At 46.0% G+C, this 144,179-nt stretch overlaps 1 protein-coding gene and 1 long non-coding RNA gene across 2 annotated transcripts; both read right to left on the bottom strand.

The window, feature by feature from the left end:
- Positions 1–26,386: 26,386 nt before the first annotated feature.
- Positions 26,387–27,094, bottom strand: LOC120939635. Its single transcript, XR_005749328.1, has 3 exons — positions 26,986–27,094; positions 26,670–26,809; positions 26,387–26,504 (listed from the first exon to the last, which is right to left on the bottom strand). It is a non-coding gene; the product is annotated as an uncharacterized LOC120939635 (long non-coding RNA).
- Positions 27,095–38,895: 11,801 nt separating this feature from the next.
- LOC120940706 (N-acetyllactosaminide beta-1,6-N-acetylglucosaminyl-transferase-like) lies at positions 38,896–112,726 on the bottom strand. Its single transcript, XM_040353708.1, has 3 exons — positions 111,613–112,726; positions 49,419–49,508; positions 38,896–39,328 (listed from the first exon to the last, which is right to left on the bottom strand). The coding sequence occupies exons 1-3, from the start codon at positions 112,571–112,573 to the stop codon at positions 39,138–39,140; spliced, it is 1,242 nt and encodes a 413-aa protein (XP_040209642.1). The 5' UTR covers positions 112,574–112,726; the 3' UTR covers positions 38,896–39,137.
- Positions 112,727–144,179: the final 31,453 nt, after the last annotated feature.

The raw sequence follows: 144,179 nt of genomic DNA, 5'->3' as shown, positions 1-144,179 counted from the left end.
TCAGGAGGGACGACATGATGGTGGAATCACTGAAATGTAGCAGGCCCTGCGGTGGTGGAGCTTACAGAAAACATAAGGCCACCCCCATGAGCAAGGGGGAGATGGTGGAGATGGTGTGCATATTGGAGAGATATGACTACGACTGTAAGCTGCAGAACTATGAAAGGCCCAACAGCCGAAAAGAATGGATGCTGGAGAAGGTCATCGCGGTATTGGAGGGAGAATATTCAGTGCACCGAACAAACAAAAGATCAAATTCGCAAGCAATGGTCGGATTTAAAGCACTGTGAGAAAGACCAGATGGACTTCACCCATCGCATAATAAAAAAAGTAAGCCAGATTAATAATTAAATCATTATGTTGATGTTATCATTAGCTGTCTGTTTATTTGCATTCTACAAGTAGGTCTTCAAAAATAGATATAGGCCCGGATTCACGTAGCACTTATGCCAACGTATCTGTAGATATGCCACGTAAGTGTAAATGTGCGCCGTCGTATCTGTGCGCCGTGCCCACAGAACTAGATACGCCTGAAAATAGGCTTCTTCCGACCGACGTAAGTTTCCTACGCCGTCGTATCTTGGGCGCATATTTACGCTGGCCGCAAGGGGCACTCCCATTGATTTACGATTCGAATATGCAAATGAGTGAGATACGCCGATTCACAAACGTAGTTGCGCCTGGCGCATAATATACGTGGTTTGCGTAAGGCTTACGTCTGGCATATAGTTATTCCCCATCTATAAGGTGCAACTCAAGCAAAGGTTGGGAACTGCTGTCGTATTTTACGTTGTTTAGTAGTAGTACGTGAATAGGGCTGGGCGTAGGTTACGTTCACGTCGTAGGCAGTGATCAGTCGTATCTTAGGGAGTAGTTTTAATGTGATTCTGCGCATGCGCACTGGGATGCGTCCACGGGACGGCACATGCGCCGTTCGTTCGGCCCATCATTTGCATGGGGTCACGGTTCATTTAAATGGATCACGCCCACTTTATTCTTTTTATTCTTTCAACAGGAAAAATTCAAACAAAAAGTCACCAGAAAAGCCACCAGAGGGGACAAAGGGAGGCTTCCCTTGGCCGGGCCCCAACAGGGGAGACAACAGGGTCATATTCCCCCCAAAATCTTAAGTGACAACTTCAAACACACTCATTTAGCCACCGACAGGGGTTTCTAGGTGGGTCAAAAGCCATTGGCTTAGGGCGTAACTTAAGGAGTAAAGAACACTTTATGGTTGCTGCGTGGCTCATCAGTGCCCATTAATGCAGCCTTGCCAGGGTAGACATGGGTAGAGGAGAGGCCCTGGGGATCACAGTCACGCCTGCTAGAATGATCATCATATATCCCCTTATCCTATATGAGACAAGAGGAATGGGTGGCAACTGCATGAGTTGTTGAATGTGGCCATTTATTTTCCATTTTAAAATGATATCATCTTCCCTTTTCAATGCATTTGTTAATGTTTAATAAAGCAAAGTGCAGCATGTTGGAGTCCACTAGTCAGGAGCAAACATTGTCACAAGTGCAAGGTTGGTCAACTAATTCAGCAAAAGGCATGCTAGGAACAGATGTGACTTGGGGTGGCTTAATTAAAGTTGTATTGTTTATTTTTAGAATAACGTGAGTGTGGTCAGCTCCCACATTTGGAGGAGTGGTATCTGAATGCTGGACACAGCACAGAGCCTCCACTAGACAGAACATCCCCTGACACTAAACAGACAGAGAGTGGAAGAGTGCAACAAGTTGAAGAAGCTACTTTTGAGCTTCTTGTTTGCCCCAGTAAGTATTTTTGTAATCTGGCTTCAAATGTGTATACATGATGTCAATTGTTTAGATGTCCAAACCAAACACCCACACCACACATTAACAAAGTATGTAGTGCCTTTAACATTACCATGGAGAAGGAAGAGGTGGAAGGAGCTGGCAGTGTTGCTAGGTACTCAAGTTTTGTAGACACAGGCACCAGGGCCAAGATTACAGAGTAGTTGCAGTGTGTACATTCCTAGTAGTGTAGGTGTCTGAAGGTCAAGCAGATTACAAGCAATAATAGACTGGGTAGGTAAGTATTTTCACAATTTGCCTACTGACATGACCATAATTTACTATGTAGGGCCTCAGCCACTTGACCATCATTCCTATTACTTTTTTTTCTTCTTCCAGGGCCATGAACTTCTAAGATGCACTATTAGTCGTGTCAGTGCTGATATGCTTCAGGCATTGATTGAGTTCGAGAAAATAAAGAAGACTACCACTGGTTTACAGAAACGAATACAGGATTATGTAGACATGTTAGCCAAATTTTAAAATCTTCAGACCTTAAGTTTTCTTCAACTTGTTGCCTCCTGTCTTTTCGTTGTTGTTTTTTTTTTTACTTTGAAGCATAGGCTCACATTGATGCTACTTTGAAATTGCACTACTTTCTTAGAACTACCACAATTTCAAAGTAGAAAGGAACAGTGCCATTGCCTACAATAGGCTGTGACTTGTCATGCGACTTAACTTCTCAAATCGCATGACAAATCTCACAAATTGTGAACCTGTTTTTTTTTAATGTTTGAGGTCAGTGTTTCTCCACTCCCCTTCTCTAGGTGCATGACCACGTCCGGTTTTCTTTATTTTATACAGTATAAAAACGACTGTGTCAATTACCTCGAAAATGACCTCATCACCTGTGCTAAAAGTAACAAATAGAGAAAACAGGACCTGTTAATGCATCTGGAGAAGGAGAGTTGAAAAACACTGCCCTAATTAATGGTTTGATTTTTCTTGATGTGTTTTTTGTAATCGAAAAGCCAAAATTTGAAGACGCACACAAATTGGGACCCAAACATTAAATTTCCCTCATGATCACATTCCTGAAATGTGTGACTTTCCCTACATGGAGTTTGCAAAAGCCACAAAACACACAGTGGGGGTTATTTGCAAAAGGACAATCAACTTTGCACTACAAGTCTACTACAAGTGCAGTGGAAAGTGCACTTGTAGTGCAAATTGGATTTCCATTTTGTAAATAACCCCCACTGTGATAACATGTGCTATCTCCCATCATGTGGTATCAATGGACGTGTTTTTCGGGGGTTTAACCCCTTCCTCTCACCTACTTTAGTTTTGAGGAAGGGGTTGCACCCCCGAAACACGTACATTGATATCCCAAAATGCATTGCTCTGGGGTGAGTTTCCTCATACGAAAGGGCTTTAGAAGATGTTCCCCCAGAGCAAAGGCCTCACCTGCCACCAAAACAAAATTGAGGCCCTCGACATTGTCCTGAGCATGTGGCAAATGCAAGGGGCCATTCTGTAGCTGATGGTAGAATTTGGTATGCATCATGTCACCTCCTTCCGAGTGGCGGCCATTCTTCCCCACGTCCAAGTACAGGAACTCGTATTTTGCAGACACAACAGCAAGCAGAACTATGATGCAAAAGCCTTTATAATTGAAGAAATATGATTCTGAGTTGGGTGGTGGGACAATCCTCACATGCTTCCCATAAATGACACCACCACAGTAGGGGAAATTCCACAAATTCGCAAACTGAGTCGCCACATCCTGCCATTGGTGGGGGTTTGAAGGAAACTGGGGAGTCAAACAAGGCAAAACAATGACTACTTGTGCACATAAAATTGCAAGCATATTTGACACAAACATTATTGGGCAAAAAAAAGTATGACATTTATATGAGTATTTAAAAAAAAAAGGGTAAGTTCTACTTATATGTTTCCTCACTCCCTCTGGTGGCACATTCAAAAAATGTTAGGGGGGGTTTGAATGGGTAGATGTTTTGGACAGGTAACCCTCTCCACTTCCATAAAATTATGGTTAATCTGACCACAAAAGAGGTATATTATGTATGGGTTTTGCAAAGTGAGCAAATAGAGTAGTTATATCGGTTGACTCTGCATTTTGGGGTGGGAGGGAGGGTTACAAAAGAGTTTGTGCACCCAAAAAAGAGACTTTTGAACTCTGCATGAATTTGAGGACAACAATAAGATTGTGACACATTTTAGGGGTGTTTAGGGTAAACATAAAAATGAAGCATCAACAAAAACATTGTTAAGTTACTAGGCTAGGTATGTATGGGCCCAGGGTAGCATGGGGAGGTTAGTGAAGGAAAATGTAGGCCAATAAAAAGCTTACAGCATTCATGAGGACAAAAAGGATATTCACAGCATATTACAAAAATGGGAATGATGGAATCAAAAAATTTGTAAAATTCATTAGAAAACATTAAGTACATAGAATGTGATATTAAATAATAAAACTTACCCAAATATAGTCCTTCTGCAGGACTTGTATGATGGCAAAACAGGTATCTGGAATAATGATTCCCAGAGCCTGGGGAGAGATCCCAGTGGTAAACTTGATATCCTGGAGACTTCTCCCTGTCGCCAAGTACCGCAAGGTGGCTATGAGCCTTTGCTCTGCTGGAATAGCAGCCCTCATGCAGGCGTCCTGCTTCCTAATATAGGGGAACAGCAAGGACAAGAGTTGCTAACAGCAGGAGTTTGTCATCCGAAGATAATTCCTAAAATCATTAGGATAATTTTCCTGGAGCTCCCGCAGCAAAGGAATATGAAAAAATTGGTCACGATTAAGCAACCAATTTTTGGTCTAACAACTCCTCCTCCTGTTCCTGGACCAGAGTCAAAGCAATAAGTCCAAGGCCATAAATAGCATGCTCTCTCGTTGGATTGCACAACATTGGTTGATGAACGACCGTTCAGAAAGAAACTGAAAAGCGCGAATCAACACTGACCAAACTTCTACTAACTCGAGATTAGCAGAAAGAGGCCAAAGGGTGGCGCATGATAAATTAGCTTTCTCTTTTGAAGTGTCGTAAGTATGTTGAAACGTCACTACGTTCATGTTTGTTGGCTGAAAATTTTCTGCTGTGTATATGCGTACCAGGTTCACAGACAACGCCCTTCGGACCAAAATCCACGGAAAAGTCAGATGGAAGCCTGTTTATGTGTACGAAGCTTTAGTGTTGACCAAAAACCTGGAAACTGATTGGTTTCTATGCAGAGCTGCACCAGATTTTGTCCTCTCCAGTATTAGCAAATCATAGAAACATAGAAAAGTGATGTCAGAAAAAGACATGATAACAGTACCCCAGATGTAATCCTATACTTTTGTATTACCAACCGCTACCAGCACCTCCCCTCTTACCCCAACTAAATCTACCAGAAAAAAACATGGCTCAAATTGTTGGAGTAAAATTGTCCGTTTCGGCCCCTTTACTAAATAGTAACAAATATAACAAACATTCCTTAACCACTTGACCACTGGGCACTTAACCCCCTTCCTAACCAGATACATTTTCAGCTTTCGGTGTTCTCACAATTTGAATGACAAATACTCAGTCATACAACATTGTACCCATATAAAATTGTTGTCCTTTTTTTCTCACAAATAGAGCATTCTTTTGGTGGTATTTAATCACCGTTGGGTTTTTAATTTTTTGCGCTATAAAGGAAAAAAGACTGAAATATTTTGGAAAGAAGACATTCCAAGGTACGGTATTTAGAAAAAGGCATGGTGAGTTTTTTGAAGTTGTCATTTTTTTCCCACAATTCTTTGCAAAATCAAGATTTTTTTTCTTTTTTTTCTCCAAAAAATTTTCATATTAGCAGGTTATTACTCACACACAGCATATGCATACCACAAATTACACCCCCAAAACACATTCTGCTATTACTCCCGAGTATGGCGATACCAAATGTGTGAGACTTTTACACAACGTGGCCACATACAGAGGCCCAACATGCAGGGAGCACCTTCAGGTGTTCTGGAGCACCCAGGCCAATTCTGACATTTCTCTCCTACATGTAAAAATCATAATTTATTTGCTAGAAAATTACATAGAACCCCAAAACATTATATATGCTTTTTTAGCAAAGACCCTAGAGAATACAATGGCGGTCATTACAACTTTTTATCTCGAACGGTATTTGCGCAGCAATTTTTCGAACGCGTTTTATAAAAAAAAACAGTTTTGTGCTTAAAAAAAAAAAAAAACAGTAAAGTTAGTCCAATGTTTTTGCATAATATAAAAGATGAAGTTACGCAAAGTAAATAGATACCTAACATGTCACCCTTCAAAATTGCACACGCTCGTGGAATGGCGCCAAACTTCGCTACTTAAAAATCCCCATAGGCGACACTTTAAATATTTTTAAAATTATTGCTCTCGCTCTAACGTTCACAACGATACCTCACATGTGTAACTTGAACACCGTTTTCATATGTCGGCAGGAATTACGTATGCGTTCGCTTCTGCAAGCGAGCAAACGGGAACAGGGGCACTTTAAAAAAAAAAATTATTGTTCATTTTACTTTATTTATTTTAGTTTGACACTTTTTTCCCAAAAAATCATAGGAATATAGCATGACAGGTCCTCTTTACAGTGAGATGTGGGGTCAATAAGACCCCAAATCTCACCTCTAGGATGGGAAGCCTAAAAATAAAAAAATTATCCTGGCTTTGATCATAGCGGTCAGTAAAAGCACTGGTGGCGGGAGGGGGGGACGTATTGCGGGGTATTGCAGAGTATTGGCAGGGTATTGCGAAGTATTGCACAGGGTATTGCGGTGTATTGCACAAGGTATTGCGGAGTATTGCACAAGGTATTTGCGGATTCTTGCACAGGGTATTGCAGAGTATTGCACAGGAGCCGAACGGCGAGTCGGCGCTATACTGCGCATGCGCATCGCCGTTCGGCTCCTATCGCCAATCGTGACGTGGCTTACGCGACGGGGGGGAGCTCGTTTTTGGTCAAAATGTCAATCACAGACATGTGAGGAACGCCCACTCCCGCGGGACTCGCAACGGGTGAATATGCTGTACAAAGGTATGTACAGCATCAAAAAAATAATAATAGCCTTAATCGTATTGTAATGTGGGGGGCCAGTGTAATAAAAAAAAGTAGTTTTTAGGGTGAACCACCCCTTTAATCATTGGGTTTTTGGGTTATTACAGTAAACCAAATCGTTTAGAGGAAACAAAAAAAAAACATGCTTTTTCACAAATCTACAGATGCAAAATTAAAGAAGACCGAAAAGACTTGAAAAGTCAGAGATGTGCCCATATTCTTTATACTTCAGATGTTCCTGTATTGTCTCCTGGTTTTTGTAGTGGAAACATCTGCCCTTTGAACAAAACACAAAGCTTTAATAGTAATCATTAACCTTATGTCATTAGATGAGAACACTCTACATCAGCACAAAGTTTCACCAATGTTATTTTTTTTAAATGAATGTAACATATGGCAGGATATTATTTGCTGCTACACTAAATTCAGGTTTCAGTTAGTGACGTTTTTGCTAAAACAAAGGGGGAATTGTATGCTTTGCTCAGTACATAGAATCTGCAGGTGAAGTCATGGCATACAAGAAGAAAATGATATGGCATACAAGGGTATAACTGTACCCATATCATCTCAGGTGACTTCCATAAGAAGAGATACAAAGCAATGACATATTTTAATTCAATTTTAATTCCAAGAATTTAAAGAATTTAAATTCTTTCAAGACAGTATGAGAAAAAGTGTATACTAGTTATATAAGTACAAATATTTCAAACCCCTACTGTGTTTTACAGTGGGGTAAAGCTTGATAAACGGAATCTGCAGTATAGTACGGTGTTAGCCATCGACAATAGCAGGAAATATAGAATTACCTATTGTTAGTGATTTGGTTATATTTTGTGATGCAGACTTTTATAAATAACCATTACGGTTTATCAACCTTGGTGCCATTACTTTTAATTTTTGAAAGAGTGAGGAACAACATTACTGTCAGGTATTTCTGTCTGTAATTCCTTTAGGGAGATTTTCCTCCACTTCCTGTCCAGGCTGGGTGCCAGGCTTGTGTCTAATGTGACACCAATTGACCACTAAGCCATGTCTGCTATTCAATAGTTTAATACTGGGATCTCAATTGTCAGAAGAGACTCAGGAATCATACTGTAGAATGTTGGGGCTTGGATTTAGCACCAGGGTTTTGTTCCAACTTGGACAGAATTGGAGACCCAGAATAAATCATGGGCTTGCATTGCAGAATTTTTCACTCTTGTCACCACAAGAGAAATCAAGCCTATTTAGGGTAGGTCTAGGTTCATGGGGCTTTCAAAGAACATCAGCAGATTCTTTTAGCTGTGTTGTGTAATATGAGTTGATTTAAATGTTGGATGATGCTTTCAATAAAACATTTTATATGGTTGTAGTTTAAGAAATGCATTGAGTTTGTAACTCTTAGAGACGTACAGTTGTAGCGCCTTTCTCCCATTGAGTGGGTGCTATGTGCAAAATTATAGTTGTCTGAGCAGTAGTTTTGGCTCAGAATGATTGTTCCAAATTGGTGGGTGTCATTGTCACCGCAGGTCACGGTTGGAAAAACAACAGGCTGGACGTATTGGGTATCTCTCTCTCAGAAGAGGCTCAGAGGCGTGGTCAACCTGCTGTGCATTCTGAGGAGGGGTACTTAATGGACAGATGCTATTTAGCGGGTTTTTTCTTCCGATCCTGACCTGAGGGCCCTCCTGGCCTTAGGGATGCTGAGCTGTTTTATAGCCTCGGGGTCGGCTGGCCTGAGGCCTAGCAACTGAGAGTAGGCCCAGGAGTTTCTGGGGCCTACTGATCCAGGGATGGTCCTTCGCTACCTTGTCTGTTTAAGGAAGCTGAACCAGTGGGATTCAATTGATGGATGTACCCTGGTGTATTTACTTCACTGTGCTGCCGGTCCGGCTGAAAAATTCTAAGCAACGTGAGTCGAGTAACTTTTGTTGGAACTGTGTCGAGTGTACAGTCGGTTACATGATCTTGTGACAGAAGATCATGGGACGGTCTGGCGACACTCATCAAGTCTGTGGCAGAGACTTTGTCGAGCTTCGCATCAGCTGCTAGGCCAGTGAGAGTAGGCCTATCTGGTTGTTGCTGAAATCCAGTGTGGAGCTGAGTTAATCCTCTGGAGCTAAGTGGTACCCATGATCTGCAACGCGAAAGTGCCTGGGTGTTTCCCTATCCCTCTACCCCTCTGTTGGAGAACTTTGTTAATAAAACCCTTGAAAGAGACTTTGTGTTGGTGCGTACATTCTTGCGGACAACTCTTCAAGGACAACCCCTGAAGCGAGCGTATGGAACAGTAAGGTAACGGCAGGCCCAAATCTAAACCAGCAGCTCCTGCAGGGGTAGTGCTACACAGTAGTTAAAAAACATTAGTAATGCATTCACAACACTTTTCTGCAACATTTTGAAAACATTTAGAAAACAGATTCAGGGCTCATTCACATGGATAAGAAAAATGCTAGTTTGGTACGCATATAATTGCAGCACTATAGTAATTAATGAGCCCTTATACACAGCTGTGTCTACATACGAAAATGTGTGCTGCGTTTAGTTTTGCACAAAAACTATAGGACACAGCTGCAGATTTACGCACTTAGATCTGCTGATTTATGCATGTATGTTCTCTATTTATTTTTTTGGGCAAAGATTATTCCTGCTATTCACCTATTCGCTTTTTTACCTGCATATGCTGGTGAATGGATAGGGGTACTAAATAACCTCTTTTCCAGTTTACTAGATAAGCAGTAACAACCATGACACACATGGCCGCCATCAGGGGGGTACAGGCAGTACACCTGTAAGGGGCCCCGAGGCTCCCAGGGCCCCAGATTGCAACCCCCCTTTTTTTTATAAAAAATATATATTTTTTCAATATATTTTTATTTATTTTTTTATTAAAGGGCCAATTTTTTTTATTTTTTTTTAGAGGTCCGGAGGTCCCCAGGGGCCTGGTGGCCCCCATGGCCCTGGACGGCAACCCCCCTTTTTATTTTTTATTTTTTTATAAAATAAAATATATTTTTAATATATTTTTATTTTATTTTTTATTAAAGGGCCAATTTTTTTTAGGGGTCCGGAGGTCTCCAGGGGCCCGGAGATCCCCAGGGCCCCAGATGACAACCCCCCCTTTTTTTATAAAACAAAATCTTTTTTTTATATATTTTTTTATTTCTTTAAATTTGTATATATATATATATAATATTATTATTATTATTATTATTATTATTATTAAAGGGCCCAGAGGTCCCCAGGGCCCCGGATGGCAACCCCCCCTTTGTATATATATATATATATATATATATATATATATATATATATAAATATATTTTTTATTAAAGGGCTCACAGGTCCCCAGGGCCCCATGTGACAAACCCCCTTTTTTTTTTTTTTTTTTATAAATGTTTATATATTTTTTTTTTATTCAAGGGCCCAGAGGTCCCCAGGGCCCTGGATGGCAACCCTCCCCTTTTTTTTTATAAATGTTTATTTATTTATTTTTATATATATTTTTTTATTTATTAAAGGGCCCAGGAGTTTCTTTTTTTATTTTTATTTAAAGGCTCAGAGGTCCCGGATGACAACCCCCTTTTTTTGTAATTTATTTATATATATATAGTGTATATATTTTTATTTCTTTTTTTTATTTCTACCCCCCTTTTTTTATATATTTTTCTTTATTTCTTCTTTTTTTTGTAAAGCCCCCCCCCCCCCCCGCTTCTCAATTTTAGATGTCTTCTAGAGCAGCAGTCTCCAACCTTTTTGCCACCAGGGACCAGTTTCATGCCCCCCTTCCTTTCTAAAACAACACTTCCCCTCCCAATGTCTGCCTCCCCTGCACAGGATTTCAACCTTTGGCGGGGCAGAGGCTGTGATCAGTCCATGTGTCCTCTCCCAGCTCCCCTGTCCTCTCAAATATGTCATTCTATCAGCAGGGCAGGGGGCAGGAGGAGCTCTCCATTCCGATTTGCAGCTCCTCCCACTCCCTGACCTGCTGATTGTACAACGTTGTTGGCCGTATGGGCAGAGGAGACAGGAGAGGACAAACAAGCATGGCTGCACCGCAGGAGGTGGGTGACAACCGTGGTCTGTGATAGCCCTGTGTAGACCGTGGTCGCTACTCATCTCCTTGGGGACTCCTGTTATAGAGGATTCTAGAAACATAGTTTGGGGGGGGGAGGGTGGGAGTAGAGCAGATGGCCAGAATATTTATATAATACCAGCCAATACCTGGGGAGGTATGCCCAGAAGGTGGTGTGAGAGCCCATAAATAGTCTGGGGCCTGAAAAGCTAGGCTTAGCTGGGGGGCCTATTCGCAAGCTGAAACCAAGGATCAAGTGGGGTCTGAAGAAGCTCACTGGAGAGAGCCAGGAAGAAGTTGGTGGGAAAGAGTCCAGCTGTCCTCTGGTGATGTGAGTTCATGTCTCCCTCACTAGAAAGAGCCTGGTGGATATTGGCAGGAGGCAACCATTGAATATGTGCTAATTGAGTAAGCAACCCTATTGCTGGGGATTTAGTGACTGTGTGTAGCTTTTAAACTCTGGAAGTGGTACAGGTCACCGTCAGCATAGAGATCATATGGGACATTCAGCATTTGTGCAGTGCAACCAGCAGTTTGTGAAGTGCAGCCAGCAATGGAAAAGTCCTCCAGTTATCCAGTTCTCCTATTTATTTATCCAATGCCCTCCCTCCCCATCCTAGTTCATCATTCTCAAAAAAAAAAAAAAAAAAAAAACCCCTAGACTGTTCTTTTGCACCAGTGAAAGAATGCAGGAAATGATTGCTGTGTGTGCTCTGAGGGGTGAAATAGGACCAAAATTTTCAGCGGCACTTTAGTGGGTGCACTACAGACATATGACAAGCAGGGCTGAGATCAGAGGCGTAACTAGAACCTTCATGGCCCTGGTGCAAGAAACCATGGAGGGCCCCCCTGACCTCCGGCCAGGGCCCTTCCTACTAATCCCGGCAGCAGCAGGACCTGGATAGGAGGGGGAAAAAATCCCCTTTATTTTCCTCCTGCTGCCACTGAATGTCTATCGGAGGGAGAGGAGGAGAAGCAGACTTTTGGTGGAGGCAGGAGAAAAATGGAGGGGATTTGTTCCTCTAAATGCCCCCCATCCAGGTGTTTAGGGGCAACATGGGCGCTATTGCAATTGTGACCCCTGTAGTTACACTCCTGGGATGAGTGGCAGCAGTGGTGATGGGGGATGGGATCAGTGGTGGTTAGGGAGGGATAGGATCAGTGGCATCGGCGGCGATGGTGGGGGATGGGATGAGTGACAGCAGTGGGGGGGTGGGATCAGTGGCAGCAGTGGTGGTTGGGTGGGGATGGGATCAGTGGCAGTAGTGGTGGTGGGGTGGGCATCAGTGGCAATGATGTGTGGGGAATCAGTGGCAGTAGTGGTGGTGATGTGGGGGGCATCAGTGGCAGTAATGGTGGTGATGTGGGGGGGGATCAGTGGCAGTAGTGGTGGTAATGTGTGTGTGGGGGATCAGTGGCAGTAGTGGTGGTAATGTGTGTGTGGGGGATCAGTGGCAGTAGTGGTGGTTATGTGCGGGGGATCAGTGGCAGTAGTGGCGGTGATATGCGGGGGATCAGAGGCAGTAGTGGCGGTGATGTGCGGGGGATCAGAGGTAGTAGTGGTGGTGCGGGGTATCAGTGGCAGTAGTGGCGGTGATGTACGGGGGATTAGAGGCAGTAGTGGCGGTGATGTGCGGGGGATCAGAGGTAGTAGTGGTGGTGCGGGGGATCAGTGGCAGTAGTGGCGGTGATGTGCGGGGGATCAGAGGCAGTAGTGGTGGTGCGGGGTATCAGTGGCAGTAGTGGCGGTGATGTGCGGGGGATCAGTGGCAGTAGTGGCGGTGATGTGCGGGGGATCAGAGGCAGTAGTGGCGGTGATGTGCGGGGGATCAGAGGTAGTAGTGGTGGTGATGTGGGGGGGATCAGTGGCAGTAGTGGTGGTGATGTGGGGGGGATCAGAGGCAGTAGTGGTGGTGATGTGGGGGGATCAGAGGTAGTAGTGGTGGTGCGGGGTATCAGTGGCAGTAGTGGCGGTGATGTGCGGGGGATCAGAGGCAGTAGTGGCGGTGATGTGCGGGGGATCAGAGGTAGTAGTGGTGGTGCGGGGTATCAGTGGCAGTAGTGGTGGTGATGTGGGGGGGATCAGAGGCAGTAGTGGTGGTGATGTGGGGGGGATCAGAGGCAGTAGTGGTGGTGATGTGGGGGGATCAGAGGCAGTAGTGGTGGTGATGTGGGGGGGATCAGAGGCAGTAGTGGTGGTGATGTGGGGGGATCAGAGGCAGTAGTGGTGGTGATGTGGGGGGATCAGAGGCAGTAGTGGTGGTGATGTGGGGGGTTCAGAGGCAGTAGTGGTGGTTATCCGGGGGGGGGTCAGTGGCAGTAGTGGTGGTTATGTGGGGGGGATCAGTGGCAGTGATGTGGGGGTGATTTGTGGGGGGATCAGTGGCAGTGATGTGGGGGTGATTTGTGGGGGATCAGTGGCAGTGATGTGGGGTATCAGTGGCAGTAGTAGTGGTGGTGGGGTAAGTATCAGTGGCAGTAGTGGCGGTGATGTGCGGGGGATCAGAGGTAGTAGTGGTGGTGTGGTGGGCATCAGTGGCAGTAGTGGTGGTGATGTGGGGGGGTTCAGTGGCAGTAGTGGTAGTAGGGTGGGCATCAGTGCCAGTAGTGGGGGTGGGGGGGGAATCAGTGGCAGTGTTGATTCAGATGGATGGGTGCCACTCACCTGCACATCTCTTGGTTCCCCCTCCTTGCTAGGTCTTCCTTGGGCGAGCAGAGAGGATGGGCGGGCCTGCGAGTACCAGTTTGTGCAGGCGTAGTCTGAGACGATCGGCGGAGCGGGCGGGGACTGTGCCCGTGAGTGTGGGTGGAGAGGATGGGCAGAGAGGATGGGTGGAACGGGCAGAGAGGATGGGCGGAGCCGGTGTGTACTGTGCCGTGAGTGTGGGAGGAGATAATGGGCGGAGTGGGCAGGGACTGTGCTGTGAGTGCGAGAGAAGAGGATGGGCGGAGCGGGTGGAGAGGGCGGGGACTGTGCCGAGGATGGGCGGAGTGGGTGAGCACTGCAGTGTGCTCGCGATTGCGGGCGGGCAGCTGTTTAAAGGGTCACTAAAGGAAAAAAAATGGTATAGATGCATAAAAGTTAACTGATTCCTTTTAAAAATGATGAAAAATAGATTAAATTCTATCATATAACTGATTTCATGTTTATGTGACGTAAAGAGACACACAGAACAAAAACAAACAAATCCAGGGCAGTGTTTTGTTTTTAAAATGAATCTGATTGGTTCTGAGGAGTTTTAGACACACAGCTTAGACCACAGTGAGAAGCTCCCATAAGAAATTTACTATGGAGCCAGAGAACCAGGAAGTGAGGATTTCAGCAAAGGATTACAGCTGCTTCAAAGCAAAAACGGACAATGAGGACATGAAATCAAGACTGCTATAAGGTAAAGCAAGCTATTTAGCCCAAAAATTTTTTTTGTTTAGTGATCCTTTAAGTAAATGACCAATGTGAATGTATTATCTCCCAGGCGGCGGCGGGCCCCCCTACAGTGGCAGAACTCAGGGGCCCGGTCGCAAGTGCGACTGGTGCGACCATGAAAGTTCCGCCACTGGCTGAGATGACAAAAAGGCAGCTGTGTTGAGAGATTCTCAGTGTGATCAGCAACAATCTAGATACACAAATCATAGCGGGCCCATTAACATGCTCACCCAGTGTATTCAGTAGAGCTGGGCTGTCTATGTGTCAGTTGAGTCCTGGTTTTAACTTGTTTATGAATGAAGACTGTGGCTTCATCCTTCAGCCCTGGTTCACACTGATGCTACTTTGAAATGCTACTTTACTTGAAGTAGCGCGATTTCAAAGTAGCAAGGTCAGCGTGATTTCAGGTGCTACTTGATAGATATTTGTGTGGCTTTATACACAGATGTCTATAGAAATCGCACCTGAAATCGGCAAAAGTAGTGCAGGAACTACTTTTGCAAATCGGTGCGGTGCCGCAAAATCGGTGTCGGAACAGTGCCATTGCCTCCAATAGGCTGCGACTTGTCATGCAATTTTATGTCTCAAATCGCATGACAAATCGCTCCAATGTGAACCTAGGCTTAGAGCCGGTTCACACTGGGGCGACAATGTTGTGTACAAATTGTAAACAAATAACATTTGCACTTTGAATGAGTTACCCGATGCAAGATAAATTGTTAGTTACCATAATTTAAAAAAAATCCTATTTTAGCATTCTCATTCCGATGAAATCATACTAATATGTCACTAATACATACTAATATGACACTCTTTGGCACACTTTGGTATCTCTTCCTTGGGTTTCAGAGCACCTTACCTAGCACTGATGACAAATAACATGTTAATAAAATGAAAAGTGGTTTCTAATGGAACTAACTTACATTTGCTGAGGGCCCATTCACATGGACCTGCTGCATTTTGGCTGTGTCGTGGAAGTTTCAAGATGTATTTAATATGTATTGTCATAGTGTCACCCAGTGTTAGTTCTCCCGCAACCCGCTCTAAAGAGCTGACTGGGGCAGACTGAAGCTGGTTGAGATAAACTTCCTGATTTGGAGAAGGGTTTTTCGGGGAGTGGGGAAAGGGCCCCTGTGTGATGCACAGACATTCGTCTGAGGGGATGTGTCCACTCTGCAAACGCATTATCGGTTTAGCGGATATATGCTCTTGTCATCTCTGTATGCCTGATCAACATTGATGTGATGACGTGATCATGCACCTGCAGATAAGCTCCCCTCATCAGGAACTGTGTTCATTGGTTTTTGTATTATTATTGTATTATTATTGTGTTGTATTGTATCCTTTAGCTGTATTTCTTATGTTGTCAACTCCTTATATGGACATTTCCTGTGTGGAGGGGCATCCTTTGATGACCCCTCCCATGAATGAGGTGATTGGCTGCTGCAGCCATGACTTCCTGTTTGTGATAATAAAGGGAGCCTGTAAGGGCTTCGGCGAGCAGTGTTTTCTGGGATGCTGAAATGATGAGAACAGTTTGGTGATGTCTCTTGACTTGAATGAATGGCAGATCGAATTAATATTTTTTACTTTTTGCTATAATAAATATCCCCCAAAAATATATATAAAAAAAAATGTTTTCCTCAGTTTAGGCCGATACGTATTCTTCTACATATTTTTCGTAAAAAAAAAACCTGTGATAAACGTTTATTGATTGGTTTGCGCAAAAGTTATAGCGTTTACAAAATAGGGGGAAATTTTATGGCATTTTTATTAATATTTTTTTTTACTAGTTTTCGGTACTGCGACATTATGTCGGACACTTCGAAGACTTTGACACATTTTTGGGACCATTGTCATTTTCATAGCAAACAGTGCTATAAAAATGCATTGATTACTATAAAAATGCCACTGGCAGTGAAGGTGTTAACCACTAGGGGGCGGGGAAGGGGTTAAGTATGTTCCCTGGGTGTGTTCTAACTGTAGGGGGGTGGACTCAATAGGGGAAATGACTGATCGCTGTTCATACATTGTATGAACAGACGGCCGGGCATTTCTCCCCTGACAGGACACACACAGTTTACACACACAGCTCCCGATCCCCGCTCTGTAACGAGCACGTGCTTGGGCACGCGCACGGGAGTCATGGACGCTTCAGGGAGCGACGTATAGCTACGTGCTCTCGCACAGGGGAGCCGAACGGCGACGGCGGCTGGTCGGCAACCAGTTAAAGTGAAAAAAAGAAAAGAAAAATTCCTTTAAATATTGTACCTGCTGGGTGTCTATAGTATGCCTGTGAGGTGGCACGTGTTTAGAACTGTCCCTGCACAAAATGACATTACTATAACAAAAAGGTAATTTAAAACTGCTTGCGGCTTTAATGTAATGTCTGGTCCCTGCAATATGGATGAAAATCATTGAAAAAAATAGCATGGGTTCCCCCCCCTCCCCCCAGGTCATTACAAGCCCCTTTGGCCCTATATACTTTGAACAGCATTATACAGGCGGTGCAAACAAGACAGGGACTGTAGGTTTGTTGTTAAGTAGAATCTGTTTGTAATTGTGAACTGGTACTTTTTTAAAGTGTAGCTCCAGCCAAAAAAATCTATTTTTAAGCTTTTCTGAAAACATAGAGAAGGGTTATCATCCCTGTAACATTTGTTTTGCTGTCTGTGTGCATCTGTTCAGAAGATTGCAATTCACTTTCTGTCCCAATGACAAATGATTTTTTGAAAATGTATCACCAACAAGGATTGTTGATAAAGCATCAGTGGACAGGAGACACCTCTTACAGAAGAGAATTTCCCTTCCTATCAGTAGATTTCCTTTCACTTCCTGTTGTCTCCTTCTGTTTGCAAGTAGGAGTCGTTTAGGTGCAAACTGCAGAGGACAAAGGCAGTACACACCACGTAGTTTTAGGTTCACACTGCAGAGGACACAGGCAGTACACACTATGTAGCTTTAGGTGCAAATTGCAGAGGACATGGGCAGTACACACCACGTAGCTTTAGGTGCAAACTGCAGAGGACACAGGCAGTACACACCAAGTAGCTTTAGGTGCAAACTGCAGAGGACAAAGGCAGTACACACTACGTAGCTTTAGGTGCAATCTGCAGAGGACACAGGCAGTACACACCACGTAGCTTTAGGTGCAAACTGCAGAGGACAAAGGCAGTACACACACCAAATGAGAATACTGCTGCTAGCACAATCACCTGCCTACCAGTAAATTAGGAAGAGCTGATCAAGCTAAACTATACAGTGTATAAATATATATACAACACCTGGGATGCATATATATCCTCCACACACTGTAACTTTAACTGACTAGCCTGCCTGCTCTATCTACCTAGAAAGAATGACACACTCTCTCTTTCTCTGTCTTCTCTCTCTTAACCACTGCCACACACTACACAAGGCCGACCTGCAGGCGGCCTTTTATAGTATGGGGCGTGTACTAAACCCCCTGAGCCATAATTGGCCAAAGCCACCCGCAGTGAATTATGGGCCGTGACACGCACTCGAATTTGGCGCGAACGGCCCGTAACGTTCCTATTTCGACGAACTGTCGAACATACGATGTTTGAGTCGAACGTGAGTTCGACTCGAACACGAAGCTCATCCCTATTTGTGGCTATGGCTTGAGTCTATTTCTTATCTACAATGGAGATCTTAGTTTGAAGGTTTCTTTGCATTACAAAATATTACAATTTAATATTAATGGATTTAGATCATTGAAGCAATGGTTGATTTGGATTACTGCATTTTAAACACTATTGTTTGCCCTATAGTTTGCAAGAGTTTGACTTTTTACTCTATATCAAAAGTCCACAAAAGCATTAAAGACCTTCCCAGACACCCTATAGTTTCACAGATAGGGTGCCACACTGACACTGCCAGTAAAAATGTGGACAGCCAGCTACATCCCCACGTTATGGGCTCACCCTCATATCTAAAGGACACCTTGGAATTACTTAAAGTAATTGAGGGACTAATGTTACCACCAGGGGCTATCCTGGCAGCTACAGACATCGAGGCGCTGTACTCCAGTATTCCCCACATTAAGGGCATAGAGGTTGTTTCTGGGTTCCCCAAGGAACAACACAGGAACAACTGTAAACTATGACAGTTTGTTACTACGTTGTTGGAGCATCACCAGGGGGTGGGAAAGAGCCTTATTCACAGATGATGGCGCCTCGATATACCTCCGCCACATCTTACTCTGGCAGAGGTATATCGATGATGTCCTGGTCATCTGGACGGGCTCGGCCAGGGAACTCTCTGAATTTGTGGTGTATATTTCTCATAATGAATTCAACCTCAAATTATCGTTCAACCTGATACTAGGAGAATTCCTTTTCTAGATTTACATTGTTTTCTTAACAATGATGTAACCATTTATAGTAGCATATACAGAAAGGAAACGGCTGGCAACACCAATCTGCATTACTCAAGTGCTCATCCTCGCTCCCTGGTGCGAAGCATCCCCTTCAGCCAATATCTGAGGCTGTGCCGTAATTGTGCCAGGGAGGAGGATTTTGAACTTGAAGCCATGGCCCTGTATTCTGTATTCCCGCCTGAATATTAGAGGATATAGTAAAAAAGTTCTCAAAAAGGCCTATCAAAAGGGAAAAATCAAACACACGTGAGGCTCTAATTTTCATTTCCAAGACTTGTGAAACGAATCCCACCACTATGTTTATTACCATCTTTAGTGCACATCAGGATGTCTTTTGGCAACTGATTGGGAATAACTGGCATTTCTAAGTATGTGGCAGATAGACCAGAAATAGTATATAGGAGATCATGGTCTATTAGGCATAGCATGATACATAGTCACTTTCCCCCTGCTGCTCCCTTGACAGTGGTAATTGTAATCAATACCCATGGATAAAAGAAGGTATGGAATGCCCTTTACCAAGGGGTGGTTTCCATAAATCTAAAATGTTTGCAGATTGCCGCACTATTTTATATTGGCAAGACCAAGCGTCCTTTTGCCAGACGCATACAAGACCACCTTTACTATTTGGATGCAGGGCTACTGTATACCTCAATATGCAAACATGTGGGACTAAATCATAGCTTTGATCCATCATACATCTAATTTTTTGCATTAGAAGTAATCTCTGAACTAGAAAGGGGAGCAGACTACAATAACAAAATCCTCCAGCAACAGGCCAGGTTGATATTCAATCAAAGAGCCACCTCTCCACCAGGACTAAATACTGCATTATAATTTAAACCCTTTCTCTAATTATTTTTCTAACTATTACTTGAATATACATTGAAATTCATTAACATGCATCCATAATAGCTTCTGGATTATTTAAATTGCATACAATGGCAATCCCTGACCACTAGATGTACACACATGCTCCCTACCTTTACCTTGAGTCCATTTGATCTGGGGACAGGCATGTCACCTTTCATATACTAGGCAGACACCTCCCTCTAGATAATAGATATATGTCCGATTAAAGATGCACATTCATGATATTTATTATCTAGTATTGCTATTCCCCATTTATCTCTATACATTATCGGGAATTGTAATTAACCATATGCTATAAAATTATTTCTAATTTATTTTTCAGTTTTTTGATTATGTACTGATTTGCATTTTTGTATGTGTTTTATTTATAATTTTTTGTTTTTTGTTCCGTGATCCGTTATCATCACCAAGCATGTACTATATACTCATTGATGTCTGTAGATGATGTTTTACACCCAATGCTGACATTATAATAATGGACTGATATATGTTCTAACTCCATTATATATGTATTGTCTTTCTCTGTTTATGTACCATAGAAACTGTTTTCAAAGTAGAGATCGCTATTTACTTAATTATTTTAATGATCTTTTCTCTATTGTGGAACAACTGTTGCACCGTTGCCTGGGAATCACCAATTGCATGGGCCCCCTGTAGTTTATGGCTGAGATGGGGATGCTTGAACATCCCTGGTGATGAGGAGGGAGTTTCCTTTTCCCTCCTCACTTCCCGTCCATACTTTCCTGAGTATGTGACTGACTGCGCCTGTTCCCTACAACCGCCACAGCGGTGCTTGTGTGCATGCGCGCCTCCAGGGACGCCTGGACCGGAAGTGATGTCAGGGGTCAAGTTTGACCCTTCCCTTGTGGTGGGATCGTGGACATTTAAGAGGGTTATGCCGGCTTCCACACCGACACACGCGTCTTAAAGTCATCAGCATAGTGACTTATTTGTCACTGCCGGACCTACAATTTAGACACTGTGGTGTACCTATTCACAACTACTTTGTTGACCAGGTAAGGGAATTAACTATGGGGGACTTGGTAGGCTATTATTTCATATCAGAGAATTCACTACATGGGTCCATGTAGGTTATTGCATACAGCACGTTTAAATTAGTTATAACATTACTCCTTGGGGCATATATCCAAGTATATTTACCAATGGGGCCCTATATGCTGCGCTTTATGTTTAGGGTTCTCCCCACTATGTAGCAATATACCTTCCTGTAAACATATCTTCTGTCTCCCATGTAGCATTACCTTAGCCTCACTTATATGTAGCGCCCCCTTTACTTTCAGTAAGGGCACTACGCTAAAGTTAGTGGGAGGATGAGAGAGATAAGTTGCTCTCATCCTTGATTATGTTAAATTTGGCTGTCGCCAAATCTGGATTGTTCTGTGGGTCAGGCTGCGTTCTAGGGATGTGGTGCCATCCCTGGGCGGCAGGTGGCGCCAGAGAGATCCAGGCGGCGCAGCTCTTTCCCAGCAGCCAATGAGAGGAGTTGAGCCTCGCTGTGCATGCTGGGAGGGGGTATTTCTGTGGCGGAAGCCGTTGTTCTTGGTTCTTCGCGGGTTCCTGGTTCCGGGTGCGGCACCCACCTTTAGGGTGTGCGCATATCGCGGGCCCCACCATTATGGCCCACCTGGCCTGGGGTCGCGCGCTACGCAGAGTTCCTGACTCTGGGCCCTCCTGGCCTGGAGCAACTGATGCCACAAAGGGGCCCCAGTGACTGACTGGGTCCCCCTTCTATTGAGGAGATCCCAGGCTGTATGCCATTCGGTGGGGGATCGGCTTGAGGAAACCCGGAGGCAGGTTATCCAAAAGGGCTTGAATGAACCATCGGGGATCTGGTGACCGGTTACTGACAGGTACGCTGAAGCTGTCAGACGGTGACCCTAACGTAACTTATGCCAGGCCTGTGGCAGGGGTCTGTCCGGGGGCACTTCACCGGCCCTGGCTGGAGTGGCGACGAACTGTATCATTGCAGAAAGCAGGACTGCTTTCCTACTATCCAAAGCCTGATACCGCAACGTTCCTTTACTTCATCAACCTTTTCTGTCTACCTCAAGTTGATGTTGGTCGTGTTGGGGCAAGAAATAAAGCATTCAGAAAACCTTATCTACAAATTGGACATTCGTTTATTGCTCTACTCACTACCTTCACCCCTAGACAACATATAGAGGTAATTTAATACGCCGATCCCAATTCAAACAGCGGCTCCTGAGGGGGTAGCGCTACATATATTATCAGACTAATTCCTCCTTTCATCCCTTCCTATTTATTCCCTCTGACCTGTAACATCAGTTGCATTAGTAAAAATCAACATCACTATGAGAATATAAACATTTTTCTCAATCTTTATTATTCTGTGCAATTAGAGCTACTTATATAACAGTGTACCTAGAATACTCCCTTTGGGGAAAAACGCATAGGCCCGGATTCACAAAGCACTTACGCCGACGTATCTCGAGATACGCCGCGTAAGTGCAAATGTGCGCCGTCGTATCTGTGCCCACAAAACGAGATACGCCTGAAAATAGGCTTCCTACGACTGACCCAACTTTCCTACGCCGGCGTATTGTAGGCGCATATTTACGCTGGGCTCATTTGCCGCTCCCATTGATTTTCTATGCACATATGCAAATGAGGTAGATATGCCGATTCACGAACGTAGTTGCGCCCGGCGCATATTATATGCGGTTTGCGTAAGTTGTACATCCGGCGTAAAGTTATTCCCCATATATGAGGCGCAACTCATGCAAAGGTATGGACCAGGGAACACAAGCCGTTGTATCTTTTGTCGTTTACGTTGAACGTGGATATGACTAGGCGTAGGTTACGTTCACGTCGTAGGCAGTGATTCAAAGTATCTTAGGCAGTTGTTACGACGTGATTCTGAGTATGCGCACTGGGATGCGGCCACAGGACGGCGCATTCGCCGTACGTTATTCGTATCTTTATGATGCTTAGTCCATCATTTACATGGGGTCACGCCTCATTAGCATGGCTCACGCCCACTTCCACCTACGCTGGCTTACACCGAGGAAGCCCAGTGTAGATTTGGGGGCGAGTGCTTTGTGAATACTGTGCTTGCCTCTGTGCGCTGCGTCGGCATAGCGTATATTAGATACGCTACGCCGGCATAAATATGCGCCGATGTATGTGAATCCGGGCCATACTGTGCACATAGTATTTTCATTGCTAGCTTCACTAGCCTTCTTAAATACACTAGTAGCCTCTATGCCAGTACACCTAGATATTATGGGTATTTCATTGCACTTACTCTATTAAACTCATAGATCCATTTGAATGCACCATTCCAGCTGCCACAGCGATCCAGTGTCCCCACTTGCCATCCTGGTGGATTTGGCTTCCACTAGGTTAACAACCACCGGGTGGTTCCCAACGGGGGTGAGATCTGTGTGATGATATGTCCTCAAGTTGTCCTACTTTTATAGACCAGGTGAGCACGGGTAGCCTCTGCTGCCAATTTACAGTGTTAAATATGATAAAAAAAACTTTTACTCTTGTTACAATTTATAACTGCTTGTTTCATATTATACTAATGACATGTTTTATGTCTTGTATAAATCAGATGCAATTATAGATGTATGCAGTACCCTCAAGAAGCATATTGCGAAACATGTTGGCTGCCTGCATTATCAAGCATCTCATCTCATGCATGAAGCATCAATTCATGGTCTAAATATGTAATATGTCTGTGTTTTTTTTAAATGATACTATTTAATACATTTTTATTTTCTTAAAGAAACTTTCTCGTGTGCTCACCTTAATAACAGACATATTATCTCCAATTAAATTTCCAATAATTCTGAGAGAGCTTAGTCTCTCTTATTTCTTCCTTTTTAGTTTGCAAGAGTTTGATATTTGAAATTGATTATGGGCTGTAATGAGTGATACATTCCAAGGAAGGCTGAATGACAACTGATATAGGATGATAACATGAGAAAGAAAAGCTTGTATGTGCTATAATAGATTTATGAGCAATTGTTTCCCACATAGCAACATGAGATTAATCACTTGCTGACAACTTCTTTATTTGTAGCACAAAGAAACCTTCAAACTAAGACCTCCTAAAACCAGTCTATTTTGCAGTTGGTTTTAGTTCATGCACTTTCATGCACATCATCTTTGCTTTGTTTTATTCTAGAAAAGCCCAGAGCAAGGGAATGAAATGCAGTGTGCGGAGTGCTGGCATGAATAGAGTATATGGGGACTCTAGGGACAAGTGGATTGGCTGGCCAGAGCGGGGGCGGAGGAAGGGAGTTTACAAATGGGAAGGGATCCCGCCCCCGGGAAACACAACGTGGAGAAAAGTTCAGGGGGCAGGATCATGGCGGCCGTGGATGATTTACTGGCCCAACTGCGGACAGAGGCGGCAGCGCACAGCCCTGAGTGGCTTCGGGATCAGCTGTGGCCTATACTGGTGAGGTCGGCAGCTTCGGACAGCACAGGGGCGAGAGACACGGGGCGAGCTTGGCGGTCTCGCCCGCTGGAGCGCTTCTCTCCTGACTCCTCCCCAGGGCCCAGCATCACACAGGAAGTCCCCATTCGTGGGCCCCTCTGGCCCCCCGCGAAGCGCGCTGCTATGCCCGCGAAGGGGGGGCCCGGGAGGAATCCCCAGCATGGGTGGCCGCTCAGTCAGTCTCAGCGCGGCCTCGTTACCCACTCGGCATGTGGAGTCGGCAGCAGCGGGCCCCCGCCCCCCTGGTGACGTCACAGGATGTGGCGCCTTAGCGTGGGAGATCCAGAGGCACGGTGGCTGGGCCTTCTAGTTTCACGGCGAGCAGCCTGGCCTTGCCATTGAGTGATGCTGAGAGGGGGAACAATGGCAGTGTGGGAGGCTACAGGGCTAAGAACAGCCCCTCCAGCCCAGGGAAGGCGTCGTAGAAATCTGCGAGCGGGTCTGGCACGCGGAGGAGGGGGTCAGTCGACACCAGACTCTCGGCAGCCAGGGATCCTTCCCCTGGTGGGCACTCGTCGGCGGAGGAGGAGCCAGCGGTGTTGCGGTCGGAGGGAGAACTGACGGAGTCCGAGGAGGAGCAGCTTCCGAAGCGGGCGGCGACTGCGGTGGAGTCAGGACGGTCGGCTGGTCGGTCCTTGCTTAGGCAGCCCGGTAAGTCTATTTTACATTTACCTTCTCCAGAATGTTTGGGGGTTTTGGCGTCTGTTAGCGGTGGGGTTGGTATTGCTGATGGTGTTGTGGGGATTGCGGGGGCCAAGTGATACGCAGGGGGTCACGCCCGGGAATGGCGTAGGCGGGGTGGCGGGCCCGGGTGATGGCGGTTTTGCAGGCTTTCTAGTGGGGATAAAAGAACTGGTGGGCAGGTTTGAGAAGCCTGGTAGTGCGACTGCCGGTCCAGCGGCGGCTTGTGTTCCCCCCCGTGACGGCGGATGGGGGGGTCAGTTCCTACTACGGCAGTGCCTGTGGTCCCGCCGGTGGTGGCCAATGCTGTCCCGCCAGTGCCGGTTACTACGGTCACGCCGGTGGTGGTGCAGTCGGTGGCGGTGGGGGCCACGGCTCCGGTTCTGCCGGTGGAGGGTAAGGCGGCTGGAGCAACTGAGGTGGCGGGTAAGCAGGAGGTAATTTGTTAGGCTGACATGGCAAAATGTGAGGTTTACATATGTTTTGAGGGGCCGTTGGGCGCCCACTTGAAAGCGGAGGTCAGAGAGAAGATCTGGAAGGGTGAGTATGTGGAGATTTTCTCGCTTCTCCCCTTGGAGAAATTTTACTCGGATAGGGTGAAGCCGGACAAATCCAAGAAGGAGGAGGAGGAGAAGCGTAGGTATCGGCTGATTCCACGGACGTACGCTAACTGGTTGCAGTACTGCTCGGCGCTCTTCTGTAACCAGAATGCGATCGGGGAGGCGTATAGGGTCTATGGGGGTTCCCGCATGGCTGCGGTATGATGAACAGTTTCGGCAGCGGATGGCGGTGCGCCCAGATCTGCGCTGGAACCACAAGGAAATGAACCTCTGGTTGTATTTGATGACGGCGGCGTGGGCACTGGGCCAGTTTTTTCAGGTGGGGGGGCGGTGGACCATCTTCCCAGGGACAACCGGCTGGTAGGACAAAAGGAGTCTGTTGGCAGTTTAACTCGGGTATCTGCAGGTTTGGAGGCACCTGTCGCTACAAGCACGAGTGTTCCGGTTGCGGGGGCTCCCACTCTTTGTCCAGGTGCTTTAAGCAAGGCAAGGGTCGTCCAGGCGAGTCTGCTAACAAGAGGGAAGACGCCGGTGATGGTGGAAAGGATGCGGCCGTTTCTCGGTAGGTATCCGTATAAGGGGGCGGCGCACATTTTGGAGAGGGGGTTTTCGGTGGGTTTTCACATTCCATGCTCTTTGAGGGAGGTTCCCCCGGTGTTTTGCAATTTACGGTCTGCGCTGCATCCTGAGGTGGTTTCAGAGAAACTGCGGAAGGAGGTGGCCCTGGATCGCATGGAGGGTCCTTTTCCGGCGGCACCCTGGGAGGATTTGGTCGTTTCTCTGCTGGGGGTGGTCCCGAAAAAGGAAAAAGAGGGACCCCAATAATCAGGAGAATGTCAGTGTTTGTAAGTCACCACATCCCTAGAGTTATGGAAAAAACATGAAATACCCCCTCAAGGGTGGGACTTTATAAGTGACACAAACACGTGAATGAGTAGAAAAATATATAGCAAATTTATTTAAACAATTTAAGTAAGGACATCGTACAGTGTCCTAGCAAGGATAAAAAACCACATGCAAGTGGTATACAGATCCTATTTGTAAAGCAATACAACAGACATGAGACAAAAATTGGTCCAACCCGACAGCCGTTTCGGTATCTGTGATCCTTCTTCAAGGGGTATTACAGACGATCATTGTGTCAGAGAAATACATGTCTATTAGAAAAGAGATATATACATATATTACATAGAAAAAATTCAACTTAAACAATATTTACAACTCTAGTGACCGAAATTGTTAAAAAACATGGGGAAGGGGGAGACAAGAAAAGGACAGCCATACAACTATGTCATTTATCAAAACAGATATGAGCTACTTACAGTCAATAAGATCTGTAGATAGAGTCCTGTCTCAGTGTGAAAGTACGCCAAAAACAAGGGGAGAATGCTGTATATGGAGATCAATGTCTCTGTGTTCACGGGGAGGATATACAATCATAGCCTACCAAAAAGGTCCACGCCTAGGGAAGGAAGGGAAAGAGGAAAGAAGAGAAAAAAAAAAAATATATATAATATATATATATAATATGTATATATCATTATTTGTTGCATTCAAAGAGTTAAATGCAGACACACATTTATAACAAAAAAGAGTAACCCCATAGAGCTGGTAATCCAAAAATGGAGAGTAACTTACCAGATATGGGAATCCATATAGGAGAGGGTATGCATGTGCCAGAGAACAAAAGTTCAGCCACAAGGAGACAAACTACCCAGATTATCCTATGTTTCAGGAAGGGTGGATTGCTAGGTGATCGCAGGCAGAGATCACTGGAAAAAGGAATTTAGGAGTATATATAAATAATATGTATGGCTAGTCTGGTGAAGTGTGCATAAAGGCACAGCACCAAAAACAAACAATAAGCCAAACATCAACAACCAGTGGTCCTACCTGCATGTGAGAAGTCTCCATAAGTCCAGCAGACGCCATGACAGTCAGAGACAATAGTGTCTGCAATGGGCTTAAATAGAGTCCATTGGTGGCTATGGCGCATGCGCGCGCGCACGTGCTGCGTAGTGACGCAATTGCGTCTTGAAAAAAAAAAAAAAAAAAAAACGGGATGGGCTTGAATAAAGTACATTAGCGGCATAGGCGCATGCGCGCGCGTATGCGCTGCGTAATGACGCAATTGCGGAAATGACGCTATTGTGATGAAACTCGCAAGTGGACACCAGCACATTGATATCAATGCGGTGACTACACTCGAACAATTATTGCCTGCACAGTCCAAATACATTTAACAGACGCCATGATAGTCAAAAGTATGGACGTCGCATGTGTCGATCAGCATGGTAACACCATTGCTGCAATGACACATGTAGTAGCGTTGGCATGATGACGCAATCGCGGCAGACGGGTATAAAGTCGCAATTATATCAATGTCAATATGGTGATTCCATATATGACATTGATTAAAAATTGAAAATAAAATTAAATTAAAAATTGGAAATGATAAAGGGAGGGGATATCACTTAAATAAGTGATTTTGCCAGTGCCAATCCACCCTTACACAAGTATATAACTCGAATTAGGATGACAATGCCATCAATACGGGAAAAAAAAAAAAAAAAAGGGGGGGGGGGGGTGGGAAAGAAAGAAAGAAGGACGGGAGATGGAGAGGGCCTTTCGCACAGGGCGTGCCGGATATCGCCCAAATAATGGGAAGGAGCCGGCATGGAGTGTGCGCTGACGCAAGAAAGCAGTAATAACTGCAAATATGGGGGGCAAACATAACAAAACCCAGGTGGTGAACCGTAGGTGCGCATGACATGCCCCCCACGTGCGTCAGGTGGGGGCCAAATAGATACCCTCACCCGCGAAGCATTATACAGCAAATGAGTGTACAAAAAATAGTCGTACATAGTAGAGCATGGATATTTGGAAGTCAAACAAAAATGGAGAGGAGGGGGGATGGATGTGGAGAAATCTATTCCTCCCATCCCCCGGAGGAAAACCCCTCCAGAAAAGGGCGATAGCTAACTATTTCATTAAGGCCTGGTTTTCTAGTAGCATCTAGCATGGCTATCCATCTTGTCTCCCTCTGCAGCAAGGTCCTATTCCAGTCGCCCCCTCTACTGTTGGGGTGTATTCTATCCAAAATGAGGAATTTGATTTTAGGGATCATCCCACCATGGGCGTCTCGAATATGGCGCCCCAGGGGGAGGTCCGGGTCTGCTTTCCGCATACATGTAATATGTCTGGAAGCGTGTTTAAAGAAAGGTTGTTTCGTTTTTCCAACGTAAAAAGCCCCACAGTGGCATGAAAGTAGATATACCACTCCAGGTGTTTTGCAGTTCGCAAAGTGGGAAGGTCTAAAAGTTTTACCATCAGGTAATAGAATATTGTCCCCAATGTTCATATATTGACATAGAAAAAGGAGCCCAATAAGTTCCGGCTGATTCACCACCTCTCCTTCCCGAAGGGGGGTCGGTTAATGACGCCATCGATCCGGAGGCCTGTACGGTGAGCTATACCTCGTTTGACGCTGCTGTGCACTGGGTTCGGCGCTATGGGCGTGGAGCGCTGATGGCAAAGTCAGACATCAAAGCGGCTTTCCGTTTGTTGCCGGTGCACCCGGATAGCTTCCGGTTGTTGGGGTGTCATTGGGGGGGAGAGTTCTACGTGGACCACATGTTTACCTATGGGGTGCTTCATCTTGTGTGCGCTGTTTGAGCTGTTCAGCTCGTTCCTGGAGTGGGTGGTGCGGGACGTGTCGGGAGTGAACTCGATCATCCACTACCTGGACGATTTTCTGTGCGTGGGCCCGGCGTCATCCAGAAACTGCGCCGTGCTTCTGGTGACGCTGGAACACGTTTTTGGGCATCACGCTGGATTCCGAGGCGATGGAATGCCGCTTGCCGGAGGACAAGCTGGCGGCGCTGAAGGTAGAGATCAGGGGCATGCTGGGGGTCCGCAAGGTGCAACTTCGGGCACTCCAATCCTTACTGGGCAAGCTAAACTTTGCATGCCGCATTTGGAGTTGTTCCCAGTAGTGCTGGTGGTGGAGCTATGGGGGAATGCTTTCAGGGATCGGAAGGTGCGATTTAATGGGGATAACCTGGGGGTGGTACAGATCATCAATCGGGTGTCGGCCTCGTCGCCTCCAGTGGTCCGGCTGCAGAATTTAGTTTTGAGATGCTTGCAATTGAATGTTTTTATTCATGCAGTGCACTTTCCGGGGGTGGAGAACGTCATTGCTGACACTTTATCTCGCTTTCAGTGGGACAGGTTCTGAGAGTTGGCGCCGGCGGCGGAGCAACACGGAGTGCCTTGTCCGGATTGGCTGTGGAGGATTGCCTTGGCGTGATCTCTGGATGGATCAGGAGGTCAGTGAGTGAGGTTACATGGGAGGCGTACAGCAGAGTGTGGCAGGAATGGGAGTCCTTAGTGAAGGGGCGTCAGTTGCTGCGTTTAACAAGAAAATGGCGGGGCTGACGTTTCTGTTCAAGTTGCAAGGTTGCCCGGATTTTACGAAAGACTTTTGGGTGCGGCAGGCGCTCAGTGGTTATAGGAAGGCTAGACTGACTAGGGATGCCAGGCGTCCAGTGTCGTTCTCTGTCCTTGAAGGGATCTTGGCTAAGTTACCGGAGATTTGTTCTTCGGACTACAAGGTTTCTTTGTTCAGGGTGGCGTTTGCGTTGGCATTTTTTGGGGCCTTTAGGATCAGCGAGCTGGTCAGCCTTCGAAAAAAGTGCAAGGGGGTCTGGGATGCCATGAGGTGATGTGTCGCGAGGACAGGGTTTCGGTGTGGTTGCGCAGGTCAAAGACGAACCAGGTGGGTAAGGGCAGGGAGATTCAAGTTTTCGCCTTACCGGGATCTGCACTGTGTCTAGTAGGGGCAGTGAGGGTCTTCTTGGATAAGCGCCCTAGGGAGGAGGGGTCCTTCCTTATGCACTGTGACGGATAGCCTTTGTCTAAATTTCAGTTTGTTTCTGTTTTCAAGAAATGTTTGCGTTATTTGGGGTTGGACGACAAGGGTTTTTCTTCCCAATCTTTCAGGATAAGGGCGGCGACGGAGGCGGCTCGTAGTGGGTTGAGCACGGAGGCGGTGAAACGTATTGGTAGGTGGGAATCTCGGAGGTTTTAAAGCTACGTTCGCCCTCATCTGTTGGGAAATATGTAATGGAGGTTTTGGGGGTGTGGGAAGGGGTTTGATGGTTGTTGTTTGGGTGGTTTACTGTGGTTACGTGGTATCTTTCTCTTTCAGGTGCGGTGCAGGCCTTGGTGTGGATACTGGGCCACTCGTATGTCTTTTGGGGGGAAAGCGGGTGGAGGTTAGGCCGGAAGGCCAACAACTAGGGTTCCCTAGAGAGGAGGCTTGTGTGCTCTGGTTGGGTGTGCCGGGAATGCTCTGGAGTAGGATGGTCCCGGAGGTGCATCGTTTTGCACATCTGGACCGGCCGCCCGACGTCTTACTACGGCACGTGGGGGACAACGATCTGGGGGACAGATCGATGCTGGACATCACAAAGGACATCAAGTTTGATGTCCTGCATCTCAGGATGGCATTCCCGGACATGGTCATTGTGTGGTCCGACATAGTGGCTCAGACCTCATGGCGACTGGCTAGGTCATTGGAAGGGATTAATAGGGCACTCTGGGTATGAGTGTTTATCCATTACATATAAAATCCTCAGTATGGCCGACAAGAGCAGCAGGGAGCAGCAGGGAGCTCTGTCTGTCTGATTCTGATTACAAACCGATGTTAAGTAGTGGGTCTGTAACAGAATCAGAGGAGGAGGAAAGGGTGCCCACCAAACAAAGGTAGTCTGTCAAGGAGCAGGCAACCACCAATAGTGCAGTGGCAACCACCAGTAGCAGAGTACCTCTGCATGAAAGGCCAGGTATTAGTGGAGCAAAGGCTAGAACCCATGCCAGTCTTCCAGATGCACTTGGAAACCCAGTATGTCTTTCGCCTAATTTTGGATCAGCGAATATCCCCCTTTTACTGCATAGCCAGGTGTCCAGGCTAGACAACACAGAAAATTTTCCCCCATTTTTTTTTCACCAATGATTTATTATATTTCATTGTGGACCAGTGCAACCTTTATGGTCGCCAATTTATCACCAATAACCCAAATTCAAGCTATGCCTATCTGTATGAATGGAAACCTATAACGGCGGGAGACGGGAGGGCGATTAAAGTGGACGGGAGTGCGGCGACACCTCAATCCTCCCCAGTGGGAGATGGACAGGAATGCAGTGGCAATCAGAGGCCTCCTTACTTTAGGAAGGAGGCAGATCAGGTAGACATGGATCCGGGTTTCAGTTTCTCACTCTGGGGCCATCGCTTCTTCTCCTCCAGGCTGAACAGGAGGTTGGTCCTGACTGAGACTCGATTGGCCAATCGGGTCTCAGCAACTGCTTTAAGACTGGCCAGGAGGAGAATCAGGAAGACAATAACGAATATTAATTCACTATTCTCACACAAATAGGTGGGCTCGGGGGCACAGTGTTCTGCCCCACGAGCCCACCCTTTTTTTAAGCCAATTAGAGCCTCAGGCTCTGATAATGTGCATAAAAAACAATGAAATTCATGCGTCTGGTGCCCTGCATGTAGATTAGGGGGTTGGATGCATGGATAGGAGGGGCTGCACCCATGTTCCCCCTATGGACAGCCCGCCACTGGCTTGGGATCTTATAGTCCCACTCTTTGAAAAGGAGTATCATCTGTACGTCTGTACATCGATAACTATTATACCAGCCTGCCCCTTTCCGAAATCTTTATCAGAAGCAAACACTAGCATGTGGCACAATGAGAGCTAATAGGAATGGCTTCCCACAAAGGCTGGTGAACACAAAACTGCAAAGAGGAAAGTCAGTGAGTTTGTGGAACAAAGAAGTGTTGGCTATGAAGTGGAGGGACAAACGAGTTGTATAGATGCTTTCTTCAATCCACAACAACACCTCAGATGAAATCCACAGAAGGAATGGCCCAGTCTGAAACCCGAATGTGTACATGAGTACAATATGTTCATGTGGGGAGTTGACTATAATAATCAAATGATCCAGCCCTATTTTGCAACAAGAAAAAGCCACCACTGGTACAAGAAAGTCTCCATTTATCTTTTCAATTTGGCAATTTATAATGCTATCTACCATAAATCCACTGAAAGAGACAAAACCTTTCTCAGATATCAGTAGGAAATCGTCACTTACCTTGTGTACGGGGAAGGCCCCCCACCAGAAAACATTTGTTCAGATGCAGTGAGCAGACTCCACAAATGCTTTTTTTTTTTTTTTTAGATATAGCCCCTCTCATAGAAACATTCCCAAAAAATGTTGGGTATGCTCCAGCGGGGAAGTTAGACAATACACTATTTATTATTGTCGCGGCTGTGTCCTTTCCAACCAGGCCTTTGCATAGGAGACTGTATCCGCTGTTACCATACTTCTCTACAACATTAGTGATGTGTGGTGACCGTAATTCTGACTGCCTGCTGTTTCCCCATATGTGACCATTTTCCTTCTGCCTAAACTGATCATGCCTTTGCCTGCCACCTGAAGAGATCCTGGCCTGTTTATTGACAATGCTTCTGCCTGCTACCTAAACTGATCATGCCTCTGCCTTCCACCTAAACTGACCTTGGGCTGTTAATTGACCACGTTTTTTGCCTACCGCTTGGACTTTGATTTTGCCCTGCTACTGTAGTAGTGGGATTTAAGATAACAAATTGGTCTTGCATATGTGAGGGGCTCCAGAGTAGATTTTCTAATTGGAGAATGGTTGGTTTTCTCTGGGTTTTGTCTGGAGCCTGGCAGCTTCTAAGAGTTTTACCCCTATGCCCAAGTCTCACCTGACCAAGGCCCTAAGCCTAACATTTCTGCCTGTTGCTGACTGACCCTGGCCTGTCAATTGATAATGCTTCGCTTGCCGCCTGAACTGATCACACCTCTGTCTGCTGCCTGTGCTTTCTCTGTCCTTTTTATAAACCATGTTCCTGCCTACTGCCAGGACTTATATTTTGTCTGTGCTGACCATGTCTCTGCCTGCTGCCTGGGCAATTCCTTTGGCTGTTGCTGACCATATTTCTGCCAACTGTCTAGACCAATGCTTTGGCTGTGCTGACAATATCTCTGTCTGCTGCCTGTACTCACTCTAGACTATATGAATAGTATCCCTGCCTGCTGCCTGGACAATTCCTTTTGTTGTCGCTGACAATGTCTCTGCCTGCTGCCTGGACCAATGCTCTCCTCTGTGGACAACTGCACTACTAAAACCACAGGTAATCTTTTGTTTACCCTTTGCTCAGCAGAATGTGTTTTGGGGTGTAATTCTTGGTAAGTAAATTTTTGTGGTAATTTTGTGGGTGTTTACACTGTCCTGGTGCTTCAGGGCTTTCAGAAATGTTATAGATTGTCAGGAAATTAGATGCATAAATTAGTCTCCTAGAACGCCTGAAAGTGCTATTTGAATGTTGGACCTCTCTATGTGGCCAAGCTGTGAATAAGTCTCACACATGTGGTATTGCCATACTCAGGAGTAGCAGAATGTATTTTGGGGTGTGATTGTTGGTATGTACATGCTATGTGTTAGAATTATCTTATAAATTGACAACTCTGTGCAAAAAAAAAAAATTCTTTCCATAGTTTCCAAAAAATTGCTTATTCATAAGACATTGAGTCTTATGAATACGCAATTTTTTGAAAAATATGGAAATAAAATAAAAAATATGTGCCTCATAGAAAATACATTGGGGGGTTTGCTTTCCAAAATGTGCTAATTTTGTGGGTAATTCAAAAAATTCTCCAAAAATGTGATAGCTAGTCAAGAAATTAGATGTGTAATTTATGCCCCTAGAACAATTGAAGGTGCTCTTTGGATTTTGGGCCTCTCTATGTGGCTAGGCTGTGAAAAAGTCTCTTATGTGGTATCTTCATAGTCAGGAGTAGCAGGATGTGTGTTTTGGGGTGTAATTGCAAGTAAGCCTATGCCGTGCGTAAGAAATAACTTGTTAATGACAATTTTCCAAAAAATTGTGAGAAGAAAAATTACAACTTTAAAAAACTCACCATAGATAACAAAAATACTAATTGTGACGGGAGTCACTTTGGGTGGGGGGCTTGTGGAACCCAGCTTACCTTGGAGAGCTCTGTAAACTCAGTGTCCAGCTCCCCCGGCCACTTAAGTGCTGACAAAAGGGAAAAGCGCTGCTAACCTCTGCCAAAAAACTGATAGGATCGTTTGGGTTCCACGGACAGAAAATGGGGGACCTCTATTCCCAGACACCAATTCCCGAGACTGGGGAGTTATTAGACTTGTCTGCTGAGGAAAAACAACCTAGTGAACCTCCAGCAGAAGAGCTGGTATTAGGGACGAACATCACTGAGCTCTGCCCAGCACCAGTAACCTCTTCTTTGTTCTACGGACAGGAGATGGTGAACCTCTATCCCCAGAGACCAGTAATAGAGGTTGGCGATTTGACTTTTCTGCTGAGGAAGAACAACATGGTAAGCCTCCAGCAGAAGAGCTGGTATCAGGGCCAAACTTTACTGAGCTCTGCCCAGCACCAACCGCAGCATCTGTGGAGTTACAAGAGACTTCTCCAGCTGAAGCGTTGCCCACCGGACAGAGGGTCCAAGACCTCTGCCCCACACCTGCGGCAGTTCCAGGGGTTCATGGTGAGGAGGTGACGGTCACTCCCCAACAGTTAGCCAGAGTGGATAATGTGGGGTCCTCAGCTGAAGTGTTAACGGGGCAGAATGGTACTGGTCTCTGCACACAGCTGAAATCGGTGGATGGGACTGCAGTGTCCACTGACACCAACCCAGCAGAAGAGCTGGCAACAGAGCAGAGTTCTGCTGGCATCTGACCTCAACTAACAGAAGAGAGAGTTTCTGTGAAAGTGGATGGGACTTCGGTCTCCAATGACACAACCCCAGAAAATGGTGTGGTTTTGACACAGGAGGATGTCAGCCATGCTTTGCAAGCACTGAGGGATTTTCATCTACCAAAAGTTGATGGGACTTCAGTCTACACTTGTATACCCTATCTTGTGAAAGAAATCTGAAGGTCCTCCTCCCAACGATGTATATATGAAGGGATATGGCCTTCTGGAGGCTCAATAATCTGTTTCCCCTCCACATTGGTGCTCAAAGGATGTCAGTGGCTTAGCATATAATTCTGCATCCGATATAGACCTTAAGTAATGTGACAATTGAAAGGCAGACCAAGAGTTTAGGGGGGGCTGTGAAAGGGTAGATAGATCTTGCAAAGACATCCAGCCCTGCGGGGTAGAAAAATGCATGCATCTAGTTATACCTAGTCCTATAAACCCCAGGAGCTGTTTTTTGTCAAGCCCAGGTGTGAAATCTGGATTTTGAGGATGAATAGGGAGAGAGGCCTTTTGTTGAAAGTGTGTGGGTAACTATCCCGATAATATTTATGAGCGATCCAAGGAAGCGCCTACAAAGCGATCGATGAGGCATGTTGTTCAAATTGCACCCAAAGTTTGGTCTGCGGAGGGGGGGGGGGGGGTTCACCATGACACCACTCTAGACAGATGTAAAGCTCGATAATATGAAGTCAAGTCAGGAAGACCGATACCCCCTGATACACCCCGAGATTTAGGCAAGACTAACAATGAGTAGCGAAGTCTGGCAACTTTGTTGCTCCAAATAAATTTAGTTAACAGTGTCCGACACAAGAGAAAAAAGGCTTGAGGTGTAGTTTAATGGGTATCGCTTGCATTTAATATAAAAATCTGGGGGAGCAATGTCATCTTAAATGCATTACATCTCCCAAATCACGTAAGGGTTTGCCATTGAAAATGTGATTGCATTTTCGATTATAATGATGGGCAAAAGTTTATCAGATATAGTATCTGGGGTCAGTTTAACACCCAGGTATTTAAAAAAAAAAGACTGAACCCATTTAAACCGGTAAATGCCTTGTATCTTAGCAATACACTCCGTAGGAAGAAGAATATTCATCGCTTCACATTTAGCATTGTTTATAGAGAAATGTAAATGTAAGAAATGTAGAGAGTGTAAGCATCTGACTTTTCTTATTTTTTTGTTTTAACCACTTCATTACTGGGCACTTTCACCCCTGTCCTTCCCAGGCCAATTTTCAGCTTTCAGCGCTCTCGCACTTTCAATGAGAATTGCTCAGTCATGCAACACTGTACCCAAATGAAATTTTAATCATTTTGTTCACACAAATAGAGCTTTATTTTGGTGGTATTCACTACTTCTGCCAGCTGCAGAGATCCGCTCTCCCTCTCCTCACTGACAACGTCTGTGTGAGGAGAAGAGAGCTGATTGCCTAGCAATCGGCTATCTATTTATTTCACATGATAGCTGTGATTGGACACAGCCATCATGTTATTAGGAGGTGTAAAAAAAAAGGTGATAAGCGCTACACACTAAGGAATGGCTATTACAGTGAAACTCAACAACCTTCCAAACTAGCAACCACTAGTACATAAATGATAAATGTACCATAACATAAAGTGAAACAACTAGTGAAACAATATATAAATCAATAATTGGGCAAAAACTGTAAACATCACAGAAGAACCAATAATAAGAATGGAGATGAGAAATGTCCTAAATGAGGATAAAAGTCCTATAACTGAGGAAACCGATAATGGGCACCAATGGATAATCTTCAGATAGATGACTGTAAGTGAATCACAGTGCTGATGGAGAGGTGTCCTAAGCTAGTCTCCCAAAACTCTCACCTTCGTGTAGGAGGATATTAGCATGTAGCATGGGTGTAAACGTATCCAGAGATGAATGTCAGAACACTTCCCAATGATATCCTCTGCAATGGTCCCTTGTCTCTGTAGCTGACTCTGATCTCAAAAGTGGATGACAGATCTAAGCGGTGCTTAATGCTCGGAGAGCAAAGGGGGGGAGAGAGAGAAAACAAGGATGCCTCCAATGGTGAAGTACGTTTAAAAGAGGGGGTACTTTATTAAAGTGTCAAAAATGGACTCTTACATCAAATCAAAATAACAATGGGAAAAGGTAAACAAGGGACGTGGCGTACACAGCGCCGTCTTACGTTCTTCTGCTGGCCTCCGGCTTGCGATGGTGCCACGTGATCCCAAATCCCTACGTCGTTACGTCACATGTCTCTCTCCCCCCCTTTGCTCTCCGAGCATCAAACACCGCTTAGATCTGTCATTCACTTTTGAGATCAGATTCAGCTACAGAGACAAGGGACCATTGCAGAGGATATCATTGGGAAGTGTTTTGACGTTCATCTCTGGATACGCTTACACCCATGCTACATGCTAATATCCTACTACACGAAGGTGAGAGTTTTTGGAGACTAGCTTAGGACACCTCTCCATCAGCACTGTGCTTCCTCAGTTATAGGACTTTTATCCTCATTTAGGACATTTCTAATTTCCATTCTTATTATTGGTTCTTCTGTGATGTTTACAGTTTTTGCCCAATTATTGATTTATATATTGTTTCACTAGTTGTTTCACTTTATGTTATGGTACATTTATCACTAGTTATCATTTATGTACTAGTGGTTGCTAGTTTGGAAGGTTGTTGAGTTTCTCTTTAATAGCTATTCCTTAGTGTGTAGCGCTTATCACCTTTTTTTTACATTTTCTTTTTTTGTGTACAGTGAACACTATTAGATATAGCTGCTTCCACATCACCTCTTTTACCTTCATTCACTTTAATATTGACCTACTCCCAGTTGCGCAATAGTTTCACCCATTCATGTTATAAGGAGGGCCAGTCACAGAGCCCTCCTGCCGATCTGAGATGCGCTGAGTCCGGGTCACATGAGTGCATCATGATCGCGCCACTGCGTGGGCACGCATGCGTGACCCCTCTCCTTCTGAGGGACGTTCCTGAATGTCCACTCAGAAGGAGGAAGCGCCCACCCGGCCGTATATGTGCAGTGGCAGGGTGGGAGGTGGTTAATAAACTCACCATGCCTCTTACTAAATACTTTAGACTGTCTGCTTTCCAAAAATTTATTATTTGGGGGGTATTTGTACTTTCCTGGCATTTTAGGGCTACAAAAAAATAGATAGGCTGTCAGTACATCAGGCTTGATACATTTTCAAATGATACACAGCATAGCTTGAAGACTATAACTTTCACACAGACTAATATAAACTAATTGGAGTTATTTTTACTAAAGAAACTGTAGCAGTATACATTTTAGTCAAAAGAAAAGTTGCTTATTTGCAAAATGTTATAATAGAAACTAAGAAAACTGTACTTTTTTTCACTTATGTTAAAAAAATAAAAACACAATGGTGTTTAAATACCACCATAAGAAAGCTGTATCTGTCTCAAGAAAATGATAACAATATTGTTTGAGTACGGTGTTGTATGACTGAGTAATTGTCATTCAACGTGTTCCGAGAGGGCACTGAAAGCTAAAAATTGGCCTGGGCAAGAAGGGGGAGTAAAAGTGCCTGGTATTGAAGTGGTTAGATGTTGCAGAGAAAAAGCAGGTCTCCTGACCAGCCAGACAAGGCTGTGCTGTATGAGGTGGGTGTGTAAAGCTCAAGACTGGATAGACAAGAATAAAAATCCTTTAGCAGATAAAACAGCTTTCTTATATGTATTTCATCTGTTTATTTACCTGTTTACCGTCCAGTAATCCTTTCATTTTTTTTTTTTAGTTTTTTTGATGTGTGATAAATATTTGTTGATACTATTTGGTAAATTAGATTTTTTTTATTTTTTTAAGAAAAAAAATGTAAATTATTAATTAAATTATTCATCTATTTTTACAAACCGTTTTTGATACTTTTCACAGTAACAGTCTTTGTTATGTTCTTTTGTGATTTTAATCATAGTGATTAAAAGATCCAGTGTTGTTGTATTTTGGTTTCTCTTTCATCCAAAGCCCTGCGCCGTAATCTCACGTCTAGGCACTCCAATGTAGGTGGATAACTTGTCAATTCCAACTTGTTGGCAAATAGACTTGTTGAGTTGAAGAGCCACTCTAAATCTCCTATTCCATAGACACAAACTTGTCTGACGTAACGACCTAAAAGAGAAAAAAAAGTTACTCTGGCTTTTAAGGACATTCTGTACTTGAAGGGTAGCTCCACTTTCACAGGAAAAAAACTATATACTGTAGCATATATAATTGCTACATAAGCCATATTTTAATCTGTATGTCCAGGATTCTCCCTCCTGATTGGCTGAGACACAGCACCATTGGCTCCCACTGCTGTCAAAGTCAGTTAGCCAATCACGAGAGAGAAGAGGTGGGGCCAAACCACGGCTCCTGGTCTAAATGGACACAAACAGCTGTGGCTTGGCTCTGGAGCCCCCATAGCAAGCTTCTTGCTTTGGGGGCACTCAATAGGAGGGAGGGGCCAAGAGAGTGGACGAGGGACCCAAGAAGGGGAGGATCTTGGCTGCTCTATGCAAAAGCATTTACGATACAACCTTTAAGATACAACACAGGTTTTAGGCATCCTCCTAAACAAAAATGTAATTTATGGTGAGGTACGCCCAGAGGAACAACTACTTCTAAAGTGATGTTGACACTCCAGCTTTTGTCATTAGGTCCCATTCACTTCCTGACAACGCATGAGTTTTCTTGTGCTTTTTATTGCACGTTTCAAGATACACACATAGAGAAGGGCTACCCTCTGTACAACAAACAGGCCAAAGAAACTCCTGCACCTTTTTTGGGTGTAGAGCTTTGCATAGAAATGTGTGTTTGCTGCCCACATTTGGGGTGCCATTGACAAATATTGGCCCTGCATGTGTGACGCGCACTTTATTACATGTTCCCTGGACGTGAGCAGAAATGTGCAGGTGTAAATGGAGCCATAAGGCTCCGTCAGATGGGCGCTGACAGGTCGCATCTGCTCACAGGCAGCCTATAAAAGTGGATGCAAGACTCATGAGCTGTATGTACACAGACGCATGTCAAAATTTGACATGTGGGCAGGAGTGGGTGCATGGATCAAAATTCAAACAGTGCGCTCTGAACAATACACATGCTCCTGCTTGCCTAAACTTGCCCTCAGTGTCATGTTTCCTTTGTGCTTCTGTATTATAGTTCATTAGCTAATTTTCCTCCTCCAAAGCTCCCCCAACTCTTCCGCCACAATCTTCTGGTGCAGTGTTTTTTTTTTTAAACTGCTATCACAGGGGCACTCATCCAGAGTGCTGGACTATGCCTGCCATTTCCACCCAGCTCCCCCATTCAAAGCAGTCAGTAATACAGCTTGTATAAATGAAAATGATCTATGAATGGAAGATGGGTAGATAATTGAAAGGTCTGCCTTCTAGATGTTTTTACATTCTTGGCAGCTACATTATAGCTGTCTATTATCTTCTTAGCAATTTCAAAAATGTTGTGTATGCCATGTTTTATACCTTCAATTTTTTCAGTTAAAATCTATTGAAAGTCAAAGGTCCGCCTTCTCCATCCATGCATAATATTTCATTCATAGAAGCTGTAGTAATGGCTTCTATGAATAGAGGAGCGGCATAAATGACTATTTTTTACCTGCTGGTGCTGTCCACCTTCTTAAACATTGTGCCCCCCCCTCCCCCATCATGAACGTGCATCGCTAAATCTTGGTCTGTCCCTCATCTCCAGATGTGTCTGTTTTCCCCATATTGGCACCATAGGGTTGATTTACTAAAACTGGAGAGTGCAAAATCTGGTACAGCTGTGCATGGTAGCCAATTAGCTTCTAACTTCAGCTTGTTCAATTAAAGGGGTTGTATAGGTTTGATTTTTTTTTTAAATAACAAACATGTCATACTTACCTCCACTGTGCAGTTTGTTTTGCACAGGGTGGCCCGATCCTGCTGTTCTAGGGTCCCACGGCAGCTGTCTCGGCTCCTCCCCACTAAAGCTAACCCCTTTTGGGAAGCTCTTTCCCGAGGGGGTTAGCTTGCCAGCACGCTCCCATGTCATACACTTGGCGTCCATGGATGCCAACTGCATAACTTGGTCCCGCCCCCCGGCAGCCATGTCATTGGATGTGATTGACAGCAGCGGGAGCCAATGGCTGCGCTGCTATCAATCTATCCAATCAACAGCCAGGCTCCGTGGTGAAGAGGATGCCGGGAGACGCGCACATCAGGTGAAGGGGCTCAGCCAAGTAAAATGGGGGGCTGGGGGGCCCATGACAGTGAGGTGTTTTTTCACCTTAATGCATAGGATGCATTAAAACACGAACCTTTACAACTCCTTTAAGCTTTGACAAAAAAAACTGAAAGTGGATTGGTTTCTATGCAGAGCTGCACCAGGATTTCCAGTCTCCAGTTTAAGTTAATCAACCCAATGTGTTGTTAGTCTAATAATTCTCTGGTCAGCTTCAGATGATGAGATGCAAAAGACAGAAGAAGCATAGTTTCAAAAACTCAAGTTTGGTAGAACCATGGCAAAAATGGATTCAGTATATATGTGGATGAGAACATTTTCTTGGTTGCGGAAGGTGAATGTATTTGCTTGTCATATGTCTGGTGGTTAATATTTTTTAAAGCAAAACTCTGGCTATAAAGTCTGCTTGGGACTGCGTAAATGTATATGCTATATATGTCCACACCTTTAAGAACAAAAGATGATCAGGACAGCAGCACTCCAATCCAATGTAACTTTAATGTAAAAAACTGGAAACAGGCACTACAAGTCACAGCAACGGAACCTAGAACAGTGTTTACTCACACCTTTAAGACCCCATTCACACCTGAGCGTTTTGTAGCTTGAAGTCTGAAGCTACAAAACGCTGGAGGGGGAAAAAATCAATTATTCTCTATGGAGATGGTTCACATCTCCACTACAAAACACCTGAAGCCAGAAGTTCAAAAACGCCTGAAGCTCAAACAAGTTCTGGGACTTTTTTTTGGGCGTTTTTCTTCTTTTAACATTGGTGACCCTAGACCTGTCCAAAAGCACAGTAAAAAACGCCACGGCAAATCGTGGTAAAAACCGCTGCAAAATCGCGGCAAACCTCTACGCTCAGGTGTAAATGCAGCCTTAGTACACATGACCGGATCTATCCGCTGGGATTTATCCGCGGATCAGTTCCAGCGGACAGATCCGGTCGTGTGTAGGCCTGAGCGGACATTTTCCAGCGGATAAAAAGCATGCTAAGAAATCTATCCGCTGGAATCCTGTCCTTCGGACTTATCCGGTCGTCTGTACAGACTCACCGGATAAGTCCGCCCGATCCCCATCCCTCGCATGCGTCAAAGTGATTCGACGCATGCGTGGAAGTATTTACCTTCCAGGGTCGTGCACGTCGCCGCGTCATCGTCGCGGCGACGGCGCGGCCACATCACAGCGGATGTTTTCCGCAGGGATTTTGATCTGATGGTGTGTACAGCCATCAGATCAAAATCCGCCAGCGGACATATCCGATGGAAACGGTGCGGCGGACCGTATTCATCGGATATCCGCTCGTCTGTACGAGGCCTTAGAGTATTCTTTTTTAGCAAATACAAAGCTAGCAATCCACAGGATAGAACAGGGACTGGCCAGAGAGGGATTACTTTGATTCAGCTGGCCAGCTTGAACACGTAACATTGATGTATGTAAGCCGGCAACTCGGTGTACTCAAACATTATCATTTTTTTTTATTAGCTACACAGATTACATCAAGTAAAACAATGCATTTCGGCCGCAGTGGCCTTACTCATAGCATATAAAAACAAGCCATGTGGTGCCCTGATATTCAAAGTTAGCTCACTTTGAATACCAGAACACTGCATGGCTTGAACCATTGATGGGTCTTGGATTTGTTTTAGCAATGTTTTGCTGGTATAACGATAAACATATATTTGAATTTTTTCGCACATATGTTACCCATCACTAGATAAATGTTTTCCTCTCCTGACTTGCTATCTCGTTAATGGTTTATATGATAGTGTCATGTACCTGGTGTGACCAGAACTGTGTGGCTAGCAACAGAGGAACACCAAACACATATAAGTGAAAATATAATGATTTATTTAGGTAAGTGAATAATATAAATACAACCACCTCCAATATGACACAGTGCAGCAAACCAACCAACAGACAGAGACCCACAAATAACAACAGACAGATATGTACAATAAATGGGAAATGCCAGAATCATAAACAATAGCCAGGCCAGGGTCATACACAGCAGATCGGCAGATGGACAAAGGGATATTCCAGAAGCATAAATGTTAGCCAGGCCAAGGTTATACACTGGGAGATCAGCAGATGGGGTAAAATAACACAGGACAGGGAGAGGATGGATGGTCAGGACAGGGAGACAGGATCAGGAACTCAGGTAGCAGATTTCAGAAACAGGTTCAGATAATCAGGCAGCAGGTACAGATCAGGGCACGAGGACGATACCAGGGCCAGGTATGTTTGAATTTGCCGGGTATTTATAGGAATGCCTGTAATTGGCCTCAAGTCACACCTGAGCGCAAAAGGTGCTGTCTGCTCCACACTGCCAGGATCCATCCGCTGGTGGAAGCCAGTACTGTGGCCCAAGGATGACATAACACTAGCAGGGAGAAGTTCCCCTGACAGTTCAAAACTGCCAGGAGACACCTGCTGGTGGACCTCAGCACTGCATGCCAAATGATAGATATTACCAGCGGATGGAACCTTTCCTGACAGATAGGGTCCCACCTCTTTAATTGGCTGGGCAGTAGATGCTGGAACTCATAAAATTTGTAATCATTCTGTGTTTTAATATACTACGAGAAAGGCCACTGTGGCCGAAACGCGTTAGGATTGTTTTACTGGATGTGATGTAACCTGTATAGCTAATAAAAAAATTATAAAATTTGAGTACACCGATTTGCCGACTTGCATATATCAATTCTACAGCACTCAGGGACTGCACATCCAAGCCATTAGGACCTGAGCACAAACATATCTCCATTTCCACTGCATAGTGCCGATCAATAACGAAAAGGGCAGGGGTGCCTGAAGTTGCTGGATTATTCTTTGATGGAGCAATAAATTATGCTGTAAAGCCCATGTATATATATATATATATATATATATATATATATATATATATAGTCATGGCCCGAAATTGTTGGCACCCCAGAAATCAAGTATTTTTCACAGAAAAGTATTGCAGTAACACATGTTTTGCTATACACATGTTTATTCCCTTTGTGTGTATTGGAACAACAAAAAAAAAAGGGAGGAAAAAAAGCAAATTGGACATAATGTCACACAAAACTCCAAATATGGGCTGGTCAAAATTCTTGGCACCCTTTCAACAATTTTGGCCATGACTATATATATTAGTTTGTACACTTTGATAGAACAAAGGTACACCGGCTGCTAATAAACTATTGAGATCTAGTGGTGTGTACTAGTTGAGTTTTTTTTCTTGATTCTAACTAATAACTTTTTTTTTTGTTTTTTTGAGGATGAACAAATTCATGGACATTGGATAAAGTGACAAGTGCTTTTGCGCTAAAATGGATCCTAAATGAGTGAATCCACCAAAAATATATAGTGCAGCAAAACCTAATTATGTTTACATGACATAAAACAGGAATATAAATAAATGGTGATTCTGCGCAACATATCACACTAATGGAATAGTGATATCACATAAGCAAGATAAATGTAAGAGCTGACAAATAATCAGCATATAGTATTAAATGCAAAGAGAATAGTGAGTCCAAATATAAATATATATATACTCAAATAGTGAATAGTGAGTCCAAAATATATAATACTCATAAGGCGAATGTGCAAAAATATATAAAGAATATTGTGCAAAAAAAACGGAATGGAAGTTCAATCCCAATAGTAAACACAAATCAGCTGTCAGGGCAGATATTCTGAATGCACTGGATGAAGGTGAGCACCAGCTCTATGGTGTGAGTGCACGGCCGTGCGATAGAAGATAAACCAGATCCCTGGCTGAGCTCCCGGGACTCTTACCTCTCAACCCTCCTAAATGGGCATTGATGTACAGGTCACTCGCAGCCTTCTATGGGTGGTCCCTGATGTTTCCTCTCTTGATCTGATGGATCCTTCCTTAATTGGGACAGATGCTCCTCGAAACCAGATGGATGATGTGGGTTATAAGAGAGAGAGAGAGGGGACTCCCATAGTGAGGTAACGTTTGGTGCAGGTAAAATATGTTTATTGAGGAAAAACCTGCACTTACATTAAAAGAAAAATAAAAGTGCAACGAGGAAACAAACAAGCGGCGTTTGAATCGCCAGCTTACGTCACTCCGGGTGTACGTCCTCCAATTCCTACGCGTTACGACACCACGTGTCTTCGTCTGGGCCCAGATGAAGACACGTGGTGTCGTAACGCGTAGGAATTGGAGGACGTACACCCGGAGTGACGTAAGCTGGCGATTCAAACGCCGCTTGTTTGTTTCCTCGTTGCACTTTTATTTTTCTTTTAATGTAAGTGCAGGTTTTTCCTCAATAAACATATTTTACCTGCACCAAACGTTACCTCACTATGGGAGTCCCCTCTCTCTCTCTCTTATAACCCACATCATCCATCTGGTTTCGAGGAGCATCTGTCCCAATTAAGGAAGGATCCATCAGATCAAGAGAGGAAACATCAGGGACCACCCATAGAAGGCTGCGAGTGACCTGTACATCAATGCCCATTTAGGAGGGCTGAGAGGTAAGAGTCCCGGGAGCTCAGCCAGGGATCTGGTTTATCTTCTATCGCACGGCCGTGCACTCACACCATAGAGCTGGTGCTCACCTTCATCCAGTGCATTCAGAATATCTGCCCTGACAGCTGATTTGTGTTTACTATTGGGATTGAACTTCCATTCCGGTTTTTTTGCACAATATTCTTTATATATTTTTGCACATTCGCCTTATGAGTATTATATATTTTGGACTCACTATTCACTATTTGAGTATATATATATTTATATTTGGACTCACTATTCTCTTTGCATTTAATACTATATGCTGATTATTTGTCAGCTCTTACATTTATCTTGCTTATGTGATATCACTATTCCATTAGTGTGATATGTTGCGCAGAATCACCATTTATTTAAATTCATGGACATATTTGAGACCTAGTTCATGTATCTAAGTGAGGCATTTGCCAGACACTGTATTCCCTAGACACTATGGTGTACAAAAAAGCAGGAGTATTGCACACTAACAAAAATGTGTTACTTTTGTATAACATTTTTCATCTGTCGCACTAGTTCAGATCTATTGTCAGGAGTCAGAGGATGCATGTTCAGGGTATTGTCAGTGAGGACACATGTAGGGAAATGAGATTAATGGAAATGTTAAAGACGTTCCATGCAGGAGGCTCAACTGAGGGCATTGATCAATTCTGAAAAAATGAGAGCGCTAAAGACCAATAGTGCAGACAAAGAGGTATTACATAGGAGGGTTAAAAATACAAGAAGAAAATTGGCATGCTTTATCAGATGCCTGGAGGTCATATAATGTCAATATGGGGCAAAAAGTAGGGTGTCCATCATCCTCATTTACTGTACATAAACATACCCCATACAACATTTAGCTTGCCAATTCTCCTTCGTCATTTATCTTTTAATCTGTCCTTATGGGCTGATTTATGTAGGGGAAACCATAAACAATAACTGTATGTGCAAAATACAGTGCAATTAAATGAAGATCACTATTACTGAGTTATCAGTCCATGGGTCCAAAGTTTAAAAAAAAAAAAAAAAACACAATGATGGGATAATAAGGGCGGCTTCTGTCTTCAGAGAGCTGGCTCTGTACACAGAAAGACAAAGGGGAGAACACCAGAAGCACCACCTAAGTGTAGTATTAACATTGAGGCTTTAATGGCAAGGTACACATACACACTTACAAGAAACAAGAAAAGTATAGGCTCACCTGTATTGGTGGAGTCAAGCGGGCTCCTCGTATCCAGAGAGAGTTGCTCTCTTCCTGTAATAGCTCCCCCGGATGTGATCGTGTGGCCTGTGACGTCACTTCCGTGCGTTCCATGCTGGTTCCGGCTTCCTTCCTGGTGGCCACAGGACGTGTTGCAGATAGACAACGAACACAGCCACGCACTGGAACTCTCTCCGGATACGAGGAGCCACCTCAGGAACACCGATACAGATGAGCCTATACTTTTCTTGTTTCTTGTAAGTGTGCATGTGTACCTTACCATTAAAGCCTCAATGTTAATACTACACTTAGGTGGCGCTTCCAGTGTTCTCCCTTTTGACAATACAATAAAATACAAGAGGGTCAAAAATGCTCTGCTCAGAAGAGCTTACATTCTAATAGGAAGGGGCAGGTGGTACAAAAGGTTGTAACTTTGGGGAATGAGCTGATGAGAGTGGTAAAAGTTTAGTTGGAGGTGTGATAGGCTTCCCTGAAAAGATTAGTTTTCAGGGATCACCTGAAGGCAGCTAGAGTAGGAGATAACCGGACAGATTGAGGTTTAGGGTTCCAGAGGATGGGAGAGGCTCTGGAGAAATCCTGGAGATGAGCATGGGAGGAGGAGACAAGGGAGCTTGAGAACATAAGGTCTTGAGAGGAGCAGAGAAGATGGTTTGGGTGATATTTGGAGACAAGATTGGTGATGTAGCTCAGGACAGAGTTGTGAATGGCTTTGTATGTTGTGGTTAGTATTTTGAATTTAATTTGATGGGCGACCGGGAGCCAGTGTAGGGATTGGCAGAGAGGGATGGCAGACACTGAATGGTTGGTAAGGTAGATGAGTCTGGCAGCAGCATTCATGATAAACTGAAGAGGTGATAGCCTATGGAGAGGTAGTCATATGAGAAGGGAGTTGCAATAGTCCAGGCGAGAGATAACAAGGGAGTGACTGAGTATCTTGGTGGTTTCATTCGCTAAAAAGAGGCAACTTTTAGGCCCCTTTTACATGGGGCGGATCAGTAATGATCCGCCCCGTGAACCTCTGCTTGCTCAGCGGGGATAGCTCCGTTGATCCCCGCTGAGCCGGCGGATGACAGGGCGTTCCCCGCACACTGTGCAGGGACCGCCCTGTCTTTTCTCCGCTCTCTCCTATGGGGGGATCGGATGAACACGGACCGTCTGTCCGTGTTCACCCGATCCGATCCGCCAGACGGATGGAAAAGTAGGTTTTTCCTCCGTCACACTTTGGCGGATCGGAGCGGGTCGGATGTCAGCGGGCATGTCACCGCTGACATCCGCGGCTCCATAGAGGAGCACGGAGCGCCCGTTCAGGTCCGCAAAAGAACCTGGCAGGCGGACCTGAACGGGCCGCCCATGTGAAAGAGCCCTTAGAGATGTTACAGAGAAGAATGCTACAAGCTTTTGACAACAATTGGATTTGGGGCTGAAAGGACAGGTCAGAGTCTAGGATTACACGTAGTACCCTGGCTTGAGGGGAGAGATTGATGGGTGCATTATTGATTTTGATGGAAATTCATAAAGGGGGCACAGGTGGGGGGGAATATCAGCTCAGTTTTAGAGAGATTTTGTTCAAGGAAGTGGTGCAACATCCATGCTGATATGTCAGTTAGTAATCGAGAGGAGACTGAAGGAGTGAGGCGAGAAGTGGACAGATACATTTGGCATATAGATGGTATTAAAAGCCATGGGTGATTATCAGTTGACCAAGGGAGGAGGTGTAGATAGAGAAGAGAAGGGTCCAAAAGAAGATCCTTGGGGTACCCCCACAGAAAGGGAAAACAACAGACTTACTGGCTGGATCACAAAATGAAAATAGAAGTGTAAAAAATGAAACTGATACAGCCATCACATCTAAGAATTGGTAAGCTGCTATATACGGAATATATGTTTGCGCTCAGGTTTAATACTGCTCTAACACACATTATGATTTGTATTTATTTTGTCAGCTTGCTTTACTATGGTAGATATTGTATTGTTTTTTTTTGTTTTTCATATACTGTAACTAATGTAAAGTGAATTGCATATCATTCTACTTTATATACAAAATACTTCATTGTACTAACTTTTTTGCTTAACAGAAAGCTACGATCTGCCAGCATTGTACTGTAAGTGAAAGCTGAAGACACCGGCAGTTGAAATTTTAAATAGGCATTTGAAAAAGGACCAGGCTTATGTACCTACTGGCAGTTGTTATATCCTATTCTACTATGTGGATCATGTGTCCTGTTATCTATGACTTTCATACTAGAGTAAAAACAATGAGAACCTATTACCGTGGCAACCACCGTGAGCGCTGTCATCACTCCACTTTATCGCTCTGAGATTACCTTCCCATTTAGCATCTGGCATGGACCCTGGAAAATCTGTTGGAATAGAAAAAAAATATTATTTAAGGAAAGTGTACACTTACGTGTTGGGTCCACCGTTTAAAAAATGGGAAACTGTACATGACTTAAATTTTATCAAATGAAAAAGCCTTTGAAAAAAAAGTCATGGGAAAATATATGTCATTCAGGGAAACGGGACCGGATGCATTCGATGTTGGTAAATAAAACGGTATTCCCACTTTATTTATAAAAAACATTGCATGCCAATTAGCACTTGATTTATAAAAAAAATATATCAATAAATAAACAGCAGAAAACTGAACAAAAATTTCAATATCACATAACTAAAGCTCCGTACACACAAATCAAAGTCGGGAGACATCGGCCGGTTCAATAAAAACCGCCCAACATTCAGCCATTTGGCCCTAGGGTTAGGGTAACAGATAGGGTTAGGGTAACAAATAGGGTTAGGGTTAGGGTTACAGATAGGGTTAGGGTTAGGGTAACAGATAGGGTTAGGGTTAGGTTAGGGTTAGGGTTACAGACAGGGTTAGGGTTACAAAAGGTAACAAAAGCCAGCTGTTTGGCACGATTTCTGTCGGACGTTAATGGCTCCCGATCAGCTCTCTCAGCCATCTCCATGTCAGAACACAACTGCTCTTCGGGGGAGATCTCTGTGCTAACTTCGGACATACTTGCTGTAACGGAACGTCCCACACTCCGATTGAGTGCTTCCGTCATATACCGCTTCCTATGGCCCTGTACACATCGGAGCGGAAAACATCAGCGGTGACGTGGCCGCGCCGTCGCTGATGACGCGGCGACGTGCGCGACCCTGGAAGGTAAATACTTCCACGCATGCGTCGAATCATTTCGACGCATGCGAGGGATGGGGATCGGACGGACTTATCCGGTGAGTCTGTACAGACGACCGGATAAGTCCGAAGGACAGGTTTCCAGCGGATAGATTTCTTAGCATGCTAAGAAATTTTTATCCGCTGGGAAACCATCGGCTGGACAAATGTCCGCTTAAAAATGTCCGCTAGGCCCTACACACGACCGGATCTATCTGCTGGAACTGATCCGCGGATAAATCCCAGCAGACAGATCCGGTCGTGTGTACGGGGCCTATCAGTCTGGATATAGATATCAGATATTCCAGCTGCCCTCAACACACAACGAGATGAGACTTGTCTGTGTGCTAAGTATGGAGTCTTTAATAGAACCAAGAATACAGTCTTATATACAGTAAAGAGGAGGTAACCAGAACATAAATTAACATGAGTTAATTATCTAATCATTTACCCAGACGAGGTGAGTAGACTTCACGTCTCCTCATTCACCTGCTATACAATACACATTATCCGAAAGGGGTGTTCCAGTCATTTTTAATGTTTATTAAAAGTCAGCAGCTACAAAAAGTGTAGCTGCTGACTTTTAGTAAACATACACTTACCTGCTCCACGTTCCAGCGACGCGCCGGCTGGGGCTCCGCTCCTCTCTCCCCCTCTCCGGCCGCCGTCTTCATTCTAAGTGTGGGCACCCGGCCGTGACAGCTTTCGGCTTCACGGCCAGGCACCCACTGCACATGCGCGAGCGGCGCTGCTCCATCCGATTAGACAGGTGATCGCCTGGACCTGTCACGTGTCCCAGGCGATCGCCTACAGGGAGGGGCTGCCAAAAGGCGATTAGACTATTCGCCTTAGCAGCCCCTTGGCGGAAGGAGGAAGTGGGACAGGAAGTCCCACTCCTCCTGAAGCCCCCACCCCCCCCAAAAAAATGACATGCCAAATGTGGCATGTAAGGGGGCGAGGAGTGGATTAAGCGGAAGTTCCACTTTTGGGTGGAACTCCGCTTTAAGTGTAAACACAGGGCATCTTCACACACAATAGCAGGGTCAATTAGCACAGAGAACAGACAGATGGCTGGAGGTGAGGACATTAACATCTATGAATGAGTCACTCTACAATTAACCATTTGAGTTCAGAATCAACAAACATTAAATAGTTCTCTAGAGATATCCTGGAATATTGTGGATAATAAATACATAATAATCCCATCTCAAGTAGTCCAAGATCTCATTTCTCAGTCATCCTATGCCCCTAGTGGACATAGGATGATTTTAGACATAAGATGGTTCAGGGATGTCCCGGGTGAGTCTGTCACACTTGCCAACTGTCCCAAATTTCCTGGGACATTCCTGGGATTTAGACCATTTTCCCGATTTTATATTTCCCCAGGAAATGTCCTGGGAAATAATTTTGTTCACAATTTTTCACCACCGCTAGAGGTCCGCGGCCGGCAGAGACAATGTCTCCGCCAGCTGCCATTTTCAAGAAGACCAGAAGAAGTAGAACACCAGCAGGGTGGCTACAATAGAAATTGAGCTGCAGTGCTGCCCACCCCCACCCCGCTCTGTCTGTGACCTGTTATGGAAAGGGGCGGGGATGGGCAGCACCGCAGCTCAATTTCTATTGTAACCACGCAGCCGCCTCCGCCTCTATTTTGTTCCCCCTCGGCCTCTATTCTGTAATGGCGACGAAGACACCGCTACTAGGATACCTGATCGATGTAAGGGGGCTCCAATGGCTGGATACCTGATCTAAGGGGGGCTCAAATGGCTGGATATCTGATGTAAGGGGGACTCCAATGGCTGGATACCTGATGTAAGGGAGGCTCTAATGGCTGGATACCTGATGTAAGGGGGGCTCCAAATGGGGGGATGCCTGATGTAAGTAGGGGCTCCGCTGGGGACACCTGATGTAAGGAGGGGCTCTGCTGGGGCTGCCTGATGTAAGGAGGGGCTCCGCTGGGGACACCTGCTGTAAGGAGGGGTTCTGCTGGGGATCCCTAATGTAAGGAGGGGCTCCGCTGGGGACACCTGAGATAAGTAGGGGCTCTGCTGGGGATGCCTGATGTCAGGAGGGGCTCCACTGAGGATGCCTGATGTAAGGAGGGGCCTTGCTGGGGACACCTGATGTAAGGAGGGGCTCTGCTGGGGACAGCTGATGGCATCTGGTGGCAGGTGACGTGACAAGTGACACACTCAAGGCTCCCACTGATTCTACATTATAGTGAGTTGAACTATGTCATTTTATATTACAATGTCATAATAGAAATAATGCGCATCAATCATCCTAACACCATAACGACCATGGTGTCAAGATGATTGAAGCGCTAACAACAGGTTTTTGAAGTATCTTTATCTGCTGGTTGTTACATTTTCTGGAATATAGATATTTCTTTTGTGGTGTAGGATCTGGGCCTGCTGTCCCTCCTTCCCTCTTTCTTTCCTTCCTTCTCTCTTTGTTTCTCCCTCCATCCCTCGTTCATCTCAGACTCTAACCACACCCCTTTGAGTCACCCCCTCTTTAAGCCACGCCCAATATTAAGCTTAAGCCACGCCTAATTTTTCTTTCCCTACTAAGTCACACCTACAAAACGAATGCCACGCCCCCTAATTATAAGACTCCGCCCGCCGACAAAAAAGGGTCCCCATAATTTTTTTTACAATGTTGCCAACTATGGTACAGTGGCTTCGACTGGAGCTGTCAGTTTTTAAGAGTGTACCAGGCTTAAAGGGTCACTAAAGGAATTTTTTTTTTTAGCTAAATAGCTTCCTTTGCAGTCCTGGTTTCATGTCCTCATTGTTCGTTTTTGCTGTAATACTTCTCTGTTCTGCACACTTCCTGGTTGTCTGTTTCCTTATGAAAAAAGTACTGGGAGCTTCTCTCTGTGGTCTCTATTCAAGAAGGTGTGATTACTGTGTGTCTAAAACCCCTCAGAACCAATCACTTTCATTTTAAAAACAAACACTGCCCTCTATTGGCTCTGTGTCTCTGTCCTTCACAGAAGCATGAAACTAGATGAAAAACGAAACTGAAAGTGCAGGCACATTAAATGATTGATTTTTATCTATTTTTAATAATTTTTAAAAGGAATCAGTTAACTATTATGGGGCAGATCCTCGTACAGCGGCGCATTTATGCGCTGGGCGTAGCGCATCTAAGATACACTACGCCGCCGTAACTTTTTTTTTTAATCCACAAATGGCTGTGATGGGGGCGTGTTTTATGTAAATACGTTGTGACCCGACATAAACAATGTTTTTCTTTAACTGCGCATGCGCCGTCCGTGGGGGTATCCCAGTGCGCATGCTCGAAATTAACCCGGAACAAGCCAATGCTTCCGACGGTGACGGCATTCTACGGAAATCCCTATTCGCGAACGACTTACGCAAACGATGTAAAAATTTCAAATTTCTACGCGGGAAGGACGGCCATACTTAACATTGAGTACACCTCATAACAGTAGCTTTAACTATAAGCCGGAAAAAGGCCGAACGCAAACGATGTAAAAAAAAGCGCCGGCCGGACGTACGTTCATGGATCGTCGTAACTAGCTCATTTGCATACTCAACGCGGAATTCGACGGAAACGCCACCTAGCGGCCGCCGAAGAATTGTAGCTTAGATCCGACGGCGTACTAAGACGTACGCCTGTCGGATCTAGTCGAGATGTCGTTGTATCTTATTTTGAAGATACAAAACAAAGATACGACGCGCAAAATTTGAAATAACGCGGCGTATCAAGAGATACGCCGGCGTAATTGTTCTGTGGATCTACCCCTATGTCTCTATACCCTGTAAACAGTGGGGTAGATTCAGGTACAACGTTTTTGCCCTGCGCCCCCGCAAATTTTCTGCGCTACCCGCGATCCATGTAGCAATAGCTCCGTAAATTGCGTGGGCGCTCCGGCAAAATGCCCGGCATAAGCGCGCGCAATTTAAATGATCCTGTAGGGGGCGGGAATCATTTAAATTAGGCGTGTTCCCGCGCCGATCGTAGAGCGCATGCTCCGTCGGGAAACTTTCCCGACGTGCATTGCGGCAAATGACGTCGCAAGGACGTCATTTGCTTCAAAGTGAACGTGAATGGTGTCCAGCGCCATTCACGATTCACTTACGCAAACTACGTAAAGTTCAAATTTTGCGACGCGGGAACGACGGGTATACGTAACATTGGCTGCCCCTGCTAATAGCAGGGGCAGCCTAACGCGAAAACCGCCGTACGCAAACGACGTAAACTGCGTACGCAGGGCTCGCGTAACGTTGTGAATCGGCGTTAGTATGCAATTTGCATACTATACGCTGAGCACAACGGGAACGCCACCTAGAGGCCATCGCAAGAATGCAGCCTAAGATATGCGGGCATAAGAGCCTTATGCCACGCATATCTTAGGCTGCAGTCGGCGCAACGAGGTTCCTGAATCAGGAGCATTCGTTACGCCGGCGCAAGTAAGCAATTGCGCTGCGTAACTATGGTTACGCAGGCGCAATTTCTCTCTGAATCCGGGCCAGTCATTTCAGCAAAAAAAACATTTTCCTTTACAACTCCTTTAAGATCACCTAGGCAAGAGTAGTCAAAGCAAAACTTGGTAAAAAAAAAAAAAAACTTCCAAAAGCAGTAGATTCTTCACCTATTTAGGGTGAAGTTCCGCTTTAATACAATGCGGCAAAAATGTCAAACAATAGAGTTTTGTCTGCAAAATTGTGTACATTTTGTATAGCATATGATTATTTGCAATAGCTAATTCATTACACTTAAATACTTATTTATTATGATCATCAGCTCCTGCTAGTGGTCATAGTGCACTATTTTCCTAATTCACTCTGGGCCAGATTCACGTAGACTATCGGTGGCGTAACGTATCATAGATACGTTACACCGCCGCAAGTTTTCATCGCAAGTGCCTGATTCACGAAGCACTTGCAATGAAAACCTACGCTGGCGGCCTCCGGCGTAAGCCCGCGTAATTTAAATGGGCGTGTGCCATTTAAATTAGGCGCGCTCCCCTACTGCGCATGCTCTGTTTCGAAATTCCCGCCGTGCTTTGTGCGAAGTGACGTCATTTTTTCGAACGGCGACGTGCGTAGCGTACTTCCGTATTCCCGGACGTCTTACGCAAACGACGTGAATTTTTAAATTTCGACGCAGGAACGACGGCCATACTTTATACAGCACATACGTGTGCTGTGTAAAGTTAGGGCACCCAAAACGACGACTACATTTGCGACGGGAAACTAGACTAGCAGCGACGTAGCGAACGCGGAAAACCGTTGTGGATCGCCGTAACTCCTAATTTGCATACCCTGACGCTGGTTTACGACGCAAACTCCCCCCAGCGCCGGCCGCGGTACTGCATCCTAAGATCCGACAGTGTAAAACAATTACACCTGTCGGATCTTAGGGATATCTATGCGTAACTGATTCTATGAATCAGTCGCATAGATACTCTGAGAGATACGACGGAGTATCTGAGATACTCCGTCGTATCTCCAATGTGAATCTGGGCCTCTATTCTTAGGCCTGGTTCATTTACACTATTGTGGGGGGGTTGTGGGTGTGGGAATTGCAGCAATTCCTGCACCCGCAACCAACCACAGTCAAAATGCACTGCTGTTTGAAAACGTGCAGGGCTGCCTTTCATTCTTAATGGCACCCCCATGCATCTCAAACTGAAGAGCGCTCGCGGGTGAAACTGCAGGGAAATCGCACGGTGAAAAAGCACCTTGTGGTTTCCTGCTGCTGTGTCCAAAATGGTGCACACAACGTTTTTTCTACGTGAAACGCAGGCACAGCACCCCTTTCAAATCAATGGGCTGCCTGTGCAAAAACTTTAGGACTGGAGAGAAAATAGCATACTAACATTTGTTTTTGCCCCTTTACACAAAACAAATGTCACATTTGCCACATTTACAAGTTTTGTTTGTAACTTTTTGCGTGATTGCTGAGACATTTGCACTGCAAGTTTATTATAAAACTATACAATTATAGCTTTGACAGTTTACAGAGTGCTTTACAACATCATAAAAAAATAACAAGAATATAAATCTACTGGCACAAAATATCAACACAAGCAAAAATTAAAAAAACATTTTTTTCACAGCTTTACTGAATGTTCACTACCTAGTGATAAGTGTATATTGTTTGTATTAGTGGGTGTTTTTTTTTTATAATATTGGGAGTTGGTCCATGATTAGACTTAATGATTAGGCTGTGTCCCACCAAAAACATCAGAAGCTAGACAGACAGACATACTGTACATAAAGTATGCTTTTTCTGCCCTCTAGTGGTCAGATGATGCAGCACTGCATACAATACACATAATGTTACATACCTCATACATACAGTATGTACAGATACAGAGGGCTAAAAAATACTAAATATTGCAAAACCAGTTGATAAGATAATCATAGATTTACACACAATACATTTTAATTGTAGATCAATGGTAGTTTATGTAGCATTACCCCCGGAGGAGCTGCTGTATTTTTGGGCGGCATATTACCTCATGGCTCCTCCGACATTCCTAGGGGTGAATGTTGCGTATAGTAGAAGTAAAAGAATGTCCATGACAGGTGCTCTTTGCAGTGCTCTTTATTACCCAGCTGGGTAAAAACAGTAAACTTATGGTGAGGAAAGTAAAGTTGAAGAAGAATGGAGAATAGGAGATTCAGGTGTGATGGTAGGGAAACAGTCCTGCTCCCAAGCGTAACACTTCTACGCGCCACTCCTGCCGGAGTTGGTTTAGTGTACCCGGACAGGCCTCTCTCACTGACCTGGCAGCCGGAGTATCACTCGGTCAATTGAAGGATAAAGTCTCTGCCACAGGCCCTCCTTGGTGGACTTGAACTTGAGGAGAAAGTCTCTGCCACAGACCCTCCTCGTTGAGCCTCAGAAAGACACCTCTGCCACAGGCCCTCTGGATTGAATTCTTGGAGATATCCCTCCTTAGGTGAGTTATGCCTGGATCTCCTTCAACTTGTCGCCCAGGTACCGACTGACAGGTGATCAATCCCTCAGTGTCCGGTTATCTCAATCCCCGATGGTTTGTCCAGGCCCTTTTGGACCGCCAGCCTCTCAATGGCGCTCCTTAGACGGACTCCCCACCAAAAGCAGTACAGCTTGGGATCCTCAAAGGTGGGAACCCAGTCACTCACTGGGTCCCCGTCGCTGTTCAGATGCTCCAGGCCAGCATGGTCCCGAAACCAGGAACACTGCGTGGCACGCACGCCCCGGCCAGGTAGGCCATAACGCTGGGGCGCCGTGGTGTGGCCACCCTAAAGGTGAGTGCCACACTGGACGAAGAAGACCCAGAACCAATTGCGTCTGCCTCATAAATACCTCTCCCCAGCATGCACAGCGAGGTCAAACCCTCCTGATTGGCTGCTCGGAAAGAGCACCCAAAACTTGATTCCACTGCTGCCACCTGCAGCACCGTGGTTGGAAGAACACCACAGTACAACAGAATAAGCCTACAGCACAGCCAAGCTGAGACAGAGACCCTGTTTTGCACTTAACAATCTGGATCAGAGTTTAACTACACTCTGATCTACCCTTAAATTTAACTAGCACCAGTACTATACAGTACATAGGCGCTACATTTACATCAGAGTAAGCATGGCAAAATCATATTAGTCACACTGTGATGAAAAATCCTGTAACTGAGATATTTTTAAATGTTCATCGTCCAATTATTACATTATACAGAAATCAAGAAGACATCGGTCGGTCAGGCATGATGTGCGCGCGCACGTAAGGACGTGAGGACGCGTCACGCGTCACGCTTTCGGGTGAGGAGGAGAGCTATGGGAGAGCCGGGAGGAAGGACGGTCTGAAGCAGGAGAGGTAGCGACGTCCCCCCGGGTTCATCCATATGCCACACAGTGGTCCGGTCGGCACTCCGGGGAACAGCCGGGAGCGTGAAACTCCGTCGCACTGAGAGCAGGGATCTGCGAGCTGCCACCCTGAGCCGTAGCCTGCCGCTGCATTAGGAGACAAACCTGCAGACCGAGAGGGACAGCGGATCCTCAGGGAGGACGGCACCAGCTGACTTCACCCCCCCCAGCTAACCTGCACACCAGACCAGGGACGTGAGTATAATGAGCCAGCAGCATTAAGCTGAGCTCCGGGAAAAACGCCAGCACCTTCCCTAACGGACCCAGGAGACATGAGGTATACTTTATGATTTCTTTGAACTGTGACCAAATATGTCTTAGGAAGAATTGGAGATATGGAGATCTGAAGGGACGGTAATCATCTGATCTCTGGAAACTTTTATGCCTAAGAGGAGATACTCAGGGCTGGCTGTGGGGGAAAATCAACGGTGTTTTACTTGCTGTATGTTTCCCTATTTTTTTCCTCTATGAGAAACTGTGCTGAAATAGGGATTTGACACGGCTGTTAATTTCACTGGGGTCATTCTACCTGTAAAGTTGGAGGGGGGCAGAGAAAAATCTCCCATCTGTCAACAGGAGGATTAAATTATGGTGGGAACTGGGAACTATAACCAATAACAGACACCTGTACTAAACATAAAAACAGATAAAACCATAGCGGTAAAAAGGTAGAACAGGCAAACCTGCAAACTTATATCAACATATTTTGTTCCTTTTGCCCCGTATCATATATCACATCTCCATACTAAATCACTTTAAAGTGAGAGACACCTTTTAGCACACCTCAGGCGGCCGTTGATTGAAGGACTTTCATAAATATCCCTTTTCCGGAGAGGCCTAGGAGCCCCCCCCTTGGAGTGAGACCAGGAGTCCATATTTTTTTTTTTTTTTTTCTCTTCTCCTTTCTTCTTTTAAGGGGGAGAAAAAGACAAAAAGAAGAAAAACCCCCATCCGAAAGGGGGTAAAGGGAAGAAAGACGTAAAATCTCTTCTTGTCCCTCTTGTTAAAACCCCCTATACGGAACGCCGAATAGGGGTGCACGTGCAAAACTTACCCTCATAGCTGTGGTGACTATCATTTCCCCTAGAAATTAGACCGGGGGACACCCTAATTCCACTATTCAATCATATGAAACAGAGGACTGGCCCTAAAAAAGGGGGGAGATCAAGGACTAAGTTCTAAAATAAAGGAAACAGCAAAAGGGGAAACAAATCTGGAAAATTGCTGGGAAATCCTGCTCAGGATTATAAGATCACTAGATACCCTGCCTAAAAGGGGACAAATACATTGAAGGGGGGAAGAAGAGAAGAGGAGAGAGGGAGAGGAGGGGAGAGGGGAAAGAGGGGGAAAAAACTACACTACAAAACTTTTAAGAGGGATTGTACCCAGTATCTCATATGGGCTAACTCCATTCACATTAAGACCGCTGTTTTCCTGCGGGAAACTAAAGGGTCAAGCTGGGGAAGAGAATCAGAAGGAAAGGGATCGACATGAGCAGAATGACAAGCAGATCCACAAAAGGGGGACCCCCTACCACCCCAAGTAACATAACAGCAACAAGCTCAATAAGACCATTCATGACCAGAGGAGAAAGCCCACGAGCTCTTGGAGCCCAGGGGGTAACAAAACAACAACAACAAGTAAACAAAGCGAAAAGGACTGAAAATAAGAAAGCCCAGAGTGAAACCTCAAGAGAAACATCCCTGGAACTAAGAGACGAAGGGCCCTCAGGAGGAGGACTGGAGGACAGCGAGAGGGAGGAACAAAGGTCAGACGCCCGGCCTCTCTCAAGGGGAGAAATGGCAGAGATGCTGCAAAAAATGGAAAACACGATAATGGGCGAAATACAGAACCTGCGGACCGACCTCGGCCATATGCTCTCCAGACTGGAATCAGCAGAGGAACAGGTAGAGAAACAGGAGCAAGATTTAAACTTATTAAGAGATCAGATCACACAGATACAGCTACAACAGAGGCATACGCTCTATAAATTGGAAGACCAGGAGAACAGAAACCGGAGACAAAACCTGAGGATAAGGTTACTACCAGAGAAGAAAGGAGAGGACCTCAGGATAATATCACAGACGATATTTAATCTACTATTGGGAAGACCGGTAGACAACCCAATTATGATCGAAAGGGTACACCGAGTTGGAAATCCGAAAAGAACGTCCCCAGAGCGAACCAGAGATGTTATAATAAGGTTCCGATACTATGAAGACAGGGAAGAAATCTGGAGGAAGCTGAGGGGACATCCCCCATTAGTTTTTGAAGGGGTGAATCTTCAGATCTTCACCGACGTGGCCCCTGAAACTTTGGCCAGAAGATGGCTGTTAAAACCGCTTCTGAAACAGATGATGGATCTGAATATCAAATACACTTGGGGGTTCCCCGCCTGTTTAATTGGGACAAGAGAGGGAAGATCGGCAATACTTAGATTCCCTGAGGACTTAAACGAGTTCTGTAGGAAACTGGACATTCGGGTGCCCGACCTCCCGGGCTGGAGTTGAGGGGAGAAGTGGAGTGAGAGAGGGGGCTCTAGTCAGAGACCCCCTCCCACTCTGTCCCTTTCTTTCCCAGCCTGGTCGGTCTTTAGATACAATATATATTCCTTTTTCTTTTTTGTTTTCAGACCCTTTCCGCTTATTCCAGAGGGTTCCCTGGGTCGGGTTTTGTTCCTTTCTTTTTGATTTTTTTTTTTTTTTTCGATTTTTTTTCTTTCTTTCTTTTCCTTTCTCCCCCTTTTTTCCTCCGGGACCCGAGAGGGTCCCCGGGGGGATGGAGGGGAGATGGGTGAAACCGATCCTCCACCCCCTCTGTCCAAAAGATAGGGGAGGCGGAGGAAAACCCCAAAAAACCTCACCCAAAGTGTTCTGAACCAAGACATGGTAGTTGGTTCAGGGGCCTTTAATAGGCCAAATGGGGAAGTGGGAGGAGGGGAGGGGGGAGGGGAAAGGGGGGAGGGAAGGCTAGAGGGGGGGAGAGGGGGGAGGGATGGTCGAAACCCCGTCTCACCCAGACAACCAGAAGAGAGCGTAACTAATAGAAAGGAAAATTGGAGACCCAGCCTTTGGGATGTCGGAAGGAAATATTATAAATCACGAAGATGCCAGTAATTAAATGCCTCTCATACAACGTAAAGGGTCTAAATAGCCCTTCTAAGAGACATAAGGTGTTAAAGGAATTAAAATACTATAGGACAGATATCGCTTTCCTACAGGAAACCCATCTTACACTAGGATCAAATACAAGGATATACTCACCTGACTTCCCTACTTGGTTTTATGGAGACACCATCTCCAAGAGGGCCAGAGGAGTAGCAATCGGGTTAGCTAAAGGAACTAGATTTGTACTAACAGATAGACTAACAGATCCGGAAGGGAGATTCCTCTTTCTCAGAGGGAAGTTGGAGGAGGAAGAGTATACCCTCGCAAACGTGTATGCACCTAACACTTCCCCGTTGAAATACTTTTTGGGAATATTGGGGAAATTAAAAGATTATAGTAGGGGAAAGATAATATTAGGAGGAGACCTAAATTTCGGCATGGATCCGAAAGTCGATAAGTCACATCAAACATCAGAAACGCAGGGTACACAATTAAGAAAAGTTAAAGAAATTTTACATAGAAGTCAGTTAGTAGACACATGGAGGATCTTTAACCCAAATCAGCGAGACTACACTTTTTTTTCTCAGGTACATGGCAGCTACTCTCGAATCGACCACATCTTGGTTGACCATAGAATACTGGAGGAGGTGGTCGAGACGAGAATAGAGCCCATGACGATCTCTGATCACGCGCCCATTAGTATATCAATAAACATTGTAAGCAATCAAAGGCCCTACCAAAACTGGAGATTAAATGAAGATCTATTGATCGAAGAGAAAAGTATAACTAGGGTAAAAAAAGAACTAGAAGAATATTTTAAGATAAATGAGACAGAGGAAATCTCGGCAGCAACCCTATGGGACGCCCACAAGGCAGTGATTAGAGGGGTCTTGATCTCGGAAGGAGCAAGGAGAAAAAAAGAAGCGATCAGTAAAAAAGTAAAACTAATAGACGAGATTTTCAACTTAGAGCAAAAGCATAAGAAAGATGGAAAGCGACAAGATCTATACTTGGCCCTAGTCAGTAAACGAAACGAACTTAAAGATCTCATAGACCAAGAAACAAAAAAGGAATTCAACTTAATAGCAAGGGAGAGATACAGGTGGGGAAATAAAACTAGTAAACATCTGGCACGGATGGTGAAAAAAAAAAAATCAAGGAACTATATCGACAAAATTAAAAACGATAAAGGGGAGGTATTGCATACAACAAAAGATATCGCCGAAACATTCAGACTATACTACGAAAAACTATACTCAGTAAAACAAAAGAACTGGCAGAAAGGAGAGAGAGAAAACAAGATCGCAACTTTTTTAAAAGGGGCAAGACTTCCAAAAATTAGTCAACTAGAGGCCGAGGAGATAGATAGACCAATAACGGAAAATGAAATCAAAATAGCATTAACAAGCTCAGCCTCAGGCAAAAGCCCAGGCCCAGACGGCTTTACAGTAATGTATTACAAAAAATGTAAGGAGATATTATTACCAAGGATATGCCAGTATTTTAATGGCTTGGGGAAAAAATACAAACTAAGTAAGGAGGCCTCCGAGGCAACCATCACTGTCATCCCAAAAGAAGGTAAGGACATCGGGAGCTGCTCGGGCTACCGACCAATATCCTTGCTTAACACTGATATAAAATTGTTTGCAAGGGTATTGGCCGGGAGAGTTAGGCAGGTTATGACTAAACTGATACACCCAGACCAGACGGGTTTTGTTCAAGGGCGAGAGGGGAGAGACAATGGGGTAAGAACACTTCTGATAATTCGGAGATTGAGAGCAACGGGATCCCCAGGCCTACTCCTGTCGATAGACGCAGAGAAAGCGTTCGACAGGGTAGACTGGGGATTTATGTTTGCTACCTTAAAGGACATGGGGTTTGGCCAGGGGATGATGAACTGGGTGGATACCCTATATCAGTCCCCTACGGCCAAAATAAAAATAAATGGTAGTCTTTCGCAAACATTCCAAATGAGAAATGGAACGAGGCAGGGGTGCCCCCTGTCACCATTGCTGTTTGTGATATCAATGGAACCATTCCTAGCCAAGATCCGTAACTGCCAAAAAATAAAAGGGACCAAAATAGGGGAAGAGGAACATAAGCTCGCAGCTTTTGCGGACGATGTCCTCTTCTATTTAACAGAACCCAAAACATCAATCCCTAATTTATTAAATTTATGCAAAGAATATGGGGAATTTTCAAACTTTAAATTAAATATCACTAAAACAGAGATCATGAGTATAAACATAAGAAAGATAGAAGAAAAACTCCTGAAAGAGAATTATCGCTTTGCTTGGGTAAGGGAACTTAAATATCTGGGGATTCTGTTAGCTAAATCAATCAAAAAAACATATGCGATAAACTTTATCCCACTGTTAAATGAAATCAAGAAAGAAAAAAAAAGGGTGGAAAACAGAGCAATATCGTGGATAGGACGAATCAATTACTGTAAAATGGTTATCATGCCCAAGATCTTATACAAATTTCAGATGATCCCTATAGCTCTTCCAGGAAGGCTGCTCTCAGCCCTTAATAAATTAATTATGAATTATATATGGAAAAACAGGAAACATAGGATATCACTCCAGACATTAAGACAACCAAAAAAAAAGGGAGGGCTCGCTGTTCCAGATGTCAGGAGATATCACGAGGCGGTCATGTTAACAAGAGTGGTGGAGTGGGCCAGAGTCAACACAGAAAAAAGGTGGGTAAGCTTAGAAAACGAATTAACACAGGTAAGATTGGATAAGATTATATGGAACCCCCCCCCAACTTAGGACACTGGATATTAATGCACATGAGATAACAAAAAATGCACTCAAAATATGGGACACAGTTTACAAAAAAATTGTGAAGGAATATAATTCACCCCTCATAGCACTGAAGAATAACGATTACTTTGCACCGGGTAAGACACAAGTAGGGGGTCACTGGATTAAAAAAGACACGGCACAACTAAGAGATATAATGAACGGGGATCACATTAAAACACTGCAGGAGTTAAAACTTAATAAAAATTTAATGGAAGTCAATGAGTGGAGGTACCAGCAGCTAAACCACTTCATCCAAGATCTTCCGCATCCATTGAGATCAGAGGATCAGATGTCGGAACTGGAAAAAATTTGTACGACAGAAAGATCCAAAGGAACCATTTCTATACTATACAAGATTCTACTGAAGATAGGAGAGCGGAGTTTACCTCCATTCATTGAAAAGTGGGAAAGGGAATTGGGCTCACAGCGAGATAAGGCTACAATAGAGAAAATGTTGGCTCTGACACACTCCTCCGCGGTAGATAGCCGCACGGCGGAAATGAGCTTCAAATGTATCGCCGGGTGGTACATGACACCGGACAAATTAAAAAAATTCAATGAAGAGCAGACAGGGGATTGCTGGAGGGGTTGCGGATCACCAGGAAATATGGCTCACCTTTGGTGGGAATGCCCAAAGATAAAAAAGTACTGGGAAAATATACTGGGTTGTGTGGAAGAGATCACAATGAAAAAGATAAAGATGGACCCATGGGTTGTCCTATTCCATGGGGGAGAAGAAGGCACAAAAAGGTATAGGGAAACACTTACACCGCATCTCTTAAACGCCGCCAAGAGATTAATCCCAAGGAGGTGGCAAGATACAGAGTGCCCCCAAACATGGGAATGGATTGATGCAGTCGAAGAAACATACAAAATGGAAGAGTTGAAAGAGGGCTTAGAGGGCAATAACATATTACAAAGCACAAAATGGGAAAATTGGAGGACCTTTAAGAGATCATGGAGTTACGCAGAAAAGTTAAGGGAAGAAACCTAAAAGATTCCCTAGAAGAAAATTAGAAAGAACTAGAGTTTTCAGAGTATGTCTAGGGTGAGACGGGGGGAGGGAGAGGGGGAGGGGAGGGGAGGGGAGGGGAGGGGGGGTAAAAATTTGGAAGGATATACTTTAGATGTCTCCCTCTCTCTGTTACTCTCTAAGCTGATAGAGTAAGCATACTCGTATAAAAACTCATATAAAAAAAAAAAAAAAAAAAGAGAGAGAGAGAGAGGGAAAAAAAAAAAAAAAAAAAAAAAAAAAGCTCACATATAGAAAAGCGACACTAATGATGCGAAACCAAATTAGAGATGCAATGGGCTGGCACGCAGAACATGAGCATTAAATATGCACTCTATGAGGTAGAGTCTGAAGTGAAAAAAAAAAAGAAAAAAAAAAAAAAAAGAAATCAAGAAGACATATATACGAACACACATAAATAAATATATATATATGTATATATGTGTGTGTGTGTGTGTACAGTATATATATATATATATATATATATATATATATATACTAGCTGAATACCCGGCGTTGCCTGGTCTTCCTATCTTAACCTTTTGGGGAGGAAAATCATAGTAATATAAATATACCCATCTTTTATATAAGGGTGTAGGTAAGGGTTAATTTAACTGTCATATATTTTTATTTGGCATATAAGTAATATGTGTACCAGGTATTATTGAAATATCTCCAGGCGTACAGAAGTTATGTGGGAACATACATTTCCCATTGATTTGCATGGGACTTTAAACAAAAACCCCAATCCTCACAAATGGGGGTAGTTAAGGGATAAATTAACTATCCTATAGTTTAAGTGGACATATAAGTAACATGTGACCAAGTGTTATCGAAATATGTACAGCCGTTTGGAAGTTATGAAGTAACATGTATTTCCCATAGAGTTGAATGGGACTTTAAAGAAAAACCCTGACCATGGCAAATGGAGGTGGGTAAGGGTTAAACCACCTATCCTATGTTTGTTGCTGACATATAAGTAACATGTGTGCCAAGTTTCATGTTAATATCTTTAGCCGTTTGGACGTAATGCTGGAACATACATACATACATACATACATACACACACACACGTTGAGTTTTATATATATATATATATATATATATATATATATATATATATATATATATATATATATATATATATATATATATATATATATATATATATATATATATATTTTTTTTTTATATATATATATATATATATATATATATATATATATTTATATCTATATATACACATGTATATGTCTTCTTGATTTCTGTATAATGTAAGAATTGGACGGTGAACATTTAAAAATATCTTTTTTTTTACACCTTTTGTCCCATTGGGTACATTTCCCTTTACTTCCTGTCCCATAGCCAAAGCAGGAAATAAAAAGAAATCCCTCCAAAGTTAGGAGTGACCAGAATTGGTGTCCCCTTGGAAGATTCCCCTTCTGATACTGTTCTGGTGACAACCACTTAAAAAATTTTTACTTTCACTTTTAGTGAGAACGGTGAACAGGAAAAATTAAGAGGGTAAGACTCTATCCAAAACTTAAAAAAAAAATGATTTGATTATTTTATTAATTTGCCATACTAAATTCTTTGTAACCATAATGCGCTACCTAGTCTTTGAACTTAGGTGAGTTGGCTAAGAAAGGGCCAGTATGGGGTCTATTGGATGAGCAAGTTACGCCACTATAAAAGAGTGGGTTCCCTGCAGCCACTGGCAGTGTGTGTTGGAACTGTTTAGGGAGAGCTGACAGTCTGTGTAGGGAGAGTTTATTGCTTTATGGTACTATACTGTGCTATATTGCACTAAATTACTGTGGATTACATTGTGGTGGGCTACATATTCTTTTGTAGACCCCTTTGCCCCGTGCTCACAGATCAGAGACCCAACAGTTCTTTTTCAGGACTACCTTTTTGTACAGACTAGCCTCCAGACTAGCTAGTACCGCATGGTAGGCCTGACACTTATTCAGCCAGGCCTCAGTGAACTGCCTTTTGTGGGCAGGGACCTCAGGTCCCTGTGGTGTAGAAATAGTTCAGGTGCTAGCTGTCCTCTAACTCAGCTACCAATCCCATTTAGCTCTCTTCAGGCCCGGCCAGCCAGCCTGGCTGCAATGACCTCTTTCCACTGCCCTTTCCACAGTCCACTCTTTTGGTTCTGTACCCATCACAAACTGCAATCTCCCAGTTCTCTCAGGCATGCCTCCCCAGTCCTCCCAACTGTGCTTCACTCACCAGCACTTCACTTGCTGCGACCTGTTGTCCTCCCTGGACACTCTTAGCAGTGTTCCCTCCCATTGTGCTCAATTTTCTCTCTCATGTGCTTCTCTTTCCAAGATCTCTTCACACCTCCTGGATGCACTCGACCCTGGCCCAAGCTCACCCCACCTCAGACTGGGGAGTTACCCGCGGGCCCCGACAGCCTTCACACTCTCTCACTTCAGCTCTTTCACCTGACAACTCCTCCTCAGCTGGGCTGACCCTAAGTATTTAAGGAGGCCTGCCCCCTGCCAATCCAGGTGGGGGATTGGTCAGGGTTCCTTCGAATACCCCAGGCAGCTCCACCTCTTCTCTCTTTATAGTACCTTCTAGAAAGAAGAGGGAGTTGACAGTGATGCTATCTGTGAGTCACCGGCCGCTACCCTGAGCCACTCCCAGCCCAGAATGAAAACAAACAGGCCTAGCAATCAGCTAGGCCAGACTAAATTTTCCTACATTACAGAAAAATCCTCACTCCAATCTGGGGGGTGTCACTCTCTGACCAAAGGGCCGTGAGTGTAGGAAAACAAGGGACTCCAATAGTGTAATAAATTCAGTAAAAAGCCTTTATTGCTTTAAAAATTAGCGAGTGGAATACAATCGTTTTATACATTAAAAATAGCTGGCAAGCTTAAAAACAAGCAAAACAAACACCCGTGTATCGGGGTCACGTGGGGCATAATGGCGTCAGCACGTAGCACCACCCTACATGTTTTGTCATACGTGATGTCTTCCTGGGGCACGTGTGACTTGCTGAACCATCACCTCTATACTGCAGGACAGCAACCAGACCTTGTTTTCGTCTGGGCACCGTCTTGTGATTAGTAATTAAAAACAATGCATAAAGAGAACACCAGGCCTCGATCTGATGGACGTAGCAGATACAGAGCACCTTAGAAAAGGAAGAAAATCAGTGCAGACTTTACAGCAACACTTTGGGGGATTGAAGGAGGAGGTGGGACTGATTCGACACGACTTCCAGAAAATTAGGGAACGCACCACAGCGGTGGAAAGCCGTGTAAGCGAGGTGGAAGATAGAATGGCCCCCCTCATTAGGGAACTACAGGTCACAGCCAGAACAGCGATAACCAACGAAAACCGCAACGAAGACATTGAGAACCGTTTGAGGAGGAGTAATGTCCGCATAGTGGGTCTCCCTGAAAAAACGGAGGGCCGAGACCCCACTGCATTTGTGGAAGCCTGGCTACAAGAAGTCTTTGGAAAAGATTCCTTTACACCCTTTTATTCAGTGGAGAGGGCGCACAGGGTGCCACCCAGACCTCTCCCACCGGGCAACCCACCACGAACCATGCTGGCCAAATTGCTAAATTTTAAGGACAAGGAAATCATTCTGCGACTGGCCAGAGAACGCCGCAACATTCAATTCAATGGAGTGAGAGTGTCCTTTTACCCCGACTTCTCCGCGGAGGTGCAGAGGCGCAGGGCCAAATTTGGAGAAGTGAAGAGAAGATTGCAACGCCTGCGAGCTAACTATGCAATGCTTTACCCTGCCAAACTCCGCATCATTGCAGGCGGCAGGGCCCAGTTCTTCGAATCGGCGACGGATGCCTCATCGTGGCTTGATATGAATGAACAGTTGATTCGCCATGCGGAGAGGCTGGAGGCAGACGCGGACTGAATTATCCTGTTTTGATGAACCGAGTGGAGCGGTGGTAAGCCGGTTCAAACCCCCCTGTTTTTTCTTTATTTTTGTTTCCCTCCTAAGATTGTTGGGGGAATTTTTTCTTTGCCACTAGCCATAGGGTCCTAGGACCGGGAGAAAATGATATGCAGAAGACAAAAAGGGCCTTGATCTGACTTTGTTACTACTCAGAATTTGTGCAAACTGGTTTCTTTTTTCCCCCCTTTTCCTATTTGACTTTCCTGGTTTTTACGTGCGACTTGGATCGCATAGGCGGTGCCCAAAGAGGCACAGGAGAGGGGCTGCAGGCTGCACGTTGCGTCTGTGGCGGGAAAAGGGCGCAGGTTTAGCCCCACAGCAGTGCGCTGCAAAGTTGATGTGTTTTTTGTTTTTTTTCTTGTTAGTTCTACTAATTTTTCTTTGTTTTATGGCTGATTCTCTCCTCTCATCGCACCCAGATGGACTGCCACTTCGGACTCACACCCTCAGCCGCAGGCCTGCAGTTTCCCAGGCTAAACATTGCCCAAGCGGTGAGGTATTGATAGTCACTGCACAGCAAGGTTTGCCTGACTGCTTGTTGCTGTTGTAAAATGCCCTACCACTTCCTCCCTGTCCTGTATATCTTGCCTTATTACTATTTTTGGTCGATTTCTCAGGAGGACACTTATCTTACATTGGTAAAGTTATATGCAATATACCCGCTGGCAGGGATGAGGGGGGTTGTGTCTGCTATGGTGGGTGGTGGTTTGATATGACATGTGATGCTCTTGTAACAGGTACGTGATGACAGGAATGGCAGTAATTTCATGGAATATAAGGGGACTAGGGGACCCACTTAAAAGAACTATGGTGTCTTCTGCCCTGAGGAAGCATTTTCCTGCCATATGTGTCTTGCAGGAGACTCATTTGACTCCAGACACTGTGTCATGGATAGGGTTCGCTTGGGGGGCTGGTCGTATCATTCCACTCACACCTCCTATTCAAGGGGGGTGAGTGTACTGGTACATAGGTCCCTAGATTTTCAACTACTAGATTCCAGGATTGATCAGGAGGAAAGATATGTATTCTTACTGTGTAGAGTATATCAGTTAACGTTCATTCTCGCTGCGTTATATGTTCCTCATCCTTTTAGCCCTCAAATATTGCGTACCCTCCTGTCCTTTCAGTTGAGTAACCCTGGTGTCCCTTTGATGGCGGTGGGGGATTTTAATGGGATAATGGACCCGCACCTTGATAGACACCCTGGCCCGGGAGGAGCCCCGGGGACGACAAGGACAGCCATGGCAAAGTTCATAGAGGAGGTGGGGTGGAATTCCCTGGAGAGGCAGTTTTCCTGCTTCTCCAAATCGCATATGTCCCTGTCCAGGATTGATCTATGCATGTGCTCATCCTCTGCCACCCAGTACGTCGAAGATATACAATATCTCCCCCGGTGCATTTCGGATCATTCCCCCATTCTGCTCTCCTTAAGGATCAGGCCTCTTACTACCCTTCCGCGAGCACCATGGAAACTTAACGCCTTTTGGCTCAACCTTTTCCCTTCACATGACAAAATTTAACAAGACATTGCGGCCTATTGGCAGAGACATGCAGATCATCCTGGTACAGACACAGCATGGGATGCTTTTAAGGCCTTTCTGAGAGGGATCTTTATTGCAGAGGTAAACGCCATAAAGCGCAGCACAACTGAACAAAGGGAACAGATGGCTCAGATGGTCAGGCGCCTGGAAGCAGAGTATATTGCTAATGCGGGGGAGGGATCTCGGGAGGCTTGGATTGCGGCACAAGATGCACTGACTAGACTTGACGCCTTTAAGGCAGACAGGAAACGGTTCTTTTCAAAAATGGCCTTCTATGAAGAGGGGGAGCAGACGGGCAAACTCCTGGCCAAGATAGTTCAATCGCAACAGACGTCCCCGTCCATTGGAGCTCTGAGGGAGGAGGGGGGACAACTAGTCAATACTCCTGATCGGGTGATGAGGGAACTGGTCAGATTTTACGCTAACCTGTATGAATTAAAGCAAACACACACTGGGGAGGAGACTCTGAATTTTCTGCAGGGGATAGATCTACCGTGTTTAACGGAGTCCCAGGCGGAGTCCCTTGAGACTCCTATTACCATTGAGGAGATGATAGAGGCGGCTAATTCTTTTCCTAATAACAAGGCACCTGGGGATGATGGTATCCCGATCGAAGTGTACAAACAATATGGAAATGTTGTGCTCCCGAAACTGCTTCATACTCTGAACGCGGCCAGGGAGTCGCAATGACTACCGGACTCCATGAGACAAGCTAGCATAGTTCTCTTACTCAAACCAGGGAAGGATCCATTAGATCCTGGCTCCTATAGGCCAATCTCGCTACTACAGAGTGATATAAAAATACTGGCAAAGGTCTTAGCAATAAGATTGAATAAAGTAATAGCTACGATTATACACACTGATCAGTCAGGATTTATTCCGGAGCGGTCCACGGCCATTAATCTCAGGAGACTGTTCGTTAACATTCAGTCGACGGCAGACAATATGGGGGATAGAGCATTGTTGTCTTTAGATGCTCACAAAGCATTTGATAGCATTGAATGGCAGTTCCTATGGGCGACATTGAGCAGGTTTGGATTCGGACCGGTGTTTCAGTCGTGGGTGCGGCTCCTGTACGACTCCCCCCTGGCGGTTATTAGGGAGGAGGGCAGAGTGTCTTCTCCCTTCCCGCTGCATAGGGGGACCCGGCAGGGGTGCCCCCTCTCACCCTTGCTGTTCGTGGTTGCCATAGAACCATTGGCAGCTCTGGTGCGTTCTAACCATAGGATTACTGGATTTAAGTATGGGCCGACGCATGAAAAAATTATGCTATACGCGGACGATACGATGTTATTACTGGGAGACACGTCGGGTTCCCTTAGCGAGGCGATGTCTGTGGTTCAGACCTTCGGTTCCTACTCTGGCCTACTGATTAATTGGACTAAGTCCGCAATAATGCTATTGGACTCGACGACTCCGTCAGACCTCACATTGCAGAACATTCCGGTGGTGACCAAATTCAAGTATCTCGGTGTCTGGGTTACCCCTCAGCCTCTGGACTATGTTACGCTTAACCTCTCTCCCTTAGTAGGCAGAATTAAAGATAAAATTAAAGTCTGGTCTGGAAAATGTCCCTAGTGGGCAGGGTAAACCTCACGAAGATGGTGTTTATGCCGCAGTTATTGTATATTCTACATAATACTCCCATGGTTGTCCCCCTCAAAGTTTTCAGAATTATCAATTCCCTACTCCGCTCTTTTCTGTGGCTTAATAAGACTCCCAGGATCAAACTAGAACAGCTCCAACGGCCAAAGGAGGCGGGAGGGCTAGCCCTCCCAAATCCCTGGTTGTATTACATTGCAGCTCAACTACAACATATTGCCTGAGCCATGAGAGGGGGACTAGGCGACCCGGTGGTGGACATAGTGAAGCATATGACGGGAATAGACAACATGGTGACTGGGCTCGAATCTTTACAATGCGCCAAATCAAATAGACTCTTTCCCACGTATGCGTTAATGCAGAAAGTCTGGAATAAAACACGACAGCTACAAAACATAGAGGGTTTCACGGGACATAGCCCAATTTGGAACAATCGCTACTATGAGGAGCTGTTGTCCCTGACATGTGGCGAGCGTTGGAGGAGGTATGGGGTCACACATCTGGTTCATATATTCTCCGGGGGCCGTCTGCTCTCATTTGCGGAGCTCCGGGAGAAGTTTAAACTACCTCAGACAATGCACTTTTTTTATCTGCAGCTGAGGCATGCCATCAGGGCCCAGGCAGGGAACAACCCTTGGATTCTGTCCCCAGCACCAATTTTCCACTTTATGACTGGGATAACTGGTTTTAGGGGTTTTATCTCAGATGCTTACGCTAGGCTTCTATCAGCATTTCTGCCAGGCTTTCCCTCCAGGGTGGTGACCTCATGGGAGGATGACGTGGGCATTTTCGAGGAGGAACAGTGGGAAGTGGCATTGCTGGCTATTAAGGGTTCCTCGCTTAATGTGGCACAACGTCTATCACAACTTTATATTGTCTTGCGGGTCCATTGTACACCAGCCAGACTGCATAGGATGGGTCTGGTAGATGATGATGCATGTCCTAAATGCGCCAGGGATCGTGGGGACCTCATTCACCTGATGTGGCGGTGCCCCAAGCTGCACCTATACTGGGCAGGGGTTCTCAAAATTCTGAATGATGTGTTTATGATCCAGGTACCATAGACCCCCAAGGTTTGCATTTTGGGGATTATAGATGAACTGCCACTTGAGGATAACCCGAAAACTGCCATTGGGAGGGCCCTCTTCCAGGCCCGCAAACTCATTCTTACCCATTGGAAAGATGTGGAACCCCCTAGGCTAGGGGAATGGATAGCTCAGATGCAATTCACCCTCCGGGCAGAGAAATATATTTATCAGCATAGGAAGAGACCGGGAAGGTTTGAGTCGTTATGGGCCCCCTGGTTAAATACCCCATTAGAGCTGGTACTGGACAGGCTGCTCATATAAGAAGCTAATGATGCTAAAACAGAACAATGACACCCCAAGCAGGTGGGAGGACGGGAGGGCCTAGGGATGGGTGCATTGCTTAAACTGGCATGGGTCGGGGAGTGTGAGGGTCTGATATTAAAATTTACCCGCACTATAGAGAAGCCCGGAGCATGGAAAGCAGTGAAATAGGCAGAGGGCGGGCATGACCAGCGTGCTTGGGACACAGGGGGTTAACTAGGCTGTGAGGAGAGGGGGGTAGGCGGTGCTGGAGAGCAGTTTCCCGGGCTCTGGGAGTTTATTTAAGGGAGGGGCGGAGCTACGGAGCTCAGCAGCGTGGAGGGAGACAGAGAAGGAGGCAGATTTTTGGCTCTGCTCCTTCAATTAGTTAAATAATGGCGCAGGTTGATCTTTTACTAGCAAGGCTTAGGGCCAGGGCGGCGGAGAGAGGTCCGGAGTGGCTGGAGAGTCAGATAGGGGGGCTCATCGAGGATCCAGCGGGGGGGTCGCAGGAACCGTCGTCTCGCGCGCGGCAATCGCGGCCGCCGGTGCGTTACTCGCCCGAGGTATCGGGGCGATTGAGGAGAGCAGCCAGGAGCCCAGCAGATGACCCGTCGCCCCCGCCGGCGAAGCGGTCGCAGCTGGCGGCCGGGGGGGAGTCCGGACGGTACCCTCGCAGTCGGAGGAGCTCGGGAGGCGGGGCCTACGGCCGGGATGGCGCCCGGTCCTCACCGGGACGAGGGAGACAGGAGCAGAAGCCAGCAACACCCAGCTCTAGTGTGGGTTCCAGTGGTGAGGCCCGGCGAGGGACTAGTGGGGCCAGGAACAGCAGGCCGTCCAGCCACACGGCAGCTGCATCAGGGGGTCGGGGGCAGCAAGCCCAGGACAGTGTGGAGGAACAGCAGGCGGCTAGGCCGCAGAACACGGGGGGGAGGGGGGGCCAAGCCAAGAAGAAGACTGCAGAAGTGCGATCCAGGCGTCCCCTGGGGTCTGCGGCTCCCAGATCCGCTTCGCCTGGGGGGCCACAAGTGCCGTGCGGTGCAGCAGAAGACCCGTCGGAGGGCGAGGTGTCCGAAGACGAGGAGGAGGACGTGCGACAACCACCGGTGGATGTAGCGGCGACGGCTGGTGGTGCGGTTCCCAGGCAGCCAGGTAAGACTACCTCCTTACCTACTGTTGATTTCACTAATGCTTTGTGTAGCTTACTGGGGGTGGGGGGGGGGTTAACCCGGGGGCTGCTGGTGTGGTTGCACAGGGACCAGTGGCGCCTGGGGCTGTGGGGGCGATTCCCGCCGCTCCGGGGGTCCCGGGACAGATGCAGGACCTGCTGGGGGGTCTGCGGGACCTGTTACAGCGCTTTGCTGGGGGTCCTGCGGTGCCGCCGCAGGTCGCACCATGGGTGGGGGGGGCTGGGGAAAATGTGGGGGCAGCGGCTGCTCCTGCGGCGGTGGTGGTCGCCCCCCTCGTCAGCGTGGCAGCGGCTGTTCCGGCAGGCAGTGAGGCGGGGGACACCAGTAAAGATAAAACAGCGGCTACCAGAGCAGATATAGTTAGGATTGCAGATGCAGCAAAATGTGAGGTATATGTATGTTTTGAGGGTCCCCTAGGTTCGCATCTGAAGCCGGAAGTGAGGGAGAAAATCGTGAAGGGTGAGTATGTGGAGATTTTTTCCTTGCTTCCTCTTGAAAAATTTAATTTAGATAGGGTTAAGCCCGATGATTCTAAAAAAGAGGACGAGGAGAAGAGGCGTTACCGCCTCATCCCTCGCACCTTTGGAAATTGGCTGCAGGCCTATGCAATACTGGCCAGTGTCATTGGCGATAAGAAGCCAGAACACTGTGCAGCATTGTTTTGTTACATGGATGCGATCGGGGAAGCGCACCGAGTTTATGGGGGTACGGGGTGGCTGCGTTACGACGAGCAATTCCGGCAGCGTATGGCGGTACGGCCGTCCATTAGGTGGGACCACAAGGATATCACCTTGTGGATGCGACTTATGTCTGCGCCGCGGGCGCCGGGTCAGTTTATTCAGGGGGGGCCGCAGCCTCGGGACCGTCGGCCGGAAAAAAGTGGGGAGTTTGCTGGCAGTTTAACGAGGGGTCCTGCAAGTTTGGAGGATCTTGTCGTTTCAAACACAAGTGCTCGGGTTGCGGGGGTAACCACCCTCTGTCCAAGTGCTTTAAGCGAAGCAAGCGGGGTGGCAACTCTACGGGAAAGGGGGGTGACGCCGGTGAAAGTGGAAAGGATGCGTCCTTTTCTAGGTAGGTATCCGGACGTCGCGGCCGCGCAATTGCTAACTTCGGGTTTTACGGAGGGGTTTCGCATACCGTGTACCTTGTCGACAGCGCCTCCGCTGGCAAGGAATTTGCGATCCGCTTTGGAACACCCAGAGGTAGTTACGGAAAAATTGAGAAAGGAGGTGTTGCTGGGGCGGATGGGGGGGCCATTTAGGGAACAACCGATACGGGATTTGGTGGTTTCTCCACTGGGGGTGGTACCCAAGAAGGAACCCAACAAATTCCGTCTCATTCACCACCTCTCTTTTCCAAAAGGGGGGTCGGTGAACGATGCCATTGACTCGGAAGCATGTACGGTGTCATACACGTCATTTGATGCGGCGGTGAGCTGGGTGCGGAGGTATGGAAAAGGGGCACTTATGGCAAAATCGGACATCGAAGCCGCTTTCCGATTGTTGCCGGTACACCCAGACAGTTTTCGCCTGTTGGGCTGCCGGTGGCAGGAGGAATTTTATGTGGATCGGTGTCTGCCCATGGGTTGCTCCATTTCATGTGCGTTTTTTGAAACGTTCAGTTCCTTCTTGGAATGGGTGGTCCGGGATGTGGCTAGGGTGGACTCTGTGGTCCACTATTTGGATGACTTCTTGTGCGTGGGACCCCCTTCCTCCAGAGTGTGTGCGATTCTATTGGCGACATTGCAGCACATTGCGGGAAGATTTGGGGTCCCCTTGGCGGCGGACAAGACGGAAGGCCCTACTACGGAGCTCAGTTTTCTGGGGATTGTGATCGATTCCCAGGCAATGGAGTGCCGTCTGCCGCCGGACAAGGTGGAGAATCTTAGGCTGGCGATTCGGGATTTTCTGGGGCGCAACAAGGTCACACTAAGGGAATTGCAATCATTACTGGGAAAATTCAATTTTGCGTGTCGGATCATACCCATGGGGAGGGTGTTTTGCCGACGGCTGTCGGCAGCCACCGCAGGGGCGAAATCGCCTAGGCATTTTATAAGATTGACCAGGGAACTGAAGGAGGACCTTAGAGTATGGCACACGTTTCTGGAAACGTTTAACGGGCGGTCGGTTTGGATGGAAGGGCCTGTCAGTAACTTCGACTTGGACTTAGTCACGGACGCGGCTGGGTCGACGGGGTACGGGACCTTTTTTCGGGGCCGTTGGAGTGCGGAACCTTGGCCGGATTCGTGGAAGGAGGCGGGTTTCCTCAAGAACCTGGTACTGCTGGAGTTGTTTCCAGTGGTTCTGGCAATGGAATTGTGGGGGGAAGAGTGGAAAAATTTGAAGGTGAGGCTGAATTGTGACAATATGGGGGTAGTGCAGGTCATCAACCGGATCTCCGCTTCCTCATTGCCGGTGGTCCGGTTGCTGAGACATTTGGTACTACGGTGTCTGCAGTTTAATGTTTTTCTATATGCGGTGCACATACCGGGGGTAGACAACACGCTCGCTGACTCTCTGTCTCGTTTTCAGTGGGGCAGGTTCAGGGAGTTGGCTCCTACGGCAGAGCGGACCGGGGTGCCTTGCCCGGCGTGGCTTTGGGACACTGCTTTGGACTTGCCGCGCGTTGGATCCAACGGTCGGTGAGTGGGGCGACGTGGACGGCGTACTCTAGAGTCTGGGTGGAGTGGTTCGATTTCCTGCGACAGGTTGGGGTTGATTTGGGGGGTGGGGGTAGGGAAGGCGTTTGGTTAGTGCTGTATTTCGTTTCTAGGCACATGGAAGATGGGGGGTCTGTTTCCGCCATTGAACGCAAGCTGGCGGGTCTAGCATTCCTCTTTAAATTACAGGGGTTGCAAGATTTTACAAAAAATTTTTGGGTAAAACAAACGGTGAAGGGATACCGGCGGGGAAAGGTGCAGAGGGATTTGCGTAGACCGGTGTCGTTCGCAGTGCTTCAAGCGATCTGCGGCAAGCTGGGGGAGGTGTGTTCGTCAGGATATGAGGGGATCCTTTTTCGGGCGGTTTTTGCGGTGGCGTTTTTTGGGGCTTTTCGGTTGGGTGAATTGGTTAGCCCGTCAAAATCGGTGGAGGGTGGATTCGGTTTTCAAGATGTGCGAGTGGAGGGGGACAGCGTGGTGATCATGTTGCGCCGGTCCAAGACGGACCAGGTGGGGAGGGGAACACGGGTGGTGCTTTATGCATTACCGGGTTCCGAGGTGTGTCCAGTTAGAGCTGTTGGGGAATTTGTGTGCGTTCGCCCGGTGGGGCTGGGGGCATTTTTTACACACAGGGATGGGACGTTTTTGTCAAAATTTCAATTTGTACAGGTGTTCAGAAAATGCTTGTGTGCAGCGGGGTATGACGAAAAACGGTATGCTTCGCACTCCTTCCGCATCGGGGCGGCCACCGAGGCTGCGCGGTGCGGGTTGGATGAGGCGGCCGTTAGAAAAATAGGTAGGTGGGAATCTAGGAGATTCCGCTCCTATGTGCGTCCACATTTGCTGACTGATTAAGGGTGATGCACGGGGACAACGGGACACTAAAAAAGGGGATGTGTTGTGGCTGGAGTGGTAAGGTTAAGACGAAGGTTTGGTGTTATATAGCTACAAAAATTGTTTTTATTTCAGATGACATCTTCCCGTGCCTCGTATGGATTTTGGGGCACTCTTACGTGTTCTGGGGTGCCAGGAGAGCCGACGCCCGACCGGATGGCAGGCAACTGGGCATTTCTAGGCGGGAGGCATGTGTTCGCTGGCTGGGTTTTCGGGGGATGGAATGGAGCAGGGTGGTTCCTGAAGTCGGCCATTATGCCCGGCTCGATCGCCCCCCAGATGTGCTGGTTTTGCATGTGGGGGGAAACGATTTGGGTGTCCGGCCGATGGGTGAGCTGATACTGGCAATTAAAGCAGACTTTATGTCCCTGCGAATGTCCTTCCCAGGGATGTCCAAAGTTGCATGACAAGTCGCACAAGAGTGAATTGGTCACATTTCAGGATATGGGGGTAAAGGGACAGTACATCCATTCATTGTTGATATGTAATTTAAATAAAGTGTGATATCTCCATATGTCCCATAAAGTTGCACTAAAAGGACCCTCTTTCCATTAATACCTATTTTTTTTATGAAAAAAAAAAAATGCCTATAGTTCTGCTTTTGGAATGTCTAGAATTTAGTACCAAGATTGTCTCCCCCAAAGGCTTTAATAGGATTTTCTAGGTTTGAGTTTTGTGATTTTCAAGCACGATTCAACAACCCCTCCACAAATTCATCCCAGGCAGATTCACACATCTCTACCTTTTACTAGAAAATGTATTGTGAAAATAAAACCAATAATGCATATGAAGAATTTTTTTTCAATGCGCAGGTCATAAGATGAAGCAGTTCACCCATGCACTGGAAAGCAGCACTAGACTATTTAATCAGAATCATACACATATACAGGGAATACACACATTTTTGTTTTCAATCTAAGTATGACCGACCCTCTAAGGCAGGGGTGGGCAATTATTTTTTCGATGGGGCCACATGAGAAACTAAAAATATTTTGGAGGGCCGGGCCAAAAGGCTAAACTCAATACTGCATAAAATCAATTGTATTTCTTTATAAAAAGCAGTAAATATCATTGTTGGAAAACTGGTACGAGTACGAGAAGGCTGGGGACATGGCACAGGAGGGGGACAGAGGCTGGGGACGACACAGGAGGGGGACAGAGGCTGGGGACATGACACAGGAGGGGGACAGAGGCTGGGGACATGGCACAGGAGGGGGACAGAGGCTGGGGACATGGCACAGGAGGGGGACAGAGGCTGGGGACATGACACAGGAGGGGGACAGAGGCTGGGGACATGACACAGGAGGGGGACAGAGGCTGGGGACATGACACAGGAGGGGGACAGAGGCTGGGGACATGACACAGGAGGGGGACAGAGGCTGGGGACATGGCACAGGAGGGGGACAGAGGCTGGGGACGACACAGGAGGGGGACAGAGGCTGGGGACATGACACAGGAGGGGGACAGAGGCTGGGGACGACACAGGAGGGGGACAGAGGCTGGGGACATGACACAGGAGGGGGACAGAGGCTGGGGACATGACACAGGAGGGGGACAGAGGCTGGGGACATGGCACAGGAGGGGGACAGACGCTGGGGACATGACACAGGAGGGGGACAGAGGCTGGGGACATGGCACAGGAGGGGGACAGAGGCTGGGGACATGACACAGGAGGGGGACAGAGGCTGGGGACATGACACAGGAGGGGGACAGAGGCTGGGGACATGACACAGGAGGGGGACAGAGGCTGGGGACGACACAGGAGGGGGACAGAGGCTAGGGACATGACACAGGAGGGGGACAGAGGCTGGGGACATGACACAGGAGGGGGACAGAGGCTGGGGACATGGCACAGGAGGGGGACAGACGCTGGGGACATGACACAGGAGGGGGACAGAGGCTGGGGACATGGCACAGGAGGGGGACAGAGGCTGGGGACATGACACAGGAGGGGGACAGAGGCTGGGGACGACACAGGAGGGGGACAGAGGCTGGGGACATGACACAGGAGGGGGACAGAGGCTGGGGACATGACACAGGAGGGGGACAGAGGCTGGGGACATGACACAGGAGGGGGACAGAGGCTGGGGACATGACACAGGAGGGGGACAGAGGCTGGGGACATGACACAGGAGGGGGACAGAGGCTGGGGACATGGCACAGGAGGGGGACAGAGGCTGGGGACATGACACAGGAGGGGGACAGACGCTGGGGACATGGCACAGGAGGGGGACAGAGGCTGGGGACATGACACAGGAGGGGGACAGACGCTGGGGACATGGCACAGGAGGGGGACAGACGCTGGGGACATGACACAGGAGGCTGCATGTGATGGCACAGTGGCTGCGTGTGATGGCACAGTGGCTGCGTGTGATGGCACAGTGGCGACAATTGATGGCACAGTGGCTGCGTGTGATGGGCACAGTGGCAACAATTGATGGCACAGTGACTGCGTGTGTTGGCACAGTGGCTGCGTGTGTTGGCACAGTGGCTGCATGTGATGGCACAGTGGCTGCGTTTGATGGTCACAGTGGCTGTGTGTGATGGTCACAGTGGCTGCGTTTGATGGGCAGAGTGGCTGCGTGTTATTGGCACAGTGGCTGCGTGTGATTGGCACAGTGGCTGCGTTTGATGGGCACAGTGGCTGCATGTGATTGGCACAGTGGTTGCGTGTGATTGGCACAGTGGCTGCGTGTGATTGGCACAGTGGCTGCGTGTGATTGGCACAGTGGCTGCGTTTGATGGGCACAGTGGCTGCGTGTGATTGGCACAGTGGCTGCGTGTGATTGGCACAGTGGCTGCGTGTGATTGGCACAGTGGCTACGTGTGATTGGCACAGTGGCGACAATTTATGGTGGCACAGTGGCTGCGTGTGTTTGGCACAGTGGCTGCGTGTGTTTGGCACAGTGGCTGCGTGTGATTGGCACAGTGGCTGCGTGTGATTGGCACAGTGGCTGCGTGTGATTGGCACAGTGGCTGTGTTTGGGAACAGTGGCTGCGTGTGATTGGCACAGTGGCTGCGTGTGATTGGCACAGTGGCTGCGTGTGATTGGCACAGTGGCTGCGTGTGATTGGCACAGTGGCTACGTGTGATTGGCACAGTGGCTACGTGTGATTGGCACAGTGGCGACAATTTATGGTGGCACAGCGGCTGCGTGTGTTGGCACAAGTGGCTGCATGTGTTGGCACAAGTGGCTGCATGTGTTGGCACAAGTGGCTGCATGTGTTGGCACAAGTGGCTGGGTGTGACCCCTCCCGGCCCTGCCTACTGTTATCACCGCGGCGGGGAACATTAAAGACAGCGTTCGTTTGAACAGCTGTTTTCCCCGCTGCGCATAGACACTCCCCCTTGGACGGATCTGTCCAATCGCGAGCAAGGGGGAGTCACATAGACACTCCCCCTTGCTCGTGATTGGACAGATCCGTCCAAGGGGGAGTGTCTATGCATACACTCCCCCTTGGACGAATCTGTCCAATCGCGAGCAAGGGGGAGTGTCTATGTGACTCCCCCTTGCTCGCGATTGGACAGATCCGTCCAAGGGGGAGTGTTTATGCGCGGCGGGGAAAACAGCTGTTCAAACGAACGCTGTCTAATGTTCCCCGCCGCGGTGATTAACGTGGCAGCGGCGGCGGTTTCGGCGGCGGGGGTGGGCCGGATTAGTTTGCCCAGGTCTGCTCTAAGGCCTTGTACACACGGTCGGACCAAACCGATGTGACTTGTCCGTCGGACCGTTTTCATTGGTTCACCGCTGAAGTGGCCTGATATGGTCAGTTCAAAATCCGATCGGGTCAGAACGCGGTGACGTAAAACACACGACGTGCTGGAAAAAACAAAGTTCAATGCTTCCAAGCATGCGTCGACTTGATTCTGAGCATGCGCGGGTTTTGAACCGATGCTTTTCTGTACTAACCATCGGTTCGGACCGATCGGGCAGCGGTCCATCGGTTCGGTTTTGAAGCATGTTTTAAAATTTTGGACCGAAGGAAAACAGACCAATGGCCTATACACACGGTCGGTTTGGTCCGATGAAAGTGAACTTCGGTTCATTCTCATCGGTTCGGTCCGACCGTGTATACGGGGCCTTAATGTTTCCTAACATGCTCTCTTGTATGAATAAGGATTATTATTGTTAAACTGAATTTATATATCAGTTTGTGCAGCGCTTTACATAGTGGAGGACAGTACAATTACAATACAATACAAGAGGGATCAGAGGGCTCTGCTTAATCGCTTTTTGTAGTCAAATGCCATTTATACGCTTTTCAGATCTAAAGATGAACATAAAAAGCATAGCTTTTCCAAATGACTTTTCCTTTCATTATACACAGATAGCACACCTTGACACACACACATACAGTACACTGATGGATAATTGTATGAAACTGTTATACCATCAGGAAATAAAATAGTGGTCCCTTTTAGCATGTGTGTTAGGTAATGCTTGTCGGGACAATTGCCACCTGTCAGTTGGAAATGCTGCATCCTCAGCGTCCACAGTTGCCTAGACATGCCTCAAGGAAGTTATACAAGCTAAAACTGACAGTTGATACTAATGAATTATCAGGCATTCAATTCATAAAGTCTGTTTGGTCAGTTTCCTTTCAACAAGAACATTGTATATGCAAGAATGTTCCTATTGTTGGCAATGGTTAATGGAAGTGGGCGGAATGCAGAAAGTCTGGGGTCAGGACCCATCACCCCTAGGCAATCGCTGCAAGAGAAAATATATTTAAATGTCTGTGAACAGCTAGCAGCAGGCTCTGTCAGGCTTATACTGCTTTAAATGGAGCTTTCCACTTGCACCCATTCGCAGGGATCCTTGTTGAGTCTCCTGTAGGTAATTGCAAACGGCCCCATTCTGGAGGACTTTGAAAAGTCTACCAGACGACTTAAAACTATGTATTACGCCAATTGCAATAAGGCAATCCATGCACGACGCCTCCGTGGTTATAGGTTTAAGTCTAGGATCCCTTTTATAATTCATCCTACCACTAAAGCTAGACAGTACCACCCTAAAACTATGTATTACGCCAATTGCAATAAGGCAATCCATGCACGACGCCTCCGTGGTTATAGGTTTAAGTCTAGGATCCCTTTTATAATTCATCCTACCACTAAAGCTAGACAGTACCACCCTACTAAGTGTGTGAACCTGTGGGAACTAACCCAGAAGATACTATTAAGGTGGTATTTGACCGCATATAGAATTGCAAGCTTTGCCCCACAGGCATCAGCCTTTTGTTGGAGGAACTGTGGGGAGATAGGAACCCTTTATCATATATTGTGGTCTTCCAGATACTGGAAAGACGTTTTTCACTTGCTTTCGCAAATTTTAAATCTTACAATTCCAGCATCGCCAGGCCTGGCGCTCCTATCACTGAACATTGAGTCACTCCCTGCAGAAACTAGAACAATAGTCACACATGTCTTGCTGAGCGCAAGACTAGTGCTTGCCCGGCATTGGAAACAACAAAAAACGTCCTCTCTACAGGATGTGATTACAACTACCCACACCCATGCCACATACAAAATACTGTTCGCCTCTACGCAAGGTTCTCTCCATAGAGTATGCCTATTGTGGAAGTTATGGTTTGACTGGTATGAGAAGAATAAGGGATATTGACACTATGGACAGTATTGTGATACCAATTGTAGCGCCCCCTTGCTTTTATAATGGGCGCTATGCCTAAATTTAGTGAAGAAGGGAGAGTTACTTTGCTCCCTTCTATGTGTTTGTCTAAATTTGGGACCTCTGTCGTTTTTAGAAGTCCACTGGGTCAGACTGTGGTCAGGGAGTGCAATGTCACCCTTGGTCAGCAGTTGGCACCAGAGGGGTTCTGACGGAGCAGATCTTCTCCTAGCGGCCAATCAGAGGACGTTTAGTCTTGCGGGGCATGCTGGGAGAGGGTATATCCGTGAGGGAGGTGCTCTTTTTCCCGTGTGTGGACCCCGTTCCAGGTGCGGTACCCACCTTCAGGGTACGCGCATCCATGGACCCCGCCGGCGTGGCCCTCCTGGCCAGGACTGAACCTTGCAGTGGATCGCATCCTAGAGAGGGAGAAAGTCTCCACGCTCCGCTGGGTTCCAGGACTTATTGACAGGATCCTTGTTTGGGATCGGGAGTCCGGCAGCTGACAGGTATGCTTACTGTCAACCAGGGACTTCCTTTAAATCAGCCTACTGGGAATGTTTTCACATACTAAAGTCTATATATTGAAGATGGCCTATGATGGGGCCTAGAGAGAGGTCTGTGCTTTAGACCTGTTTATCCCAGTGTTATTCAGAGTGACGCTCCGGCTGCCAGGCCTATCATAGGGGTCTGTCCGGGGGGCACTTTACCCACTCCGAGTAGAGTGGCGGTGTGTTCTCTAATTGATTTAACGCAGAGCAAGGAATTGCTCAGTTCTACATCCAGGCCTGATACCGCATGGTTCTTTCTGTCCTTCATCAACTTTGACCTCCCTGCATTGTGTTGATGTTGGCCGTGTTTGGCCTAAGCAATAAAGCATAGAAAATTCTTTATTGAATGTCTGGACCTCCATTCACTCCTGCTGTTCTTACAAATTACACCCCTAGACATTGCCAAGGTGACCTAGCAGGTCGATCCCAAATCAACCAGTGGCTCCTTCGGGGGTAGCGCTACACAATTATAATTAGCTCCTTTAGGTTGAGCTGACAGCTGATGAACAGGCTGTTATACTTAATGTTTATCTTATTTTACTTTCATTTTATCTTATTTTATTTCATTACGTTCTACTCTACTTTGTTTTGATTTCCCTTGTGCTGTACTGTACCTCTTGGCAGCACTCTGTTTTCACCTACCTGTTGCTGTTGTGTCAGCACTGTGCTCTTTTTGTTGATATTTGAAAATGTTTTCAATAAAGAACTATTGACATTAGGAGCCGGTTCACACTGGGACGACTTGCGATCCGACTTCATGACGCCTCAAGTCGTCCCAAGTCGCGCTGTAGAGAAAAACAATGGAATTGAATGGGAGCGTTGTTAATACACACGACTCAAGTCGATCCGACTTCAGAAAAGGTTCCTGTACTACTTCAATCCGACTTGTAGGCGATTTGTACCCATTGATTTCAATGGAAGTCGCCTCCAAGTCTGATCACTGTCTTAACTGAAGCGACTTTCCAGGAAGATAACATACATTTCTCAGGCAAACCTCTCCTGCCCCCCTCCCTCCCCCTCCCTCTCACAGAGCTGATTGTTGTTTGATTGGCCACTGGAAAGTCTCCTGTTCTGGAGACGGCTTCAAGTTGTGTTGTAAATCGCCCCAGATCGCCCTGTGGTTCATGTTCAAGTCGTGTCGGAGTCGCCTCTGAAAGTCGTGTCGCCCTAGTGTGAACCGACTCTAAAGGTGAACTAATACTTTAAGTCAGGTATTGAATTATGTTAGAATATTAAAATAATAATGCCTTTGTTTCCATTGTACAAATGTTTCAGAGATGCCATGGTATTTAGGACAACTAAGGGGAGTACTTATCTTGTTTTCAGCTTATTATTATTTTTTTTCCCCTCAGCCTCTTCTTTTAACTCTCTTCCCTGTCTGCTTACATGTTCTTCTGTTGTAAAGGTGGCTCCATGTCTTGCAGGGTCCTTGCAGAGCCACCCTTACATACACGCTACTGGGATAACAATGGCACTACCTGCACTAACAGGCACAGGCAGCCCTAGGATGATAGATTCATATGATTGAAAGTGGAATGTAATGGACAGAGATTATGGGATATGTAGTTCCGAGGAAGGGGGATTGAAATACTGTGAATTCTTTGATGTTTACAGTAACAACATTGCTAACAACAATAAAAAGTAGCTGGTTATGGACATTATTGCAATAATAAATGAAAGTGTCGTGATGTGTAAATACACATGCATGTGTGCAACAAACATTGCCTTTAGTACTAGTGTTGCTCACGAATATTCGTATTGCGAATATTCGGCTCGAATATGGCATATTCGAGTATTCGCGATATATTTCGAATTTCGCAATGAATATTCGCAATTCCGAATATTCGCATTTTTTCAATTTTATTTTTAAAACAGATCACATCCTATCGACGTCTAAAAGCATTGCTGGTATGATTAGAGACCCTGGGCCGAGTAGCTAAGCTGAGGCGATCCTTTTATGTTGCCGAATATAAAAAAAAAAAAATTGCGAATTTTCGCTAATGCGAATGCGAAAATGATTGCGAATTTTCGATAACTGTGGTAGGAGAACTCTGATTGTCTCTGATGCAAAAGGGGGGGGCTTTGTGTATGTTTCTGTTATGAATATTTGTATGTTTGATATTATTTTTTTTTGTAAGAAGGAAAAAATTGCGCATACCTTAAAAAAAGGGGAGAATATAGCAGCAACTCAAAAATGTTATACAACATAAATTAATACAAGACAGAAAATGGAGTCGCTCTACAAGAATAAAAAATATGTCTAGTGACAAGACATGTGGGCAAATTATAAAATAAGCAAGCGCAAATAACTTGTGAAATACACAGTGAAACAAATATATGTGATTTGATATGTGAAGTGAAAAAAAGTCCAAAGCATGCAGCATGAACGTGTTCAATCTTCAAGGTGTTTGATTGACAAACGGCTGTGACAGATGGATAGAGTAAAGAATCACCACCAATGCAAAACACTTTTTATTTTCTATTGTAAAATATCAAGAATATTCTGAGCCAATCAGAGTGCTCCTTCCGCATTTGCCGAATATTCGCAATTATTTTGTATTGTAAAATATCAAGAATATTCTGAGCCAATCAAAGTGCTCCTTCCGCATTTGCCGAATATTCGCAATTATTTTGTATTGTAAAATATCAAGAATATTCTGAGCCAATCAGAGTGCTCCTTCCGCATTTGCCGAATATTCGCAATTATTTTGTATTGTAAAATATCACGAATATTCTGAGCCAATCAGAGTGCTCCTACCGCAGTTATCAAAAATTTGCAATTATTTTCGCATTCGCAATAGCGAAAATTCGCAATCATTTCATTTCGATAAAATATCACGAATATTCGAATTTAGCGAATATATCTCGAATATTCCAATATATATTCGAGATATATCGCGAAATCGAATATGGCGTATTCTGCTCAACACTATTTAGTACTACTTTAGGGCAATGCTAACTACAAAGCTTACGGTCAACACTGAGGACAAGGGGGCACTCTTTACGTCTAGAGGAAAAGAGATTTCACCTCCAAATACGGAAAGGTTTTTTCACAGTAAGAGCTGTGAAAATGTGGAACAGACTCCCTCCAGAGGTGGTTCTGGATAGCTCAGTAGATTGCTTTAAGAAAGGCCTGGATTCTTTCCTAAATGTACAGAATATAACTTGAGTATTAAGATTTGTAGGTAAAGTTGATCCAGGGTAAATCCGATTGCCTCTCGGGGGATCAGGAAGGAATTTTTTCCCCTGCTGTAGCAAATTGGATCATGCTCTGCTGGGGTTTTTTGCCTTCCTCTGGATCAACTGTGGGAATGGAGTTGGGTGTATAGGATTTTACTGTGTTTTTTATTTTTGTTTTTTTTATTTTTTGTGGTTGAACTGGATGGACTTGTGTCTTTTTTCAACCTGACTAACTATGTAACTATGTTGGTTTAGACCAGGGGAAGGCAACCCCTGACACTGGTGCCGCAAACGGCACCCAAGCCTCTTTTGCCAGCACTCTACTCCCTCCCCTTCAGCAGAGCAGCGCAGGGAATTGTTAGTGGGACACTAATGCATTCCAATTTCAGACTTCCCCCACGCTGCACCTGCACTGAGGGGAAGGCACTGTGCCGCTACATATTGTAAAAGATGGAAAACTTGTTTGGTTCTCTAACTTTGCGGTAGCTGTGATCATCAGCTTTTTTTGTTATGGGGAAAAAATTGGGTGCAGTTCTACTGTGGGGGGGGGTTGACCCTGTTTCACATACATTGACGGGGCAGAGGAGCAAGGGGGGTTACAGTGGTGGGACAGAAGAGCAAGGGGGTACAGTGGTGGGGCAGATGAGCAAGAGGGGTTCAGCGTTGGGCCAGATGAGAAGGGGGTTACAGTGGTGGGAAAGATGAGCAGGGGGGGTTCAGTGTTGGGGCAGAGGAGAAATTAGGTATGCTGGTGGGACAGATGAGCAGAGGGTACAGAGGTGGGGCAGATGTGCAGAGGGGTGCATAGGAGAAAGAAGGTACATTGGTGGAACATACGAGCAGGGGGTAGGTTACAGTGGTGCTGCAGAAGAGCACAGGGTACAGTGGTGGGACTGATGAGCAGGGGGGTACAGTGGTGAAACAGTTTTGCAGGGGGGGGGGGGCAGTGATCTGAGGTGCGGAACGGAGGTGCAGGAATTGGGACTGATCTGAGGAGTGAGAGTGCAGGGTGTTAATTTCTCACTACTAGTGGTAAGTAGTTTACAGCATTTAAATTTTTTTTTTTCGTGATTGAGAGTGTGAAGTTTGTTTTTTGTTATACAATCGGCATGCTCAATTTCTTTGAAAAAAGATTTTGGCACACAAAAGGCATACCCCTGGTTTAAACTTTACAGGTTCCATGTGATTAGAAGTAAAGTAGTGAAAACAGTACCAACATACTTCCCTCTACTCTACCTTATTGTGTTTAGGTATGCTGTATTTGTTTTCAATGTAACAGTTTGTTTTTCATTGGAATGCTACGATTTTGTTTATTTATGCTGTTCAGCGATCCGGAGTAAAGGCTAACCAGACATTTTGAGTGGAATATCAAAGTCTTGTCAAATGTCGATAAACTGGGTGTAGAACACTTTACAGTATCAGGAGTATCAAATTACTCCCTTCATTGATATAATCAGATTAGTTTTGGCTGGCCATATGAGACCTGATTATGCTTTTAGCAGTAGCATAGTAATACCTTTGGTACAATTCCACACATTTTGTTGCTTGCTTTGCCTCCTGTCCCCCCAGTAAGTCGTATATATTTACCAGTCCTCAATCTAGGACGATATACAGTACATAGGCAATGATGCCGAAAAGACATTTGTCAAAAATGTGCTAAAACAGGCTTGCATAAGCACAGTATACTTTACGATCAGTCTCATGGAGAGATTGTAATATGGTGGAAATTGGAGTACAAGCATTTTATAGCCCTGAAGCAAAAGGCACAGCACATGTGCAGGCCTAGCATAGATTTTTGCACCAGTTGCGGCCCCTCCATTAGGGGTGTAGGGGCACCACCCCCCTAATCCATGCGTCCGACCCCTAATCTAAATGCAGGGCACCAGACGCATGGATTTCAATGGAGCTTATTTTTTTTAACTACTTGCCGACCTGCCGCCGCAGTTATATGGCGGGAGGTCGGCTGGGCTGGGCGAGATCACGTAGCTATACGTCATCTCGCCGTTCAGCCAATAGGGGCGCGATCGTGCCCCCCGCTCGCCCCTGACCCTGATGCGTGTGCCTGGCGAGCGCGATCACCGCCGGGCACCCACGATCGCTCGTTACAGAGCGAGAACTGGGAGCTGTGTGTGTAAACACACAGCTCCCGGTCCTGTCAGGGGGAGAAATGACCTATCGTCTGTTCATACAATGTATGAACAGTGAATTGTCATTTCCCCATGTCAGTCCCACCCCCCTTCAGTTAGAACACACCCAGGGAACATGTTTAACCCCTTCCTCGCCCCCTAGTGTTAACCCCTTCCCTGCCAGTGGCATTTTTACAGTAATCAATGCATTTTTATAGCACTGATCGCTATAAAAATGCCAATGGTCCCAAAAATGTGTCAAACGTGTCCGAAGTGTCCGCCATAATGTCGCAGTACCGATAAAAATCGCTGATCGCGGCCATTACTAGTAAAAAAAAAAATGTTTATAAAAATGCCATAAAACTATCCCCTATTTTGTAAACGCTATAACTTTTGCGCAAACCAATCAATAAACGCTTATTGCGATTTTTTTTTACGAAAAATATGTAGAAGAATACGTATCGGCCTAAACTGAGGAAAAAAAAAATGTTTTTATATATTTTTGGAGCATATATATTATAGCAAAAAGTAAAAAATATTCATTTTTTTCAAAATTGTCGCTCTATTTTTGTTTATAGAGCAAAAACTAAAAACCCGCAGAGGTGATCAAATATCACCAAAAGAAAGCTCTATTTGTGGGGAAAAAAGGACGCCAATTTTGTTTGGGAGCCATATCACACGACCCCGCACAATTGTCAGTTAAAGCGACGCAGTGCCGAATCGCAAAAAGTGGCCCGGTCATTGACCAGCAATATGGTCCGGGGCTTAAGTGGTTAAGCACATGATTACAGCCTAATTGGCCTCAATAAAGTGTGGGCTCTGTGCCCTAAACCCATCCAGTTGTGTGACAATAGAAAATTAATATTCGCTATTGTCTTCCTTATTCTCCTCCCGGGCCAATCAGGAAGCGGGTCTTAAGACCCAATTGGCCGAGAGGCGAAGCGATCATTTTGGCCGCCAAGGGAAGGAGGAGGGAACCCCTGAGAAGGAAGCCGTCGTGAAGCCGGAGACGCAGTGTGAAGCCGCCGCCGAGGAGGAGGAGACGCAGGAAAGAGTCAAAGCTGCCTGTGATCTAGATGGGGTAAGTGTGGGGCTGGTGGGGGGATGAACAAGCGACGGGAGGTATCTTGTTTGCTGCCCCCCCTAAAATATACAGCACCAGCCGCCACTGCTCTGCAGCATCTTAGGCAATATCTCTCTGGATTGGGGATTTTCCTATTTTTAATAAATGTCATCTGGGTCACTATAAATAAACCTGGTTGTGTCGACATGTCTACATCTTAGCAGATATATTATTTACCCCACTCTGATCCTTTCTAGTGGTCCCGTGCTTACCTGTCTATTTCAGGAGCCCAATAGTGCTGGAGAGTATTCAGCATGAGGCCATTGTGCTACACATATTAGGTATCCCCACATAATTCTAGAACCATCAGTTAGGTCTATCTCAAAATGTATGAGCTGTCAAAGTTTCAATAGGTTAAATAGTAACAATTTAGGCTCTGGGGGCCAGATTCATGAAAAATTGCGGCATCGTAGCGTTACTCCGCCGCAAGTTTTCGTCATAAGTGCTTGATTCACAAAGCACTTACGTGTTAACTTGCGGCGGCATAACGTAAATCTGTCAGGCGCAAGCCCGCCTAATTCAAATGGGGCGTGTGTCATTTAAATTAGGCGCGCTCCCGCGCCGAACGTTCTGCACATGCTCCGTGTGAAAATTTCCACACCGTGCTTTGCGCGAAATTACGGCGCCCCGACGTATTTTTTGAACGGCGACGTGCGTTACGTCGTTTCGTATTACCGGACGTCTTACGCAAAAAAAATAATAATTTGAAATTCGACGCGGGAACGACGGCCATACTTTAACATGGCTGGTCTAAATGTAAGCCATGAAAAAGCAGGCTTATGTTTGCGACGGGAAAAAACGACTAGCGACGACGTAAGAGAATGCGACGAACGCGCGTACCTTCGTGGATCGCCGTAAACAGCTAATTTGCATACCCAATGCTGGAAAACGACACAAACTCCACCCAGCGGCCGCCGGAAAATTACACCTACGATCCGAAGGCGTACGAAGCCGTACTCCTGTCGGATCTTAGCCAAAAGCCGTCGTATCTTTGTTTGTGAATTACAAATAAAGATACGACGCGGCAAATTTGAAAGTACGCCGGAGTATCAGCAGATACTCCGGCGTACTTTTTCTGTGAATCTGGCCCCATGTACACGGGACGTTTTTACAACTGCTCCTAAATGATTAAACTTTACAGATAGTAACCCACGTTTAAAACGTCTGTTTTTCTGCGTTTACATGCCACGTTTAGCGGCGTTTTGCCGCCTTTGCGTTTAGAAACATTTAAAAACATATATATATATATTTTTTAAATGGACAAAAATTAAAAGTTTCCATTATTTTTTATGGGGAAATTTGCTTTGATATACAAGTGCTTTGGATTACAAGCATGTTTCTGGAATGAATTATGCTCACAATCCAAGGTTTTACTGTATATGAATTCTTAATGGGGCTTCTACCCACTGGGCCAAACCGGACATGTTTTGATCTTTTAAATAAAATACACCATGTCATGTGGCTAAATCTTCCAAAATATGAGAATTCATTTGGATTCATTTTTTTTGTCTTTGTTAATACCAGACAGACGCACCCCTTGTTAGCACTGTAGTTTCCTGTAGAATTGGCCATTACTTCTATACTGCAGGGCATGAGATATGCTCTTATGTCAATCACTTGTACAATAAATGCTTGTTAAACCACCCTGAAGCCATATGTAATGTCATAAAAAAAAGTAGAGAGGATATATCAACAATGACTGAAATATTTCTTAGTTCAAAAAATTGTACACTCCATAAACACAAACCTATTTTCTTTCTTTAACACGTGAAGACAAAATCACAACAATAATAAGAAAACCTACTACTGTAGGAGGATTCTGTGGAGCCTTATGTACTGTAACATTTTCATATATCATTGACTCAGTTAAAAAAATCTTTATATTAGTGTCTGTTTACACTAGAACATGGTGAAACCCACGTTCTCGCATGTGCCCCAGTTGCAGTGGTAATGCATGCTCTACTTTTGGTGCAGTGGGGTGCGATTTCAGCCCATTCAAAATGAATGAGCTGAAATCGCACTGCACAGAACAGCTCTGCTCCTGCTACTTAAGGACAGTGAAGTAGCTGTGCAGGTTCCTGTGCATATCTTTTAATAACTGACAAAAACTTGGTTGGGTGTTGAGGCAAGCCCAATGAAGAAGCAGGACGGGATCACAAAGAAAATGCTAGTGTAGCAGGCGGTGCTAAGCTTGCCCGCTGCCCTGCACCTCCCACTGGCTGTGCTGATACCAACACTGACAGGCTCACAGGGACAAGGGAGCCTCTCAGCAGCTGCGGGGGTATTGTCCCCTCTCTCCCCCCACACTGGACAGTGCACAGAGCGGCGCTCACAGTGACCCAGCCGCCCACTCTCCTTCCTCCATTGCTTCCCTAGTGGCAGGGGGAGTGAACCAATGACCAGAAAGGACTGCTGCAGCAAGGGATTGTGGGACATGTACTCCCCAAGAGGCACCACTGTAATCTTATGGGGGCAAAAATACACAGCCCAGCCTGCCTACAGGGAGAGGAGGAAAAGAACATTTCAAGGCTGCTTGGGAGCTGGGCAGAGACCACCAGGCGAGAGAGAAGACCGGATCCAGGGGAAAGGTGCTGCCTTCCCGGGTCGGTGTACCATTCCCTCACACAGATCTGCAGCTGGTCGGGGACATTCTACCTGAGAGGGGGATCCCAGGTGCATCTGTACAGACTAGACATGTGCAATTCGTTTCATTCTGAATTTGTTTTTTAACCACTTCCATACCAGGTACTTACGCAGCTTCCCGCCCAAGCCAATTTTCAGCTTTCAGCACTGTCGCACTTTGAATGGCAATTGCGCGGTCATGCTACACTGTACCCAAACAAAATTGGCGTCCTTTTTTCCCCACAAATAGAGCTTTCTTTTGGTGGTATTCGATCACCTCTGTGATTTTTTTTTTTTGCGCAACAACTAAAAAAAGGCTGAAAATTTGGAAAAAAAATTAAGTTTTTATTTTTTTCTGTTAATTTTTTTGTAAATAAGTTTTCTCTTTCAATTACGGGCACTGATATGGCGGCACTAATGGGCACCGATGAGATGGCACTGATGGACATCGATGAGGTAGTACTGACGGGCACAGATGAGGTGGCACTGATTGGCGGCGCTGGTATGCGACACTGATGGGCACACATAGGCGGCACTGATGGGCACACATAGGCGGCACTGATGGGCACACATAGGCGGCACTGATGGGCACACATAGGCGGCACTGATGGGCACACATAGGCGGCACTGATGGGCACTCATGGGCGGCACTGGGCACTCATAGGCGGCACAGATGGGCACTCATGGGCGGCACTGATGGATACTTATGGGTGGCACAGATGGGCACTGATAGGTGGGCACTGGGCATGGATGGGCACTGTGGGGTGGCACTGATGGACACTGGGGTGGCACTGATGGACACTGGGGTGGCGCTGATGGACACTGGGGTGGCGCTGATGGACACTGGGGTGGCAGCACTGATTTTTGCCAGGTTGCCAGTCAGTGCCCATTTGTGGGCACTGACTGGCATCTTTTTTTTTTTCTTTATGCTTTTTTTTAATGTATTTTTTAGACTTTTTTTTTTTCTGTCATTTTTTTTTTTTTTTGCCCACCCTGGTGCTCCAGGGTGGGCATCCCTGGTGGTCCAGTGTGGCGATCCGAGGGGGGGCTGCGCTGTTAAACAATCAGCGCTAACCCCCCCTGTCAGGAGAGCCGCCGATCGGCTATCCTCTACTCGCGTCTGTCAGACGCGAGTGAGGAAGAGCCATCGACGGCTCTTCCTGTTTACATCGTGATCAGCCGTGGTTGGACACGGCTGATCACGTGGTAAAGAGTCTCCGCCGGAGGCTCTTTACCGAGATCGGAGATGCAGGGTGTCAGACTGACACCCCGCATCACCGATCGCCGCGATGCGCGCCCCCACAGGCGCGCGCGGCATGAAATCCTGCAGGACGTTCTAGAACGTCCTGTCAGGATTTCATAACCACTTCCCGGACGTAAATCGGCCATAGGCCGGGCGGGAAGTGGTTAATGAATTTCAACATATTCGTAAATATCCGAATTAACAAAAACACTTTTTAACAAATTTTTCCGAATACTCGTAACTTTGAATATTCTAAATCTCAGAATTTCAAAATTTTCGAATTTCCAAATTTCAAATTTTTAAATTTACGAATTTACAAAATGTGAAAATTCTAAAATCCGGAATTCGAAAATCCCGAAATTTGGAAATTCGAAAATCCAAAAATTCATAGATTGTAAAATACAATAATTTGAAAACACGAAAATCTGAAAATCTGAAATAATAACATATAATAAGTAATAACTATTAAATTATAGGTATTGGAATTTCCTTTCAATTTTGGCGGTTAGTGAACGTAACGAATACGAATTCATCGGATGTTATGAATTTTCCGAAATAACGACTGCTGTATCTAAAGGAATGGAACGTAATGACTTAATAATAATAAATAACAATAATAAAACATACAATAATGCATAGGATGCATTAAGGTGAAAAAACATGAGGGTTTACAACCCCTTTAAGGTATTTTCTCACATATCGTTCTGTTCCACTGATTGCATAATTGAGGAGATAATCACTCATTTTGAAAGGATGTTGTTTTAAAATACTAAATAAACCATTCCAGTTTAAAGCAGATAACGCAGTGGAGAAAATCCTCCCAAACTTCCTTGAAGAAGGTAAAAAAACAAATGTACAAAAAAAGAAATATAATACACTAAACGTTAACAGTATAGCAACTGGTACCACATTTATTAAATTCATAACATTCTAAATGGGGCTTCTACACCTAGATCCTGGTGCTCACTGATCCATATAGCTCAATATACATAAACAAAAAGCCACATGCATTGGTGCCATTAGGGCTGGGCATCAAACATCAGATGATGGGCACATGGCCTGGGTGCCCAGCCCTAATGGCGCCAATGCGTGTGGCTTCTCGTTTATGTATATTGAGCCTCCCACCTGTCATATAGTTTGGGGGCAATTCCCTGGGCAAACCTAGGTTCTTGGGGATAGTAGTGCTCACATCCCCAAGCCTGTCCTTTTGTATTGCCCTGGGAGCAATAGATGCCTAGAAAATAGGCTTATCCATTGACCTTGGATTTAGAGCCAGGGATTTAATGCCAGCATTTAGTTTGCCTGTCTGTTCACTCCCCCCCACGCACATGCATGAAGATGCTGCTGATTGTTATTGAAAAATCCAAGGTAAGAACCTGGGTCTTAACCACTTATGTAAGTAAGGGTCACTAATGTATGTAAGGGGGCACACTGACCAAAATGGAAAGTAAATAAATAGAAGAGAAATCCAAATCAAATCAATATTTGGTGTGACCATCCTTTGTCTTCAAACCAGCATCAATTCTTCTAGGTACACTTACACACAGTTTTTGAAGGAACTTGGCAGGTAGATTGTTTCAGACATCTTGGAGAACTAACCACAGATCTTCTGTTTATGTAGGTTGGCTCAAATCCTTCTGTCTCTTCATGTAATCCCAGACAGACTCAATGTTGTGTTCAGGGCTCTGTGGGGGCCAAACGATCACTTCCAGGACTCCTTGTTCTTATTTTTGCTGAAGGTTGTTCTTAATGACATTGGCTGTATGTTTGGGGTCATTTCCACACAGTCAAACATTATGCAATGGAACGCTGTGTACAGTACATTTGTGTTTGCATTGCTGTACCATGGACTATGTATTGTAACGTATAGCCAGCGCTTATATTTTAATAGCAACATGACATTGGAACTTTTGAAAATAAAGAATTGTATACCTCAGTGGCAGCTGGTGATGTTTTAGGATGGGGGGGGCGCAAGACCCCGCCCCTCTATGTTTGATCCCTCCCACTTGTTATAAGCCACACCTCTTATAGAATCCACCCACTCCGTCCCCTGTATTCCACTTGCTCCCACTCATAGCGTCAGGAGTATACAGCTGAGCATCATAGGACAGAGTATATAGCCCCAGCATCACAAATCATGGTATATAGCGCAGCCTTACAGATCGGTGCAAACAAACTAAAAAATTACACTGTTAGTAATGAAGGACTCTAAATGGGCATCAGATTATCAGAGACTGCAGACATACTGCACGAGACTATCAGAGACTGCGGACATACTGCACGAGATTATCAGAGACTGCGGACATACTGCACAAGAGTATCAGAGACTGCGGACATACTGCACAAATTTATCACAGACTGCGGACATACTGCACAAGATTACCAAAGACTGCGGACATACTGCACGAGATTACCAGAGACTGCGGACATACTGCACAAGATTACCAGAGACTGCGGACATACTGCACGAGATTACCAGAGACTGCGGACATACTGCACAAGATTACCAGAGACCGCGGAATACTGCACAAGATTACCAGAGACTGCAGACATACTACACAAGATTACCAGAGACTGCGGACATACTACACAAGATTACCAGAGACTGCGGACATACTGCACGAGATTAACAGAGACTGCGGACATACTGCACAAGATTACCAGAGACTGCGGACATACTGCACGAGATTAACAGAGACTGCAGACATACTGCACGAGATTACCAGAGACTGTGGACATACTGCATGAGATTACCAGAGACTGCGGACATACTAGACGAGATTAACAGAGACTGCGGACATACTGCACGAGATTAACAGAGACTGCAGACATACTGCACGAGATTACCAGAGACTGTGGACATACTGCATGAGATTACCAGAGACTGCGGACATACTGGACGAGATTAACAGAGACTGCGGACATACTGCACAAGATTACCAGAGACTGCGGACAAACTGCACAAGATTACCAGAGACTGCAGACATACTGCACGAGATTACCAGAGACTGCGGACATACTGCACGAGATTACCAGAGACTGCGGACATACTGCACGAGATTAACAGAGACTGCGGACATACTGCACGAGATTACCAGAGACTGCGGACAAACAGCACAAGATTACCAGAGACTGCGGACATACTGCACGAGATTAACAGAGACTGCGGACATACTGCACGAGATTACCAGAGACTGCGGACATACTGCATGAGATTACCAGAGACTGCGGACATACTGCACGAGATTACCAGAGACTGCGGACATACTGCACGAGATTACCAGAGACTGCGGACAAACTGCACAAGATTACCAGAGACTGCGGACATACTGCACGAGATTAACAGAGACTGTGGACATACTGCACAAGATTACCAGAGACTGCGGACATACTGCACAAGATTACCAAAGACTGCAGACATACTACACGAGATTACCAGAGACTGCGGACATACTACACAAGATTACCAGAGACTGCGGACATACTGCACGAGATTAACAGAGACTGCGGACATACTGCACGAGATTACCAGAGACTGCGGACAAACTGCACAAGATTACCAGAGACTGCGGACATACTGCACGAGATTAACAGAGACTGCAGACATACTGCACGAGATTACCAGAGACTGTGGACATACTGCACGAGATTACCAGAGATTGCGGACATACTGGACGAGATTAACAGAGACTGTGGACATACTGCACGAGATTACCAGAGACTGCGGACAAACTGCACAAGATTACCAGAGACTGCGGACATACTGCACGAGATTACCAGAAACTGCGGACATACTGCACAAGATTACCAGAGACTGCGGACATACTGCACGAGATTAACAGAGACTGCGGACATACTGCACGAGATTACCAGAGACTGCGGACAAACTGCACAAGATTACCAGAGACTGCGGACATACTGCACGAGATTACCAGAGACTGCGGACATACTGCACGAGATTACCAGAGACTGCGGACATACTGCACGAGATTACCAGAGACTGCGGACAAACTGCACAAGATTACCAGAGACTGCGGACATACTGCACGAGATTAACAGAGACTGCGGACATACTGCACGAGATTAACAGAGATTACCAGAGACTGTGGACATACTGCACAAGATTACCAGAGACTGCGGACATACTACACGAGATTAACAGAGACTGCGGACAAACTGCACAAGATTACCAGAGACTGCGGACATACTGCACGAGAATACCAGAGAATGCAGACATACTGCACAAAATTAACAGAGGCGAACGTTAAAAAAAATCGTAATAAGCGGGGGGGGGGGGAGGGTTGTGCATTTGGATGCCTGCCGCTATTTTTGGCGAGCATTTAGTTCCCATCGTTCCTTGCAGCTAACAGGAGCAGCAGGGTGCCGGCCGCTATTTTCGCTGCACATAAAATTTTTTAAAAATTAGTAAGCGGGGAGGGGACACTTTAAAAAAAAATAAGGGGGGGGGGGATTGCCGGCTGCTATTTTTCACCCGGGCGCCCCCTATGGACGGGCCGCCACTGGTATACCTATTCCTTTTATGACCTTGTTACATTGCTGCTAAAAAAAAACCTTGGGGGAATCTTACCATATTGTATGTTTGGGGCCGTTGCCCTGCTGCAGAATACATTTGTGGCCAATCGCCAATCACACACCTCCCTGATGGCATGACATGATGGATAAGTATCTGCCTGTATTTCTAATTGAGGACACTATTGACCCTGACCAAATCTCCAACTCCATTTGCAAAAATACAGCACCAAACTTCCACCATGCTTCACTGTTGCCTGTAGACACTCATTACTGTACCACCCTCCAGCCACTCAGTGACTGCCTCTACAGTCAAATATTTCAAATCTGAAATTTTTCTGCACCCCAGTTCCCATGTTTTCATGCACAGTTGAATTGCTTAGCCTTGTTTCTACGTCACATGTATGGTTTCTTGGCTGCAATTCATCCATGACTACTTATTCTGACCAGACTTCTCCAGGCAATAGATGGGTGTACCTGGGTCCCATAGGTTCCCACCAGTTCTGTTCTTGATGGTACTGCTGGACATCTTCCGATTTAGAAGGGAAGTAAACATAATGTCTCATTTGCTGAATTAAGCTTCCATGGCCAAAAATTGTGTCTACACTTCTTAACGTTATCCGTTTTGTTGTGCTTGTTCAAAACAGCTTGAACAGCATATCTTAAAACCCCAGTCTGCTCTGAAATCTTTGCCTGGTGAAAATTTGCTGTTGCAGTACAACTCCCTTGTGTCTTGTTGCTGTGCTCAGACTTGCCATGGTGTATGACCTGGGACGGGAAACTGTCTTCCACAGCCTTCCCTTAGTAGCAGAGTTTGGCTGTTCCTCAGCTAGCCTCCAATATTCTGACTCCGATTGTTGTGAAGCGATTTATCCCTTGTGAGACCTCTATGCATGGCCTGTATAAGCAGATATACCGTATTTGCCGGTGTATAAGGCGACCGGCGTATAAGACGACCCCCTAATTTTTACTTTTTTTTTAAGACTTTTTGTCTGTACTCACCGTATAAGACGACCCCCCTTCCGAGGCTTCCAAAGCTTCATATTTCTTCCTTCTGGAGCCATATTCTTCTTCCTTCTTGCTGGAGCTGGAGCCAATCACGGCGATCAATGTATTCTATTAACTACTTGCCGACCGCCCACCGCCGTTATACGTCATCACTTTAGAGATGAATATCTCGGTAACGGTAGCAGCTGCTGCCAAAATCGAGATATTCATCTATTCTGTGGGCGGCCGTGTTAACGATAATGGCGGTCTCCGCGGCGAATCCGCCGCGAGATCGCCGTTATCGGTGGCGGGAGAGGGCCCCCCCCCCCCTCCCGCCGCTGTTCCGCGCCCTCCGCCGCTTACCGGAGCCGTCGGTAGCGGCGGAGGAGATCGCGACCATCCGGCAGCTGAGCGGGGACGAGACTGAAGGAAAAATCTCCTTCGCCCGTCCCCATAGCTCCGCTGGGCGGAAGTGACGTCAAAACGTCAGTCCCGCCCAGCGTCTTAAAGAAACTTTTTTTTTTTTGTCATTTGAAAAAATGACATTTCCAAATTTTTTTATTTTTTTTTTGCATTTAAGCCTAAATATGAGATCTGAGGTCTTTTTGACCCCAGATCCCATATTTAAGAGGACCTGTCATGCTTTTTTCTATTACAAGGGATGTTTACATTCCTTGTAATAGGAATAAAAGTGATAATTTTTTTTTTTTTTTTTCAGTGTTAAAAATTGTAAAATAAATAAAAATAAATGCGAAAAGCAAAAAAAAATTTTTTTAAAGCGCCCCGTCCCGACGAGCTCGCGCGTAGAAGCGAACGTATACGCGAGTAGCGCCGACATATGAAAACGGTATTCAAACCACACAAGTGAGGTATCGCCGCGATCGTTAGAGCAAGAGCATTAATTTTAGCCCTAGGCCTACTCTGTAACTCAAAAAATGCAACCTGTAGAATTTTTTAAACGTCGCCTATCAAGATTTTTAAGGGTAAAAGTTTGACGCCATGCCACGAGCGGGCAAAATTTTTAAGCGTGACATGTTGGGTATCATTTTACTCGGCGTAACATTATCTTTCACAATATATAAAAAAATTGGGCCAAATTTATTGTTGTCTTATTTTTTCATTTAAAAAAGTGAATTTTTTCCAAAAAAAGTGCGCTTGTAAGACCGCTGCGCAAATACGGTGTGACAAAAAGTATTGCAATTACTTCCATTTTATTCTCTAGGGTGTTAGAAAAAAAAATATATAATGTTTGGGGGTTTTAAGTAATTTTCTAGCAAAAAAAAATGGTTTTGTCTCGTAAACACCGACTCTGAAAAACAGGCCCGGGGCTAAAGTGGTTAATAAATACAAAGCCTGCTTGGATTAGCAGAGGCTGTAACATCATCAGCCCACGCCTCTCTGACTCGTCAAGCCAATCCGAGCAGGCTACTGTATGTAGCCTGTTTTTTTTTTTTTTTTTTTGTATCAGGGAAAAGTATGTAGCCTGTTTAGATTGGCTCTGTATTCATTTGAATACATCGCTCACCGAGATTGGCTAAACGGTATATACTGTAAGTAGCCGAAGCTACATACAGTATTACCGCACATCCAGCAGACATCCGAGCAGCTGACCCGGCGTATAAGACGACCCCTGCTTTTTGGCCATTTTTTTTAACCGTAAAAGGGTAGTCTTATACGCCAGCAAATACAGTAATCACTGAGAACAATCCTCATCAGGTAGCTTGAACTCACCAATACCGATTCTATTCACAGAAGTTGCTTTAATCCAAACATCAGAATACATCAGATGACAGGTTACAGCAGATGAACAGGTTGTAGTATTGTGCGGTCAAAAGATGATACTGTCTGTAGCTTACTTATGCAGAATACATGTGCCCATGTTACATGTGGCTTGTAGCTTTTCTCCATTAGACAGGAAGTAACTCAGACAGACAGAAACTCAGCAAGAAGGGTGGAGCATTACACAGAAAGGAAGTGTGTCATAGATCAGACAAAGAAATGACAAATGGGTGCATTACCACAAAAGGTCACTAGATGGCATTAAACAAAACATAACATACATAGGAAATGGTTAGGAGAAACAGTATTATATATAACAAATTTCATGTCCATTTGGCGGCACAGCCAACACAGCTGTTTCTGTTCCAGTTAATTATGATTAGCGCCTGTTTGATATAATTGGTTAATCATACACCTGACTCTAAGTCTATTAAATCAATGACTTTGAAGTGTACAAAGTGTTCAAGTGTAAAAACTGATGCTGGTTTGAAGCCAGAGGGTAGTCACACCAAAGTTTGATTCACTTTGCATTTTGTAAATTGTTCAAAAAACAAAGAAAAACTAATTTGAATGCATTCTTTCATTACATCATTTCTCCCCACCCACCTAAAACTTTTGTACAGTACTGTATGTTGATTTTCTGGTGGAAGTCTATACAGCCGTTACATGTTCCTTTTGCTACAGAACTTTCCCTAGCAATCAGCCCTTTTTGGTACTGGTAAGTATACAATACCCAGACCTCACATTGTCCTTTGATTCCAATGGTTTTGCTGATTTAAAATAATTACTGCATAAGGTCTTTAATAGTCTGCTAAAGAGGAGCTATTGTAAAGTATGTAAACATTTTTTTTTTAGTAATAACACCCATTACACACATTTCTCTGAGCACTTGTTGCACAGTAAGTGGAAAGGGGAACTTAGTTACTTGTTTCGGGTGGGAACTTCCTGTCAATTACACCCCTGTTCCCTGAAAGCAATGAAGTCCTCTATTTCATTGCTGATACAAGAGATATTATCTGAGCCCTAACTTTGGCTTAATTAGAATAACCACTTGCTAACCAGTGCAAGTTTTACATTTTTTGCACACATTGTAAAATCTGCATTTTTTGCTAGAAATGACTTTAAACCCCCAAAAGTAAATCTTTTCTGAAAGCAGAAACCCTGGAGAATAAAATGGTTGTAGTTGCAATTATCAGAAGCATATATTTAGGAGAAAATAAACTAAAATGAATTTTAGCGCAAAAAAACAATATTATACTACTTTCTTTTTGGTAAAATATAAAAGATTGAGCTGCATTGAGTAAGCAATACAAACATATCAAGCCTTAAAATTGTGCGTGCCGTGCAATCAAATCAAAAACTATGGTATCCAAAAAACGCTTTAAAAGTCTTTACAGTTTAGAGTTATAGTATAACTAATGGGGAAACTTTAGGCCAGATCCTCAAAAGGGATACGCCGGCGTAAGCCGTCGTATCCCTGGTTCTAACTTTGGAACTGATCCACAGAATCAGTTTTCCAAAGTTAGGCAGAAGATCCGACATGTGTAAGGGACTTACACTGCCGTATCTTAGGATGCAGTACCGCATCCGCCGCTGGGGGCATTTCGAGTCGAAATGCCGCTTCTGGTATGCAAATTAGCACTTAGGGGGATCCACAAAGCTTTTCAGCTTCGTTTTTTCGCCGTAAGTTTTAGTTTGCAAGTGTAAAATTAGGGCTGCTTTTACAAAGTGTAAAGTTAGTAACACCATGTAAAAGCACATTCAAGCGACGGCATTTGGTATGCATTCCTGAGGGAGAACTCCATGGCAATTTGTAAAATCAAAACCGGCATGGGTTCCCCCCCAGGAGCATACCAGGCCCTTAGGTCTGGTATGGGTTGTAAGGAGACCCCCCCTACGCCGAAAAATCGACGTAGGGGGTCCCCCTACAATCCATACCAGACCCGTATCCAAAGCACGCTACCCGGCCGGCCAGGAATGGGAGTGGGGACGAGCGAACGCCCCCCCCTCCTGAGCCGTACCAGGCCGCATGCCCTCAACATGGGGGGGTTGGGTGCTCTGGGGCAGGGGGGCGCACTGCGGGCCCCCCCACCCCAGAGCACCCTGTCCCCATGTTGATGAGGACAGGACCTCTTCCCGACAACCCTGGCCGTTGGTTGTCGGGGTCTGCGGGCGGGAGGCTTATCGGAATCTGGGAGTCCCCTCAAATAAGGGGGCCCCCAGATACCGGCCCCCCACCCTAAGTGAATGGATATGGGGTACATCGTACCCCTACCCATTCACCTGGAGGCAAAGTGATAGTTATTAAACACACAACACAAGGGTTTTTAAAATCATTTATTAGTCTGCTCGGGAGGCCCCCCCTGTCTTCTTTAGCTCTAATACCAGGGGGGGCTTCTTCTTCCGCTCTCCGGGGGTCTTTTCCGCTCTCCGGGGGGGGGGGGCTTCTTCTTCCGCTCTCCGGGGGGGGTCTTCTCCGCTCTCCGTGGGTACCTACCGGAGCATGATGGGACGGTGAGGCCTATATAAATGGGATGCAAGGCGCGCTTCCATCATTGCAGTGAGCAGAGGCGTCGGGTCAACATCGGAAGAAGGGAGACGAAGAGAAGAGAAGAAGATGACGTCACAGAAGACCGCGCTGGCTGCCTGCTAGTAATTGAGCTAACACACGAAGATAGCAGGCAGCCAGCGCTGAAGGAGAAGGCACCGGACAGCTGGAGAAGAACCGGGGTGCGCCGAGTCAACAGCGGAGAGCGGCGAAGATAGAAGAAGACCCCCGGAGAGTGGAGAAGACCCCCCCCGGAGAGCGGAAGAAGAAGCCCCCCCCGGAGAGCGGAGAAGACCCCCGGAGAGCGGAAGAAGAAGCCCCCCCTGGTATTAGAGCTAAAGAAGACAGGGGGGGGCCTCCGGAGCAGACTAATAAATGATTTTAAAAACCCTTGTGTTGTGTGTTTAATAACTATCACTTTGCCTCCAGGTGAATGGGTAGGGGTACGATGTACCCCATATCCATTCACTTAGGGTGGGGGGCCGGTATCTGGGGGCCCCCTTATTTGAGGGGACTCCCAGATTCCTATAAGCCCCCCGCCCGCAGACCCCGACAACCAACGGCCAGGGTTGTCGGGAAGAGGTCCTGTCCTCATCAACATGGGGACAGGGTGCTCTGGGGTGGGGGGCCCGCAGTGCGCCCCCCTGCCACAGAGCACCCAACCCCCCCATGTTGAGGGCATGCGGCCTGGTACGGCTCAGGAGGGGGGGGGCGCTCGCTCGTCCCCACTCCCATTCCTGGCCGGCCGGGTAGCGTGCTTTGGATACGGGTCTGGTATGGATTGTAGGGGGACCCCCTACGTCGATTTTTCGGCGTAGGGGGGGGTCTCCTTACAACCCATACCAGACCTAAGGGCCTGGTATGCTCCTGGGGGGGGAACCCATGCCGGTTTTTTATTTGAAAATTGGCATGGAGTTCTCCCCCAGGAATGCATGCCGAGCGACGCTGTCAAATTTTTTAAAATTTTTTTTTTTTCCCGACGCAACTTTTTTTAGCCGGCGCGATCCACAAAACTCGGCGTAACGTAACTTTGCGCATGCGCAGTACGGCCGGCGCGGGAGCGCGCCTCATTTAAATGGGACTCGCCCCATTTGAATAGGAACGCCTTGCGCCGGCCGGATTTAAGTTACACAGCCTGAAATTTCTAGGTAAGTGCTTTGTGGATCGGGCACTTAGGTAGAAATTTTAAGGCAGTGTAACTTAAAGCGGTTGTAAACCGCATAAACTTTTTTTTTTCCCCCCAAACCTGCAATGCAAAAGGCATAATAGGCTAGTATGCACCGCATACTAGCCTATTATGAAATACTTACCTCGGAACGAGGTGTGTACCACTTACCTGGTCCACGCCGAGCAGGATGTCATCTTGCTCCGGCGTGTCTTCCGGGTATCGCCGCTCCAGCGCTGTGATTGGCTGGAGCGGCGATGACGTCACTCCCGCGCGTGCGCGCGGGAGATTTAAAATCGGCAGGGTCCGGCGATGCCGGTCCTTCAGCCGTGGAGTCCCCCCTGCGCATGCGCCGCCCGCATTGCGGGGGTAATATCTCCTAAACCGTGCAGGTTTAGGAGATATTCTCCTTACCTACAGGTAAGCCTTATTATAGGCTTACCTGTAGGTAAAAGTCCAAATAGTGGGTTTACAACCACTTTAAATGGGATTTTTTAAGTTGCGCCAGGTTTTTGTGGATCTGGCCCTTTATTTTTAGTTTGAATAGAAGTGGAGGTGGATAAGAACACCTTTCAGTTTCTTTTTTTTTTATTCTTTATTTAATGGTATGCATCAAAATAATACAAAATGACAAGATACCCTTTCAGCTTTTATCACGGTCTACTTTGTGACCATGTTAAGAAGAATCTCCCTCTCTATTTGTCCTGTTTACTATTATCATTAGAAGTGGAAGTAAAAGAAAATCCCAAATGTTGGGTTGTCCCCAAAAAAGTAATAATCTGCAATGGGACACAGATGGCGTAAAAATATCTGACAGGGGAAGGGTTGCCACCTTTTCTTCAGGTCAAACCCAAACACTTCAGTGTCGCACAGCAATTTTTTTCATAGTATGCATAGATAAACTATGCATAGATATTGCTATTAAATAACATTTCTAATCATATGAAGTTAATCACAAGAGTCCCCCTTTACATCAGAGTCCACAGAATTCCCCCTTTACATCTGAATCCGCAGAGTCCCTCTTTTACATCAGAACTCTGAGATCTCTTTTATTTAGACCCCTTTCACACTGGGACGGTTGCAGGCGCTATTGCGCTAAAAATAGCCCCTGCAAACCGACCTGAAACAGTGACTACTGTTTCTCCAGTGTGAAAGCCCGAGGGCTTTCACACTGAAGCGGTGCGCTAGCAGGACCGCTCCAAAAGTCCTGCTAGCCGCATCTTTGGAGCGGTGTGTTTACCGCTCCTCCACTGCTTCTTCCCACTGAAAGCAATGGGAAACCTCGGCTAACCCTTTTTCGGCCGCTAGCGGGGGTAAAACCGCACCGCTAGCGGCCGAATACCGCCGCAATTTTGACGGTAAACCGCCGCTAAAAATATCATACTTTACCGCCACCGCACCTCCCGCCCCTGTGTGAAAGGGGCGTTATTGTAAGGGAGAACTTTGGGGACTCTAACATAAGGGATGCTCTGGTGTACAAAGAGGACTCTGATGTAAGGGGGAACACTGCCTCTCGTGTAAATGGGAGCTCTGTTGTAATGAGTGCTCCGAGAACTCTAATTTACCTTAGCGTACCCACTTAGAGGCAGGAGAGAGAAGGGGAGAAGGAGGGAGATTTCAGTTACAGACAGGGATAGATGGTGAGCTTACTCACCCCTTGGCAGTCAGCACCTCTCATCCAGATGTATCTGAGGCTGCTGGGCTTAGAATTTCCCATCCCCACTTTCCTTTTCTGAGGTACAGTGCTGGGGATTGGAGTGTGGGCAGACAAAGAGGGGTAGGGGCAGGAGAGAGAGATGCAGATCGAGCCATCTCTTGTTTACCATATGTGTATGTGTTTGGGGGGGATTGATAGTGCTGGCTTTGGGCATTGTAAAAGAGAGTGTAACAGACACTATCAGCTTAGACAACTGCATCCAGCAACCCTGCTGGGAAGCCATAGTTCGGACTTAATAATGTGTTCGGGTCTCAAACAGTCTGAAACCCGGACGCATGATTTCAAACCCGAACTGTCCAGGTGAATCCCGAACAGGTGGCAACCCTAGGGGTTATAACCTTCCCTTACTCTATGCAAAATGAAAAAAAAAAAAAAAGTTGCCCACAGTTCTACTTTAACCCTGAATTATGACCCGAGAATTATTACTTTTAATCTGACACGTGGGGATTCCACATATGTGTTGCACAATTGATGTTTATGGTTTCAGGACAAATAGCAACCACAGTATGATTAAACAGGCTGCTTGACTGTCAATGTGAATTAGTAGGAAGATATTCCCTGCATACAGAGCACATGTTCATTTTCACATTGTCATTGGAATGTGAGTCAGAATCCTTCTGTGGAATACCTGAACAGTTTGTGTGTGTTCTCTATACTGTATGATTGTTGTCAGTTACTTCCTTGTTCCCTCAGAATGACCTCTAATTCATTGCAGCTATCATTTTTTTTTACTGCACCCTAATTTTACCCACCTGCCCTTCCTTCACACTGTGGAGTTTATTAACCAAATGTACAATACTAGCTTTAGTGACTCAGATCAACCAATTAGTTCAGATTTCCTGACTTTAGGTACGCAGTAACGCTAGGGGTTACAACTGCACATTGCTACTCTCCGCATTACTTTTACAATTTATTTCCTATTGTTTTCCAGATAAACTTAACAGTGTTGATTCACTGAGGCGTGAACTGCATAAAAGTATACAAGCTACCATGTCTTTGCATGAAGATATATAAAACCTTCTGTGTGCAGTAGCCCCCCCTCCCCCAATACATACCTAAAGCCCCATCTCAATTAAGCAATGTACACAAGAGCAGCATCTCTACCGGGTCTCTTCCTCTTCATTGGCTCCCGCTACTGTCGATCACAGCCAGTGAGGGGGGGTGTGAGGAGAGATCAAGACAGGCCGTGCTCTGTGTGAAAACGGATACACATAGCAGTAACTTGGGAGTGAGCCTGCTCCGGTGCCCCCAAAGCAAGCTGTGCTATGGGGACAATAAGCAGGAGGGAGGGGGCAGGAGCAAACCAAGAAAAGGAGGAGGATTGGGCTGCTCTGTGCAAAACCACTGCACAAACAGGTAAGTATGACATGTTTGTTATTTTTTTTTAAATCTGCCTTTAATATCACTTTAACTACCTTCCACCCCTTGTATAGTAAAATGATGGTAGGCGGGGTCTCCTCTCGCTCTGGGGTAACGTCATATGACGGCGCCCCAGTGACACCGCCCTCGTACGCCCGCTCCTGGTAAAGAGGCAGTGACGCGGCTGTGTCCAATTACAGCTGATCATATGTAAATGAAGAAATGCCATTTATCGTCTCTCCTCGCCTCACACTGACAGAGTGTGAGGTAAGAAGAGCCGATCAGCGGAATTTTCTCGCAGGGGAGACTGTACAGGTTATCAGGGCACTGATCATCAGTGTCCTGATTACAGTGCAGCCCCAATAGTGCCTAGTAAGTCATACCAGTCTGTGACCATCAGTGACACCAATCAATGCCCATCAGTGCTGCCTTTCAGTGCCTGCTCATCAGTGCCACCTATCAGTGTCCATTAGTACCTCTTCACCCGCACCACCTAATCAGTGCCCACCAGCGCACATTTATGAAGAAGAAAAAATACTTATTTACAAAATTGTCTGACAAATATAACAATTTAATTTGTGTACAGCGTTGCATGAAAACTGAAAATTGGCCTGGGCAGGAAGAGGGTGAAAGTGCCCAGTATTTAAAGGGTCACTAAAGGAAAAAAATGTTTTAGCTAAATAGCTTCCTTTACCTTACTGCAGTCCTGGTTTCATGTCCTCATTGTTCGTTTTTGCTTTGAAGTAGCTGTAATCCTTCTCTGATCTCCACACTTCCTGCTTGTCTGGCTCCTTATGAAAAAACTCATGCGAGCTTCTCACTGTGGTCCATGATCAAGGAGGTGTGATTACTGTGCGTCTAAAACTCCTCAGAACCAATCAGATTCATTTTAAAAACAAACACTGCCCTGTGTTTGTTTGTTTTTGTTCTGTGTGTCTCTGTGTCACTTCACAGAAACATGAAACTAGTTTAAAAACGAAACTAAACTGCAGGTACATTATATGATTGATTTTTATCTATTTTTAATCATTTTTAAAAGGAATCAGTTAACTATTATGTCTCTATACCCTGTAAACAGTCATTTCAGCAAAAAAAATGTTTTTCTTTACTGCTCCTTTAAGCGGTTAAAGAGGTTCTTCAGACTTTTTAAAATTTAAATAAAAGTCAGCAGCTACAAATACTGTAGCCTGCTGGTTTTTAATAAAGGGACACTTACCTGTCTAGGGATCCAGCGCTGACCGATCTTTGCCGATCTTTGGGTCCCTGGTGCCCGCATGTTTAGTGTCTCCTTGTGGTTTCACAGCTGTGAATGGACCCACAGCCCGCTGGGATCTGTGACAAGTCTGAGGAGGCTGCTGGCGGGGAAGGGGGAACCGAACTTCCAGGTGAAATTGCCTGCCCCCCCAATATAAAAACATCCAAAAAGTGTTAGAGGAGGGCAGGAAGAGGAGATAAAGAGGAACTTCCATTTAGGGTGAAGTTCCACTTTAAAGCCGGCCATACATGGATTGAAATTTCAGTTCAGTAGGGACCAGCAGAATTTCAATCCGTGTATGAGGACAGTGGTTGTACAGAACTCAATCTACCGATCAACTTCTGGACAACCAGCCTGCTGGTTAAATGCCAATAGATCGGCTCTGCCGGCAGTGCTGATCAGTGTATTCTGACAGGAGGGAAGTCTTCCTGCTGTCAAAACACAGAAGCTCAGCAGGAGTGATTACCCCATCTATATGTCATGTATGGCAGGAACAAAAGGTGTCTCTGAACAAATGGTAGCCTTTATTAAAATAAGGACAGCACTACAAGTCATAGCAAAAATGAAAATAAAGCCTGGCAACTGACGCGTTTCGCACTGGAACTAGTGCTTAGTCATATCTCATGTATGGATGGGGTTAATCAGTTTTTTATTCAACCCACTGTTTGAAAGAAAACAACAGAATCATCTATGACAGTGTTTTTACCGTGGAGGAACCCTTGGCAAAACATTTAAGATAGAATCTTTGAGCTGCTTTATTTTTTTATTTTTTCCTCAATTACTTTGATAATGTAGTATGTACTCATAGGTGTGCGCACAGAGTGTGGCAGGTGTGCCCAGGCACACCCTAATCACCCTGTGCATCACAGATTAACCCTACTGCCCCCCCTTACCTCCCACAGCGCTTCCGGCTTCCCTTCTCTCCTTCCCCGCCAGCTGTTACTGTGGAGATGTTTTAGGATGAATGGGGAAAGGAACCAGTAAATATGTCATTTACCGGCCCCTTCCTTTTCTGAATGGAAATTGTGAGTTACCGGTAATGTGTTTTTGAGCTTTGAGGTGCACACCTTAAGGCAATAGGCTGCCCTATGCATGTGCTATTGGTGCTGTGGCTTTTTTAGCAGCTCCATTTTTCTGTTCTCGCTAGCGTTTTTGCATTAAGGTACATGTGACGCAAACGAAAAAAATCAAATCGTGAATTAGCATAACTTAACCCTTTAAATGCCAACTAAATGTTTGTATTAGCTTGACATTTTGCTACATTATCGTTTAGTCACACATGTCTATTTGATATGTTTTGACATCTATGATCAGTACTGGAGAGACCTAGTTGTCACTGTTGTAATACTATAGTATTTTTAATGTTTTTAATTTCTGTGTATTAATTGATAGTACTAACATTTATTGTTTTTTTTTCTTATTATTGTTGCCTAGAAAGTACATTTTTTCACTTTCAACATTTGTATTAGCAATACCACATCGAATTTGAATACACATACCTGGAATTCTATTCAGTGTCACCCAGTAGTGTTCATCGGGGCTGTAAGTGTCCTTTGACCATTTTAGAAGATCTACGGCTCTCTGGTCTTCCATGATGAACTTAGAAAACTCCCTTGTCAGCGCAACATACGCAGTGCCAAAATAAATAGTGATGTTGTGCGGAGCAGGGGGCTTCAAGGTATTAGTCCTTTTCATTTTGGAATGTACAATATCCTCACGGTAAGAGTATTTAGTCCGATGGATGGCATGACGGGGGGGCAACACCCCAGGCGTGATATTCTTCCCTTTAAATTTGTTCAAATGCTCTACGATCTCCTTATTTGTCTTTAAAGGGAAATCCTGTCCACATACATTGATGACATATTTCCATTGCACCTCTGATTTCATGAGATCTTTCATGCAGTTCAGATCCGCCTCGAGTCTCGATATCCCGGCATACACCACAGGCTCCATTTTCGAGGCGAAAAACGCATTAGGAAAACAATCCACTAAATCACTTACCGCCTGCAAGAAATCCGCGCTTGCCTTCTCATCCACATGGATGCAGTATACGTTTTGCGGCATATAGATGGCTCTGAACAGTCTCTCGAACGTTTCAAATTCTTTATGCAATACAATTATATAAGCTAAAGGAAAATCTGCTTCTTCCTCCGACAGAGGAGCTGTGATGAAATGGTTTTGCGTTTTGTACCCATCCGCACATTTCAGTTTCTTAATAGACGTTGGTAAAAAATTTCTCCACATGAAAGATTTTCCCTTTGCGGCCAATATGTCACAAGTGACCTCCAATGTAGACACATCATGGGAAAACTGGATTCTTTGTGAGCTGGGCTGCTCATTCAATTGCCTGGGATTGTAGAGGAACAAAAGCACAAGTCCCATAGCAAATACAAAGAGGATAAATTGCAAGGGCTTAAATGATTTCCACGCATTGGCATAAAGCTTACCATAGCTCTTCATTTTGCACTAGCTGCGTGTTCCAGGTGTCATTATCTTTTTTTTTCCTGGTCGTATGGGAAGGATGTTTGTCAGGCTTTTCTGCTGTCTATTTCCTCTAAGAGCTCTACGTTAACATTGTTCTGCCTTGTGGGGCTGGCTAATTGCATATGAATGCAGCACTCCTCTGATTGGGTCACCAAAAATCAATGACAGACTGATACTTTCCTCCTTTGGTGATGCAATAATATCAGATTTCACACTAACACTAAAACCCTGATTAAACAAATTGTTGGCTCGATTCTTGGGGCTTAGAAAATAAAATTTTAACTGTAAAATCTGTTCTGCAAACACTGATTGTGTAGTCTAAAAGCAAATATGATAGAAGGAATATTCATAATTCTATTTTAGGCACGGGCTTATCAAACCTGGCTGAAAGTAATAGGCAGGTTTTTTAAGAGAGCGCCCTTAGTAAATATGGTGTTTTTTTCACACTAAATTACTAATAAGCCGACGATTGATCCAAGTATTGCCTGTCGGAGCGTAGGAAATACAGCAATAAATCAAATTATGACCACAGCACCAAAATACATATGGGTTAAAATAGACGTTTACATATTAGGCTCCATTCACACTTATGTGACTTGTCATGCGATTTTGGACATGACGGGCCAGATTCACAGATAGTTGCACTTGCGCCGCGTATCAGTGATACGCTACGCCGCCGTATCTTACCTGGCGGAATTTCGAATCCTCAGCGAATTCGCGCCGTAAGTTACGGCGGCGTAGTGTTTTTCTGGCGGCGTATTTGAAATTGGGCGGGTTGGGGGCGTGATTCATTTAAATGAAGCGCGTCCCCGCGCCGAATGAACTGCGCATGCTCCGTTTTGAAATTTCCCGCCGTGCTTTGCGCGAAATTACGTCGCTTAGACGTGAGTTACGTCCTTTCCTATTCACGGACGACTTACGCAAAAAAAAAAAAATTTTAATTCGACGTGGGAACGACGGCCATACTTTAACATGGCAAGTCTATCTATACGCCACAAAATAGCAGCTTTAACTATACGCCGGGAAAAGCCGACTAGCGACGACGTAAGAGAATGCAACGACCGCGCGTACCTTCGTGGATTGACGGAAAAAGCTAATTAGCATACCCGACGCGGAAAACGACGCAAACTCCACCCAGCGGGCGCCGAAGTATTGCACCTACGATCCGAAGGCGTACAAAGCCGTACGCCTGTCGGATCGAAGCCAGAAGCCGCCGTATCTTGGTTTGAGGATTCAAACTAAAGATACGACGCAGCAAATTTGAAAGTACGCCGGTGTATCAGTAGATACGCCGGCGTACTTGCTCTGAGAATCTGGCCCGACAAGTCTAATGCCTTGTACACACGATCGGAATTTCCGATTAAAAAAGTCAGACGGAATTTTTTAATCGGATATTCTGACCGCGTGTGGGCCCCATTGGGCTTTTTTCCGTCAGAGTTTAGAAATAGAACATGTTTTATTTTTTTCCGATCGTCTCTGTGTAACTACGACAGAGAAAAAAACATGCATGCTCAGAATCAAGTCGACGCATGCTCGGAAGCATTGAACTTCATCTTTCTCGGCTTGTCTTAGTGTTTTACGTCACCGCGTTTTGGACGGTCAGAATTTGGTCTGACAGTGTGTATGCAAGACAGCTTGAACGGAATTCCGACAGAAAATTCCATCAGATTTTATCTCATCTGAAATTTCGATCGTGTGTACAGGGCATTGGCCATTCTTTTATATGGCACCTGTTCAGATCAGTGCAACTTAAAGGGGTGTTTCAGGCATTTTTTGTGTTTATTAAAAGTCAGCAGCTACAAAAAGTGTAGCTGCTGGCTTTTAATAAACACACACTCACCTGCTCCACGTTCCAGCGACGCGCCGACCGGGGCTCCGCTCCTCTCCCCCCCTTCCCGGCCGGCGTCTTCATCCTAAGTGTGGGCACCCGGCCGTGACAGCTTTCGGCTTCACGGCCGGGCACCCACTGCGCATGCGTGAGCGGCGCTGCGCTCTCTCATTGGACAGGCGATCGCATGGGACCAGTCATGTGTCCCAGGCGATCGCCTACTGCAGCCCCTCCCTGTAGGCGATTAAGCTATTCGCCTACGATGCCCCTCGGCGGAAGGAGGAAGTGGGACAGGAAGTCCCACTCCTCCTGAAGCCCCCACTAACCCCCTAAAAAAATTACATGCCAAATGTGGCATGTAAGGGGGGGAGGAGTGGGTTAAGCGGAAGTTCCAATTTTGGGTGGAACTCCGCTTTAAAGTTTTGAAAAGGTGCCTGCGCTACTTTTGGTGCAACTTTTTTTTTTATTATTATTTCCTTTTTTATCTTTTTTTTTTTAACATTACAAATAACAGAAAAGAAAAGTAATAAAAACAAACATATACAGAACAAAGATGTATCTATAAATCACTAAATAAAAATCACAAAACGAGGAACAAAAATTACTACTACAGACAAAAAAAGGGGGGGGTAAGGTTTGGGTGGGAGTTACAACCATATAAGCAATGTCCAAAAGGAGGGGTGAATAATACCCAATAAGACAGGGCCCTGCATTCACTATATCTGGTCTCCCACAGTACACAGAACATGGAAATGCAATTATTTTTATAAATATAAACTGCTAAATACTTTTTCTCTTCAGCAGTATATGGCAATCTTATAACTTCTATCAGTGTCTGGTTAAAGCTTGTAGGAGGAGTTTTCATTCTCCTCCTGACTGTCCTATGAGGATGCATGACCCCTGATTTTCTGTCTGGACAGTTCTGATTGGCCGTGTAATGATCACATGCACACCACCCCCCCCCCCCACAACAAAATAAAACTCTCTAGCAACACACACCAAACAGAGAATGTGCAGGATGCCTCCTAGGGCTCTGTGCTGTCAGAAGATGGGACAGTAAAAGAAGGGAAGGATCAGAGAAGACAGGATCAAACAGTCTTTTTACACAATGCATTAACCACTTAGGTTCCACAGTGAACGACGTGTATTGACACAACCCCCCCCCCCCCCCCCCCACGATCTTAAAGAGAGATTAAAAGAAACATTTTATCTTTCTGTGTACTCATTTACAGATCAAAGAGATGAACTTTGTTTTTGTTTTTATTAAATTGTTTCTCTGTTTAACCCCTTATTAACCCTTAAAGGGGATGCTATGCATTAAGATAAAAAGCCTGTGCAGCAGCCCCGCTCAGCCCCCTAATACTTACCTGAGCCCAATCTCTTTCCGGCGATGTCCACGAGTGTCTTGGCCTCCTGATTGGCTGAGACACAGCAGCGATGCCATCAATCAAAGTCAGTCAGCCATTCAGGAGAGAGAGGGGGCTGGGCCGGGTCGCAAAAAAATTAGGGAGCTGTGACTCCGCTTGGGTGCCCCCATAGCAAGCTGCAGGAGGTAACGGCCAAGAGCACAGAAAAGGGACCCGAGAAGAGGAGGATCTGGGCTGTTCCGTGCAAAACCAAACCACTGCAACAGGGCAGGTAAGTATGACATGTTTGTTATTTTTATAGAAATGAAAATGAGACTTTACGATCACTTTCATTTACTCCAATCTGCCTTTTTAACTCCTTATTATCCGTCTCCATTTAACTATTTTCCTAGTTATTTTTTTTATAAATTTACTTTTATAAACTATTAATAATTAAAACTTTTTTGCATGATTTGTTCATTAATATTTTTACACCTTTAACATATATTTACAAGTTCCACATTGAAAAAAGCACAACATTTTAAAACTATAAGTAGGCATAGCAAAGGAGCCCTTCAGATGGACACGGCAAGCCCCACCGGTGTCCGTGACGTCACTGAATCTCCGACGGAACTCCTTGAAGACCCGGAAGCCGGCAGAGAGGTGAGTATCAATCAAAAGATTTTTGATCGATCCAAAAAATTAACAATTAATCGAGGAATTAATAGTTAATTTCCACAGCCCTAATATATATACATACACAAGAATAGAATGCACTCCAGAGGTTTTGTTACAAATGCACCTTTGTTTTTTTCGTGCAATATACAATATTGCATCAACGTTTCAGTCTGATTAAGGACTTTTAACAAGCTGATAAAAAGTCTCTTGGCGCACTTAACCAATTAACAGTAAACGCATACACTTGCGATATCATGCCAAAAAGCAGTAAATACATAAAGCTAGTAAATCATACCAGTAAATGACTAAACCAACTTGTATATTATGCAAATTAGCAATAAATGTATACACTTTATATATCCTAAGAATGGGTATCAAATGCATACAAATATATGATATAAAGCCCTATGCTCAAACTCCCACTACTCTTGGGCGACAACAATGCCCCAATTCATACAATATAAAACAAAGGAAAAAGTTACATGTACACGATGCCAAATCCCTCAGCCTATTTAAATAACTGGATGTTTTTTAGTATCGCTCCAGTGGCCATTAAAGTGTAAGCTCACCTGGGCATCAAACGCATTAAAACGAAATATTCCGGACAATGGGCATCAAACGCATTAATGTGAAATATTGCTAGCAATGGGCATCAAATGTAAACACTTTATGCATTTGATGCCCATCGTCAGAATATATAAATGATTTATAAATGTTCTAGATGCTGACAATGGCCATAAACAGTAAACATTCCAGACAAGACAATGGGCATAAAATGCAACTACTTTATATATCCTGAGTTCCTGACAATGGGTATCAAATGCAAAAACAAATTGTATGTCCTGTAAAAAATTAAATTCTGTCAATGGAGTCAGTACATACATGTCGGTAAGTTTGTCCAGCATCAAAATTCTGTCAGTGCTGCGGAGTCAGTACATTCATTAACCGGTTAAGCCCCGGACCATTTTGTTGCTAAATGCCCAGGCCAGGTTTTGCGATTCGGCACTGCGTCGCTTCAACAGACAATTGCACGGTCGTGCGATGTGGCTCCCAAACAAAATTGGCGTCCTTTTTTCCCCACAAATAGAGCTTTCTTTTGGTGGTATTTGATCACCTCTGCAGTATTTATTTTTTGCGCTATAAACAAAAATAGAGCGACAATTTTGAAAAAAATGCAATATTTTTTACTTTTTGCTATAATAAATATCCCCCAAAAACATATATAAAAAATTTTTTCCCTCAGTTTAGGCCGATACGTATTCTTCTACCTATTTTTGGTAAAAAAAAAATCGCAATAAGCGTTTATTGATTGGTTTGCGCAAAATTTATAGCGTTTACAAAATAGGGGATAGTTTTATTGCATTTTTATTAATTTTTTTTTTTTACTACTAATGGCGGCGATCAGCGATTTTTTTTCATGACTGCGACATTATGGCGGACACTTCGGACAATTTTTACACATTTTTGGGACCATTGTCATTTTCACAGCAAAAAATGCATTTAAATTGCATTGTTTATTGTGAAAATGACAGTTGCAGTTTGGGAGTTAACCACAGGGGGCGCTAAAGGAGTTAGGGTTCACCTAGTGTGTGTTTACAACTGTAGGGGGGTGTGGCTGTAGGACTGACGTCATCGATCGAGTCTCCCTATAAAAGGGATCACTCGATCGATGCAGCCGCCACAGTGAAGCACGGGGAAGCCGTGTTTACATACGGCTCTCCCCGTTCTTCAGCTCCAGGGAGCAATCGCGAAGGGATGGCTAGAAACGAATAGCCGCGCCCTCGTCCCGGATCGCTCCCCGCGGGTTACCGACCGCCGCATGTACCGGGGGGGGGGTGTCCCGATCGGACCCCCGACCTGCGGAAAGGCGGGGACGTACATGTACGCCCATATGCCTGTACGTGCCATTCTGTGGACGTACATGTACATGCGGTGGTTGGCAACCGGTTATGGATGTATTGACTCCACACCAGTCACCACTGACAGAATTTTACAGTTGGACATAGCAAACTCACTGATATGCATTATACATGTTTGCTATGTTCAGCTGTAAAATTTTGTCAGTCCACATTGTCCTTTCTAGTGGTGTGAGGGTGGTATGACTGTAAAACTCACTGCTCAACTCATCTCTAAAATGGATGCCCCGCACCTCCTGTCCTGTGATCTGGCTTTGCTCCACTCCTCTGATGTCTGCTCTGCTGGGCTGGTGCACTGCACCCACAGTGCAGATGCGCACACTCTCACGCTGATGCGTCTCGTTGTGCTGGCCTGACCCTGTCCCTGATTGAATAGGCGCAGCGAGGGAGTGTTTTGCAGCGGTGGCACCTATTCATTGAATTCAGTGCTTTGCTCTCTTCAGCTGACAGCTGGTGGTGCCGTGGTGGCAACAAACCGCCAGATTTTTATTTAAAAAAAAGTGTTTTAATATGGGGCAGGGCCAATCCTAGGGTCACAAATGCCTGGGTGCAGAAATATTTCTGGCGCCCCCACATGGGCGTGGTCATCTTAATAACTCCTCTTCTTTAAAAATGTCTCTATGACAACAAATCAATGGCACAACACCTAAAGCTAATGCTCAACAGCGTATCACCAGTAATTCTAAACTCTTGTTTTACTATATATGATAATGAGTTACAAAATAGAAGCATCCCTTTAAATAGCACACAAGGATCACTCTAAATTCAGCATCAGAAGAAACAACCTGCAATGACTGGGGGCCCCTTCTGCACTATGTCTCTATGCTGGTTCTTTCTGAGGTCTGGGGGCCCCTCCTGCACTATGTTTCTATGCAGGCTCTAAAATATGTGGGGCCCCTCCTGCCACCAGGTGTCTGAACACATGTGCTGGTCTGTGCAGAGGAGTGAGGCCAGGAGTGCCGAATGTCCTTTCCTCAGGCTGCCTGTATTGATTGTGCAGAGTGGGGCCCAAGCCCCGGGTTGCTCACTCCCCAGTGCCCATCAAATGCAGCCTTATCAGTGCCCATCAAATACAGCCTGCTCAGTGCTCATCAATGCAGCCTCATCAGTGTCCATCAATGCAGCCTTATCAGTGCCCATCAATGCCCGCGAACTAGCTGGGGTAAATGTGGGGCTGGTGGGTGGACAGGCGAGCAACAGGGGGGGTGGTGGGTGGTTTGCTGATAAACCAATCAAATGTGGGGGTTTGACTGATGGACTGACCAAACGGAGGGGGGGAGGAGGCAGGTGGTTTGTCGTCCCCCCCCCCCCACACACAAAAAAATGAAGCACCAGCCACCACTGGGATAGAGGAATGGCTGAAACAAAGAAAAAAAAAAAAAAGAAGAAAGTATGGCTAGCTTAGATACAGTACCTGTCAGTGGCTCTACCTGAATAGTCAGCTGATGCGTACCTCCCAACTTACTGAAATGGGAATGAGGGACACCTATTATCAAAAGTATGCAGGCTTAGGACATGCTCTCCCGCCACACCCCCCTTAATTGAGAATTATACAAGAAAATGATTGGTTAAACCCACATTTGCCACTACTATTCCTTTATAATAGCTTTGAAATGTACAAATGCAGAAATTTAGAAATTGGATAAAAGGTTTAGTATTGTGAAACAATTTGTGATAGATAAATAGTGCATTTTTAATACATGTAGATTAGACCAAAATGATGGATAAATGAGGAGGAAAGAGATTTGTTTCAAATCAGGGACAGTCCCTCGAAATCAGGGACAGTTGGGAGCTATGCTAATGTCAGTGTCCTAATGTCCTTTGATCACATGACTAATGCCAAGGCCAGGGCCGATCCTAGGCAGGGTGCACAGGGTGCTTCGCACCCAGGCGCCGCAGAGGTGGGGGCGCCAAAGCTCCAAAGTGCTCCTCTCCCTCCTCATTTTCTGTGTCCAGAGATGGTTCTGCGGTTCCCCATCCCGCTTGCTCTCTCCGCTGGCAACTGACAAGAGCGCATACCCGGAATCCGGGCTGGGTACCACAGCGGAGCCTAGTACCAGAAGACGTTCCGGTACTAGGTTCCACTAATTAATTCTGTCTGGTGCGCATAGAGCAGTCTACTGTCTGCCCCACTCCCTCTGCGTGTGTCGGCTGTTCTCCCATAGGCGGTGTGATGAGAGGCTTCTGAGTTGGCTGGAGCTGCTGCCAATCATCCCATACACTCCCAGAAATGCTCTCTGAGTGCCACCTTCCAAGAAACCAAAGATGCCACATATGCCCCGCCCCTTGTAATGTGCTTCTGCTCCCAGCGCGCCCGAGCTACAGGGATCTATTGGACAAGTACTTATCTATGGGGACACCTGCTGTGGGGGGCTCTGATGGGGACACCTGCTGTGGGGGGGCTCTGATGGGGGACACCTGCTGGGGGGGCTTTGATGGGGGACACCTGCTGGGGGGGCTTTGATGGGGTACACCTGCTGTGGGGGGGCTCTGATGGGGGACACCTGCTGGGGGGGCTCTGATGGGGGACACCTGCTGGGGGGGCTCTGATGGGGGACACCTGCTGGGGGGGACTCTGATGGGGGACACTAATGAAGACTTCTTAGGGGTGCATCTCTGTGTTTGAGTCGTAGCCATAGAAACATTTGTAAAGGGGAGGACTTAGTAAGATGACCACGCCCATGTGGAGGCGCCAGAAATATTTCTGCACCAAGGCATCTGTGACCCTAGGATCGGCCCTGGCCAAGGCAGTGCGGCTTCCTATTATTACAGGAGTAGTTACAATATATTATTTTCACATTTTTACTAACAATTGGTTCACTTTAAAAGGCAAGGGTAAAGCTGGATACACATTATACAACTTTTGTTGTTCAATTTCTTTTAGATTTACCTTCACCTACGTAATGCCAGGGCCTGCCTGATTGCATGCAATTTGAAAGTGTTAACGTTTGAGTCATAATATATGGTTTTGCCTAAAGGAAAGTTGTACAATAAAATTGTATAAAGGTTGCATAGTGTAGCCAGCTTTAAGGTGATATTTTGGTCACAGGTTTAATATGGTTTGCTGAGTCACAAACTGGTTCCTTACTGATCACAGATTGCTGTACTGATATCTTCCTGGCTTTTTTCCCAGCCATTGAGGAGTTGTAGGTGTTCCTTCCCATCCACCTGTGCTTGCTCCCTCCCTTTGTTGCATTCTTTGTTATCATACAAATAGCTCTGTTGATCCTCCCAGAGAGCAGTGGCCATCATATATAGTTTTATCTAAGCTTCTTTGTGGTTTATTAAATAGAATGTATCTCCAATGAAAAGATGACGTCTAGTCATTGCAGTCATTCAAATGGATGGACTGAAAATCGAACTGCACTGAATGACATAGGAATGCAGACCATCTGTTCCTGTGCAGTTCAGGTGTGAACTGGCCCTAAAAGCAAAAACTCACATTCTCTCTCTCTCAGAATATAAACATTGTTCTAAAGAGGCCCAAATACAATGCAGTGCTTGCTACATAGATACATTTTTTTAACCATGTATCACCACAGAGTGGTACTGTGGATACTGGAAATGTAATATGTGCCACGTCCTGATTAATTGATAGACTAGAGAACACAGAATAGGGACTTTTTAGGCACTACAGTACACATATTTAGAAAAATACAATTAGGTAGATTCAGAAAGAGTTAGGCCGGCTTATCTACAGATAAGCCGACCTAACTCTGAATCTGCACCGACCTATGTTTAAGTGTATTCTCTAACAGAGATACACTTAAACATATCTAAGATACGACGGCTTGCGCCGTCCTATCTTAGATTGCAATGTTTGTGATGGCCGCTAGGTGGCGCTTCCATTGCGGCCGGCGTAGATTATGTAAATGAGCTTGTACGCCGATTCACGAGCGTACGCGCGGCCGCCGCAGTCAAATTACGTAGTTTCCGTAAGGCCTTAGGCGGCCTAAAGTTATTCCACCTATGAAGTGGAATAACAATGTTAAAGTATGGCCGCCGTTCCCGCCGCGAGGTTCAAATTTTTTTACATATTTTTCGTAAGTCGTCCGCGAATCGGGAGTTACGTAGTTTACGTCCACGTCGAAATAAATAGGCCCGCACGGCGTACTTAGCCGCAATGCGCACTGGGAAATGTAGGCGACCGGCGCATGCGCAGTAGCAAAAAACGTCAAAAAACGTGAGGTCAAGCCTCATTTCCATACAACACGCCCCCCTCCAACCAATTTGAATTAGGCGCCCTTACGCCCGCCCGCATTAGGCTACGCCGCCGTATATTAGCAGGTAAGTAGATTGAGAATCACTACTAGCCTAGCTAATTTACGGCGGTGTAGCCAAAACAGGCTAGGCTACGCCGCCCTAAAAATAATCCCTTGTACCTGAATCTACCTAAATATCTTTAAAATAAAAAGACATGAAACAAAATGTTTAAAATTTACGCTATTAGGAATTAGTGATGGACGAACATCTGACGGGACGGTTCGCGAACGCTAACCGCGAACTTTCGCAAATGTCCACGAACCGCAAGTTCGCGGCAGGCCTCTTTGACATTAATGGCAGGCGAATATTAAAAAACTGCAGGTCATATTTGCAGCCACAAAATACTTACTAGCTGTGCACAAATAGTCCCACAACATGGACACTGACCTACCAGAAGTATAAAGTGAAAAACCGCATACATAAGTAAGTGTCGGCCATTACAGGCCCCAAAAATTTGCCCACAGGCATTCAGCTGACAGCAAATTAGACATTCACTGGATACAGAAGTAAGTGTCGGCCATTACAGGCCCCAAAAATTATCCCACTGCCACAGGCGTTCACCTGACAGCAAACAACCTTGTATTCTGTGGCTGGTGGTACATTAGGCATTCACCGGATACAGAAGTAAGTGTCGGCCAGTACAGGCCCAAAAAATTAGCCTACAGGCATTCACCCGAATTTGAATAAAACATGGTCTACTGGTCACATGTGTTGAATTCCTCTGAGATCCATGCCTCGTTCATTTTTTATAAATGTGAGGTAGTCAACACTGTTGGGAGCTAGGCGAGTGCGCTTATCGGTCACGACCCCCCCTGCTGCGCTGAACGTCCTTTCGGACAGGACACTGGACGAGGGGGCAAGCCAATGGTTCCATTGTAAATTGTGCAAGCTCTGGCCAGAGGTCAAGCCTGCCCACCCAGTAGTCCAGGGGTTTATCACTTCTCAGTGCGTCCACATCGGCCATTAACCCGATGTAGTCGGACACCTGTGGGTCTAGGCATTCCTTGATGCTGGATCCGGAGGACAGTTGTCCATGGGTCGGCTGAAAGAATGAGCAGGCGCTGTTGGATTGGTACCCAAAACAGTTTTTCTGTGAGTGGAAATTCCTCTGCCAGCGGACGCAAATGCAGAATGCAGCATTTCTCGAAGTAAGGCCTGGAAGTGCTGCATTCTGATAGCCCTCTGTGATGGTGGTAACATTTCTGCCATGTTTTGTTTGTACCAGGGGTCTAAGTACGTTGCCACCCAGTACTGGTCCTTGCCCTTTATGCTTTTGATATGGGGGTCCCTCTTAAAATACTGGAGCATGAAGGCCCCCATTTGCACTAAACTGGAAGCGCTATACTGGCCTGGCTCCTACTCATCATCCAGGATAATGTCGTCCTCATTCTCCTCCACCCATCCACGGACAACACCAGGGATCCCAGAAAGGTTTAAAGCATGCTCTTCTTGCTCCTCCTTCTCTGCCCCGGCACCATCCTCCTCTGACTCCTCTTCAAACTCCCGTTGTTGACTTGTCTCAGGTGGAGTAGCCCCCCCTGGGAATTCATCCAGCATTGCGACTTCCTCATCTTCCTGCTCCTGGATGGCTTGATCAATGACACAACGCAATGCACGCTCCAGAAAGAAGGCATAAGGTACGATGTCACTGATGTCGCCCTGGCTGCGACTGACCAGTTTGGTGATCTCATCAAATGGCCGCAGAAGTCTGCATGAGTCGCGCATGAGCAGCCACTGGCGCGGTGCAAAAAAAACAAGCTCCCCAGAACCTGTCCTGCCGCAGAGTTCGTACAGGTAGTCGTTAACTACACGTTTCTGCTGTGACAGCCTATCAAGCATATACAATGTTGAGTTCCCTAGCGTCGGGCAGTCACAAATAAGACGTCTGACAGGCAGGTTGTGTCGCCGCTAAATGTCAGCAAGGCGAGCCATGGCCGTGTAAGATCTTCTGAAATGGGCCGATATTTCCTGCCCGGCCGCAAGACGTCCTGGAGCCCAGGGTATTTGGAAACGAATCGCTGCACGACCAAGTTCAGGACATGTGCCATGCATGGCACGTGTGTAATTTTGCCCTGTTTCAGCGTGCTCAGCAGATTGGCACCGTTGTCGCACACCACTTTACCAACTGTCAAATTGAGCGGTGTTAGCCACTGATCTGCCTGTGAATGCTGAAAGGAGTGCAGGACCAGTGTGGCTCTTGTCTTCCAGGCACAACAGACGCAGCACAGCATGGCAACGTTTCAACTGGCATGTCGATCAGGTTCTGGGGATCTTGGGCCGCGCAGCGGAAGAGACGGTAGCACCGGAAAATGAGGAGTCAGCCGAGGAGGAGAGGGAGGATGGAGTAGGAGGAGGAGGAGAAGAAGAGGCAGGCCTGCATGCAATCCGTGGCGGTAAAACCAAATCTACATGGGTGCCACGGGTTACATGCTTAACGGCCGTCAGAAGGTTCACCCAGTGGGCAGTAAAAGTTATATACCTTCCCTGCCCGTGTTTGCTAGACCACGTGTCTGTGGTCAGATGTATCTTTCTTGACACTGTGTGCCAGAGATACATTCACTGGCCGCTGAACATGGCCAAATAGCTCTGGGATGCCCTTCTATGAAAAAAGTTTCCTTCCTGGGAGTTTCCTTCCTGGGACCTTCCATTTTGGTGTTCCAATGGCCACAAATTTTCGAAAAGGCCTCGGAGTCCACCAGTTTATATGGCAGTAGTTGGCGAGCTATCAGTTCCAACAAGCCAGCGGTCAACCATTGGGCAAGAGGGTTATCCTTCATCATCGTTTTTTTACGATCGAGCATTTGGGCCACGGAAGCCTGCCTTTTTGCAGAAAAACGTGAGAACGGCATGATGGAAGGTGGAGTGGAGGACAATTGTGAGCATAGAGGGGAAGGAGAAGGAGAAGAGGCTGGACGGTGAGAGCCTGGAGTTTAGCTTTGTGGGTTCTGATGGCGTTCCTCCCACTGGGCTCGGTGATGGGAGGCCTGGTTCCTTCTTATGTTCCCTTAAGAAGTCTTCATTATCCTGGGATCCTTCAATGATCTCTTAACAATAAACAAATTACAGGAAGAGAGTACACTAATGGGACCTGGGGGGGTCTCTCTGATGGACACAGAGAGGGCTTATGTTAGGAGGTCTGGTAGAAAGAGCCCCCAGACATACTACATACATAGTACAGGAGACGGTCAGAGACTGCAGACATGATACAGGAGATGGTCAGAGACTGCAGGCATGATACAAGAGATGGTCAGAGACTGCAGGCATGATACAAGAGATGGTCAGAGACTGCAGGCATGATACAAGAGATGGCCAGAGACTGCAGGCATGATACAAGAGATGGTCAGAGACTGCAGGCATGATACAAGAGATGGTCAGAGACTGCAGGCATGATACAAGAGATGGTCAGAGACTGCAGGCATGATACAAGAGATGGTCAGAGTCTGCAGACATGATACAAGAGATGGTCAGAGTCTGCAGACATGATACAAGAGATGGTCAGAGACTGCAGGCATGATACAAGAGATGGTCAGAGATTGAAAACATGATACAAGAGATAGTCAGAGACTGCAGACATGATACAAGAGATGGTCAGAGACTGAAAACATGATACAAGAGATAGTCAGAGACTGCAGACATGATACAAGGAGCCGCGGCCGCCCACTTACTTCTTTTTTCTTGTTGTGGCTTCACTCGAGTCCGAGCGGCGCGTCAATCGTATGTCTCGGAGGAAGCCGCAGACTGCAACTCCCAGAAGCCACAGCGTCGGCCGTCACCGCCGCCGTGGCTTCTGGGAGTTGAAGTCCGCGACCTCCTCCGAGACAGGCGATTGACGCGCCGCTCGGACTCGAGTGAAGCCACAACAAGAAAAAAAAATGTAGGTGGGCGGCCGCGGCTCCTCCTGGCGCTCCTAACAATACTACTGTCACTGTGAGTGTGTTTGCTACGCATACGGAGCTTTGGCACGGATGAAGAAGAGGAGGAGGGAGGGAAGCCCTCTGACACTTCAGCGCCTCCCCCCTCTGGGCGCCTGGGTGCCGGGCACCCCGTGCACCCGCCCAGGATCGGCCCTGGGAGAGTGTTGGACTTACCGCGACTTATGCGTTGACTGCAAAGGCTGCAGATAGCAACACTATTGTCTGCAGCGGACACGTTAAAAAAAGCCCACACTGCGGATCCATGGGCCGGCGTCCTGGGAGCGCCAGATGTGACCATACATGGTTGATGGCTCGCTCCTAAAACATTAGGAGTCTGGTTTGTCCCTCCTGTGCAATGTAAGTTCGGCCTGCTTCTCCTCCCTATCTGCTGGTCCATCTCTTCCTCTGAACTCCTCTTCCTCTCTTGTGGGCACCCACATAATGTCTGTAGACACGTCATTATCGACGTCACCTTCCCCATCACTAACAGTAGAGATCTCGGAGTAGGCAGCAACAGCGGGCACCAACCTCCTTGGGCTGATCTGAGTACTGTCGTCAGACTGAGTGCCGGCTGTTGCTACCTCCTCTTCCTGATCCAATGCCAAGAATGGCTGCGTATCGGAAATGTCTTCTGATGGATCGGAAAATAATTCCTGTGACTCAAGCGGAGGGTATATGGTGATAGTGGTGGTGGTGTTGTTGGTGAGCCCCTCAATCAAGTCTGGTGCGTCTTTTGACGTAATCAAACGAACATTGTGCCACTTCCCACTTTGGCTCCGACCTGGTGCTCCTGCTCTACCCCCGCTGAAGGGCCTGCCTCTCCTCTGCCTGTCATTTTTTAAATGACCCTGTGACAAAAGTCTCTAGAGAAGCGCAGTATATTTTGAAGAAGGTATATAACAAAATCTGTATTTTTGGGGGGCCACTGGTTTATCGCACCAGTTATGAAACTTTTTTTTCAGAAAATGTTGTCACTGTGTGTCAGCAGAAGTAAAGCAGCGAAAGCGACAACAATTCTGCAGTACCCAAATACACTATTATAAAAGTATATTTTTAGATAACACCCCGCTTCAATCTGTCGTTTTGGGGGGCCACTGGTTTATCTCACCAGTTATGAAACTTTTTTTTTCAGGAAATTTTGTTAATGTGTGTAGCAGAGGTAACGCAGCGGAAGAGGCAAAAATTCAGCAGTAACCAAATACACCGCCAGTCACAATGCTGCACAATACAAATCCATTATAATATGCTTTCTATATTCAAAAGTATATTATAAGTGTATATTACACCTATATACTGCAGAACAAGTAGTACACCTATACCAGTGCTTGAAAGGACTGTTGTGGACCTGTTAGGTAACGATTTGTGTCACTACAGTCTGTCCCTGCTCGAAACAGCAACCTGTCCCTACACTGACAAAAAGTATATGAATGTATTACACACCTATTGTTGGAGAACCAAACATGGCTTAAAGCATATCAGAATTCGCATAACAAAGGTAGATATATTGTGCTGTTTAATGTGTGAAGTTGGAATATCCCTATGTCCTTGGGAATAAACGAAAGATGTTAATTTTATCAGCAGCAGTGTGTGTGTCCTAATAGACTAGCTAGTTATAGGCATAGACCAATGGATCCATTTGTGGTGACCGGGGAGGGTGAGTCCCACGGCCACACACATGCGCTTGATGGTTAGCTACTTGGTTCTTGGGGCTAGGAGCCCAGGGTCAGGTGGTATTAACCCTTTCTGTCACGTGACGCCACTGTAGTCTTGGAATACCCCGGGAAACTACAGCTCCGGGGGCCTCCGTATCCCCGCTAGTTAGGATGGTAATAACACAGTCCACAACAGGGGTTAAAACAATGAAGGCTTTACTGGCATGAAGGCAGGTGTCAAAATCTTCACAGCTTTAAACAGAGTGTCACAAGATATTCTGCAGGCAGTCTCTAGAGGATCACACGGCTGATAATGCTTGAGCTTAGTTGATCATATATATATATATACTCGGCTGCAAAAGCCGGATTAGTAATTCAGGGCCTATGCTTAACTAGGCTGAAAAATAGATACACTTACTGAAGTGTCTGTAGACTTGAGGCTTTTCGCCGGAATAAAGGATTGATCCGATAAATGAGCTGAAGTACTGGTCCTGTAATGTTTAGGGATACTCCACTCTTTGCTTATAAGGGCCTGATGAGGCTGAAGCTCATTGGTTGAGAGCTGTGGATCATAGAGACTGCCTTGTAGGATAACAGAACACAATAAGGTCTTGTCTAGCATTTAATCCTCCTGACTCTAATACACTCTGACTGAACATGAGATGGTTGACTAAACCTCTTAAAGCTATACACACACCTAATAAACGTATTATCAACCATAACAGTATATATCACATCATAACTAGCTGAGTCCCTGCAGGGGAGACCACACAAGCCGAGGGCCTCAATCTGACAGGGCCTACAGCAAATACCTGTACTGGGACACCACAAACCCCACCACTAAACAGAAGTCGTCCTCGACGATGAAGGCACTGACGGATTGAGGAACGAGGTGACCTTGGGGCCACTAGAAGTCCTGAGGCATTTGTACACCAATGTCCGTTCCAGGTTCTTTGGGAAAAATAAACATATAAGAACAGGATCATATGATAAGTCCTGAGGCATTATACACATAAATGTCCCTTGCAGGCTTATTAGATAAAGTGAGATCATTATTTTGTGCAGGGTAAGTGGTTATCTGGGTCCCAGACAGAATACATATCTGTTAAACGTTATCACTCAGTTTTGAACAGTATATTATTGTTAGATTACACTTTTAAGACTGACCAGGTTTTGGATTGGGCTGCCGGAGGCTTTCTACCCAATGCCTTGGCTACTGGGGCCCTTAGGCTATTAGCTCTTCTCCCCAGAACACACTTTAATATCTGCTAGACATTTTTATTCTATGTCTGAGGTACACAATTAGACATTCCTTATAGGATACCCTTCTCTTTTTGTAGTGCTTAAGTGAGGGATAGGAGACTTACTGGCCAGGTATGTTCCTATACACTAAATAAGGTAAATAGGTAACTAGTGACATATTAGTTAGTAATGACGTATACTTGAGATATATACTAACTGAGGTGTATGTAGTCTATCTACATATACTGTCTGTAGAAGTAATGGATTAATCCCTATACCTTGCTGGGGGATATCCGAAATTAGATCTGGTGGATCTACGCAACACCATTTCTGAGTTTTCTGGAGCACTGTTTTCTCCTTGAACACTTGCTTCTTCTGGACTGACAGCTGCACCTTCATCTTGGACAATGGGGGCCTGTGATGGCTCTTGACTCATGGAGCTTTCTCCCACATTAGAAGGTTCTGATGGGACTGCAGCAGGTGAGCGGATGGCTGGAGTAAACTCTGGAGCTTCTGGTGCCAAGACTGAGATGGATGGAATGGAACTGATTGGCACATAACCAAAGAAGAAGTTTTGATCAGAAGGGAAGAGAGGATCATCTTCAAACATCAGGAGTGGCCTCTCAGGCTCAACTGGCTTGGTGGGCTGCACTTGTGCTGGCTGAACTGGAGGTGGAAGACTTGGTGGTGCAGAAGGCGGCACCAACACAGGCAGGTTCCCTTGGTGACACAGCTTGATCCGGTTTCGGTGGACAACTTGTGGTGCATATCCGGCTTTTTGAACTGAGTAGACATCAGAGTCCGGATAAGGGATGGAAATCACTGTGTATGGTTCAGTTTCCCAAAGGGAGTCCAACTTATGGGTTCTAGGATGCTTCTTCAGCCAGACTTTATCACCAACTTGCAACGGCTGGGCAGAGGCATGGCGGTTGTAGTCCTGTTGCTGCCTATAGTGTGCCTCGCCCATCTTTTTGTTGACTATCTCTCTCGCTTCCTGAATCTTTTTCTGATGTTCCGAGACCCACTCCGAAGAGGCTTGGGGGGAGTGGTTGAAAGGTGCTTGAAGTCCAAAGACCCTGTCTTTAGGCAGTTGACCGTGTCGGCCCATCAGGAGGTAAAATGGAGTATAACCAGTGGAACAGTGGATGGTATTGTTGTAGATTTCCAACAGTTCGGGCATTAGTTGAGGCCACTCTTCAGGTCGGGATACAGAAGCCGCTCTCAGCATGTGGATAAACACCTGGTTGATCCTCTCACAGAGTCCATTCCCTTGCGGATGATAGGCAGTGGTCCTGAGTTTCTTACAAGCATGGAACTGGCACAATTCTTGAAACAGTTGGGCCTCAAAGGCCGGACCTCGGTCGGACAAGACAGTTTCAGGACATCCAAGTATCTGTACCCAATGGGTGTAGAACTACTGGGCTGTTGTCTTGGCTGTTAAGTCTTTGACTGGCACAACCACTACCCACTTGGAATAGTGATCCACCATGGTGAGAGCATATGAATACCCGGACCGGGTAGGTGACAGCTTGACATGATCCAAGGCGACCAATTGGTTGGGCCTCTCGCTCTGAATGTAATGGAGAGGTGCTCGCGCATTCTTGCGACCATTCTTGGTGATATTGCAGACTGCACACTCACTGCACCACTTTTCAACGTCGCTCCTCATTCCAATCCAGTAGAACCGGCGTCGGATGGTGGCTTCTGTTTTATGGACCCCAAAGTGTCCTGACTGGTCGTGGTAGGCATTCAATACCATGGCGGCATCTCTCCGAGGGATCAGAATTTGGTGTAGCCTTTCACCCGACACTGAGTCCAAGAAGTTCCTGTACACCATTCCTTTGTGCACAAATAGTCTTTTCCTCTGACGCCACAATCGCTTCAATTCGTAGTCATTCTGGCCCCGTCGTAACCGGGGAGGTACCCTTCTGGTCAATAAATACTCCTGCAGATCTCCCATAGTCTGACTTTCTTCCTGTAGGGTCCTCCAGGTATACAGGTCTTCCTGGATTGCTTTAGACCCAGATTCACTCCCCTCACGGGTGACGACCACATCCTGATTCACAAATCTTTGATAGAAGGGAGGCATCTCCACATCTTCCCACTTGTCCTCCACTGGGGGATCTTCGCCAGGAGCCATGCGTGATAGCACATCCGCATTAATATTAGACTTGCCACTTCGGTACTTGATAGAGAAGTCATAGTTGGCCAGTCTGGAGGCCCATCTTTGCTCAAGGGCACCTAGTTTAGCGGTGTTCAGGTGAGCCAGGGGGTTGTTATCGGTGTAGACCGTGAATGAGGTGGCTGACAAATAGTCCTTAAATTTTTCGGTGACTGCCCACACGAGGGCCAGGAGCTCAAACTTGAAGGAACTGTAGTTAGAATCATTCTTCTCAGCCCCTCGCAGATTCCGGCTGGCGTAAGCTATCACCCTCTCTTGTTTTCCCTGCATCTGGGACAACACTGCCCCGAGTCCTTCAAAGCTGGCATCTGTATACAGTCGGAAAGGCTGAGTATAATCCGCATAGGCCAGGATGGGAGGCTCTGTCAATAGATGTTTTAGAGCCTGGAAGGCCACCTCTTGCTCTTTGGCCCATTCCACAGGCAGCTTGCCATTATAGTTCCCCTTCGCCGTGCCTCGCAGGAGAGAGGTCAATGGCTCGGCAATTTGTGCAAAATGAGGAATAAAGCGGCGGCAATATCCTGAAAATCCTAAGAAGCTCCGAATATCCTTAACGGTGCGTGGGATAGGCCAATTCTTGACAACTTTGACTTTAGCTGGATCAGGTTGGACCCCTTCGGCACTGACGACGTGGCCCAGGTAATGTACTTGTGGCTTGAGTAGGTGGCACTTGGAGGGTTTGACTTTCAGACCATGCTGGATCAGTACTTGGAAGACGTCGGACAGGTGAGTCAAATGTTCCTGATAGGATTTGGAATACACAATCACGTCATCCAGGTAGAGTAGGACACTCTGGAAAATAAGGTGTCCCAGACATCTCTCCATCAGCCGTTGAAAGGTAGCTGGGGCATTGCACAGCCCAAAGGGCATACTTTTAAATTCGAAAAGACCCATGGGGGTGACAAAGGCTGTTTTCTCCCTGTCTTCGACGGCCATGGGCACCTGCCAGTATCCGCTGGTCAGATCCAATGTAGAGAAGTAGGCCGCAGAACCCAGCGCGGTGAGTGACTCCTCAATCCGGGGGAGAGGGTATGCGTCTTTATGGGTGATGTCGTTCAATTTCCTGTAATCAACACAGAAACGGATGGTCCCATCCTTCTTCTTAACTAACACCATGGGTGCTGCCCAGGGACTCTGGCTCTCTTGTATTACATCTGCCTCCTTCATGTCGGTTAACAGTTTCTTGACGGTTTGGTACATGCCTGGTGCCACAGGCCGATGCCTTTCCTTGATGGGGGGTTTATCGCCGGTCAGGATTCGATGCTTAATCATGGAGGTTTTTCCAAAATCGGTTGGGTGTTTGCTGAAGGCACTCTGGCACTCCTTCACCACCTCGATGACCCCTTCGACTTGTTCTGGTGGGGTGAGAGATCCTCCTATTTTCAGTTGGCGCCACCAAGGTTCTGGAGAATTTTCGGTAGCCCCTGACACGGTTTGGGCACTCAGCTGTTGGGCCGCCTTCCGTGAAGAGAGTATGTCACTGGAGTCCAAGAAAACAAGTTGGGCCACTGGAGTGTACTTTGGTAGGGTGGTGGCTACGCCGGACAAATTAACTAGGCGGACTGGGACCCGTCCATTCACCACCGTCACTAGGCTCCTTGCAGCTCGGACCAAAGGAAAATCTTCAGATTGTATGGGCTTCAGTAAGGCCTGATAGTCCTGATTCCTTACACCAGGGCGCGCCCGACACCACAAAATTGTCTCTGTGTTTGGCTGCAGGGTCACAGGCCTCATGTCTTGGATCCGAACTTTACCGATTTCTCCTCTCCGGTTCGCGAACTTCTGTTCTGCTTTCAGAATTTTGAGATGGTGTTGCGCAGTCCTCTGACCTGAGGAAGACATGTGGGGGAGAGAGGCATGCAAGGCATCCAAAATATCACTGAAGCAATGTCTCATTATATTCATCCCCAATATAAACTCTGTGGCCCCTGGTACCGTGACATTAGTGACAATTATACCTTGACCTCTAAGTGTGTGACCTCTCAGCTGAATAGTGGGCTCCCAGTACCCATGTCTGGGAATTGGTTTCCCGTCCCCTGCCAGGACACTAAAATCCATATCATCTGGTTCACACAATGAATCGACATTCCAGTACCTATAGAATAGGCCCTTAGAGATGGTAGACACCTGCGAGCCTGTATCAATCAGGGCCTGCAGTTGGACACCATCTATGGTAACATTTACATAGGGGCAGGATGCAATGTATAAGGACTGTCCTGAGTATATTGGCTCTTCTGCTGGACCTGTGATTCGTTTTCCTGAGGGCCGGTCCTCGACCTCAGGGGACGCCCGTTTAAAGCCCAGCATTGCATCTTCCAATGACCGGGTTTGTCACAGAAATCACAGTAAGGCCTACTAGAGGGTCCCGAGCGAGGCCCGCTAGAGCGGGGAGGAGGGGCAGGAGTAGGTCTCCTAGTCTCTGGAGGCTCTCTAAGTACCCGAGTGGTGTGATTAGCCAACTCCTTTACCACTTGGGTAAGCTGGGCAATATCTTGTCTAACCTCTTGAATCTCAGTAATTGTAGTGGAGGCCAGGGTGACAGCCACGGGTGCGGGGGCTGGTGGTAACAGTGGTGCAGGGCACGCCGCCGCACCCATGGGTTCCGTTTTAGGGTCAGGATGCTCCTCAGGGCTTGCCCCCTGCTCTATAACTTGAAGGGCTAGGCGCTTAAAGGCAGAAAAAGACATATTGGGGTTCTGTACAGCTAACATATTTAATTGCGCCTTGTCCTATTTATTTTGGACCCCTTCTATGAATCTATCCATCAATAGTTTGTTACCCTGGTCAGGGGTGATATTGTCCAGTTTCTGGACTGCCTCCAGGGCATTCTGCAAGGCTACTGCATATGTCCTTAGTGTTTCCCCCGGCTTTTGTCACCTCTCGTACAGCCTGAGGCGGACCTCTGAGGGTGAGTGGGACTCAAATACCTGATGTAATCCCTCGAAGATCTGATCTACTGTAGTCTTCTCAGAAGTGGGCCAAGTACGGACTTCCTCACGTGCAGGTCCCTGCAACTGTCCCATGAGCAACAGCACCTGTTGGTTAGGGGGGAGAGAGTAGAGAGAGAAAATGCTTTGGAAGCTCTCCTGGAAATCCTTGAGGGAAAAGGGATCCCCTCTGTAGTTAGGCAACACAGGCTTCCCCAGGTAGAATGGGGGGGCCCCACTGTCATGACGTCGTACTGGAGGTGATCCCGGAGGGGTAGCTTGTGCAGGAGCTGCAAGAGGATCTGGTATATCACCTGCATCTGGTGATCTTGGGGCTGACATGTTGTAGCATTGTTTGAGTGCGCTGTCACTTTAAGAAACTTTGAGAGCGCTGTCTTTGAGTGCGATGTCTTTGAGTGCACTGTCACTTTAAAAAACTTTGAGAGCGCTGTCTTTGAGAGCGCTGTCTTTGAGTGCGATGTCGTTGAGTGCGCTGTCTTTGAGTGCGACGTCTTTTATTGCCGGACACGTTGCTATGGCTGCGCCCGGCAACTTCCTTTTTTTTTTTTTTGGTCCGGTCAGCAATTGTTTCCTCCGTGCAACACAGAGTGGATTCTCTAGTTCCGGCTTGCACACTGAAGAGGCGTCACCGCCGGGGCTTGACTGGGCGGAGCTGCGACCGCTCCTGCGCGCGGGAAATGCTGGAAACAATTTAACCCCTTCAGGTACAGACTTTCTCCACTTAATAATGAGAGCTAACAGTCTTTCCTTCACCTCCCCCACCACTTGTATATGCGCCTCGCTGAGTAAATTACTTTCAATGACACAGTTCAGATTCTGGGGGGGGGGGGAGGACTTGCTTTAGTGGCTGAATGGTTAAGGCGTACACTATGGGACTTGATGCCTCAAGTCCCATAGTGCTGGTCCCAAAACCTGATGGCAGTATCAGGTTTTGTAATGACTTTAGAAAACTTGACGCCTACCCGATGCCCCGGGTCGACGAACTTGTGGACAGGTTGGGACAGGCTCACTACATAACGACCCTAGACCTAACGAAAGGTTATTGGCAGATACCGCTTACTGAATCGGCCAAGGAGAAGACTGCCTTTTCCACCCCTGAGGGTTTGTTTCAGTATAAGCGGATGCCGTTTGGTCTGCACGGAGCCCCTGCATCATTCCAGCGAAGGATGGATCAAATTTTGAGACCACATTGCTCGTATGCAGCGGCGTACTTAGACGATGTGGTCATCCATAGCCCAGACTGGTAAACGCACTTGCTCCGTGTACAAGCGGTGGTAGATTCCCTTAGGAAAACAGGTTTCACGGCCAACCCCAAAAAAGGTGCCATAGGCCTGGAGGAGGCCAAATACATTGGGTACATTATTGGCCGGGGAGTGGTCAAGCCGCAGACCAATAAGGTTGAGGCAATTCAAAAATAGCCCCAACCAGTCAATAAAAAACAAGTGAGGGCCTTCCTGGGCATTACAGGCGGTTTATACCCAATTTTGCCACCATTGCCGCCCCCTTGACCGACCTGACGAAGGGTAGGGGGTCGGTCATGGTCAACTGGAATCCCGAAGCTGATGAGGCATTTCAGAGTTTAAAACAGGCTCTTTGTATGTTACCCATACTAGTAACCCCGGACTTTAGCCAGGAGTTTGTTGTACAGACGGATGCCTCTGAGGTGGGCCTAGGGGCCCTACTGTCACAGAACAGGGACGGGGAGGAGCACCCAGTGGTATATCTGAGCCGGAAGCTGAACAAACATGAAAAAAATTATGCCATTGTAGAAAAGGAGTGTCTCGCCATTAAGTGGGCCTTAGACCCCCTGAGCAGGGCCGGATTAACAAGGGGGCTGATGGAGCTGCAGCTCCAGGCCCCTTTCTCAAGTTAGGCACAATTGCCCAAAAAAAAAAAAATTAGAAAAAAAAGATCGACTTCGGGGGTTGTAGCTTGACGACCAGAGGACACAGAAACCCCACATTTGGGGGGTATGCAGTTGAAGACCTACCCCACAACTGGTCAAAATATGGGACAGCTATCATTTATGGTTCCGGAGATACGGGGCTGCTTGCACAGCCTGTCAGAAGCTACATTCAGAGCGGCCAATATAAATACAAGCTGACACACTGCAGCAAACTGATAGGATCACAGGGCTTATAATAATTATTTGTATATTACTTATGGTAATTAACCCCTTGCCACCCAGGCCAATTCTGACACTTCTCTACTACATGTAAAAATCATCATTTGTTTTTTGCTAGAAAATTACTCTATGGTGGTCTTTTTTATGTTGCACGGTATAGAGCTGCACGATTCTGTCTAAAATGAGAATTGCAATTTTTTTGCTTAGAAGATAAATCACGATTCTCTCATGATTCTTGCGGCGTAACATCATCTTTCACATTAAAACACATTAAAACACACAAAAAAAATGGGCTAACTTTACTGTTTTGTTTTTATGGTTTTTATTCATTGAAGTGGGCAAATGCAGTGTGACATAAAATATTGCAGCAATTGTCATTGTATTCAGTAGAGTCTCTGTTAAAATATATATAATGTTTGGCGGTTCCAAGTAATTTTCTAAGAAGGAAGTTAGTTACAATGTTTCATTTTGTTTACAAACTTGGCGGACTGCCCAGATTTGTTCTTTACACAAAGAAGTTTATCTCTTTGATCTAAGAAGGAAGCATTAGTTACAATGTTTCCTGTTAAAAACTTGGCAGACTGCCCAGATATTTTCTTTTGATAGCTGAAAGTCTTTCCACTTGTTATATGAAAGAATCAGCAAACTCTGCATTGGAGATCGTTAGGGGGGGTTGAATCGAGATCACAATTTTTTTAACGATCAATTGTGCAGCTCTAGCACAGTATTTGCGCAGCAATTTTTCAAACATGTTTTTTTTTTAAAAAAAAACTGTTTCATTCATTAAAAAAAACACTAGTTAGTTAAGTTAGCACGATTTTTTTTTGGTATCCTAAGCGACGCTTTAAATTTTTTTTAGGTTACATGTTTAGAGTTACAGAGGAGGTCTAGTACTAGAATTATTGGGCCAAATCCTCAAAAGAGATACGACGGAGTAATTGCTGTTACTCCGTCGTATCCCTGGTCCTAACTATGAAACTGATCCACAGAATCAGTTTCCCATAGTTAGGACGAAGATCCGACATGTGTAATTGAATTACACTGTCGGATCTTAGGATGCAGTACCGCATCCGCCGCTGGGGGCATTTTGCGTCGAAATGCCGCCTCGGGTATGCAAATTAGGACTTACGGAGATCCACGAAGCTTTTCAGCTTCGTTTTTTCTCCGTAAGTTATATTTTGCAAACGCAAAATTAGGGCTGCTTTTACAAGGTGTAAACTGTTTACACCTTGTAAAAACAGACCTTTCTTGCTCGCGACGCGATTTTTTTTAAAATTTCAATTTTTTTTTAAATTTCTATTTTTTTTTTTGGCGCCGTTTTTTTTTTTTTACCCGACGCAACTTTATTGTCCCGTCGCAATCCACAAAGCCCGACGTAATGTAATTTCGCGCTATGCACGTCGGGAAAATTACGTCACAAGCATGCGCAGTACGGCCGGCGCGGGAGCGCGCCTCATTTAAATGGTAATCGCCCCCTGGAGAAGAGGAACGCCTTGCGCCGGCGGAATTTAAGTTACACCGCTGCAAATTCCCAAGTAAGTGCTTTGTGGATCGGGCACTAACTTGGGAAATGTGCGGCGGTGTAACTTAAATGGAAAAAGTTAAGTTACGCCGCCTGGCTGAGGATTTGGCCCATTGTTCTCGCTCTAACGATCGTGGTGTATGTAACCTGTGTATATCTGGATCTGATACTAGCCAGGGCCTTCCCAGCCACTGACTAGTATCTCTCCCCAGCCTGTCCCCACACACCCTCTCACCTGCTGACCTGTGGATGGGGGAATCACTCCTGCAGTGTTATTGTGTTCTGCCAGTGAGTACAATGATCAGTGTTGCTAACTATAGCTGGCAGCACTGATTGTTTTGGGAAAAACAGGCTGGTTGTACTCAAGTCGATTAATAGATTGACTTGTGTAAAACCAGCTATCCCATACATAGATCGACTATGGCTGGTCTCTGCATAATTGGCGTAATTTCAATCCATGTATTACCCGCTTAACCACTACGCAGTCCCTAAACATCCTTCCACTCCTGTACATAGTGCTCACTGTCATACTCTCCACACTCCTCTCCTGTACATAGTGCCTACTGTCATACTCTCCACACTTCTCTCCTATACATAGTGCCCACTGTCATACCCTACACACTCCTCTCCTATACAGAGCGCCCACTGTCATACCCTTCACACTCCTCTCCTGTACATAGTGCCTGCTGTCATACACTTCTCTCCTGTACATAGTGCCCACTGTCGCACCCTCCACACTCCTCTCCTGTACCTACTGCTCAATGTCATACCCTTCACACTCCTCTCCTATACATAGTTCCCACTGTCATACCCTCCACACTCCTCTCCTATACATAGCGTTCACTGTCATACCCTCCACACTCCTCTCCTATACATAGTGCCCACTATTATACCATCCACATTCCTCTCCTGTACATACTGCCCACTGTCATACCCTCCACACTCCTCTCCTGTACATACTGCCCCATTATACCCTCCACACTTCTCTCTGGTACGTACTACCCTCTGTCATACCCCCACACTCTTCCTGTACATACTGCCCATTGTCATACCCTTCACACTCCTCTCCTGTACATAGTGCCTTTTGCCGTACCCTTTGCACTCCTCTCCTGTACATAGTGCCCACTGTTAGATCCTCCACATTCCTCTCCCTCACCTGCACATACTTCCCACTTATATACCGTCCATACTCCTCCCCTATGTCGCTTACCCACAAAAACAATTCATTAAAATTATACTGAATATCCTCAATGTTACCAGCTCTAGAATGGACACACTTTTGTTAGTTCAACTAAAGGAAATCTCAGTTCTCATATTTGTTCTGCCCCATTATTAGTACTCATCTAATTTTGTGATTACTACTATGATGTATAGAGGAACATCGGGGATCTCAGCTACTCTAAATATAGCACTTGTATAAAAAAGTGTCCCTGAAAATATTTTTTAAATGTTGGCAACTGTGCACTTAGGCACTGCCCAAGGGCCACTGGGTCAGTAGGGGCCCCATGAGAGGCTCCTGGGATCCTGTGATAATAAAGTGGTAGTAAACTTTCCTGACATTACTACTTTTTAGAGGCCCTGGGGTAGGTTATGCCACAACGTACAAGTATGCACAGCATATTAGCACATTAGTGTACACTTTTCAGACTGAGCCCTCCAGTGCTGCGCTGTGATGAATCAGGCGGGGCCCAGGCACTTCCATCTTCATCCGGTCTTCCTTCTGGGTTCTGTGCCTTTGGTCACTTGCCTTGGCCGGGCTGCATTCATGTCATTCCCACGCATTTATTTATTATTTATAAAAGGCCCCACCAAAATCCTCAGCACCAGGCCCATGATGTTCTTAATCTGGCCCTGTCCCTGAGGTATTACCTACTGGAGAGGTCATTTAGGCTCATCACAGACCATGCTCCCCTGAAGTGGATGTGTGATAATAGGGAGAAAAATGCTTGTGTGACAAGTAGGGTTGCCACCTCATCCCTTTAAAACCGAACACATATGAATTACACAGGTTCTGAGGCTAATTTGATGCAGGTAAGGCACCAAATGAGTCTAATTACCACCTTAATTAGCCTCAGAACCTGTGTAATTCATATGTATTTGGTTTTAAAGGGATGAGGTGGCAACCCTAGTGACAAGGTGGTTCCTGGCTTTACAGCCCTTTAAGTTTACAGGGGAGCACAGGCCGGGAAAGCTCCAAAATAATGCATATGCCCTCTCCCGTGTGCACTGTATGGTTGGGTCAAGTGCTCAGCCGCAGGGGCTTGAGCAGAGGGGGAGGATATGTGACGGTATGCGAGGTGCGATACATGACAATAGGTACATTTCACCTCGCATTCGTTCCATTATGAGGGAGTGAACCGGAATCCGGTCCGGGTTTCACAGCCTCTGGGGCTGGCTAGGAATCCAGTCCGGATGTTTAGGTCCACTGGAGTCCACAGTCAGGTGGACTTTAAAAGACCAGGAAGAGAGCACAACAGTGTGCTGGGATTTTTGGAGACTCAGGAGGGAACCTGAGTGTGAGGGGCTCTATGGAAAGTAACTGCAAGAAAAGGTTTGCTTTATTGTTATTTTGTGGGTGATGGGGACCAGCCCCGCACTGTATAGAGAGGAGATCCTGTTTGTTTAGTTTAGCGCCGGACGGCAAGGATTTAATTTACTGTTTTGTTTATTTTTACCTGCAAACCATTTTTACAAATAAAATCTGGCATCCGCCAGACTTTAAAGAAAGTGCCTGCTTGCGGACTGTGTTTCAGAAAAGGTAATCCCCCCTCCTAGCACAAATGCCCATCAATCATCCCTAGTATCACAAATCCTCTCCCTCAAATTCCTGCCCCCCCCAAAAAAAATCCCCTTTTAGCACATATTCTCTTCTGCTCATTGCCCCAGCACAAACCCCCCCCCCCCCAAATTACCCTCAAATGTATCCTCCTAGCACAAATCGTACGCCTCTCACCCCCCCAAATTACCCCTCCTAGCGCAAATCCTCCCCCAAAATTTCCCCTCTAGACTTCCCCTCTAGTACCCCTATCATCCCTACCAGCATAAATCCCCCCCCCAAATCCCCATTTATAACAGCCCCAATATTTCCTGTCCTAGCACAAATCCCCTCCCCAATCACCTCTTCCAGCACAACCCCCCCCCCTCTTAGCACAAATCCTTTCCCCTCATCCCTGTGGCACATCCTAGCAAAAATCTCCCCCAAAATTTTTTCCCTAGCACACATATACCCCATCATCCCTACAAACACAAATCCCCTGTCCCCCTAACAGCTTCAGGATTTCCTATCCTAGCCCAAATCATCTTCCTCCCATCCCCCAGCACAAATCACCCCTTCTAACCCCCCCCCCCCAAATATCCCTACCAGAATTTTTTTTATTCTGTCACCCCTCAAATTCCCCATTCCAGAACAACCCCCCCCCCCCCCCCCCAGATGATTTCCCTTCCTAGTACAAATATCGATCCCACCTAGAAGTAATCATTTACTCCCTATGCCGTCAAGTACAAATGCTCTGATCCCCCCTTGTGTCCTCAGTGAGTGCATTTCTCCTTTACCTCCCCTGGGCTGCAGCTTTCCCCATACACCTAGACCTCAGATACTGTGCGGCACATCGCTCCGTGATGTCCTTCTTCCGAGGCTCCTCCTCATGTTGACATGTCGGAGCTGAGGAGCAGCCGATCTCTAAGCCTTTGCACAGTGGTAGAGATGCTACCCACTGCTGAAGGGGACAGGATCACAGCTCAGGGATGCCAGTGGATGTCACCTCTGGACTATATAGAGTTTGTTTACACATTGTTTGCTGGGAGGAGATGGGGGCGCGTAAACTAACTGTAGAGTCCCGATGGAAGAGCGCTACCGTGATAAGAGAGTGACGCTGGAGAGAAGCAAGATAGCACATCCCGCTCTATCCTGCCCTCCAGGTTTGGCACATATCATGCAACACTAATCGCTGACTGATGTAGTGATGCCGCTGTCACTACTTCTGTCAGCTAATAGTAATGAGCTAAACTCAATTATCTTTAGCTCTTACAACTTACAAATAAAAAAACAGAAACAAATCGCTCTTCTAGCATTCAATATTCTCATTCATTACCACTTTTACCTGCTATCCTTCAAAACAATTAAACCTTTTGCATATCCATAGAAAAAGACTCATCACACATACAGCCCTTCCAGCTTCTGTGGCATTATCAGCTGCCTTGTAATTTGAGCACTTCTGTCCTGTAGGTTCTATGTGGCTTTTAGGGTTACCACATGTTTCTGGGGTGCCAATCTGTAGAATCTGCCACACTTTACAAGGCTAATAAATATAACTAACTTATTATCCCGAAAGATATTTACGAAATTCCCTCTATCTATTGCATAAATTTGTGGTGTCCCAGTACAGGTATTTGCTGTAGGCCCTGTCAGATTGAGGCCCTCGGCTTGTGGGGTCTCCCCTGCAGGGACTCAGCTAGTTATGATGTGATATATACTGTTATGGTTGATAATACGTTTATTAGGTGTGTGTATAGCTTTAAGAGGTTTAGTCAACCATCTCATGTTCAGTCAGAGTGTATTAGAGTCAGGAGGATTAAATGCTAGACAAGACCTTATTGTGTTCTGTTATCCTACAAGGCAGTCTCTATGATCCACAGCTCTCAACCAATGAGCTTCAGCCTCATCAGGCCCTTATAAGGGATTGTACTTCCTGTTTAATGCAGTCTAGTGCTTCACACAGTTCCTAGCAGAGCCAAACACAGTCAGAGGAGAGGCAGTGCAGGCCCGAAGCCTCCAGGAGAAAATACAGCAAAGAGTGGAGTATCCCTAAACATTACAGGACCAGTACTTCAGCTCATTTATCGGATCAATCCGTTATTCCGGCGAAAAGCCTCAAGTCTACAGACACTTCAGTAAGTGTATCTATTTTTCAGCCTAGTTAAGCATAGGCCCTGAATTACTAATCCGGCTTTTGCAGCCGAGTATATATATATATGATCAACTAAGCTCAAGCATTATCAGCCGTGTGATCCTCTAGAGACTGCCTGCAGAATATCTTGTGACACTCTGTTTAAAGCTGTGAAGATTTTGACACCTGCCTTCATGCCAGTAAAGCCTTTGTTGTTTTAACCCCTGTTGTGGACTGTGTTATTACCATCCTAACTAGCGGGGATACGGAGGCCCCCGGAGTATGGGTAACATACAAAGAGCCTGTTTTAAACTCTGAAATGCCTCATCAGCTTCGGGATTCCAGTTGACCATGACCGACCCCCTACCCTTCGTCAGGTCGGTCAAGGGGGCGGCAATGGTGGCAAAATTGGGTATAAACCGCCTGTAATGCCCAGGAAGGCCCTCACTTGTTTTTTATTGACTGGTTGGGGCTATTTTTGAATTGCCTCAACCTTATTGGTCTGCGGCTTGACCACTCCCCGGCCAATAATGTACCCAATGTATTTGGCCTCCTCCAGGCCTATGGCACCTTTTTTGGGGTTGGCCGTGAAACCTGTTTTCCTAAGGGAATCTACCACCGCTTGTACACGGAGCAAGTGCGTTTACCAGTCTGGGCTATGGATGACCACATCGTCTAAGTACGCTGCTGCATACGAGCAATGTGGTCTCAAAATTTGATCCATCCTTCGCTGGAATGATGCAGGGGCTCCGTGCAGACCAAACGGCATCCGCTTATACTGAAACAAACCCTCAGGGGTGGAAAAGGCAGTCTTCTCCTTGGCCGATTCAGTAAGCGGTATCTGCCAATAACCTTTCGTTAGGTCTAGGGTCGTTATGTAGTGAGCCTGTCCCAACCTGTCCACAAGTTCGTCGACCCGGGGCATCGGGTAGGCGTCAAGTTTTCTAAAGTCATTACAAAACCTGATACTGCCATCAGGTTTTGGGACCAGCACTATGGGACTTGACCACTCACTGTGGGACTCCTCGATCACATCCAACTCCAACATATTTTTTATTTCCTCCGCAACCGTCTCTCGCC

This window comes from Rana temporaria, chromosome 5, assembly GCF_905171775.1.
Source record: "Rana temporaria chromosome 5, aRanTem1.1, whole genome shotgun sequence".
Classification (NCBI taxonomy): domain Eukaryota; kingdom Metazoa; phylum Chordata; class Amphibia; order Anura; family Ranidae; genus Rana; species Rana temporaria.
Note: the sequence above shows the minus strand (reverse complement) of the source record. Positions and strands in the feature narration are given on the sequence as shown.

Bases quoted from the DNA above. Each gene is read 5' to 3' on its own strand.
- LOC120940706 (XM_040353708.1), bottom strand. From the start codon at position 112,573: ATGAAGAGCTATGGTAAGCTTTATGCCAATGCGTGGAAATCATTTAAG. The intron at 49,509-111,612 runs GTATGTGTATTC...CTATTCCAACAG, and splicing joins GACACTGAATAGAATTCCAG to ATTTTCCAGGGTCCATGCCA. The intron at 39,329-49,418 runs GTAATAGGTTCT...TTTCTCTTTTAG, and splicing joins CGCTCACGGTGGTTGCCACG to GTCGTTACGTCAGACAAGTT.